The sequence below is a fragment of the Rhipicephalus sanguineus genome, chromosome 5 (assembly GCF_013339695.2).
Source record: "Rhipicephalus sanguineus isolate Rsan-2018 chromosome 5, BIME_Rsan_1.4, whole genome shotgun sequence".
NCBI classification, from domain to species: Eukaryota; Metazoa; Arthropoda; class Arachnida; order Ixodida; family Ixodidae; genus Rhipicephalus; species Rhipicephalus sanguineus.
This window is the reverse complement of record NC_051180.1, coordinates 54,107,273-54,237,814: the sequence shown is the minus strand read 5'-3', so window position 1 is coordinate 54,237,814 and position 130,542 is coordinate 54,107,273. Positions and strand designations below refer to the sequence as shown.

The 130,542-nt window shown below is 46.0% G+C and overlaps 4 protein-coding genes across 5 annotated transcripts in view; 2 read left to right on the top strand and 2 right to left on the bottom strand.

Annotated features, from left to right (window-relative positions):
- LOC119393636 (RYamide neuropeptides-like) overlaps positions 1–15,001 on the top strand; it is a 54,717-nt gene extending 39,716 nt beyond the window's left edge. The window contains exons 2-4 of the mRNA XM_037660744.2: positions 2,441–2,601; positions 7,250–7,340; positions 13,213–15,001. Coding sequence (XP_037516672.1) covers positions 2,466–2,601; positions 7,250–7,340; positions 13,213–13,252 — 267 coding nt within the window. The 5' untranslated portion in view covers positions 2,441–2,465 and the 3' untranslated portion in view covers positions 13,253–15,001. The remainder of the gene's footprint in view (positions 1–2,440; positions 2,602–7,249; positions 7,341–13,212) is intronic.
- A 22,708-nt stretch (positions 15,002–37,709) lies between these two features.
- On the top strand, positions 37,710–40,851 carry LOC119393634 (next to BRCA1 gene 1 protein). The gene has a single exon (XM_037660743.2). It carries the CDS (start codon positions 37,743–37,745, stop codon positions 40,218–40,220), a length of 2,478 nt encoding a protein of 825 aa, XP_037516671.1. The 5' UTR covers positions 37,710–37,742; the 3' UTR covers positions 40,221–40,851.
- A 7,868-nt stretch (positions 40,852–48,719) lies between these two features.
- Positions 48,720–109,999, bottom strand: LOC119393633 (cullin-1). Of its 2 annotated transcripts, none has more exons than XM_049416300.1 (20): positions 109,895–109,999; positions 107,421–107,459; positions 99,815–100,010; positions 98,094–98,256; positions 94,909–95,076; positions 93,146–93,196; positions 92,828–92,918; positions 92,557–92,720; positions 86,260–86,505; positions 85,382–85,537; positions 84,756–84,862; positions 84,094–84,142; positions 83,106–83,237; positions 82,277–82,397; positions 72,606–72,682; positions 65,774–65,908; positions 65,002–65,094; positions 58,948–59,194; positions 57,648–57,757; positions 48,720–50,322 (listed from the first exon to the last, which is right to left on the bottom strand). In XM_049416300.1, the coding sequence occupies exons 3-20, from the start codon at positions 99,970–99,972 to the stop codon at positions 50,242–50,244; spliced, it is 2,349 nt and encodes a 782-aa protein (XP_049272257.1). In that variant the 5' UTR covers positions 99,973–100,010; positions 107,421–107,459; positions 109,895–109,999; the 3' UTR covers positions 48,720–50,241. The 2 variants fall into 2 exon arrangements, with proteins under 2 accessions (XP_049272257.1, XP_049272258.1); XM_049416301.1 differs by lacking the exon at positions 109,895–109,999 and adding an exon at positions 109,683–109,706.
- Positions 110,000–119,024: 9,025 nt separating this feature from the next.
- Positions 119,025–121,134, bottom strand: LOC119394659 (gamma-glutamylaminecyclotransferase-like). Its single transcript, XM_037661975.1, has 2 exons — positions 120,862–121,134; positions 119,025–119,372 (listed from the first exon to the last, which is right to left on the bottom strand). Exons 1-2 carry the CDS (start codon positions 121,132–121,134, stop codon positions 119,154–119,156), a joined length of 492 nt encoding a protein of 163 aa, XP_037517903.1. The 3' UTR covers positions 119,025–119,153.
- Positions 121,135–130,542: the final 9,408 nt, after the last annotated feature.

The following is a 130,542-nucleotide window of genomic DNA, read 5'->3' as shown; positions in this document are numbered from 1 at the left end:
CTTTCATTCACTGAACCATGCAGTGCCCGGATTCACGATGCTTTCTTTTTGAAAAGTCTTATTTCACGTAGATTGGTAGCCTTCACCACTATTCCTCTATGAGCTGTCACGACAATTTCCGGTGACTTGTGACACTCAAGCGTACGAGCTGCCTAATAAATACGGGACAAGGCTTCCCAGAGAATCTATAACTTTAAGCGACGGTGTGGTGACGAAAGATACTAATAATTCCTGGTGTTCTACGTATCAAACCCACTGCGATAATAACTAGCGACGCCGTAATGAGGGACTCCAGATTATTTTTGACTACCTGAGGTTATTTAACGCACCTAAACCTGAGAGCACGAGTGTTCGTGCATTTCACCCCCCACTACAATGCTGCCGCCTTGGCCTTCAATCGAACCCGCGCCCTCGAACTTAGCAGCGCGACACCTTATCTGCTGAGCTACCGCGGCGGTGATGACGAAAGATGAACCACGCTGTGTGCAATTTTGCATGTGCATATATACACGCGCACATACAAACGCACGCACGAACATACAAAAACGATGGTTGAATCCTCCCCCCCCCCCCCCCCCCCCCACCAACCCGAAAACAATTTCTGGTTACGCTTCTGCTCCGCATACACCCCGGATTGGGCATTCGAGATTGGGCGATGCGCTTCACCGCTCTGTGCCTTCTGCGGTGACATCGGCGACACTGAACATATTATTTGGTTTTGCCCGCAGTTTTACAGGGATTTTACAGGGAGACAGCAGCGATGGTCCGCAGCATGCAAATGGGTTGTCATAGGCATTTGACATTTTAAGATGTCCTTTTTCCCGAAGGGCCCGCGGCAACGAAGACGAGCATGCAACGAATTTTGAAGTCTTCCTGCGAGACACTGCGCTGTTTAACACGTGGCGACAGACCCCTACAGTTCAGGAGATGCTCAGGTAGAACAACTGCCGGCCATGTAAAGGCCAGGCTAACCCCGCCTGCTGCAACACCGCAATACCCACCAACACCATAGCTGCATGATTGGTGTTTTAAATGCGCAGCATTTCTTAGTGAACGAAGGACACTTTGACCATAACTACCTTGTTTTGCATGAACGAGGCTTTTACCAATATTTAGTTCGATCTGTTCACAGTTGCAACATACTAGGATCACAGTCTGTCGACGCGGGTCTCAACGGGTTAAAGCATAATTGCGGCAAGTTAAAGAACGACCATCTATGCAGGAGACCACAGGCTGCGGCAGGTACTGAAGCACGGGTCGGCGACGTTGCTGCAGGATCGTTGGCGTCGCGAGAAGTTGCGGGCAACGCCGCGAGCTCGTAAAGAAAGCCCTGTTATGCCCACAACGACCAGGCTTCCGTAGGGCTGGAGACGACGTATGGTTCAATTTCGCCGTCCGAAACTGACCGCAGCTCCAGAAAGCGGAGTGCTATTAACGGCCACATAACGACGCCCTAGGCGGTAGATTAACGACGCGCTGTTATGCGAAAGGCTTCGGGCGATCGCGTTGCACGATACTGGGGATACTCGAGACACCGAATATACGGTCAAGAGCTCGCGTGGAGCGCGTTAATGACGCAGAAAAATTGCCCCCAATATATATACCTTACATGGTCACTGTTACAAAATGCTGTACACTGAGCAAAAAGAGCGTTTGGTTAAGTGCGTGCGTCTATATATTTCGGCAAGGGTGCTACGCTGCTAAGCTTGAGGAAGATGGTTCGCTTTCTGGCCACGGCGGGCCCATTTCGTTGGGGGTGAGATGCAAATGCACCCATGTGTTTATAAGGTACATGTTCACGTTAAAATTAAGAAGCACTGGTGTATTTAAATCAAATGATTTCATGGCTGATCTGACAAACCATTTTTGTGAATTTTAGCGGTGTCGAAAGGTGATCCCTGCTTCTTTTGATGCGTTATGTTCAGTTTATGCAACACCATTTACGTATGTTTATATTTTCTTTTATGTACTTGGTGCAATGCCCCTCTTGTTTGGGCAAAAGTACTGGCCTGCAGTATACATTACTAAAGTAATAAATCTATTTAATGAAGAACCCCAGGCGGTTAAATTTAATCCGGAGTCCGTCACAACGGCGTGCCTCATAATCATATCATGGTTTTCACACGTGAAACAGCAGGTTTTATGAATTTAAATTACACTACCAAACGAATGTTCAGTCAGGTGTAGTCGCAAGGCTGTTCTAGCCCAGTGGCCCTCAAGAAACCAGTAAGCACTGTGTTGGCTGAGAGCAGCCTAAAAACTTAGAATACCTTACAATGAGCTGTTCTCTCTCTCCTCCTCCTATATCACGCGTGCTTTGATGAACCTATAAACATACGAGCGTGCGCCGTCTCTACCCACGCTCGGTTTTTCACATCACTCGTCCGCCAAGGTTATAGTGCATTCGACAGCGCAGCAACAGTCGTTGTTTTCGCCGCAGGTGCCCCGTCAGCATCAGCATCGCCATGTTGAACGCCCGCACGTGGGCCGTCGCCCTGCTCGCCCTGCTTGTGCTGAGCGTCACCTCGGCTGGCAAGGGCGCGCCCCAGTTCGTGCCCAACGGCCGGTACGGCCGCCGGAGCGTCACGCCGCCTCTCGCTGGTAAGCATGTCGCTATGAATCGGTGCATCGGTTTCATACTTTACAAACAGCGCATCTGTCACTTCAATGTCTCCCCTTTCCCTCCTCCTTGTTTCTGTCGATGGCTCAAGCGATGGCCGATTCTGGTCTGCTTCCTCTCTCTCTCTTTCCCACCTAAGCTACATATTTAACCCGCAGAATAAACGTATACATCTGTGTCTGTGTATGCTTACCCATAATTGAGTTGCTTGTCTATGTAACACATTCCCTTTTACCTTTAAAAAAGAAATACTTGGGCTTATTTCGAGATGTTCATTTCCAAAGCGTGCGATGAAACAGATTGACGTTGCAGCTATTCGTTGACTGCGACGCGTAAAGCATTTTTGTTGAAAGAGTAAGCGGAACAACACGGCATTTTTACCCTAGCGCATATGTCAAAACTGGTGACACCATTTGGATTCGCTTCAAGTGGATATGCCTCGTCAACTCACCAGCTACAATTCGTAAAGATGCTTTATGTACCGTAAAATAAATAATTAAAAACTTTACATTGCGAATGTCTTTGTCAAATGCGCGGTTACGCATTTGGATTTTTCGTCCACGTATATAAAAAAGAAACGGCGCAGTATGGTAATGTTGAAAACTTGCGAGGAAACTACAGAAAGATTGAAATTTATAAATAATAAACAAACCGCAACGCGGCTCTTTCACAGCTCCACTTTCTGTCTTTACGTTAACTGAAGGAATGGTTAACGTGGTGATACGGATTACCGGAGTAAATCGGTTTTCCTCACCATCCGCGACCCTTGACGCATGTATCCGAAATTTTCATTCAAGACTCTCAAGCCATTTTGCGATGGTCTCCGAGCTTGAAGATCGTCCCGGCTTTGAATAAAGCAAGGCATCTGTCGTGTGTGTACTCTTTCACCACTTGCGAAGCTGGCCCGGAGTTAATTCGGGGCCTCGTTCAGGCTCTCGTCAAAAGCACGTTCTGTGCGTCACGTAACTTTATTCAACGCGAGTCTAAACGTGCTCTGTCTTCTGCTTTTTTTGCGGTTTGTCTAAGTATGTTCACTTTGCTCTGTTGCATACGGACCAAACGTTAAATAGATGTTTTTAAAACAAACCACAGCACTAATTTATCGAACAGCAACCGGCATATGTGAATGTTAAATTAGGCTATTTCCGTTACTGTTGTAGCTACAAGGCAATTATGGGACGCTGACGGGGTCAGACAGGACAGAAAGATAAGCAAATGCGAATGTATGCCGTGAAATCTACTTAGGAAACATGTTTCCCAAATGCGTTTCGTTTTTTATGTTTATTTCTACACGTAGAATTGAGTAGGCAAAGCAAGAAGACACTCTGCAAACACGTATGATTGTCAAACAACCCGAAAGTAATGCTTGAACACGGTCTTGGCTTCCGTAACTCTATGAATACATAAAGAAATAAAGGCGACTAAAATCTGCTAAAAGACAATCGGAACCAACTAACTAGATGTGTCATTCGTCGGTGCGAACTATATGTCGGCTCGGTGCGTGGGCAGTGCCGTGTGGTGGCAACTGCGCGAACCGACAAATAGCGTTCACAGCCTGCGGGAGAATCATTTCGCGACCTCGTTGATTACGTTGGACGCGACGCCTTGCCTTAATGAGCGCGCCCCGCCACTAGGGACTCTTCCTTGGGATCCTGGTTCATTCTCACATTTCCATGGTTAGAAACTGGCGACACGCAATTAATGTCCGAAACAAGCACGAGTCGCTAACCCCCCCGCCCCTCTCCCCCCCCCCCCTTCTCCATCATTTCTTTCTGCCGAAATGGGTCGTCGCAAACGGCTATATATGTATTGGTGCATTTGACTTTGATGGTATTGAAATCAAGGTTGAACACGTGGCAAGAAGCAGGAAGAAGACCAAGCAGTCGTAAAGCGTGTGATCCTGTCCAAGTGTATTCATTCATGTACGTTCAGCATTTCCTACGTTACACTCCTTGTGTCTTCGAAAAAATAATAAAAATATGCGAGAAGCTGCTGTGTCTTATGGTAGCAGTCCTCGTCATCCTTGACATCCTCTTTCGTTTCTTAATGTTACGCTGCCAGGGTGTGCATAGGATGCTGCTGAGAAGATACCAAAGCAATAATGAGACAAATGTACCCGTAAATTCCATTTGTCCTTTTCGTTTCATGGTCGCTCTGAGAAGGGCTTCGTGTGCGCCGTTTGCACTGTGAAAACTGCCTTCGGCAAGTCCCACGTGCCATTCCCTCTCCCCACGAGAACGCCCAGTTACACGGCAATCGCGCCTGGGGGTGCACTTCCTGCTTTGCGCAGCCTTGTTGGTAAATGTCCTTCAAGAAGCTTATGTTGACATAATCCGAGAAGCATTGAACGCTGATTGACAACGTTATGAGATAACTTTTGACTTAAGTTAACATTATGAGATACTTTTGACTTAGGTTAACGTACGTAATGACGTGGGAATTGTGGGATTTTTCGAGGCGCTTATAACTATGCGAACGGAGGCTGTACTAAAGATCATTAGAGTAGCAGACAGCGTTAGAAATAGCCGGTTTAAAAATTCGCCTCCGTCACAGTCATCATCATCATTGTTCCCATCTCCTCTGCAGGATGAAACCTTCTCACAGAGATCTTCGATTACACACGTTTCGCACCAGCTAACGACATCCTTCAACCCCAAATTTCATAACTGGATCCACGTATGCTTAGTATGTGCCTAATACGAGTATTTTTTGTATGGTCATCAAATCTGACTTTCTTCGCGAGCCTCCTCCACGGTGAAAACTACTTCTCCCCGCGCTGAGTATTCGAGTATGTGCTATCATGCATATGAGTTATTCACTACCTCATCTTAAACCCTAACGAAATCTTTTTTGTATACTTTTGTTTCCTTTCCTTAATTAGTTTTGTTTTGATGATGTTTTGCTTTGTTTCACAAGTTGTTATTGTGCTTATATATTTTTTTCCGTTAGACCCCCTACTAGCCTATGGCTATGGGTCTGATCAGTGTTGTGAATTTACATGAACCGTATCGTAAACAACCTCAACAAAGTCTTGAAGTCTTGAAAAGCGTGCGCACAGTTGCACAGAACGCGCCTGCGACGTATCGTAGTTTCTATTCTGGCGTCTAAGAAAGTACAATTCAAACAAAACGTAATTAGGGCGCTCGTTTCTTCGATAGCATGAGCCGCTTCAGTTCGCTATTTCTCAAAACTTCATACTGTCAGCTCCGTCACACATAGGACTCGTGAAGAGTACCAAAGAGCCATCCTGCTGCAAAATACGATACACAGCGGTTGTTTCTAGATTAGCTATACGACGAATAGTGCGGCGGTATTTCAGTAAGTTGTATTGGCGCTTCACCTAGAAGTATGGCGTAGCTTATGTAAAGGCAAGAAAAGAGAGAGAGAGAGAGAGAGGGGGGAGGTAACGCAGCCGTGACGATAATAGATCACCCCAGCCCAGGCCCGTAGCCAGGATTTTTTTTTTCGGGGGGCGGGGGGGGGGGGGGGACACTTAGTTATAGCCTTGAAAAACACCTGTTTTTATCTTTTTTTTTGTAAAACACCCTTGCCCCCCCCCCCCTGGCTACGGGCCTGCCCCAGCCGCTGCAAGATTACTCAGACTAATGAGTGCTCCTCACTACTTTAGGACCTTAAAGCGGGAGCCATTATCTTTCCAGTCTTTTGAGGTCATCAGATAATGCCGCAGCCTCATATCAGTGTCGACGGTCAATGGACTTCGGGAGAAGCTTTTTGAACGTCAAAGACGGTTCAGCCTTCGAAGTAGCCTATTTATAAGATACTGTATGTGTGAAAAGGCCTTGGAAAAAGCTATTGTCAAAGCCATTTCGCGTACGGATCATCCACACATTGATCGTTGAATAACGAAAGTTGTGCCATATTCGCCGAAGATACGAGGTCAGTGGAGTTAGAACAATAGCTTGCGCGGTCATTTGCTATCGCTGGATAAACTTTAACATTAGCGTTCCGCTTCTCTGTAGCATTTCGATAAAACCAGTGGATGATACGCTATCCTTTCGAGATGGAGCCTTTCGGCCATGTATATTCACCGGATTGGCTTTAACTTCCCGTAAGTCATATTTAAAGAGACCTATACGTGGTATGGATGTGCTTCGGACATTCCAAACAATCGAAGGCATGCAACTCAATGGAACTCGCCTGTATAAGTGAAGGACGTTCGAAAGTTCTTTTATTCAATGAGGCAGACCACAATGGTCTCATTCCGATGGCTCCAGCGATGTCGCCAGCCTTTTTGAATGTCGCTCGGCGTGCAATGAACACCGTCAGTCGATCTCATCTTCCTCAAAACGCATTCAGCAGAAAATTTCGCACCTCCGCATCAACATTGATAAACGTAACGGAGTCTAGTAATAATCGCACCTATACCTAAAGACTCATGGGCGAAAACACGGACTAGTAGATTAATTGTGATATTAGATCGCGACATGATACGATTAATAGGCCATCGTAGAGCGCTTGCATGACTTTTCTATGCTCGCCCCTTGTTAATGCTCTGTTTCGGACGACAGCGACATAACCGTATTTATTTGCATTTCTATCTCGGTCTTTACGACACTGGTGTATGACTCATTTGGTTGATGCCCCGTAACTTTCTTCTTTCTGACCCAGGTGTATCCAGAGATCTGACGGTGAACTTCTTCGGAGATTCAAGCATATCCTGCGCTTACACGGGATTCGCAGACATCTACAGGTGTTCCAGGTGAGCTGATCACCTTAAACCCTTGGTGATCGAGCGAATAAAATCCAGAGTTGTCAAGAGGTAACCGGAACTTAGCCTTGTAATCAGCCCATTCGATGTCGAAATCAAGACGACAGGGCATGAGGGGCTGGGGGTCGCCACCACCCCCCCTCTTCCCCAATCATCGAAAAGGGATGCCAAGTCTGCCCCACAGCTCTACACAGTCGGAGTTGTCCCGTCGTTGTTTAATTTGCAGGATTATGGCCATGCAGGTTTTTGACATTAATGGCGGCCGAGAGGACCTCTGATGTTGCATAACAAAAACTGCTTACCTCCCATCAACAGCCCCGTAAAGCCGAGGACCAAAGGCAGGCCATTGTGACAAGCCCGTCATCGCTTCATTTTCATTTTTGCATGCGTTGCGAACCTCTCCTTTGGGACTCGACCAATCGGGGCAAGGAGAGGGCTGCGGTGAAACTTCTCTCCCCCTCATAAAGAGCCTCGTGCAAGCCTATGTCCGTGCCAAACGGTGATCCAAGTAACAACTTCGTACCGCGAGACGCTTTCACTTAATGGCGTACTTTTTTTTATTTTTTTACGCGTACGTACGACCATCCGACCTCGTGGAATTGCATTCAGGAGAACACCGGCACACGTCATTCCATGCGTCGTTATCATCCCTTTTGTCCGTTGATCGTGCGTTGTAGGTAAACCAATTGCTGAGCGGACAGCTGACTACAGTTAAGTGGCAGGCGACAGCACCCCAGGGAGATGCACGCAACGTCGAGGACTTAACCCTCGACGCGATGCGGCCACAGGCCGAGACAGGCTTGCGATGGTTGAGCAACATAGCATCCTGCCACAAGCAAGCAAGCAAACGCCGCAACCTTTTTGTCTGCTCGTGGTGCTTCATCTTAGTTATCGCTTCGTGCTTCAGAAAACGCAATCAGCAGATTATTTTGGGGGGAATAAGTTGCGGTACACGCTTCCACCTTCCTGTGACACAAGAGGTTGGTTTGTTAAGGAGTGCAGAAATAAGCTTAGCGGGATAAATATAGGCATAAGTTGATCAATTTCGAGGAAATGCCCATTATCGACACGTCTTCTAGTCCACCGACTCTCGGCTTCATTCTTTGATGTTGGCGATATCGAAACCGCGAAATAATTTAGTGTCATATTGGTTGCTGTGCGTACGTGCGTGCGACAGGTGAAAAGCTGCACTCATAACGATACCGATCTTTTTTTCTGTATGAGTTCATTACAGAGTTGTTTTATCTTTGCCAAATTGCTCATTGTCCTTATCAAGTCGTTCGTTTCTTCTTTCTGTTCCTTTTTTCTCGATTGAGTAGCCAATGCTTTCCTGGTTAGTTAACATCCCTGCCTTCATTCTTTTTTATCTCTCTCTCTCTCTCCATCTCCCTCTCGTTGCTCAGTTGTTTATCTGTTTGTCTGCGCTTTGTATCAGATAAGGGTCAAGGCCAAGTACGCACGAAAACATGCGATATCCGTAAACGACAGTTGCGAAATTGTGACGGCACATCGGCAACAACAACGCGAACAATTCTTCGTTATCTCTGCAGCGCGACTGAGCCTCGGGCCACTAAACTGCGGCTTTTCTTGCAACAGGAACCGTATACGAGCGGCGACAGCGGGGCCCACGATAGAATGATCCCATAACCCGAGTTCCACGTTGCCAAATGGTCTCCTGCTCAATCAGCTCAAAACCTCGTTAACTGCAGATGCCACAGCTAGACGAGTGTACACACGGCACACGACCTTGTGGTTGCATTCCGGTAGAAGCGTTGGGCTAGTTAGGCCTAACAAACACTGATCCTGTTTTAGGGTAACGTTCACGTTTGCTTATGAAAATTTTTGTAAAACTTGTAATGGTGAGCGTAACGTTAAATTTCGAAGAGAGGCTCGCAGTTACTTCCTCGCAATTCACCAAACGACCTTTTGGAGAGTATACGCTAATGGCGTACAGAGGATCAAAAGCAGAGTACGAGGGACACCGTATGCAGGATACTGAACGCAGTGATAACGAATGGCCACGGTGTGTGTGCACGCGCTTTATGACATAAATGCTTAATGGATGCTTTTATTTTCGTTACGTAGCCTAGTACACGGTGTTCGCTGCACTGCATAAGAAACAGCGCCATCCTAGTTAGAGAGGTACGCAAACTTGCAGAACCATTTGCTAATGGTACAGTTTCTGCGTGACTTGTACGGCGTGAGTCTGGACGCCAGGCCTGCGGATGCGGTCACCCAGACACGGATTGTGCACTCGTTAGCGAGCAACCGATGCTGCAATGTGTTGTGGGCACTGCTAATCGCTGAACAGAGGGTGCAGTGCGATATGGAGGAAGACAATACAAAGGCGACAAGAGATAGCGACGTCTGTGTGTGTCGTCCAGCGCGAAAGTGCAGCGTCACGTGACCCACAGTCGTGCGGCACAGAACGCCGGAAACGGGATCGTGCTTGACGCGTTGCGGCTGCCAGGCGCCTTTTATCTACGCTCGCGGACATCGCTTCGTGACTCCGCAACGCGTCCCGGAAGTCCGACAGACTGACCTCGCGTACAAAGGGGATTCGTCGGTAAATAAAACATAGAGGAAAAATACGAGTGAGCGAGCGCGGCGGCGCACCACTTTGTTAACATTATAAAGCAACCGACGAAACCTTCCCGTTGAGTCCTTTCAAACATGAACGCTCTATTCCGGGAGCTACAGCACGTCAAAGACAATGATGCGAAGCGATGTCTGTGGTTATCAACAAATGACGAAGTGTCCGTACAGATGATCACGATAATTGGCCCCGCGGACGCAAGTGGTCATCGTGGCCGCAAGTTAAGCCATCGCAGAACGTAGAATGTAATGGCCTGTTCGAGGAGGAAGGCGTGCGCGATCTATGCCCGACGGCAGCGCTGACGTAGCCAGGCAGGATTTGGGAGGTTCAATGCCCCCACCCCCTAAAAATTTTCAATTTCGCATGTGTATATATTTAGGCATACACGCGAACACAGGCACGAACATATATGAAGGGTGGCTGCCCCGCCCCCCCCCCCCTACTAGTAAAAAAAAAAATTCGGACGTGTATCAACACGTGTAACGTATATTACTTCTATCTAAAAGACTGGGCGAGCAAACACGGACACGAGAGAGAAGCCAAGACACCACAAATTCCGTGGTATTTCGCAGAGGAGGTCTGTTATATTCTTCAATTCGTTTTATGGGTTAGTTAGTTAGTTAGTTAGTTAGTTAGTTAGTTAGTTAGTTAGTTAGTTAGTTAGTTAGTTAGTTAGTTAGTTAGTTAGTTAGTTAGTTAGTTAGTTAGTTAGTTAGTAGTTAGTTAGTAGTTAGTTAGTTAGTAGTTAGTAGTTAGTAGTTAGTTAGTTAGTTAGTTAGTTAGTTAGTTAGTTAGTTAGTTAGTTAGTTAGTTAGTTAGTTAGTTAGTTAGTTAGTTAGTTAGTTAGTTAGTTAGTTAGTTAGTTAGTTAGTTAGTTGGTTAGTTAGTTGGTTAGTTAGTTTTATTCTTCTACTACCTGTGGTTCTTTAACTTACGCCCAAACGCAAGTTCACGGCGAGCATTCATGCGTTCTTTCATCGGAATGTAGCCACCGCTGCCATAATACTACTCAGTGTCGGCCGTGGCCGCTCACCTGCCGTAAGTGGCATTTCACTACAGTCTAAACGCAAAAAACGTTCGCGCATTTGTCACACCGTTGTCTGTAACATTAACGAACATTTCGAAAGCGTTTTAAGAGTGTTTTGGTCTTTGCGAAGGATAAAAACAACAACAACATGGGTCGTACACTGCGAGATACGACGACGAAGACGCTCTTGTTGTTCAATCGCGCCGTCGTCTTCGTCACTTGGGAACAATCGACGGCGCATTCAAGAACACCAGAGACAGTCGGTGGCGACCTCGAGTTCAAGTGGCTCAGCGTAGGGGGCACGAAGCCACGTACAGACAACACATGCCCACTACACCATCGATTGTTACGTTATAAGGCCTTCGGCTGCCTCCCTTCCCTTCACTAAATGCGCAGACCACTTCAGGTTGACGGCCTGTCTGTTTATCGCGAAAGCCTGTCAACTGGCTGCGCAAAAGGGTGCCGCGATAGATGCGTACACTCATCCCTGAACGCGCACCCCACGCCCCGTACACACAAACGTAAGAAATAAAGGAAAACAAGAGGAGAGAAAGCGAAGTGACGCCGATAGCCAGTATCCGTGTTCTTTTTCACGCGTTTGATGTTGTCATGCGGTAAAGGCGAAGAAACATCGTGAGGGACCACTGACGCGGTGTTGAAAAGAAACGTAAAAATCCGACGCCAAACGTGTTTTTGTGACCTGTAAGACTGATACTACGAGTGCATTGCTCGTTTGCCAGTCACAACATCGGGCCATATCTTGGAACAGGACGCTTTCGCAAGTCCCAGTATAGTGAGGAGCCTCGCAGATCCGATTGCTTGAAGTGCAGGCTAAATGTTATGCGGCCCTGCAACTGCAAGAGCTTGCCATGGACTCTTTAATAATAATAATAATAATAATAATAATAATAATAATAATAATAATAATAATAATAATAATAATAATAATAATAATAATAATAATAATAATAATAATAATAATGCCCGAGAAAAATAACAATGCGTAGTTAAATGAGATCTCAAAGGCTGTTTTCGCATCATCATAAAAAAATATTTTGCTGAGCCAGAAGCGAGAAAAGTATGTTCAGTGATGTAAAATAGGACATACGAAGTACCATACAGAGCTATAGTAAAGGTGTAATGTAGAATATAACATTACTGAGTTTGAAAAAGTGTTTGATAAAAAGTTTATGTGAAGCCTGTCGATTTTGTTTGCATAATCTTAGCACTGTTTATAAAAAAAAAAACAGCGCGAAAACCACAGGACACACAAGAAAGGAACGCACACAGCGCTGAGTGCGTTCCCTTCCTGTGTGTCCTGTGGTTTTCGCGCTGTTTTTTCTAATCGTGTACAACCAACAAGCCCAGCTCCCCACACTTAGCACTGCCTTATGTTGGCTAGACTTGGCTCAAGTCGGTTAACGTTGGCTAACGGTTGGCTAATATTGCCTAGTATTGGCTATCTACTCTTATAAAAACGTAATATTTTTTTTTAATTGTTGGGGTTTAACTTTACAAAATCACGACATGATTATGAGAGACGCCGTAGTGGAGGGATCAGGAAATTTCGACCACCTGTGGTTCTTTAACGTGCACCTAAATCCTATAAAACTGTAATAATATGTTGAATTTGTACTACGAGGTATCTGCCTTGCTCCATATACTTCCGTTGAGGGAAGTTATTCACAGTCCTATTCAGTGTAAAACTATAGAGTTTCGCACTATAATGCCTAGAAGGGAAATCTGGCGCCAGTGTCTATACAGGAGGTGCAATGCTCGGCGCTCCAGACAGCATGGAAATGATGGGTAGTGTAGGTAGTACAGGGATTTGCCTAAGCTTCGTTCTTTCGGCTCCGTGTGGCTTTTTCACATTTAAAACTTTTCTAAAAATTTCAGTAGCCCCTACTCTACGTTTTGACCCATTTAGGCTCACCCGTTCAAGTCAGCTCACGAGGTTCACTGCGAGCCATTATTTTACCCGAAACAAAAGCCAAGACACAACAATAAACGAAGCCACAACTGCGTTCGAAGCCGTAAGCACGAATACTAGGCAAATCTGTGAACTACTCATCATTACCATGGTGGCTGAACGATCGCAGCGCCACAGTTTCCTCTAGTGAACATTGTGAACTTCAGATGTACATACAGTATTCTATAAACAATTTCTAGCTGTTTGGCGCTTGGTGCGTATGCATGATCGATCGACTCAGTCGATTGATGTGTGGTGTTATTTATTGCAGGAAAGCATCCGAGGATTACAAGGACACGTCATTCGAATGAAAGTGACCCCCGGCCGACTCCACCTAGCGGCGGTGACATCCGACTTCTCCCCAATTGTGTTCGCTACGATCGGAAAAGCGGAAGATGGCGGATACGAATGGCACCGCATCCAAAAGAAAAAATGTGTTTTCTGTTTCGACAAAACCCCGCCGAATTTCCTCTAGCTAGGGCAATGCAGTTACAGTAAAACCACGAGGTGCTAAACTACGAGGCTGGACTATAAAGTATCGCGAAATAAATTCGTTCGTTTCCTGGTCTATACTTGTGAGACGGGGCAATACCGAACACCAATTGACTGTGAGAATTATTTCGAGCGTGTGCGAACGACTTGATAGTTCCACGAAACAAGTAAAAACTATGCGTGCTGAAGGTGTGTCCACGTGCGCCTCTTTGAGACCATTCTTGTCTTCTTCAATAATGTCAACCCCCCCCCCCCCCACCCACTCTCGGTCTATTGTTGAAGGACCATACACTCACGTTTGACGCGAGGCACCTCGTCGAATACGCGTTTCATGGCCTCTTAGATAGCGCAGAAGCGATGTTTCCTTTATCCGATGACCTTCTTGGATGAACAAAGTTTTTGCCAGCGACAATCTCGCAGGAAAAAAAAACGAAAAAAATATGTGCGCTTCGCTTTCTCGAGTGCCCGACCACTACATGTTAACACATCTCCAATTTTGAAGTCTCGATCAGAACGTTTCGCTCAAATTAGACAGCGCATTTAGCAACGAGTGTTCTCGCATTGTGCTTGAATTGAGCACCTCCTTCCTAGCAACTACGATACCAAAGTTCTTTCTCGAAGCACGCGTCTTAGTCGTCCAAAAGTTTCAGGCTTTGCTCGTAATCCTCTTTAAAGAACGCCGTCGATTTACGGCCGCGAACGTAGGCAGGCTGAGGACGCGTCCATCCGCAAAAGAGCGCGACTATGTATTACGTCCTTTAAGATTTGGAAGTTGCCAGCGAAGTACACAGTCTTCAGAACTTAAGCCACTTACCTGAGATATATCTCGCTTATACAGTGTCATTGTGAATTCACACCGACACCACTGGCTTATAAATAACTCCTAATTACGCATTTTCGGGATTTCATTATTATGTATCTTTCATCGTGTAGCTACTATCCTCTCGAAAGTTGGCCGGTTCTCTGTACACGATACGGCATAGTATGGCTCGGACTGTATACCTCTGAAGTCGTCAATTCACACAGGAGAGCCCCGATTTGCATGAACGAGGATTGCGAACAGAACAGTCGAGTAGTGGTTTCACGATGACAGCGTTCTTAATCCGTACAACGTCCCCTAGATATGCATCGCGGAGAACTGCGTTTCCCGTTGCCCAACGGCTCACCACCATCCCTCAAGTCCCACTGGCATTCTAGAAAACTTAGCCAATACGTCCTACGCGCGTCGCTTTACTTGCCTAACTTGTTTTTCGCTTGTTTTTTGCCGGCTGATCTCGCGCGACGCGTGGACTCTGCAGGTACGAGGACCGTTTGGCCGCGCGTCAAACGTGAAGGCGAATGGATCCCTTACAATAACCGGGTAAACCTTATCGTAGGGTCAAAATGAGATGAGCTTACACCTCTGGTGATAAGACCTACTTTACTTCCTTCTCTGGTCAGAGCGCACGACCTGTGAGACAATCCCCGAGGAAGCGGCATGTCCGAAAACATGGCATCTCCTTTGCGCCCGGACAACGTTCAAGCTGGATGATATTCTGTACTAAATAAAGGTGACCCACATACCAACATGCTCTCTGGCTGATTGCTGAACTGAGTGCATCCGACGGCACGTGAAAAGTGCACCGCTTGTCGCCTCTTATCAAGTCTTATGACACCCCGGCAAGGCTCTGTGTTGAACACATAGCTCATAGAAGGCGGTATCCACCACCGTTTCTCATCGTGATTGCACTTCTTTCCCCTTCTTTGTGATAGAACTCCACCCTGCATACTGATATCTACTTTGAAATCATATCAGATCTCTAAGTGTCCTCACTTAGGGAAATGCAATCTGAAGCATCGAATGCGGAAAAAGCGGTATCGTGTCGCTTATGCTTGGCTAAAACAAGGCAGCATCATATACAGGGTGTTTCAAGAAATGTGTCCAACCTTCTCAAAAAGTCTGGAAATTGCGATATTTGATTGCTGCCTTCAGAATTGGTTTTTCTGTAGTGGCAGGGATTTTAAGATGGTTAAAGAAATTACTTGAGACTGTAATTAAAAAAGTTAAATTAATTAACTTTTTAATTAGTGGAGTTAGGTGGTTGTGTCAAATGGGAGAATTGGAGTTATTCATGCCAGAAACCCAACCCAACTTTGAGATTTCGCAAAAGTGGCATCAAGTAATAATTACGAAGTAATGAAACTCAACCAAATTCAATGGCGAAACCTAAACAGAAACATGGAAGAACGCAACTGCCATATTCTTCTGAGACGTCCAAAATGAGTTAATGACTTTTTCTGTAGCACGAGGCATCTTAAGATGGTTAGAGACATGACTTGAGACAGTAATTAGGAAAGTTAAATTAATTAACTTTTTAATTAGTTGAGATAGGTGACTGTGTCAAATTGGGGAATTGAAGTCCTTCGTGCCAGAAACCCATCCCAACATTGAGATTTCGAAAAAGCGGCCTCTAGTAATAATTACGAAGTAATGAAATTCAACCGAATCTGATGGCTTTCGCTGTTGAAAGCCGTTGCATTTCGTTGAATTTCATTACGCCACAACAATTATTAGAGGACGCTTTTTCGAAATCTCAAAGCTCGGGTGGGTTCCTCGCATGAAGAACTTCAATTCCCCAATTTGACACAGTCACCTAACTCCACTAATTAAAAAGTTAATTAATGTAACTTTCCTAATTACTGTCCTAAATGATGTCCTTAACTACCTTAAGATTCATGCCGCTACATAAAAAGCAATTCTGAAAGCCCTGAGCAAATATCTCATTTTCCTGATTTTTTGAAAAGGTCGGACACATTTCTTGAAACACCCTGTATAGTGATTACACAATAGACACTATAGCAAAATATCAAGTTGCACTAATGAATTTGCCGTCTGGCATTAGTTAGTTAGTTAGTTAGTTAGTTAGTTAGTTAGTTAGTTAGTTAGTTAGTTAGTTAGTTAGTTAGTTAGTTAGTTAGTTAGTTAGTTAGTTAGTTAGTTAGTTAGTTAGTTAGTTAGTTAGTTAGTTAGTTAGTTAGTTAGTTAGTTAGTTAGTTAGTTAGTTAGTTAGTTAGTTAGTTAGTTAGTTAGTTAGTTAGTTAGTTAGTTAGTTAGTTAGTTAGTTAGTTAGTTAGTTAGTTAGTTAGTTAGTTAGTTAGTTAGTTAGTTAGTTAGTTAGTTAGTTAGAGGTTTCAAACGACCACGGCTATGAAGAAGTAAAATAAAGTGCCCAGGCACGGTATAAGTTTACCTGGGTTACTAGTCATGTATACCCAAAAAATCACTATTCTAAGCTTTTCGCATACCGGTCGAGTGCTGCACCCAAGGCCGGAAACCGAACTGACGACCTCGTCTTTAGCATCAAAACACCGTAACCACTGGACAGCCATGGTGGGTCTGGCACTATAAACATGTAAGTCTTGCCGAATGTGTAAGCACGCCGGAATGGGCCAAAAACGAAGTGTGTATACAGGGTCGAACAGACCTCTTTTTGATGTTATTCGAGTAATGCCGTAAGTCTTGTATTAGGGTATTTACTCGTTTGTTGAAAGTTAAACTAGCGCTACATTACATGAAAAAATAAAACTCAACATAACATATTTTAGCATTTTTCCTGCATACATAATGGAGGAAATTGCGTGAAATGTGGAAGTCGTCAGTGTTTTCTGCGCATCAACGGATATTCAGCGAAATTCAACAATGGAAGTTTAGCTTGTGCTTGCACTATAGAAATGTAGGGGAAAAATATTTGAAAAAATAAACCGCCTGCCAATGTTACATTAGCTTCGTACTTTGGTGTACCCTTGAGAGAAGTACAATGTGACCGCAAACAAAGAAAACATCACGTGCTCCATTATGCCACTCACATTCACAAAGCAACTGGGCGAGTAAATATAGCGACACGCGCCAGGTGTGTCTGCAGAGAAAAAACAAGTACCACAATACGTTGAACGAGATGCTAACAAAAGAGTGCGCCTGAAACAGAAAGAGTTCGAAATGTGCCCGTGTACAGCTGTACATTCTAATTCTTGGTATCCACCTTATCCTAAAGACCCGCTACACATTAAGTGTACTGTGTTCTTGCGTCCTCGTCCTCTTTTGCGCTGTTTTTCGCCAGCTAAAAATAGAACTCCACTGTAACGGAAACAATTGATCACAATAAGATATCATAACATGAGACTGGGTCTGCGGTAGGATTTAGTGTTCCAGGTCCGTCAGCGCCCCGCACGCTCTACACGCAGAGTCAACGAACGAGTAGCATGCGCCACCTAAAACCTACCGCAAACAAAGCATTCTGGGACGATTCTCTGGTGCAAAGAGATCATGCTTTAGGCAGGCTTCATACTCCCTCCTGTTTTATTTCCTTCTTCCAAGCCCCTAAATCGATACTGATGATGATGATGGTGAACAATTACGTGTTCATCTTACGGACCGTCCCGATATCGTCTCGGCGTCTTCACACGTCGTGACATTGGGGCCATCGGGTTGTGATGTCACTAGGGTGAAAGCGGTCAATTCATTCTTTGTGACCAGTATGCTATAGCAGGTATTGCCGTGCGGTCACACCCGCGCTCTTACACATGGTCTCACTCGCTACTCGTGCAAAACCAACCGATTTCAACTCGCGTGACACGCGTTTACCTGACTCGGCGGTGTTCTCCTGATAAGCGCAAGTTCGCGATATCTCGCAAAAAGGAAAAGGGCACCGACGTGACGTTTGGTAGTGACGTAGAGTCTACGTGTCTTCTAGGTAAGCACGAAGCGACGAAGAGCGTCCGCCCGTGAGGGGAGCAGCGGCACGGGTCAGTCTTGAAGAAATAAAATGCGCTTACTTTGGGCTGTATATTCGTAAAAGCCGCGCAGCATACTTGGGAATGCTTTCAGAGGTCTCCATTTCTTGGACCGAATTCGTCTGGTCGACCTGCGTTAGAGCAAAGCAGTGTAGGTGGTTTCGAGAAGAAAACACCCATGGGCTACTCATAAATCGATGTAACGACGCGCGCCACTCTAGTTAGGTCGTAAGCCGTTTTAATGCAGCTTTAACTATAGATCTCATAGGGGTTCTTAGGTGGGCTAGTTGGTTCATAAGCATTGTGGCCGAACAGCGCAAAAAAAAAAAAAACAGGGCAGTGGACACACAGGACACAACGCTCACTATCAGCTTGATAGTGAGCGTTGTGTCCTGTGTGTTCACTACCCAGTTTTTCGCGCTGTTCGGCCACAATATACACATCACGTTCCGGCTAGCTGGTCACTCCCTCGGCGCAGCCGGCGACGTGTTTTGCAGACGGAGAGATACTCGTAAAGAAATTGTAGGAACGTCAAGACAGTTGCTCATCGTGGAGTAGTGACCACAGGTATACAAAAGTTACTTAGCGCACCACTAAAACTAATTTTCGGTCACGACACATATTCGAAACCGTCGAGCAACTTCCCGAGAATTATTACGAACGGGCTAATCTCTGGTTAATGCGTGCTCCACGGCGTACAAAAGACGCAGTGCTCGACTGTGTACCAATGTGTGTACGTCCAGGCGATAAGTGCTTCATATCCGTGCAATATCTGAACATGCCGATCGTTCGCTCCAACATTTAAACACCTGACACTTCGTGAAAAACAAACTCACGCACTTCGGCTTGTGGGTTTATACGTTTTTTCAAGAGAGAGCGCGCGTACAGACGACGCGATGGGACGTGCACACACGGCTTATATATATACACTTGTATCAAAATTTGTTTTTAAAAAAAGCGCTGCGAAACATACTTACTTACGTACGTGAAATCATTGCCCCGGATGAGTCGTTGTCAAACATGACCAGGTGTTCAAACAACGTACCACAAAGAAATAGAACTGAGGCACGAAGATCGTCTTGCGCGCGAAATAACCGAAGCCAAAAAATGCCTTTAGCCGATGGCCGATGGGCGCGCCCATTAATTTCTTCCCAGGCCCTGGCCAGGAAAGGGTTTCTGATTTCTGGGCAGTTATGTGTTGGATTTTGTTCGTCGTCCTCTTTAAGTGCTGCTTGCTCACCTGCGCAACGTATGGGCGCAGCACCTTCTCTCTCTCTCGCTCTTTTTTTTTATCAACTTTGTTGGAAGCGTATCGCCGTGTGCGGCGCCCTCTCCGTCTCTTGTCCTTGGTGATTTTCCGAATTAGTTGAAGCTTCATAAAATAAAAAGAAGAGTTAATTACAGGAACTCTATTGATTAGTTCGCTTTTCGATGTGATTTGTAATGTAAATAGCATTCGCATTTCAAGTGAAGTTAAACACGGGCATGTGAAAGTGTTTATGCTCGCGGTCAACCGAATTGCGCAGAAAACGCTTTTTTTTACGCTGCTGCTAAGCTGCAATGAGAGATGTGCGTTTGTAATGTAAACTTTCTGTACCTATCTTTTATTATCTCACGTTAATCTTAGATTATATGGCCTTTACACCAGTGCAGGGCAGCAAACCAGAACTTCTGTTCTCGCTTACGTCTGAGCTTCATCTCTTCTTTTTTTTTTTTTCGCCTCGCTCTTCTTCTCAGTTTATCAAGCAAAACTTCCACATAATGACGAAGTGCCTTCGTTCGCCCACTTCAGCGCACAGCAAGTAGTGTTTGCGACAGTACAGCGAGTACTGCGCAAGGAATTCTTGCGGCTTTTCCCGGCAGTTTTTCGAGAAAACTAACCGATAGGCAAATATCACTTGACAGGTCCTTGTGCCGCGGGTAAGAGATGCTCACACGTAACAGTCGCTGGCCCATTCCTAAAAGGCCTATGGGCACCAAGAAGACGCGATAAAATTGTTTTTTTTTTAGCCTCTGGATAGCCAATATCACTAACTTTGAGCGTTTTTATTGCGTCCAGCGCAGCTCGAAAGACTCTACCAGAGATAGCGATTGTGCCTGTCTTCCTCTGACCGAAGCCAAGCATGTATACCCACACCCAATCGATCACTATTTCGTTTAATCCTACGCGTGACCGTCTGCCGCCTTCAGCTCGACACCGAATCTGTTAGTCTATAGCAGGCTTCTACGCGGTACACGTACCATCCAGCAACTTTTAGTTATTAATCAGCTTGAATATCAGCTCTATTCATGAGTGATTACAATGAACAAACAGCAGGCAACAACAAAAAGATTGGTGAAGCTTGCACTAAGCCGCGCAAGTCTTGAAACGGTGAAACTGGATGAAATCTGAAGACTAATCTGGTTGGTTCTAGGTTGTTTCTAGGCCTTAGCTAGGTGATGCAGGTTTTTTCTAGGTTGCTTATACGGTCGTTGCTGGGCTTTAGCTAGGTGATGCTAGGTTGTTTCTACGTTGAATCTCAGCGCAGAGAGGTTCGAGTTAAACCACAGTCACAGACACGACACGGATGTCCAAATTCCAGAGACAGAACCTCGCGCTGAAACCCAGCGTTCGCGCCTCTCATAGATAATAATAATATCTAGGGTTTAACGTCCCAAAACCACGATATGATTATGAGAGACGCCGTAGTGGAGGGCTCCGGGAATTTCGACCACCTGGGGTTCTTTAACGTGCACCTAAATCTAAGTACACGGGCCTCAAACATTTTCGCCTCCATCGAAAATGCAGCCGCCGCGGCCGGGATTCGATCCCGCGACCTTCGGGTCAGCAGCCGAGCGCCATAACCACTAGACCACCGTGGCGGGGCCCTCTCATAGATCGACGGGCTGCTTATTCTAGCTGTAGCTGTATGCCCAACATGGTGGTAGCTAGGTTGTCGGTAGAGTTGGCCGGCAGTTTGTCGAGTTCACTCTTTGGCTTGGCTTCTTTCCGCATACCCGTTTGATGACGATAGTTTCCTTCATTATTTTTAGTGGACCAGTGGTGAGTAGTGGGATTTACCCAATTTCTGTGGAACGTACCCGTTTATGATGATGATAGTTTTCGCGTAGGCCGTGCGGCATATACCCGCACAAATTACGGCTAGCCTTAACAGCATCGCTCTTAATAACTTGCAATCTGAACTTCTTACTGAGCTAGTGGGTGCATGTTACGGAAGGAACAAAGCACCAACGAGACGAACACAAGTTGCATGGACAAGCGCTTATTGACAAGTGGTTCTTTAAAGAAAGGAACACGCAAATATAAAGGTTCGAATCTGACAGCGCTAATCACACGCAGTCGACATTCACGTGGTGTACAGGGCCATAACAGCGATAAAAAACTGCATATCATGACGTAACTCGAATAAAAATGACGACTTTGTTGTCTATGACACGCGGTGTTTATAGGGCCAGAGTAACACGAAAAGAATAAAGTAAAGATTACAACAACAAAGCCGACAGACGCCTATATAACCGTGTACACCATTTAAAAAAAAAGAAAAAAAGAACATTTCTCAGATCACCAGCCCAGGCATGAGCTGTCGGTGATCCATACTAATGTGCTTGTCCGCGTCAAGTGCGTTCGTCTCGTTGGCGCTTTATTCTTTCCTGCAATCTATTCGATCAACGAGGCAAACATGGCTTGGCGTGGTCACTGCGGAGTCTGGTACACAACACAAGCATGACTGCTCAGCATCGTCGTTCTTTTGAACGTATCATTCGGGTGTATATATATATATATATATATATATATATATATATATATATATATATATATATATATATATATATATATATATATATATATATATATATATATATATGAGCTTGACAATAATCCTTAATAAAGCACCCAACAAAAGAATGAACTTTAATAAAACTTCATTTGCGTCTAGTTGGTACGTATTCCTGAGGTTAAAGTTATACAGCGCGAACACACAACACTCCCACGAAGAAAAGATACGACACAGACGCTTGTGTCGTATCTTTTCTTCGTGGGCGTCTTGTGTGTTTGCGCTGTAACTTTAACTTCAGGAAAAGATTGAACGTGTCAGCCTTCGCGACTTTATTCAGGCTGTCGCTGACGGCAGGAAATAATTAATAATTTGTGGGGTTTTACGTCCCATAACCACGATATGATTACGGGGGACGCCGTAGTGTTGGGCTCCGGAAATTTCGACCACCTGGGGTTCTTTAACGTGCACCTAAATCTAAGCACTGGCCTCAAGCCCTTTCGCCTGCATCGAAAGACGGCAGGAAAGGAAAGGTTATGTGGCTAAATGAAGGTGGTAACGAAAACAAGAGCGCGTTCGGAGACATTCGCAGTTATTTCGGATATAAATCGTTGAATCGTCGCGCGACGACGTCCGGTGCAGCGAATTGAGCTGCGTCACAGGCTTGACGCAAGACAGATCCTTATCCTGTCATAATGTAAACAAACCATATATTATAACAGGGCCACGCTATTACCGATTATCAAAATTTAGCAAGGCTCGCTCGATGAAGTAACATCGAAACGCTTATTTATATTATGTGTAACACGTGCTGCGCCTTTTGGAGGCTGCGGAGAAGTTATTCCCGCAATGGAAGACCAGGCTCCTGATGGGGCGAGTGTTATGAAATCACTTTGTATGACACGGTTTCGTGGAAGGTTGGGAAGGATCAATAAAAACGAAATTTATTTCTATATTTGTCGTCAAAGCTGCTCTTCTTCCGCGAAGCGGGTTGAGTGATAGTCGGAAAACCAGCTGGCAAGGAAACGTGAATAGCACCTGTTTTATTCCTTGTTTATACCCACGCGAATTTTGGCACTTGGAAGCTGATGTCGATCAGGGGTTTGTTTATTTCATTCTGGCCATTTTTCATTCTTCAGTCCTTTCTTTCATTCCTTCCTCATTTTCTTTTAATCTTTTCTTGATGTGAGAATACAGGCAGGCGGAAGCATCGACCGTGTTTCCGCCAGCTCTCATCTGAGGAACGATCCAGCATTTCGCAAAGCATTTAGACGCTAACCTCAACCCTCCCCTCCGATTGTTTTTCTTCTTTTCTTTCTTTAGTTCTTTCGGATTTGTGCACGTCACGCTCCTAAGCTTACCGCTAGGAACATAACGGAACAGTCTGTTTGGCAAACAAGATAACACGCACAACCACAGGAGTTTACACTGTTGCAAGTGTACACCGGACAGATTCGGCATCGATAATTATGTTGTGGGGTTCTTACAAAAATTGGTTGTGAGTTTGTTTTACGTCAAACATACAGAATCAAACAAACAAACAAACAAAGTCAAACAGCGTTTTAGACTGCTGCCGTCCGAGCGTGACTATTCTACATACGGACACGCTCTATGCTTCTGATTTTCGCGCGCTTCACTGCCTGTCAGCCCAGTATCATAAGGTAAGTGAAATGTAGGTGGCGTGTTTAATAAACAGCAATAAAATCACATTTGGGCTCATTATGACTTTAGACACGCGAGCGTCAGCATAATGTTTTTCTTTCTTTTTTTTCCCTGTCTTGTTGGAATACTCGACTCTCACTCCAGTTCTTACTATCTTTTTTAGGGGCGAAGCTCCTTAAGGCGGCACCCGTTCGTCCCTCGTCGTGCTCGTAGTAGTGAGTAACAAGTCTTACCCTTTGACCTCCAAGGTGGTGCCGGTGGGAGATTTCTCCTGTGCGTTGTTGAACAATAAAAAATTCGCAGCGTGCGCGTTAACTAAAAGCCGAATTCTTCTGTCTCTGTAGAAGTGTAAGTGTTAGCTAAAAGCCGACTTCTTCTGTCTCTCATTCCCATTAGCAGCCATTGTTTACCTCCAAGGTAGCGCCTGGTGAGATTTCTCCTGTGCGTGATTAAACAATAAAAATTTTGTTCAAAACGCCGTTGATTGATGAAATAAACCAACGAAAGACGCCAGATGTTTTGTAAAAACAAAACGAAAGAACGCCAGATGTTTCTAAAGCAAAACGAAAAAGACGCCAGCTGCTTAACGAAAGACGCAAGGTGTTTTCTAAAGCAATGGTTTTCTAAACAATGAAAATTCACAGCGTACATGTAAAATTAAAGTGAGCTGCAAGTCGTCATAACTCATCGAACCTTTAGTATAAACGCGCCCGATCTCACGTCGGTGATGATGTACTGGGCAGAATTCACGGAAGATTCACGGTTTACCGATGAACCTCCGCAGCTTCGCCCACTCATCATCATTCACTCCGTGGATATGCTGTGATTTTTTTCTTTATCTCTCCCCGCTGTCTGCAAGTGTGAAGTCGACTTGGCCGCCAAGCGTGATTTCATATAGCCGTGCAAATAGCGCGAAGGGTCCACGATGTCGCTCTTATCTTTTGCAAGGCAGCGATCGGAGATAACGTAAGCGAGACCAAGTGCAGAGAATGGGCCGTGAATGGTTCATGGTGAGAAATATAGAATGAGTTTAACACTAACGTTACTACACAGAAAAGAATAACGCTGTAGTCATCCGCCAACAAGGGAAATTATGAGTGGAACATATGTGTACTATATACATACAGTACTTACACCGCCCCATCGCTGATTCCTGTGACCATAATCACGTTTAATTGAGCAAAAGGTAAGGCCTTATTAAGGGACGTTTAATTGTATATTTATGTTCTTTCCGTCCACTTTGTAGGATAGGAGGTCACATTATGGTATAGTTAAGATCCATATGTATCGATTTTTATGCAATAAACATCCCCGTAGTTTTCTTGATCACAATGGTATAGATAAATCTAGGTCGTGTTCGGTAACACTCACCCCACGTCATTATTTGTGCCACGTCAACAACTACATTTTGCAAGGCTTCATGAGAACAATGGTCGTGTACAAAGTATTTGCGATGAAATAAAATGAGCTTCAAGCAGCTTAAGCAGCTTCAAGCAGATCTTGGTGCACAAATATTGCGCCGCGGCTGCTTTGTCTTATGAACATATGTAGTGCTGCACACATATGTGCGTATGCCTGTAATTTGCGTAGAAAAACGAGTTTGCTGCAGTTAATGCAACACATAACGTCGTTACAGCATCAAGTCAAGAGAACGTTACAGAGAAACACTCGAACCGGCGGTGCGAGCAAGGACGTTGATATAACGTGTAACAGTGCCCATACAGCCTCACTAGAAAATTGCGTGGGCAAGATACATACTCCTAATTTTGAAACGAAGCCCGCGTGCGATTGCAATCAATCAATCAATCAATCAATCAATCAATCAATCAATCAATCAATCAATCAATCAATCAATCAATCAATCAATCAATCAATCAATCAATCAATCAATCAATCAATCAATCAATCAATCAAATAACTTTATTTTCACCAAAAACAAAAGTATTTACGGTAAAAAAATTGACAGTGACAAGCCATACACGGAAGTGGACCTCGGCTTGGTTTTCGCATACGTACGTATCCCCGCTGTCGTACTGGAGGCAGCGAGGCGCGTTCTCTCCGTCAGCCTCATACAGCTAGTCTGTCTAGGACAGAAGTAACTGTGACTTTGGAAGTTGCGGTTTTCATCGTGGTTATTGCAAGGGCAGTCACAATCATAGGCGTGCGCAGCAGGGTTTCCCATTAGGGGGGGGGGGGGGGCGAAGGTTCATCGCAGCGCCCCCCACCCTACTTAGTCAATGTATGGGGCAGATTTTGCGCCCCCCCCCCCCCTGATAGGGGATTAGAGGGGGCGGCCGCCCCCCCTGCCCCCCCTGTGCGCACGCCTATGGTCACAATACTGCCCAATTACCCTCGTCATTTAGCCGATCCACGTCAACTATTTGCCTGTCAATCACCTGGTTTCACAACTGCTTCTCAAAAGTGTTGTTCTGGGCATGATGTTTATCTTTGGGTTTGGTTATTTAAGCACACGCACTGCGCATTACACGGATCATGCAAGTATGCATGTATGTTTAAATTTCAGCCTCAATATCATTCATTTGTGTTGGCTGTCTTATAGCCGGAAGTACGTTAAAGCAGGCTATGAGCACGAGCGAACAAGAAAAGAAAAATTTGACGTTAAGCAGACGAACAACAATGACATGGAGAAATAGTCGATATGAAGGAGCGCGGAAACGTACGTCAGCTTGAGACAAAAGCGTACTAGGCTCGTAGCCGTAGCGTCCTTTGCACTTACTGTTTTGTCTTCTGTATTTTTTCTTGAGTGAGTTATTTATCTACTGCCGCGAGGAAATGTTGACAACCAGTACAACAAGTCTCCTGTTTAGCCACAAGTTTGTTAAACTAATTAAGGTGCGTGATGATCGGTGAAATGTATTACCAGAGTCCTTGGTAATACGTCAGCTTATATATATATATATATATATATATATATATATATATATATATATATATTATATATATATATATATATATATATATAGAGAGAGAGAGAGAGAGAGAGAGAGAGAGAGAGAGAGAGAGAGATACAGAGAAAGTTCATTATTGAAAAGCAGAGTTATTAGCCAGCGTACATTCGCTGAGACGTTACTCTGCAGGGAATGGTATGCAGGGGAAGCAGTTCATACAGCTTCATTTGTCGCTTCGCTTCTATCTTTCATAGCCTTTTAAGTTGTAAAGTCACTGAAGTGAGGAGATCATGCCTTTTCAAACGAGCAGTAAACTTGAAACAAGCGAAAATAATTACGGAGTAAAACGCACTCATAGATATGAACATTCCTTACAAAAATAAATCAAGGAAAGTGTGTTTGAAACCCCTCGCTTAGATCATTCACAATATCATAATTTCGCTGCCTTGACATTGCGCGAAACAACTCAGAGGAGGAAAAAAAAAACGAATTCTCTCTCGAAGGTTGTATATCTTACACTCGGTGAGGAAGAAAAAGAAGGTCAGCATACAACTAAACGTAAGAGACTTTTTTTTTTCAAAACGGCTCGTCTAGGATTGCATAGTGCGCGGCACTTCGAAGCGACTTTGATTTGGTATTATTCATTCCTATGATTCATTACGCACAATGTAAAGATGCATGAGAGTCAATTGCAGGCAAAAAGCATAAAAGAGAGAAAAGGAAGCGTTACTAAATTATTGTTCAGGGAAATGCAACTAAAGGTTCTAGCCCAATGGCATTCCTTACGTCGCGGATCGTCGGTAGTTCGAGTTGCGCCATGCTCACGTTATCACAGAAAATCGGCCTCCCGTGAGGGAGGCGTGACGCGAAAGGAAAATGAAAGGATATTTCACTTTATTCCATTCCATATTCGAAAGGAAAATGAAAGGATATTTCACTTTATTCCATTCCATATTCGCATAGAGGTTCGTCATATAGGAAGTACCAGGCACGTTTGGTGACTTTTTTAGCGAAGGCGGCTGGTCAGTGGAAAAAACCCACGTTTGGAAATTCGCGTTCCGGATCCTCATTTTCATGCGATTTGTCCAAACAGCACGCATGATCAGCGCGAGCGAGCGCACGTGTTAGCGCGCGCGTACTCAACAGCGAAGGTATCACGCGTCGTGTGCTGGAGAGGCGTGACTTCCTTCGGTTGCATAACAAAGGTGCGATGACGTGCGGCCGCGCTGATAAGGCCTTGACGTGGGCGCTCAGAGATAAGCTCCTTACTCAATCACCTTCCGTGACTCAGTTCCCTCTTTCCACGCTTGTACATTGCATACGCACAAAGTCAGATAAGCGATCAATGTCTAGGTCACCGCATAAGAAAAAAAAAATATGTTTGTGCAGCAACAATGTAATACGCGTTCGGTGGAGCTGGCGCCTAGACGTCACAGCCGTAAAAGAGAGCGATAAGCTCAGTGAGATGTCGCCGAGACGGTCTCTTCTGTGTACACTCCTGGGAATCACACAGGTGTGTCGCGACCTTATACAGTCGCGCGCGTGACGATGCCGTGTAGACACCTCAGTCGCGTGAGGCGCGATAAGCAGCACTTTCGATTACGCTGTCTGACGGGATGACTCAGGATTATCGCTTTGCGTTTGTGTACCGTTCGAGCCGACAATGCATGTGACGTCGAGCCAAATGAGAGCATGCGAGAACATGGAATATCACTCACACGGCTGCGCAGCGGAATGACGGCGCACTCAAAAAGCAAATATGACAGTTGATGAAAATTAGTACAGACGTCCTGGTCCCGTTTTCGACAATGAATTCGTCCTGGTACGCTTTAGCCAATTTTTAATCCCGTGGATGACAGTATAGACGGCAGTTGTCGAACCGACGACCTTCAGGAACCAAAACGTTTGGCTATAGTTGATGGACGTTATAGCCTCTGTGGCGAAGCGTTCCTGCTCAGTAATGGGTCGTCCTCTCGAGCGTCTTCCAGTGGGTCGTTCTCTTCTCTGAGAGCACGCTCCTCGTGCAGAGAGTCGGCCCCGCTTTGACTGTCGCTGCTGTGCGCCGTCGCTGAGTCCCCGTTAATAAACGTCTTGACACCTCATTTGTTTTAGCTCTATCATTCATTCACGACATATAAGTGAGCTGAGTGAGTGGAAAGAAATAACGACGGTCGTGCTCAGTCAAGTTTTATATTTTTCTGCGTTTCGTTCATGTAACGTCACAATTCGGTGGTGGCGTGTCCGCCGTTGATTTCGGATTGTTAAGACATCTGGACCTTAATAAAGTTCAGCCTCAGGCCCCGAGACCTTTTTTTTTTTAATCTTCATCTCGTTAACCACGACATATATCACTGCGCCATCTTTATTCTTGCTTTCAGGAAATAATCTTCATTTCGGGAATTTTGTGCAGCTTGTGCAGCTTAAACTGCAACCTTGCATTTTTAAGGAATTATTGTGACCCTGCAGGCAATTGTATCACTGATGTGCTCCAGTAGGCGCGGTACGTATGTGCGCTCAGATGTAAGAAGTATAACTTTATCTACAGTACGATGAATGAATAAATGAATGAATGAAATACAAGAAATGGGCCTCGAGCGAAAAGTTACAAGGGTAGCTTGAAACGCACACGAGGTTCAATAGAGAAAAAAGACAAAAAAAAAAAGAAAGAGCAGCAGAAGCATGCATGTGCTCATTCACAGGCGAACATATACGTGCGCTGCAAACTTGTTACAAAATAGAAAAGAGCGAACATTTGCGCTCGTGAAGCATGCGAATCAAGTCAAACGGGGATACTAAAAAACAATGAACGGTCGTTCGATGGCACGCAAGGCTTCATGGCCGAAAACTAATGAGAAGCTCTCAGGGCAATGTTCATGTGAACAAAAGGAAGACTGAGGTGTGTTAATAATACGTAACTAGAGTTCTTGAAAGAAGCTGTAAAAATATTTTGATTGCTTATGCTGCGACGCTTTATAGTACACACGGTAAAGTGAAACGCACGCTTTGGTTACCGTAAAGCGTCCTGGTTCGGGGAACGTTCCATATTTGTTTGCGTGGTCCGCCATGGTGGATCAACTGTTATGGTGCTCGGCTGCTGACCCGAAGGTCGCGGGTTCAATCCCGGCCGCGGCGGTCACATTTCGGCAGAGGCGAAATGGTAGAGCCCCGTGTACTTTGCGATGTCAGTGCACGTTAAAGAACACCAGACAGTCGAAATTTCCGGGACCCTCCACTGCGGTGTCTCTCATAATCATATCGTGGTTTTGGGACGAAATGTCACAGATATTATTATTATTATTATTATTATTATTATTATTATTATTATTATTATTATTATTATTATTATTATTATTATTATTATTATCATTATTATTATTTGTTTTTATCCGAGCTTTGCACTGTTTTGACATAGTGTGGCACAATGTACAAAGTCTTCCCTTCTCAGTCTTTCCACATAGTTGTATATATGCAATCTAATTTTTTATGCCCCGTCAATATTTCTCGTGTTGTCTTATTTTACTCCTCCCCTTTTGTGTTCATTTCTCTTTGTCTACGTGTTTTTGCTCTTTTTATTTCTGAAAACTGTCTGTATTGTATTGTTTATTTTTATTGTTTTCTTTTGCGTGCGCCAGCACAAAGACCTTACGGTTGTTCCTGGGCACGTTAAATAAATCATTGATTGATTGATTGATTGATTGATTGATTGATTGATTGATTGATTGATTGATTGATTGATTGATTGATTGATTGATTGATTGATTGATTGATTGATTGATTGATTGATTGATTGTACTTGTTTGCTTCTGGTGTAGAAGCATTAATCATTAGGTTTAAGTTCAGCAAGGGTCTTCAGGAAATCGGATGAGCATTGCGGTGAGAATTTAAGACAGTAGAGCAAGCGATACTCAAACATAACATGTACATGTACAATCTTACATTAATCAAATTAATTTGCCCTATGGGCAGTGTAAGAAACACCAGTGATCAATCTCATTGCCTTCTTCTGAAGGCAATGTGTTTAAATTTGTTTTGGATGTTGTGCCACAAAGAAGGCGACAGTAGTAAATGTACGACTGAAACGCAGCATGATAAATTGTAAGCTTGCGTTTCGGTGAAAATTCATTCCGAAGTCTAGAGAAGACCCACGGACCTAGTAAGCTTGTTTCCAATATGCATTACATGGTCAGACCATCTCCTGCGAGAGTCGAATACGACACCGAGCGATTTACACCATGTCCACATTTCAATAACGTAATGTTCTCGCTTCGGGTCATTCCTTACAGTGATATCCAGGCTAAGTGACCAGAAAAAAGAACAGCCTTGGTCTTGCTAGACTTAACTACCAGACCGTTAGCTTGAGACCATTTGAGGAGAGCACGAAGGACCAGATTTCCTTTACTGATTAGTTCATCAGCAGAGGAGCCACTAAGGAAAAGACTTGTGTCATCCGCGTAATGAACGAACGAACGAAAGAAGTGGAATTCTAAGGGCACGTATCTCTTTGTTAAATACAACATTAATATAGCGTTCTCATTAATAGCGTACTAAATAAAGGTTATATTACGGGCTCTGTTCACACCACGGTGATTCACACTGTCATTTGCGTGGACATTAAAGAGGAACGGGCCAAGAAGGCTACCTTGCGGGACGCCACACTGAATCAACAGGGAATCAGATTTGCAACCATCAACAGAAACGAACTAAAAAAAGTTCCAGGGATAGACCACGGACGCCACAGCTTTCAAATTTACTTAGTGATACTTCGTGGTTGAGAAGGTCGGAAGCTTTGATAAAATCGATGAAAATGCCGAGAGTCATGTTTTGAGCTTCAATATTATTTAAAATAATTTCCTTTCAGAAAGAGCCATTGTGCCATCAAAAAATAAATAAAACGCAAGACGTCCATCGGCGCACAACTACCGCATGATGAGGCAGTGCATATACACATTAATCTTGTCTCCAGCCAAGTTTAAGAGAGCCCGACGTTTCGGGACCGATTCGGCCCCTTCCTCATGGGGTGACTGGTTTGGTCATGGAAGCTCCTCCCCGACTTATTTCCCCGCGGATCCGGATTTCCCTTTCCCTCACGTTTCGGAGGCCGTGAACATAAACCGAGGGCATTGTTCCTAGGGACCGGTTCAGATTTGCTGGTGTGTTTTGAATGTGCCACGACTCGAGCAAGAGCCTCCTTCCCAGATTCCTTTCTGTTTCCAGAACAGAAGCGCCGTCGAAGTCGATCTTATGGTCGTGCTTCTCACAGTGCTCTGCAAGAGCACTGCGTTGCATTTCCATCTTCCTGACGCCGTTCTTATGTTGGCGCAACCGGTCCCTAGGAACAATGCCCTCGGTTTACGTTCACGGCCTCCGAAACGTGAGGGAAAGGGAAATCCGGAGCCGCGGGGAAACAAGTCGGGGAGAAGCTTCCATGACCAAACCAATCACCCCCTGAGGAAGGGGCCGAATTGGTCCCGAAACGTCGGGCTCTCTTAAAGGGGCCCTGCAACAACTTTCTTAGTTATATTGGAATAGTCTCATTATTGACGTATGACTCTTCACGAGTCATATGCCGCAAAAATTTTTCCAATCCGTCAAGTCTAAGTGGTGTTACCAAATTATAGAGATCACGTTCCGCAGCTTTCCCCCTCAACTCAACGCCGCGAGCGCGCGGAGAGCGAGGCAGCGAGTCGAGGGAGGGAGCGCAGACGAGCGAGGCTCCGCCCAAGAGCGCCGGCGGAATTTTTTTCTTCATTTTTTAAAGACGATAGTCTTTCTTGGGGAACCTAAACGCCTAAATTTTGGTCTGTCTGTCTGTCTTTCTGTTTGTCGGCACGTCCCTCGATTCAGCCACCCGGCCAAAGTTGAACCACTTGCTTACCGCCCACCCATCTTGAACTGGTATGGCTGTTCATACTAGTGAACGTTGTCGATCAAAAAAATTGGCCGTGTATCTGCGTGCTTCGCTGCAAATGTCGTCTAAAGACGATAGAAGAGGCGCTGCGTGAGATATGGATGCCATCTGGCAATACGTCGGGAAACATGAGTGCTGTGTTGCGGGCTGGTAGTCCCGGCGCAGCGGCAGGCGAAGACCGGCGGTGACCAACGCGACCGGTGGGGACGCCGGCCAGCCCAAACAGGCTGTTTGGCGCGATGCGCCGAAGGAGAAGAAACGTCCGCACTCAACGAGTACTCTCCACAAACTCTCTTACTTACACATTGTAGGGCGAGTAGGGCCAGAAGGACCGTCACGACGAAAACCTGCCTCCTCAGTCGTATTCGCCTGGAACGTTGGTGTGGCTTCGCGTTCCCGCCTCCGCTCCTGGCCTTTCCACAAAGCTACTGCCTAAGTACGAAGGCCCCTACCGCGTCCTACGTCAAGCATCCCCAATTAACTATATGATTGAGCCTGTTCAATCATCTACGGACCGCCGTCGTCGCGGCCGCGAGACTGTTCACGTCGATCGACTGAAGCCGCATTATGACCTACCAGTTGTACCTGTTCCTTAGGTCGCCAGGATAGCTCCTTTTCCGCGGGGGAGTGATTTGTAACATGGTAGGGCGCAGACAAGAACGCCTGCGAAAGAAGAAGACGAAGACGGTTGTTGTTGGCGCTCGCGCTTGCTCGGCTTGGACCGCTGATCGCTTCAGCGTTACTGTCTGAACGTTAAACGCATACCATCAAGGTCTTTAAAATTGCGTATCTATGTATTTTCTATTAAACGAACACACCACCTAATACTTACCTAATGATGTTACGCCTCAGATATGCGTAATATTTACTTTTTGATCGACAACGTTCACTAGTATGAACACCCATACCAGTTCAAGATGGGTGGGCGGTAAGCAAGTGGTTCAACTTTGGCCGGGTGGCTGAATCGAGGGACGTGCCGACAAACAGAAAGACAGACAGACAGACCAAAATTTAGGCGTTTAGGTTCCCCAAGAAAGACTATCGTGTTTAAAAGTAAATATTACGCATATCTGAGGCGTAACATCATTAGGTAAGTATTAGGTGGTGTGTTCGTTTAATAGAAAATACATAGATACGCAATTTTAAAGACCTTGATGGTATGCGTTTAACGTTCAGACACTAACGCTGAAGCGATCAGCGGTCCAAGCCGAGCAAGCGCGAGCGCCAACAACAACCGTCTTCGTCTTCTTCTTTCGCAGGCGTTCTTGTCTGCGCCCTACCATGTTACAAATCACTCCCCCGCGGAAAAGGAGCTATCCTGGCGACCTAAGGAACAGGTACAACTGGTGGGTCATAATGCGGCTTCAGTCGATCGACGTGAACAGTCTCGCGGCCGCGACGACGGCGGTCCGTAGATGATTGAACAGGCTCAATCATATAGTTAATTGGGGATGCTTGACGTAGGACGCGGTAGGGGCCTTCGTACTTAGGCAGTAGCTTTGTGGAAAGGCCAGGAGCGGAGGCGGGAACGCGAAGCCACACCAACGTTCCAGGCGAATACGACTGAGGAGGCAGGTTTTCGTCGTGACGGTCCTTCTGGCCCTACTCGCCCTACAATGTTACAACCCTAGTTTCTTAAGGTGCGCTGAAAATGCGACTGCGCTGAAACTTGTCTTCCTCCGTGCCCTCTGCACAAGCTCATGCTGTGTTTCGGTTTCGGTTCAGTATTGCATTGTACGAATGACAGGGGGCGCCGCTCTGGCATTCCTGTTTTACCCAGGCGACGTGTAAGTAAGAGAGTTTGTGGAGAGTACTCGTTGAGTGCGGACGTTTCTTCTCCTTCGGCGCATCGCGCCAAACAGCCTGTTTGGGCTGGCCGGCGTCCCCACCGGTCGCGTTGGTCACCGCCGGTCTTCGCCTGCCGCTGCGCCGGGACGACCAGCCCGCAACACAGCACTCATGTTTCCCGACGTATTGCCAGATGGCATCCATATCTCACGCAGCGCCTCTTCTATCGTCTTTAGACGACATTTGCAGCGAAGCACGCAGATACACGGCCAATTTTTTCTTTTTCTCTCTGACGTCTGGGCGCAGCCACGTGGTCTGTGCCGCCACTTCCGGTCGGCTTGCGTCGTTCTCGTCGAGCGGAGCCGTATCGCGCGTGCTTGAAAACTGCGCGTCGGTTTGGTAATGTTGGGTGTGCACCTCGAACGCCGTAGTGTTTTCATCGCTTTGCCAACCATGGAAGCAAACCTGCGCGCTCGTTTGGAATGAATGACAGCTGAGATCGGTTTCGGCCCATACTCCGATACACCGCCTCGTAAGACGGCACTGGCAGACGACCCCGAAGCGCCGCCATTACCGGACGCCAGCATTGTTATCGGAGACATGCTGCACGGCTGCCTCGGTCGGTCGTGAGAACGTGCCGACGATGCAGTTCCCAGCTGACGAGGCAACACTCGAACGGCTGCCACTCTCAACGGCAACCGGCGATGGTCAAAAGCACAGAAATATTCACGTTTTCGGTACTGCGCATGGCGAAGAAAACGGAACCACGCAACTACGAGCAGACGAGCTGTCGGTGAGACCGGAAGCATGTTTGTTCGGTGTTTTTAACGCGATAACAGAATATAAACATACATATTATCTACTTATTGAACTCAAAATTAACAACGAAGGTAATAATGAGGGTGTTATCGTGATTATAACATCAGCCAATGGTGAAACTGCCGACAATCGCGTCATATTTTGCGGACTAATACATCATTTGTCGACAGAAGAGGGAGCGATTTTCAGCTGACTTTGAGAATTTATTGTAAATTCCAGGCCGTGCGCATCGCTATAATATTTGGCTCGCGTGTTCTCGGGAGCCTCGACTACCGATCGGCAGCGCTTTTTGAGCATGCTCGAAAAGTGTTGCAGGGCCCCTTTAAGGCCCGAACACACGTACGCGTTGCAGCGCGTGACTTTTTGACGCGGCGTCGCGCCCTCTCCCTATGGAGAGGGAGGGCGCGCAGCTTCGCGTAGCCGCGCACCCTCTCTCCCCATAGGGAGAGGGCGCGGCGCCGCGTCAAAAAGTCACGCGTTGACGCGCTGCAACGCGTACGTGTGTTCGGGCCTTTAAACTTGGCTGGAGCCATAGTAACCTCCTAAATATTCCACCCAGCCAGACAGATTTCTGTCAAAATGTTTACATTTAAGACATTAATCTTGACAAAGAAGCGCGTTACGAATTACGGTATCCGTACGGTATACCACCTATTAAAGAATATAAAGCACGCGACGGCTCGTAATTATTTCATGCTAGTCATCGCTATGAAATGTTTTACGCGCATTATCACAGACCCGCCGAAGTAGAGCATTACCGATTTCGAGCGTACACATCATTCGGCATCGGGGTTTATTATCACGAGGGACGAATGAATACCAAAAGAAGCATGCACAGCAGGTGCGAAAAGTAAACGGTTTGTTGTGCGAAGAGTCTGATGGCTGCATCGGCAGTATAAAAGGTGCGAAGCCGGGAGCGCGAGCTATGGTCCCTGCTAATCCGCTCTAATCCGCACCTCAGCCTCTTAATCCTCCGCCCCCGCGCCAGAATCTTGGCTTTCACTCGTTCAGCTTAGATTACAGGCAGACACATAGGCGACTTCCCTTCTTAGGTTCCAGATACGTAGCGTGCAATCTCAGCTGACATGGGCGGAAGGAAAGACGAGTCCGTCGCCTCGGCCACGATTTGTACAAAGGCGTCTTATACTACAGCGGGCGGGAAAACGAAAGAACCCTTCTGCTCTCGGAACTTATTTTCTTTCTCTCAGGCTTCCATGCGTGCTTGAACTGCTTGCGCAAAAGTACGAGTGGGCAGTGTGACCATTCCTAGGTCCGCAGTGTCCGCTTGAGATTCCATGTTGGAAGCAACATAAGCGTGCTTGCAAGCGCGCCGACGTAGCACAAATGACGAAAAGTAAACATGCGTGCAGAAGCACTTCGAGCAAAAGGGGAACCTATTCCATTGACGCTTATTGAATGTAATTTCATTGACTTCATGTAATATTGAATTTGAACGACCGCAACATAGCTTGCAAGAAAAACAATATACAATTTCAGACCGGACAAAGAGTACAGCGAGCTTCAAACCCTACATCCGAGCATGAAATTGAAAACTTACAGGCGCATTTGTACACAAACTTGGTTTGTGTACAAATACTAAGCAAAGTCAATATATTCTAATCAACACAGTAATAAAAATAATTGGCGTGCTCACCATAGGACTCGTTCCTTCTCGTGCTTCTTAATAGGAGTGCTTATTCCTTTTCTTTTCTTTTTTTACTTGAATTTGCGTTCCAGCGCCCGTGAAATTCCAAAATTCCACTGCACATGTACATGCGAGAGACTCGCACACGTTATATTTGTTCAAATGCGGTTGCAGCTACCAGGGGCGTAGCCAGAAATTTTTTTCGGGGGGGGGGGGGGGGTTCAACCATACTTTATGTATGTTCGTACGTGCGTTTGTATGTGTGCGTGTATATATATGCAAGCAAAACTGAAAAATTTCGGGGGGGGGGGGAGTTGAACCCCCCCCCCCCCCCCCGAATTGAACGCCCCTGGCAGCCACTGTCCACTACGGTGTCATTGGCGTGTAGGCCGCTTCTGCTGCCTGCCAAGACAGAAATGGCTCAGGGGCTACAGCGTTATTCTGCTTGGAAACAATGTGAAATGTTTTATTCCCAGCACCTGCGCATGCGTTTTGACGGAGGCTAAATGCAATATCTTGTCTACAAAAAGCGACAGAAAGTTGAAAATTGAGTTAGATAATTGAGAGGGATGCTGCAAAATTCTCCTTCCATATTGTTCCATACCACACGATTAACATGCAAATAGGCTTTGCTATAAAGTGCAAGTGAGCCTACAATAAAATTTCTTCGGTTTACAAGTTTTGACATACATATAATGTGCTGCTGCATTGCTTTCGCAAGCGAATTTTGAGCTGCATCTTTCTGGCTTCAGGGCTTTCTTTTTTATCGAATACTGGGTAGTTCCGCAACAGTAATGCAGCACACGACTCGAGCCGCAGTTTCAGATAACCTCTACCACATAACAATTGTTTTGATGGCACCTAATTCATTTCAAACTGACCTTGCGTGACGTCTTCGGCCGTTTCAGACAACCGAAATCGAAACTGAGACATGGTGGCGCTGCGGCGCATCCCGCGTCATGCGCGGCCTGGCGGCAAACGCCTTCGTCATGACGTCATAGCTAAACCCTGGCTAGGCAGGAGGGCAGGAAAATGCGCATATCAGCTGCACTCGTTGATGACGAAAATTATGTGAACATGGCTGAGACTCGCTTCGTTGTGGAGTATACGCCTCGTCCCATACGGTTTCAACTGAGTTTGCCGAGTGACTCTAGCTGGGCTACAGTACAGGAGACGTTGCTTCAAGGCTGTGGCTTGTCCCCGACTGCGTCAGCCGTCCGCATAACGTACGCCGATGATGAGGACGAGAGGGTGCACCTTTCTTCGGAGCCCGAAATGCAAGAAGCCATCCGCGTTGCCGAGAAGAAAGGCAACGTACTTCTGGTGCAGATCACAGCAGAAGACGGGCCATCGACGAGCGCTGCAACGCAGCCGCTAGGCAGCCCTCACGGCTCGGGCAGCATCTCTGGAGAGTTCGTGTTTGTTGGCGGAAACAACAACAACGCGTCGGAGACGCAGAGTGACGCGTCTGTTGCACCAGCCGTCGCTTCCATGGAGGCTTCGTCCGCCGAGCCGCGAGTCGATGCAGGTGACAGCGGTACAAGCCCTCCACCAGCCTGGTTCGTCGACTTCGTGCGAACGCTTAGGAACGAGATCAAGGATGAAGTTACGGCAGAGGTTTTCAAGCGGCTCGACGAGCGCAAGGTCGACAAGTGGACGGCGGCGGCAGCCACTGCTGCCGACCCATTCCCGGACGCGCCAACGTGCGGCAATTGCCGCTGTCAGGTTCAGGGAATCCGCTACAGGTGCTGGATCTGCCCGAATTACGATCTGTGCGAAGTGTGCGAATCGCTGCCCAGCGTGCACGACAGCTCTCACGCGATGCTCAAGATTCGCAAACCAGCTGGCTCGCAGCAGCAGGTCCCGCGTCGCAAGCGCTCCAACGGCTGCACCTTCCGACCGATACGCTCGCCAAATCGCGCCTCCGCGATCCGGGAAATGAAGCAGGAGATGAAAATGCAGAAGCTCATGAAGAAGCTCGAAAAGTATAATCTCAGGGACAGCAACATCTACAGACTTCCTGGTGCGTCGTCAAGCACCGAGAACTACTTGAATCCCGACGCCTACGACTCCGAGTTCGTCTGCGACGACACCATACCGGACTGGACCCACGTCCAGCCTGGAACGCGCTTCACGAAGCGATGGAAAGTGCGAAACTCGGGAAACCGAGCGTGGAACGAGAATATACTTCTCAAGTACTGCTGGGGCACTCTAGGGCTTATGCCTAATGACACGGACATTGAGGCTCCTCGACTGTTGCCCAACGAAGAAGGCATGCTGGAAGTGCAGTTCACGGCACCGCACGAGCCCGGTCACTACCAGACCCACTGGAGGATGTTCAGTCCGCAGGGCTACTTTGGCCACCGACTGTGGTGCAACGTAGTTGTGGACCCTGCTCTCACCCTTGAGCCGAAACAGAAGCACATGTCCAGCCTCAAGGTCGTTGCCGGAGCAGATGACGACTTCAGCCACGAACCGACTCTCAAGCCAGAGGATTTTGCCACTGGACTCAAAGCCAACATTGTTTCGCACACTGCGACCCCATTCAATACTCCAGCTGCGGTCACTCCTCGCAAGTCGCCCGAACCCGAAGAGGTGGACGAGAGTAACGTAGCAACTCTCGGTTCAAACATGTCGATCCTGGACATGCCACTCCTTCACGACACTGAGGAGTCTGCCAGTGTGCTCAGCCTGAGCAGCGTCGAGACAGAGGCCGATTTCGAAGTCGTGCCACTGCCGTCTTGCTTTAATCTCAACATACCTTTCAATCTCCCAGAGCCAAAGCCTGCAGTGGAAAGAAGCGAATCTGCCCTGCAGAGCGCGGCAACTTCTTGCGAGGTGATTGCCAAGCCTCCCAAGTGCAACTACTGTGATCCACTGCAGTGCATGTCTTCGTCTGCCGTTGCCCCTCCACAGGGATACAGTGATAATGAAGGAGAGAATGGCGGCACTCCTGCGTTGCCTCTCCGGTTCCGAGGTCCTCTCACCGAGTCTGACACTTCAAACTCGTCCACTGCAACAACCCAGACAAGCGCAGCTGACATCAAGAGGCCTTCCGATCGTGATGAGAGGCAGAACGATGCCAGCTCATCAGCCGACAACAGTGAAGACGCTGCCAGGGCTGCAACGAAGCCAGCTTTTTCTACCCGGAAGACCTACAAGGTGGAAGGGGTTGGTGACGCACTCCCAGAAGCCCTCGTCAACGGAGCCTTGAATGCTGCAGCCACAGTGTTCAATACGGCCAAGACAGTCTTCACGGGAATCCAGCAAGAGAGGCAGCGAATGAGTTCACCGCACTGGTCGCCACCAGCACACCTTGCACCTGAGGGCAAGCTCTTCGAGATGGGTTTCAGGAACCGGGAGCTCAACTCGGTCCTGCTTAAGAAATATTCGGGAGACATCCAGAAAGTCATTGAAGAACTTGTGAACGCTAATGTAGAGAGCTGGTCCACAGCAGCACCTGTGGAGGGCCCTCCAACGGCGCGTCCATTCATGTGTTCTTTCGACTAAATTTATCTTCATGCTTTGCACCTCCTCTATTGGTTTCATGCCTTGTGTTAACATTATATTCTTGTGTTACCAATAGGAGTCTCTATTTAAACATTTTTATGCCATCATACTGCCTGCCTTCACCTTTGTTTAGCAAAAAATTTTACTAGCACGAGTATGCACGGAATGTCTAAAAGCAAGATGCAAAAACCTCAAATCCTGCTATGCCTGTCAAGTTGAAAAATGTATACTCTGGAAGTCATAAATCCTTCATGTTCTTGGCTGTGCAACCAGTAGTGTTTTTATCAGTGCTTGGAAAGAAATTGTCCAGCTATGTTACATTCACATAGATGCAGTGCGTATTTTCTTTTTGTTTGTTAAGTTGGCAAAAGAAGCTTGCTGTTTTTATGTGTTGGAGTAAAATTTGTAGCTTGCAGTTAGTTGCATCGCTAAAACGTTTTTTCTTTCTGTGTCTTTAGACTGCTACTGTGGTAGTATGCGGTGCACATCAATGCACAGATTCGAACACTTTTGATGCATCCTCAATGTTTTCTTCGAAGTGTGTACTCTCTCAGCTTAATGGTGAAGGCTTATGTCACTGGCATCATCCTATTGTTTCTCTGCCAACATGTAACATTCTAGAAATAAAGACGACATAACCATATCTGGCGTGCAATTTGTCTGCTTGACAGGATGCAGAGTACCCTGAATGTAGTGTCCACAGTACAACCAGAAATGCGTAGTGGTCATACAGGATGCAAAAGCCACTTCGTATTTGCATATTGTGCAAGTCTGTTTTATAAATATGCTTCTAAGTTTAAACTTTGAATGTTCGTAGAAGTTGGCCAAATGCCGATTCATATTGCACATGGGTGTAGAGAGCACAGAAATGATAACAATGCAAAAGCACAACCTTGTCGGCAGTTCTGTACACCACATGTTATCATAACTCTTAACCACTTGCTACATTTTGCGCTAGTTTCATTTTGCCTTGGAAACTTTAGAACAATGAAGTAGTCTGATTCAGACCGTGAACATTCTTGTTGGCTCTTTCACGTGCTCCAGCATGTCGAGCTTTTTCAAATGTCAAAACCCTTGGAGGGCCCGTACCAAGATGCTATACCAACCTCAAGGCCTACAGTGGTATTCTCAAACTCTCATTTTCAAGAACATTTTCATTCTTGTACAAAGAAGCAGAGTTGGAAGTGTAAGCCCTAAAGGCTTTTTTTTTCCCCAGGAAGAATGAGGATGTCAAAATCAACTAATGCCTATTTTCTATCGAAAATGCCACCTTGGGTGTACAAAGAGCATTAAAAGCACTGCTCACGAGATGCTTCTCACCTCATTTGGTTCAGTGTTGTCACCTGTTAACTGCCTCTATTAGCTTTTAGATCATTGTTTCGCATCAAACTTCAGTAAGTAGCCCCTAATGCTACCTACTGATTAGTCTAGGGATTGCACTCTTAGAATTTAGATTTTATTGCTTCTTCGAAAATGTGGTTTTCGATGGACTTTCTCGTGGTGTAATGTCTGCACCTTAAGAAACTCGTTGATGGGCTAGTTGGTGCATTGTTAAATATAGGAAAGCGGCGCCACTCAGGACAAAGACGTAGACGAGGGAACAAGTACAAGCGCACTACTTGAGCACTTGTACTTGTTCCCTCGTGTACGTCTTTGTCCTGTGTTGCGCCACTTTCCTACATTTAATGTCTGCATTTCAGGGCGAAAAAAGGTGACTGTCACTCTCTACCATATTCAAGAAAATAAGCATATCATTAAGCCACAGAAATAGCACATAAAAAGTGGTTGCAAGAACTCAAGTTAGGAATAATTATTATATATTTAATGCAGCGCATGTACTACAGTCACCACCTAATAAATTGTATATCATAGGTTACTCCTTGATGCTTAAGTTCCCTGAAAACTGTGTTAAGGTGTTATGACATACAGTGCCACAGCCTCTACACAGCACACGCATTTTCTGGTACCTTCAGGTTCCATTGCTAAGAGGATTCTGCTGTATTGTTATGGCATCGTACAGAGCAAAATCCACTGACATCAAGTAACAACAGGACTAGCCGTGATGACACTGCTTGCAAAAATAAGCACATGATGTACGTCGTCTTGTCTCTTATGGCTCTACTTGCATGTGGCATCTGCAACAATTGCAGGAACACAGCAAGCTAGTGTATGGCATTATGAAGCCGCAAAACACCTTATACATAGCTCTTTGGCACCAAATTGACACTAACAGGAACAAGGTATTGTATTATGAATTGTTTTGTGTGCTTTGATGCTTGCCTGCACAGTTTCCAAGATGACTCAAGCCTTTTAAGGTAAAAATAAATTATTCGTTCATAAGAACAAGCATTACAGTAAATTAGTGTGCTCTGATGCTTGCCAGTGCACCTTCTAGAAGGTTTAGAGGACTGGAACCTTCACAGAAAGTTTTACAAAATGCAGAGTAAAAATTTTCCCGATACTACTTATTTAAAAGTTCCAGCACATCGGAAACGTGCATAGTTGGTTTCAGCCTTGCCAAACACATAGCTAGAAACATTCGTGTGGAGTCTTAATCCACAGCAACCACCCACCTATAGAGTCGTGCTATGTTGTGCAACTAGGTTTATTGGCCATAAATGCACTCATATGATTTTTTAAAAAAAGTAACTCGCAAACAGAGATATTTATGGAGAAAAATTTACGTGGTAGGGCAGTTCCAACCTCACATTGTTACAAGTTAGATCTTAAGAACACTCTTATTGCAAACACCGAGCTTATATATCATTTTTTTCTTTTCAATTCTATCATTGATGCAATTACACATGCCAGCAAGTACAAGCTTTGCAATGCTATTCAAAGTGCTTCTTTTCGTGTCCATCCTACACAAATTCAGGCTTGATGCCTAGCAACAACCAGTTTTTTTCCCCAAGACATTCTATGCAGTGTATTGATGCTTGTTTGCCTTGAGTATCGGAGCGAAATTGTCATCTTACTCTTGAATCCTCATTACCACCACCCATAGTAACTCCATTCATGTTTATAAGGTTTACAAGCCCACCCGAATTTGCGTTGTAAACCATGCTTTGCTGTGCATAAAACACGGAAAAATTTAAACCGAGGCATTTCTACTTGCAAAACCCACTGTCCGATTATGAGGAACGTCGCAGGAAGGAATTATGATTATGAGGAACGTCACACCATACAGCATATTAATTTTGTTAGAAGGTAAGGGATGCAAACAATGATACAAGAGAACAAGACGGCACAAATGCCAAGTTTGTGTTGTCATGAAAAATAAAACACAATCCAACTAGCTCAACATTCTGTTGTTCTATTAATTTTGACTATGCAGGTTGTTTAATGCACACCCAATGCAGTGTACTCCGGCGTTTTGCATTTAACCCCCAGCCAAAATGCAGCAGTCGGTACTGAACCCACAGCCATAGCGCCCGGGCTGCTGCGCTGCTGAGCTGGTGGCACAGCTCAGCAGCGCTATGCCACCACTGTCATTCTATCGAGCGGGTAATATAAATGGCATTTTACTTTGCCCAATGCTTTTTTTTTAGCCTGTTTCCTACGCACTTAGCACACATTTCACCGACATTTTGTGTTAACGCTTTCATGTGTGTACAATGGCCTGGTTACTACAGGCAACCACCCCTGTTTGCACTATCCGTTAGGCCGGTGTCCTCTTTTGGACATGCATTATACCCACAAGCAACAAATCATTTCAGAGGGCAGCTGTTATGCACCCATTCACGAGTTTTGTGCCGTCCTCGTTAATGCAACCATGCAAATAATTAGTACAGGGGAGGATGAAAGAGAGCTACCACAGAGCACAGTGAAAGTTGAATGTCGATGACAGTGAAGAGAGCAAGAGGAAAGCAGAGTGAAAGGTACAGAAGCATGAGGAGGAGAGTAGTGGCCGAGCAAACAGAGCGCTGGCATGGGTTTCGGACCAACTGTGCATACATTACTTCACCTACATTGCTGCCACTAAAGCATTAACTCCGCACGAGGCATGCATTTCCTTGTTCACGTTTTCTTTCTGAGCAATGAGCGACGCAACCAGTGGAAGTTCTTTATCTGGCACGGCTGCTAAACGAACTGTTCAAGCAGTAAGTGCTGACGACACCAGAATCTCATGTGCTTATGCCGCATTAGGGAGAATCATAATCGACATTGAATGTTTGCCCCTATTGGTATTTTTCCAGAGTTTTGGTATTGAATAAGGCATTTGTCTAAATGGCTTTGGCCAGCATTGAATGACGGCGAGCCGAATACCCCGAATACGTACGAGAGAATACCAGGGAACGGGAAAGGCAACGGCGGCTGCGAGAAGACCTCGAAGTGATGGAAGGCCTACACCAACGATGATGTGCCCGTTTATCTATGAGAGATGCGAACACGTGGCTTCAGTGCAAGGTTCTGTCTCTGCAGTTCGAACATCCATGTCGCGTCTGTGACTGTCTGTGGTTTAACTCAAACTTCTCTGCACTGAGAATGAGTGGCACCCAGCCTTTGCTGGATCTACAGTTTGCCTATAGAAACAAGAACCGAACAAGTTAGGAGGGATGGGTGGTTAAAAAAATTTCCAAATGCACTAAGCCGCGCGAGGCTTGGAACAGTGAAACTGGACGATTCTGAAGACTGATTTGGTTGCTTCTAGGTTGTTTCTGGGCCTTAGCTAGGTGATGCAGGTTGTTTCTACATTAATTCTCAGAGCAGAGGAGCTCAAGTTAAACCACAGACATGACACAGATGTCCAAACTGCAGAGACAGAACCTCGCGCTGAAATCACACATTCGCACATCTCATAGATCTATGGGCGTGTCAACGTTGGCATAGACCATCCATCACTTCAGGATCTTCTCGCAGCCGCCGTTGCCCTGGTATCCCCTCGTTGTACGTACTCAGGGTCTTAGGCTCACCACTGTCGCTTTGCAGCTATTTGTTGGCCTAACTGTTGACTTCATTTTTAGTGCACCAGTGGCAAGTAATGGGATTTACCCAATTTCAGTGGCACATACCCGCTTATGATGATGATAGTTTTTTGGTTAGCATTTCGGGCCCCGTTCGCCTCGCCTTCTCATTCGCTTGCCATGCTTCGCTTCTCTGAGGACACCTCAACCAAGCCGTGAGGAAAGGAACATTTGTGTGCGTGACATATGCAACTGTATACTCTACGAGGGCGCCTACTGCAAGTGCAGTTGCAAAATACCCACCAGGCCAAATTCACCATTTTTAGTGATGTGCCCACTTCGCATCTGTAAGGCAGCATGCCCACCTACGCAGCTGTACACAGTTTTGATGCTGTGGTTGATGATGTTGATGAATTATGGCTGAGCCCTTTGTAATGGGTAGGCAGCTTTTAAACTAGTCACTCGTTATACAATGCACATAGTGCATTGTGATTCACATGATGCCTGGTGCTTCTGTGCTCCTGCCACACGATATTGTATCTGTTTAAGCGACTCCTTGCTCGATATCACACCTGTATCGGGTAGTTTTCCAAAGGAGTTTGAAGCATTCGTGTGGCCTGGTGGTAGAACACTTGACTGCCACAAAGAATGCCTGGGTTTGATTCCGGCTCGTACCCTCGTTCTCGCTGTTTGCGTCCATCATGATTTCTCGCTCATGGACAATGCCAACACTGCATTTTCTGTAACATGGGCTCTGCAACGCTATCGCGTTAACACCCCTCTTGAAGCAAAATCTAGTCTACTCCCATGGTTAGATCAATGCGGCAACAGAAGACGACAAAGCTTGGTATAAGACTTCCTCGCTTTTGGAAGCATTGTCAGAGAAGACAGATAGATGCAATACCGCTGCATGGCAGTGGATTTACTCAGGTCACGCACAAGAATATTGAGTGAACGGTACTCGTGGATAGCTCGAGATGACGACATTGTGCCACTACAAATTTGGCCACTAAAGGAGATCATGGTTCTGACGCAAGCGTACAAGCAAAAACAATGCTGATGCAGCATGAACTGGAGTTGGTGGTAACGAAAGTATGTGCATCATTTAGCCCTAAATTGCTGCACTTCATTCTTTGGAGCACTGTAAACCTTCGTTTCACATGACGAGAAAGAACAGTGTGCACAACTTCCAAATGATGTCATAGATCGCTTAGAGCTGATCTCTCATCCAACGTCCCATCAGGCATCATTCCCACGTAGTGTTGTACACATTCCTCTAAAACAGCAATGAAAGCATGTTCCTTCCCAAGTTAGAAGACTTCCTGTTACAAGTTCCTTTAATGCAAAAGGAACATGTTCCAGTTAGATTTCGAACGTTAGAAGGTGCCGTTACTTTAACATTACATTTGATTATTTAAAATATAGTCTCGCATAATATCGACGTGTGCAGTTCGAAGTGTGCAGTTGCAAATTTGAACATCGCTGGAAGCTTATTATCTGGAGATAAAGAAAGAAAAGTCCAATGAAACACAAGTAGACGCATTTTGTCAGGGAGCACTGGACATACCCCAGACATGTCTAACTGCAACACTGGTCCTGATCTATTACGAGTTGCAAGACATATGGCACTTTACATTTCAGTCTTCAGATGCCCAGAATGATACTGTGCTTCAGATGTGCAAATAGAAAGTTACTCACATGCACCAATATAACTAAATTTCTTGCTAAGAAATCACATCAAAAGAAATAATGCATAGTCACTTATTGAATGCAGACTTGATATTACAGTACAAGTGCAAAATTAAATGTCCGGAATATACAGGGAGTTAAAAATTAATTTTTATGGTTTTCTTAAAATTCAGCACTGGGAGGTACGTGAAAACCACCTTTGCAAATAAGTTATGTATTCAGGGCAACACAGAGACGATTATTATCACTGTCAGCTGACCAATTAAGATTGAATAATTAACTTTTTAGTAGCTGCAGCAAGAAGGCATATTTGTATTGAAAAGTTGGAAGCAGTCACACTTCTACACATTTTCACTTGGAAGAATTCTTCCAGCATGTCTGTGCTCAGATATCCCACTGCAAAGTTTAATTGCAGTTTGCATGATTATGCATGCAAGACAGTAGGTACTGACACAAATTTCCTCCCTGATGTGCTGTGGCAGTTGCGTGCGGCGTTTAATCCGACTACGGGTCGAAAGCATAGGCAAAGATGGTAACAGTTACACTTTTACTACAGACTGGCGAGAGCAAGCAATGACTGCTCGTCCAATCAGGGAGGGACACTGACTGCTAGTCAATGCCTCCATTGACTTCTCGGCAATGACCGCTCGTCACATCAGGAGGAACAGCCACCCGTCACTGTCTCTACTTCTGCCTCTCAGTTTTTCCTATTTCCACTATTTAGTGGCTCTCTTTGAGTGTAACCATGCATCAATTTTCTCAACAAGCAACTCTCTTGAGCGGGTAGTGAACTGATACAAGCAGGTGCTACAACAGCTCCTCCTGTGCCTCAACTGGAAGTGTCTGGTGCCCGAACGACAAGAAATCTTTGGATGCGGACGAGATGGCAATATTCTGTGTTGGCTGGCTTGATGACCGCAGCCATGGCTGTCTTTTATCTTGATGGTTGCTTCGTCTGGCATAGAAATGTCTACGACCCACGATAGCTTAAACATTGCGATTAAGCAAATGGAGACGAGGTCACCACAAGTTCTTGCGACCGCCCATTCACCCTGCATGATGTGCTGCGTATGTGCATGCGTCTGTTTAATGCCGCGAGTTAGGTAGGTGTTCGACAGTCCCTAGATTATCCAAGTAGTACACGTTGGCAACACGTAGGAAAAGCCAGAGTCTGGCAAACAGTGCTTATTTCAAGCAAACCATCCAGCTGGGCTGCACCCAGCGAACTCTCCAGGTCCCGTTTTCCAACCGCTCATTCAAATGCGGCGGTTCGCTTCTCCGAAACCCAGTCTCCACGCAATGTTTTAGGAAATGCCATCACAGCTTTCAATTTGCAGAACCGTATTCATTACAAACAAATAGCTCGGAAAGCACAGAGCCACAGCCCACTCGTAAACTGCCATCGTGAAATGCTTTCAGAAAAAACACAGTTCCCTTTACCGTTCCTTCATAAACTTAACGAGTTACCGTTACAGTTCCACTGATCCTTAACGGATCGGTGGCATTCCCCCAAAAAGAAAGCAGTTCCAGGAATGCCATTTGGTACAACACTGTTCACAGGCAAGAAGCATTACTTTAAGAGTTGCTGGTTCGCCCTTTTTTTTTGCAGTACAAAATACTTTTGATTCTATTGTGCAGAAAGATTGTCTCCAAACTTGTCTGATCACACCCTGCTGAAGGTTTTGAATATGCAAGCGCTGCTATTTGAAAAATATTCATATTTATGAGCACTTACTACGTGAATCAAAACATAGTTGCATGGGACAATATCGTGCTCGATGTATTTGAATGTTCTTGCACAACCCTTTCATTTAACCATTTAACAATTTCTTGGTCAATAAAATGTGCATAAAAACTTAGCGAGCGAATGCAGTTATCAGAATAAGAAGAAAACGCCATTCAGTGCATTTTTCTTTTATTGCTCCTCAGGATCCAGATTTCAGCATTCTTGTACACAAGGCAGTCAGCATTTCCAGGGGAGGCATCTGTTGCTTTGCACGAAAAGCAAGGTACCTTACCATTTTGATGGAGGAGCACATCAACAAAATAAGGGTAACTGCCATTCTCCCAACCCACGAGAGACACTGAACTATGGGACAAACCCTCGAAAGTAGCAACAGTGCCTCCCTAGCGCACCTCCAAAAGGAGAGAGGAAAAAAAACGGGGGGAATGAGCCAACTAACAAATCAACAATAAAAGAATCAAAAATGCATCTCTGAGCACGCTGTGGCGCCTACAATGAGTGCAACAACAAAAAACTGTTGCCGCTATCACAAGAGAATTACGATATCAAAACCCCTGTAACATGCTCTTTTATTATTTTGCAATTGCGCTGTTCACTGAAAAAAAGAAAGGGAAGAGTGGGGAGGGGATTACAGTTAAGGCCCATGAGATAGTGGCCCGACAAAAAGGTGTGGCGATACAGAGGCAACACGTATAGGACAATGACCCTGCAGAGCGATGTCATAGACATAGGCACGGAAACAAAAAGACAGCGATGAGAAAGGAGCGGGGTGGTAGAGGAGAAAAAAAAAATGAGAGCAAGAGACAGCGAAAAAAAAAAAAAAAAAGAAATGCGGGTTCCACGCAAGAAAAGAAAGAAAAAGATCATAGCACTGCACACTGTTTTGTTTCAAAGTTCCAAGATGTCATCAGGCCTATGCACAAAAGAAGTAGGGGGAGGGGGGGGGGGAGTACGTGCCTGCTGCAACAAATGCCAATGGGCAAAGAAGAGTGTTCCTAGGGCACTGCTGCCACCGCACACCGGCAACGGACGCCACACACGTTTCACACGCACCTTGCTTACTAGCGACATACAGTGGCAACCAACAGCATGTGTTACAGAGTCACAACGGAGGCCCTTAATTTCCCTTTTCATTTTTCTCTTTCTTGCCCGCCCATTTGGAGTCCTGTCTGCCACCGAAGTCCTCTCGGCGGGAAAAGCAAAAAAAACAAGCGGTGGCGGCACGTTACGACATCCACCATGGTCCGCCGTCTTCGGCAGTAGAGGCGCGACGTCTAGTCACTTTTGAGACACGGGCAAGTACCTTGCGAGGAAGTCGGCTGGTGGTTCGACACAGAGGCATCCGACTTTTTCTCTCTTCCGGTTGCAGTGGTTGCAGCAAACAGTTGGGGTGGGGGATGCAGGGGTTGAATAAAACGAAACTTGGCAGGATCTACACCATTCTCCACGTGACTGGGCATGCAGCGAGGTCTTTTCTGAAGGCGAGCCAGCACACAGCACCTGTTTTTGGACCCCCCCCCCCCCAATCCTTCCTTTCCTTTCTTGGTACAGCACATCTACAAGAGGAGGCGGCAGCGGGCATCTCTTGCTGCTTTGCTCGTAAGAACGTCTTGACGGCTTGGTGTGCTGTCACCTGGCTCTAAAGGAACCTGCCTCTCTCCACCCAGCCGGACTTCTTGGCGCCTCACGCAAGGTAGGTGTACGTGTCCTTCTGACCGTCTGCTCTCTGCAGGTACTCCTTTTCAATTAGAATGTCTATGCATTTCTGTCGAAGAACAAAGAGAACAAAGTACAATCTTGTTAGGAGTTATACGGGAACATAGTCAAGACAGCTTTAGCACTCTCTAACAAAGGGGTCTCAAACATGCGACCCGCAGACTCTCCGGTAGTGGCCCATGCCCACACACGACTGCCTTCATCCCATATTTTTTATGACTTTGTGACTGAGTTTTTGTGAATTTGCTAAATTGCACTCTCATTATTTTCTTGCTTACTGCAATTACTAATGCTTTGTTTGGGTATGCTACACAGGCGTTACTAGTCTCAAGCGTTTTTTTTTTTTCGTGAGGCACCTCATGCAGTGAAACACAAAAGAAAACTATGTTAGAGAATCGGCGTCATCCCCTTCAGAAATGACCCATGTATGAGATATGGGAAAAGCCTAGCCTCTCAAATCTTGTGTTCGATCCCCCCCCCTCCCTTCCCCACTGTCCTGGCCCTTGCGCGATTAAACTTCCTGACTGCGGCCCACTTTCTTAACTGAGCCGAGTTTGAGACCCCTCCTCTAACATATTGTAAAGCTGACTGTGAGAAACCTTCAATTTCCAAGCTTCCTGTGAATGCAGCCATATTAATAATAATAATAATAATCATAATAATAATAATAATAATAATAATAATAATAACAACAACAATAATAATATCTACGGTTTAACGTCCCAAAACCACGATATGATTATGAGAGACACCGTAGTGGAGGGCTCCGGAAATTTTGACCAACTGGGGTTCTTTAACGTGCAACTAAATCTAAGTACATGGGCCTCAGACATTTTCGCCTCCACCGAAAATGCAGCCGCCGCGGCCGGGATTCGATCCCGCGACCTTCGGGTCAGCAGTCGAGTGCCATAACCACTAGACCACCGTGGCGGGGCTGTGGATGCAGCTAGTAAAACAGTAATGTATTTACACTATTCTTAACATACCCTCCATTTTCGCAAACTTGAGGCATGAAAATAAGTGAGCGCCTGGAGATAAAGTCCACTGAATCTTTTCAAAAACACAGTGAGAGGACAAACAACTTATGATTGTCCTTTCGCTAAGCCTTCATACTTTTTTTCCACACTTTAGTGCGCGTTTTACAAAAAATCACACCATGATCTTTAAGGAAAACTATAGCAGGCTCCTCTGATGAGGATAAGAAAGAAAAGCTAAACAAGCACAATTTACCTTCAGAAGATTGGAAATTTATTCTCCAGGCGTGAGAATTTCCTCTTTGAATAGGCCTCAAACCTCGTGACAACTCAAGGGCCTTGAAGCTCTGTCTACACAAAGTTGCTTAACAAAGTCTGCAAACTGCGCATCAGCATCTGTGCTTCATTCGAAACAGATATGATGCACACAAGTTTGAAGTGAACCTACGCGAACCTGCTACAAATAACTTGGAGGATGCTTGAGCATTGCTTTCAAGAGTAAAACGGGATAGCATAATCGGACCATGTTCATATCGCCTTCCCAATCGCCAGCCTGCCTTCGCTTCTCGATGGACACCTAAACCGTGCCACAAGAAAAGCCAAAGTGTGGACACCCTCCGGCTCCATGCGTGCGGCGTCTCCGCGTTCTTAGCATATGATTTGTGTAGATAAATAAGCGAATATGACCTCATTGAGTCGGTCATGATCGAACCTACATTCAAATGGTCGTTGAATTCTTCGTACAGTCAAACCTCGTTAATACGTACCCGCTTTAAACGCACTAACGGTTAAAACGTAGTTGCGACGAATCCCCGGCCGAGTCCCATAGAGCCCAATGCATTCGCTGACCGCTTAAGCCGTAGTGGTTCGCCCTATGCCTACCGGTTAGTGCGTACCTACGCGTGCCGCGATAACTTTTTCTGCCATAAAATTTTGCTGCACCAGTGAAATTCTCGACGCCACAGTGTGCCGCCAAAGGTTTCCCGTCTTTTCGAGACATGCGGAGATCGGTCGATCACCGATTCCGACTTCCGCGCGATTGCGGCGACGCCTTTGCAGGTAAGCACGGGAAAGAACGAAGGCGAAGCGGCGGCCACCGACAAACGCGCCAGCATGACTTAGCGCCGACAACCTTATCACAATAAGTATCTTCAGCTATCTGCTCGGGCTCGCGTGCAGCGCAGCGCTACTTTAAGCATACTGCACGCTTTTATTTGGCCACAACCTGAACGTGCTGGGCCGCCGATCGCTGCCACCTCGTGCGGGGCCGTGTTGCGCGCACCGCTTTGTAGAAACGAAAGCAGATCGCTGTTACGGAGTTGAGCGCTGCGGGGCGCGGACGCCGTGAAATCTCGCTGCATTGACGCTATCACGCTAAACGCACACGTACGGTACAGCAAGCATAGCAATGTTGTAACCATACTGCACGCTTTTATTAGGCGACCACCCAACGAACCTCCGTCCGCTGCCAGGACCGCTACAGCGTCGCGGAGGAAGCACGACATCGCCGCGTAATCTGAACAAGCTACTCGCCGCATCTGTGCAAGGTCTGAAGCGAAGCGGGCACGAAGAACACTCCCGCGACTAATGCACGCGTGCGGTACGGCAAGCGGCCCGGCAGTGACGGCGTGAGCCAAGTAGGCGACGCGCTGCACGCAACTACCCAGGAGACGATCGGCTCCACGCAGCCGTTCCGCGTGTCCGTTTTCGTTTAGTAGTAGATCGCGGCACAAACGCATACACATATATCGCGGAATGCAGACACTGTCTGTTCTGTCGCCATGTCGGGCACTGAGTATCCCGGACCCTGTAATAGTTTCGAAGTGCTCTTTGGCGTGGGCCGCGTGGCGGCCACCGCGCGCTATCGGGCAGTCGTGCGAGAGTACCAGGATCTTTTCTCCACTTTGGCAAAAAGAAAGAAAAGGCTTTGCAGTGGGTAGTTTAGGCAATATTTGCTGCGGCACTCTTTTTTTCTTTGCTGGCGGCGATGGCGTACGCCAGGAGAGGCAAATTTGTACTTGGTGGTTAATGCGTACTACCGTTTAGTGCGTAGTTATGCCGCGTTCCCGGCAGGTACGTACTAACGAGGTTTCACTGTATATCAATATTCACATTTTTCGCGGTGAACGTCGCGCTTGGAGATGCTGCCCTAATATACAGTATGGCTACAGTGAAGTACTACTGCTGTAGTCGTGGAACATGAGCAAGAATGATCGAAAATATGTCCAAGGGGGTGACGAAAACTGAGCTGTTCAGTGTGCAGCTCAGAAGCGCTATGTTTTCTACACAGAAATGACTAACCACTTCGCGAATCAATGCGAATGCTGCACGCATCTTCGGTAGCGCAATCTTTTTTTTTGCTGCAAAACGTGCCGGATTTAAAGTTCTGCTCCTGGGAAGCACAGAGCAAACAAATGAACTACAGTCTGATTGGTTGTCACATGTGCGGATGCGTGTCTAAACAAGAAAATTTTTTTTAAATAAAGGTCACCGACATTACTTATAACTAGGGATGTGCGAATATTCGAAATTTCTAATATTTTTCGAATAGTGCTTGCTATTTGATTCGATTCGCACTGAAATTTTACTATTCGAACTTCCTAAAAAACAGTCAACGTCCAATTGAAAGTTACCCCTTCAGAGTTTTAATGTGCTTCGATTGGCAGTGGTCCCTAGAATTTCAATATGCTTCACCTCATCACATCCCCATATTGCGGCAAAGCTGCCTCTCAAGCTCCGCTACGGTCGCAAATGTATTAACAAAAAAAAAAAATGCTGGTTCCAACATGGAGATGAAAGATGTGGCAGAGTTGGGGGCTCAATTAATGCTGTTTCTGGCCTGAAATTTGGGCAGGAATTCCAAAAAATCGGACGACGAAGTTTTTTAGCATCCAAAATTTCAGATGTTCTTATATATCGACGTCTACGAGGCAGATTTGAAACTCCGGACTTGAAGGGAGCACACCCTTGTCCGCCACATCAGTTGGGCTTCCACAGAAGTTGAAGGAGGAGGAGAGGCTGAGGAAATGGCATCTTTGCCTATCACGTGTAAAGTGTTGTCGGCAACACTTTGGTTGCACCAAATCATGTACATAAGTAGAATTTGGCCTCTACATTGCCTCATTCTTGATAAGACAACTATGGAACACCACGCCGCCAGTCCTTCATCAACCTAGCGAAAAGAAACACTTTCATGTTGCTATCTCATAAGAATATGCTTATGAATCCTCCCCAACTTTTTATTTCTGCAATTTCGCTTCGAAGTATTCGAAAAATATTCTAGAAATATTCGAGAAATATTAGAAAAATATTCGATTCAATTCACACTCACACTTCAATATTCGAATTCGCTTCGCACCCAAAATTTTGCTATTCGCACAGCTCTACTTATAACATGACAAAAAAAGCGCACGCGTGCCGTCTTTTAGTGTGGCATTGCGGTAGCGTGTCACGACTCGCAAACTGAGGTGCGTGAAGAGGTCGTTGGTTTGAATCTCACTCACCCATCTTTTTTTTCTTCTAAAATTTCTTTTTTTTTTGTTTTAGTGCTCGTTATTTAGTCATCATTACGATCTGCACGTGATGAATATTGTCAAAAGCAATTCTGAAGCACAATTTTGGCCCTACTTCTGCTTTTTCTTTTTTTAAGGTGTACTACTACACTTCTGGAAGGGGTCCAGCTACTTTGTTTAGGCTAGAGTTATGTTACTCTGTTGAGGTGAAGTACTATATCCCTTTCTGAGGGCACTACTATACTCTGCCTCAAAAAGAGAAAATTTAGTCTGGAAAAGAGAGTTACATATGGGACAAGAAAATATTCTCCCAAAGAGAGTGCCCGGCACTCTCTTACTTTTTTAGAGTCTTTAATGCTGTCGCGTTAAGAGTTTTACAAGCGGGCGTTTGAGGTACATTTACCGCAGTTCGCACAGCTATTGCGCTGTGGTGATTTTGACATATACGAGTGAAAAAAAGACATGCTAGGCTCCAAAGTGACAAAGCAAAGACGGATTGTCGCACTTAATTCAATAGACTGCACCAGAGCAAGAGCAGTGTTGTGGCTTTCACAGGTAACATCAAGCTGAATCTTTTTTTCTTAGGTGGCTGGCAAATGCTGACAATTCTTTTTCAGCCTCATCTTGCGCGCCATCGAGAAATGCAAGCAATACCAGTGGTCGTGCTGCTGCTCATGTTGCCAGTGCTTCGAGACTCCCTTGGTGCATCGTTAAAGGGTTATCAAACAAAAATACAAAAAACTGATGAAAACAGAAATTCCACTCAGAAGACGCAACTGTTCCGACCAACAGAGTTTATTTGACATATTTTTGAACAGTTGGCTGTATTTTTTGGAGGACTGCGAGCGTGCGGGGCTGCGCATCGATGGCTGCGACATCAATTATCCCCGCGGCAGATGCACGGTGCACATACAGTATAGACCGCTTATAACGTAAGTCGCCGGAGTCGCGAATATCCCGCACTGTAAGCGGTACTACACTATAACCAAAACAACCTTCTTCAAAGGCTGCACTTGCGCAAACCGTGTTGAGCATGTAGCCTCGCGTGTCCGATAATCGACATATGCGGTTTGGGGCTCTTACAACCACTTAAATCTCCGAATGTTCAAAAATTAACCACCAAAGACCCGCATTGCCAACGAAATGAACACGGGGGAAAAAAGCAAACAAAACAAAGTGCCATCGCGGAAATTCGCCGACTACGTTTCAGGCCACCTCAAGGTAAGCGCATTACACAGAAACCATGTTGAATTGCGACCGAAATTTCACGTGCTGAGCGCGGTACCGATCGTTCGATTTCACGGGCGCGCACGCGATGTCCAAGACATTGCAATCGAATCCGGAATCACTATTCGAGAGTTGCTTGTGCCAACCATGCCCTCGTTTTCATTAACGATATGATTCCCTTCCCTTCAAGTGCAGCCATCGCAAAAAGTTTAGTTGATTCCGCACCAAACCGCAACTTTTATCGACCGCTACCGAAAAGCAACCAACGCTGATTAGGCCTAGCCTGCGGTTCAGCATGTTGTCGCGGGAAGTTTGTCCAAGACAACATGAAGGTCGGACGTCGAAAAGATCGCACTCAAGCACTAACCCAAGAACAGCGCGCGTGATACGAAGTTTGTGTTCGTGGCCGGGAGATCAACACCGACAAAAGCCCGCCAAGCTCGTTTAAGTCCGCGCACTGGCAGAAAAGGCGAAAGCTCGCGTCATGAAGCCGCAAAACTTTTCAATTTGCGGACGAGGTAGCAAACGCGATATCTGTAGCAAGTGTGATAACGACGACGCTTTTCCTAACAGGAAACTTACTTTAAAGCGCACTTGATGAGGACGCGATCGTACATTCCACGCGTAACGCGCTGCCGGCAAGCGGCCGCGGAACCTTGCCGCCGCCGGTGCAAAGGCTACTCCGTTGCCTAGGCGACCACCATCCTTCCCCACTCGGCGAGCCCGCACAACGCTGCCGCGGTCTTTTTCCTCCCTCCGCCCCTTGTTCGTTCACTGCGCGTGCCCTCGCCCGTCGTAATGACCTCGTCGCTCCCTCCCCAGCGGCGTACCTCCTTTGAGAACCGCACTCGCTACCGCGTTTGTCAGAAATATTTTCCCGCAACCACATTATAAACGATATTTCATCTCGGGGAACTGCACAATAAGCGGTATGCGTATACATGCGGTTCTATGGGAGGGTAAACGGGAGTCGAAAAAGACCGCATTATAACCGGTCCTGCACTATATGCGGTTACGTTATAAGTGGTCTGCACTATATTCATGTCCTGCTCCTTCTAATTCTCCTTCTTTCCTTTACATGCCATTCTCCCCCTTCCATGAGGTTCGGAGACATGCCACACCCTTTCGGGGCTTTACCCCACCTGGGAGCATTTTTCACTGCCAGAGCCATATGCACTGGTTCTAGGAAACTGTAGTGGGTTGAGAGCTGCAGCTGCAAAAGATTGGCACACCCGTTTCTGAGGACGTTAAATTCCACCAATTGTCACTTTCTCTAGATCACAGTGTGGCTGCTAGACGCGGCAGTTTGTGAAAAATGCATCACATTCATTATTGTCCGCTAGTTTCTGCCTGAAATGAAGGTTGTGTCTACAGATTTCAGCACCCAATCTTTCAATTTGGCTAGAAATCTCAGTGGCAATAATTTTAGTACAGTATTCCTTTAAACCTTGCTATCTATCACTTTCCATGCTTCACCCCCAGGCGTTGGCTGCCACATTTTCTCAGGTCTCAGTCCAAGAAATTATGCAGTCGCGTGCACCAGCCAGGAAGCGCACTGTGTGGACTCACCCATTTGCATCATGCAGACAGTGGCAGCAATGGGGCATGTTGTCTTGCTTTCAATAAACATTTTATACGTTAGCAAAGAGGAAGAGGCTCACCTTAATTACAGGCACCCTGGGTTTAAACCTCGAGGACAGCTGGTTTAGCACTTCTGCTAAAAGCTGCTGGTGCTTGAGTGTCTTGCGCATCTTCATGATACGCACGATAGCTGCCTGTAACACAAAACAATGTACAACCCATTGTCAAAGCTTCATAAAAACTAAACGCAATATAATACAATCAAATGCTGCACCTTTATACACTTTGGAACCTTCCCAACTCCATGGCTCCATAAAAAACATAACAGAGGCCCTACTGTAAAACTGCCATGTTTCTAGTATGATGTTTGACCAAGGTTAACCCCTTTTATAAGAGACACGTATCGGGGAGATGGTTTTGTCTCTTATATGAAGTGCCTCTTATAAGTAGGATGGCAATTTTCTGATCACATCTTATTCCAATGTAGGCACTCTACACTACAAAAGGTTTATTAAATAAGTACAGTTGAACCTGCCTATAACGAACCTCCATAAAACAAATTCCTTGATATTACAAAGTTATCCTATTCCCCGTCATTACTCCATAGAAGCACATGTATTTGCGACCTCTACGTAACAAAGTCGCAGGCGGAGACACCCTTGATATAACGAATTTTCGCCGCCGACAACCTAGGGATTTTGCCCTGAATTTCCATTTTGGCATGAGCAGGAGCCGCAATGCATCTTCTGCGGTTTCCCACCAACGAGAGTGCAAAGCAATGGCGACACGCCTGACATGCTCGAAGCCCTGGCGACTGCGAGGCGAGAGTGAGCACTTGTTTGTGCGTGAGGGTGTGCACGAGGCAGGCAGGCCCGCGCCCCTCGAGCCGGCTTTCTTGCCACCGCGAGCGTATGGTGCAGGCGGTATAAACGTCTTGGGTGAGCTCTGTCTTCAATACCCCTTCTGTTTAATTTGTGCATTTCTTTTCCGAATATTCGTGCTGAAACTGGATCTAATGAAAACCTGTTTGTCACGAATTTTTTCGGGAATTGGTCAATTTCATTATATCCAGGTTTAACTGTACATACTGTTTATTTCAATGTTATTTTGCTTTTGCTTGGCAGACCACCAGATAGCAAACAGTCCACGTCCTCCCCACCTCAACTTGCTTGCGTTACTTTGCTGTTGGACACAAGCTAGAAGTGCTGAACCAAACTCAAGGCTAACTTGTCCTTTGCAACAGAATGTCTTCTACACAACCTGTCTGTTATAAAAAGAAGTTGGAAGAGATATGGTAGCCACCGAACACATGGGTGAACTATTATAACTGGGTTCAAATTGTGCTCCCTCTAGGTATGCCCTAAATGCGGTTCAAGCCACATGCCTGAATGAGGATCTTCCTGTCCTCTTCAATGTTCTTGTGAGTAGTCTCCTGCTCAACCTTCATCTCTGCCTTCATAGGGACGTTGATGTTGACGCGCAGCTTCTTGTTCTTGTAGTCCTCGTACAAGGACACTACTGACTCGGGCCGCAGCTCGAAGTTGCCCCCCTGAGACGAGTCTTCATCCTCCAAGCACACAAGCAGCTTCGACTTGAGCAGGATCTGCAGCACCTGCTGCAGTATGTCCTGCAAAAGCAATATCCATTACAGGACATCAATACACCCATTGTTCATGGAATACAGTGAACTCTCAGTAAATGGAAATCTCTGAGACAGAACTTCTGTTTAAATGGAGCAACTGCTTCTAATATGATTGCTTTCGTACAGTAATCACTCATTCAGTGATGCTACCGAGGACTTCTGATTTGGAGCAGCAAAATTTCCGTTTTGGAGCACTTTGGAGCAGCAAAATTTTCATCTTGGAGCGCTTTGGAGCAGATAATTTTGCATCTCGGAGCACACTGGAGCAGCGAATTTTACATCCTGGCCTGAGTGCACTACAGAAGCATATTGCAATAACATTCAAGCACCGGAATATTACTATGGGGCTCTTATGAAGGCTAGAAATATTTCGATTCATTGCAAATCTCATGGAAAAAATCATCTCAGGAGTACTCCATATTTCACTCGCTATTGAAAAATAAAGGCTCATGCAGTTGAGTGTTCTGGATTAACCTCTTCGGCGATTATTTTCGACACTAGCAAATAAACAGAATACCAGATCAATAAAATTGCACTTTATGAAATAACTCTAAATGCATCTATGTGGTTATCAGCAGACATTGTAGACAAACACTGTGATGTACAGCAGTGCCTCAATGCCAAAGAGCCACACCGTCCCTAATGAATTCCCCTAAGAAAACTCCAAGGCGAAAGCCTGATTATTTTTCTTCTCGATCGACGGGTTGATCCTCCCCCTCCTTCTCTCCATGCTTTCTGCACCTCACCTGGTTTTGCGCTAGCTCCATGATCGGCGCACCGATTACGGAAGCATTGTAAAGCGACGATGTCATGTGATGGCGTCATCACGTGACATCACGATATATGACGCCATGATGACGTCACAAGTTTTGACGATCTACAACGTGATGATGACGGCATCACATGATGATTATTTTTTGCATCAATCGATTTACGCCGCCGACGGTCAATTTTCGTGTTTGATAAAGCATCTGAGGCTTTCGTATTAATATTGCGTATTGAACGTTAACAACCTGGCCTTACATACCAAACTGTCCTCCACAATGTCACCTCTTTGCCATGCGCGAAACAGCTTCGCTTATCATCCACTTCACAGAGTGAAATGGCTCCTCAACTTTATTAAAATGTTTATTGTGATAACAATTATATGGACACTCGCCGGGGATTTTTGCCGTCGCTATTGCCGTAATTTTCTGCATAAAGACCAAATTAATAACATCACCACGCGCATTCTAGCCGCGGGTAAAAGCTCGCGAGCGCTGGCGACGAACGCAGCTGAAGCGGAGATTAAACTAGCCGGCCGTCTGTCTCCGTCGCACGGACAGCACATGAGATAACATCTTCCCGTGTGCGGGCCTGCCGTCGATTGCTCATCAAACAGAGAGGAAACGCCTCCCCCCCCCCCCCCCCCGTCTTTCGTAAGGGGCATGAAAGGACGCCAGGGGAGCGGAGGGGGGGGGGGGGGGGGGTTAGCTGCTAGCCTTACTTCGTTTAACAATACAATTTGTTGGTATCGCATTCATTGCTTCGCCCTTAAGCGAAACTGAGTTTTTTTAACCGTCAGCTATTCACCCTCGAAAGCGAGGGGCGAACGTGTAACATGGGGTAGCCGCTTCAGTGTGGGCCGTCAGCGACGGGCCCGCTACTGACAGCTGCGCACTTGCGGCTGCTCCGACCAGGAGATATGCTTTTATTAATGAGACAACATTTTTAAAAAGCAAGCACAAAATTCGAATTGGAACCCTAGCACGTGAGCTCGAAAGGGCAGGGCCTTTTAGGGGGTATTTACCGCAGAGTGATTACAAACTCGGACGTGCTGGTATAAGCAATTACGAAAAAGCTCTTCTGAATAAAGATCCATGGATGAAGTACAGTAAAAGCTCGTTAAGTCGACATCCGTTAATTCGGAAATTCGGATAATTCGGACGGCTCTACTGGTCCCGGCCAAAGTGCATGTTAATCTATGGGACCAAACCTTCGTTAATTCGTTAGAATTGGGCTCCGCACCGCTTAATTTGGACAAATTCTGACGGCTGCCGCTACACAAATGTGTGGTAAAGCAGCGCTGGCACCACTGGGGCGAAACCGAAACTTGAGTGACATCGCCATCGTCATAAACTAGTGGGGGCGATCGCAACGTCACCGAACGTCGGCGTCTTCTTTCTTCGCTCCACTGCGCCTCCGACGCCATTTTCCCTTGTGTTGTGTCGGCACCGTCTCTTCTTGCGGAGTTCTTGTTTTTTCCCGTTGTGACGTGTTACATGTGAGGCCCGAGCATGCGGCAGTAGGCGACGGTGGCATCGACGAGGTGTCAGCCGAGTCCACCAACGGTGACTGCCCGACCTTCGATGCTGTCCTTCCCACAGATATGACCCTTCAGGACTACATCGCGATTGATGATTGTGTCGCCACGACTGGTCTCCTGCCCGATCAAGAAATTATTAATGATGTCGCGACCTCATCGCACCTCACGGGAAGTCTCGGAGGCGCTTTTGATATTAGAGGGCGTTTGCCTGAGCACTTCCGACAGTTTGCGTGCTGTTGGCCATTTGGAAAAGTTAAGAAAAATTGTAATGTAAGCTGGAATCTGCGTGAAAACGCAGACGACCATTACAAAATACTTCAGCAAATAAAGGTATGCTTCTCCAACTTGATTTTAATGTTGTTTTTCCTGTTCATTCGTTAATTCGGCATTCGGTTAATTCGGACATTTTTTCCGGTCCCGTGAAATCCGAATTAACGAGCTTTTACTGTATATCTGAGGAAAAGTGTGAACGCGTTTCCACCGTTCGCGTGCTCTTCCATAAACGCAAAGCAAGGAAAATTCGATATTGTCCCATATATCTACTGCTAGCGATCCCAGATTTCATTCCGCGATGTCCGGAAACAGAACTGACAGACATTTTAGCAGCACACATGTAGTTATAAGTGAACATTGCTTTCCTTACGTGCCGTACGACGCTTGAAACGAGCTATCAGCAGCGTTTCTAGAACAGACGACGTCCGCCGATGAATCGCCGTCGCACTTTCTCGCTACCGATAGGCCTAGACGTCACGAGCCTGTGCGGAGAGCGCGTTTTGCTGTCGAGCCGACTTGCAGAACAGAAGCTGCGTCGGCACCGTGCATGGCTTCGTGGCTTACCCGGGACACACGCGCGAGCGCTATTTATTCAGCGGAATAATTCTTGGTCCATGGTTGCGACTTTGGCAGCCCCAAGATCAAACTGCACATGTTCTGACGCGCCGGCGGTGCAATTGCCGGTGATAGACGCCCCCAAACCCGAGACTTTGGCGCAGTTTTGCGCAATTTTCGTCGATATTATCAGGATGGCGCAGTTAATACAATTTGGCGCACTTTGGCGCAGTTGGCGCAGGAGTGGAATCACTGCTCATTATAACGAAGTCTGCGGGACGGGGAAAAGATTCGTTATAAGCAGTATTTCAATATAAGCGACCACTCGAGAAAAGCTAAAGAAGTAGCTTCGTGCTGGAAACACCATAAATTCCGTGGCTCGAGTCCGAGGTTGTGTTGTGCTTAAAAAACAGTTAACCACTCATTGTGGGTACACAGCACAATCATTAAAACTGACCGGTTTTGCAGTAGGGGCTTTGCAAGATCACTGGGCAATTTCTTCCCGGGGCGTGCAGCCGTGAAGATTGCAAAACACGTTTCTCGGCACCCTGTGGTTGATAGAACTGCTAATTCTATGCTTTGAGTGTAGGTGTTCGCGCACTGTCGCGTTCAAGAAAAAAATTCAGTGACCCTAGCATGCATTTGGACCGTTTGTCTCCAGTCGCGTGGTGTGTTTCAGCACCAAAAGTGCTCCTTAGAATGCTAAAACTTTTCCCGTTTGCACCGGAATGTTACAGTGGGCCACTTTTCGGCATCCAAGAGACTGCAGCTTGTGGCGTCGCAAAGCGCCAGAAAAACTATTTTCTGTACCACGTATCATGGGGGACACCAGTGATGCGATTACGACAGCAATTAACGGTTCGGGCACGTTGCCCCATGGAATTTGACAGCTCCCATTCGCTCCACAGTAAACAGCTCAGCACTCGATTGGTACCAGTTGCTAGGCAGTAATTGATCGTGGGTTTGGCCCCTGTTCTGTGCCAGCATGAAACTACTTCGTCACTGGCATTAACCGAGATCAAATTAGCGAAGTTTTACTGTGTTATTCTGTAAGGGCCTTGTATTCAAAAGTGTATATTTCCGACATTTTTATGCTTACCTAGTGCAGAGTATCATTGATGCTTTTATCAATCTTTTTTTTGATAAGTATTTTATAATAGTAATCGTAATAAATCTGTTCTTTGAAACTGATACTGTTGGAAAGACCAATTCTTCCTATATCATTTGATACCCTATAGTACTTTAGCATCAATCATTTTCTGTGGCAGGAAAAAGATTTCCTGGATTACCCAAAAACAACTGATTTTTCTGCTGTCACAAAAGTGTTAAAGGAAGCATACCAGAATGAGAAAGTGCGGTGAAAATGGTCGACACAGAGCTGCATCACAGCAAAAAGGGGCGATCAGCAAGCCTTCGACACAGAAGCAGTCTACAAGTTTATAAATGCTTCTGAACATGTCAACTCAATCATTCCTGCCTGTTTTTTTTTAGACCTGAATGATGTCTTGTTTTGTACAAGTACTGTATTTACTCGATTCTACCGTGCCCTCGATTGTAACGCGCACCAGTTTTCCGCGACAAAAAAAAAAAAAAAAGAAAGTAATACATCGATTGTAACGCGCACCCATTTTTCGTGAGAAAAGAGAACAAAAAAAGTCCGTAGCAGTCAAACTTCGCACATTCAGAAGAACAAGTATTTGGCTTTTAAAGAACTAAAGTTTCAAAAAAGTAAAACACAAAGTCAAAAAGCAGGCCTCGCCGCTAAAACTGTCACCACTACGGCGGCGATACGAGTCGCGTAATGGATCAGTCCTCGTCGCTGTCGGACAACTCCTTGTCGCCGTCAACGCTCTTCGATTTCGGGAAACCGGTCCACTGAAACCTTTTTGTGAAGCGTTGCTGTAAAAAAATCTGCTTCTGTTTGCGCCAATCTCGCACGCACGTTTCGGGAACTCCGAACGACCGCGATGCGGCCCGATTTCCGTACGTCTCTGCACATGTAATAACTATTCTTTTAAATGCGGCATCGTGGTGCACTCGTCGAGTACTTGGAGTCGGCACTTCTATGCCGTCGATGCGAACGCAGAATAGGATGCACACGTACGAACACTCAGCACACGTACGAACTGAAACAAAATGGCCAAGACGCGTAGGAGGCGGCCATTTTGAAATGCCAATTACGATATGATGACAGAGTTTCTTTTTTTTATTTTTTCGGTACTCGATTCAAACGCGCATCCGATTTTTGGACTCGTTTTACCGGAAAAAAGGTGCGCGTTAGATTCGAGTAAATACGGTAGTTCTGTCAAGATAGGAAGTGCTGTCCTTTGCACTCCCCAAGCAATAATCTGTATACCACGCACATGCACCCACCAGCATAATTTACATGCAGCCTTTGATGTAGTAGCAAAAATAGGACAGCAAACCAAACTGCATTGTGCAATGGCAACAGAAAGTGCAGCTAGGATTGCAACATCGCTAGGTTTTGCTGAGAACTAGTGCCTGCCTCCTAGATTCAAGGAAAAATGAATAGCCTGGCTTTTTTGTCTTGGTAGAGATGCAGTTTGGCTGGCACCTGGCAAGACAAGCACTTGCTCCACCAAACCGTGGATGTTCAGGCAATTGTTTTTAAAAAAGTGCGAAATGCAATAAAACCAACCATTTTGATGCCAGTTCCTTCTTGAAGTTGTTGTACTGTGTAAGACACTTCAATGTTGTACTGCAGCAGAACAGCCATCTGGAAGGTGGATGCCTGCGAGCAAAACAAGGCCATTATGAGGCACTCGAATAGCAAAAGGCTAGCCAGCACGTTTGCTCAACTACAATTGACAAATGATAAGCAAAAATAAAACGAAAAAGCTTCACACTCGAGCAACACACATTTCTCCATGGTGCAACTGTTTAGTGGTCGGGTCTTAAGGTCTTCTGTTATGAACTAGTTCAGCCATCAGACATTTTGGCTAGTACCATTCCTTTTTGCTTAGTGCCGATCGCCAAAACTTCCGTCATTTTAAAATGCAGAATGTAATAATAATAACAACTGTTGGGGTTTAACATCCCAAAACCACAATATGATTATGAGGGACGCCGTAGTGGAGGGCGCCGGAAATTTCAACGTGCACATAAATCTAAGTACAAAGGCCTCAAGCATTTTTGCCTCTACCGAAAATGCGGCCGCCACGGCCGGGATTTGATCCCTCGACCTTCGGGTCAGCAGTCAAGCACCACAACCAGTAGACCACCATGGCGGGTAGAATGTCCTACACATCCCCCTTCCCTCCCCCAGGGGAGCCCCCACAACATGATACAAACTCTTATTCCAGTCATTAGGTGCAAGATGCAAGAATTTAAGAAGCGATGCTAAGGCAGCAAACATGACAACTGCCCGTGCTAGTTACTACTTGCGCGCGAGTACCTCGAAAGTTCCTCACCTGCAAAGTGTAACGGTTCTTGTGGAAGCAGTTGGCAATCAGCTCCCCCTTGGACATGTTGTACAGCCAATGGAGCTTGCGGCCACTGTGTTGGCTGCTGTAGAACATGGTGAAGCGCTGAACGCTTCGCTCCAGCTGCACATTACACAAAACAAGACAGTCTGAATGCTCGGATGACCAGGAGGCGATAAAAATGACAGAGCTCACCACTGGGATGGTAAAAGAGAACTAAACAGCACCTTCTGGCCAGTGCACAGTGCCTGTCAGCTTCTTATCATAGTTGCCCTTGACCAATTAAGCAAGACTTGGATAATACCATATTTACTCGATGTAATGAGTTTTTTTTTTCCAGATTTCTGCTACCTGAAGTCCACCCTCGCATTACAATCGAATACCAAAATTAAAGTTGTCTAAAAAGTGCAATGATGCACTCAATTCTAGACGAATACCGTTTTGGCCATTTCTCTACAGTGGAACTTCGATTATACGTCCCCCGGTCCTGCGACGACCCGCGTTTTACGACGAATTGGCTTGGTCCCGGCAAAACCCCCATAGAAATAATGTATTAAAAACTTCAATTGTACCACGCAATTTTACGCCGGCCCCGCCTCGTACGACGCTTCGCTGGACTGTCCGAGAAAAAAAAAAAAAGACCTACAATGACACGGGCTGGCACGCAAACACACTGCGGCCGGGCGAAAAAAGTCGGGAAACCGAGGAACGGAGTTCGTATCCACGCTGCCACCACAGGGCCTCTTCAATTTTTCCAACACGCGGTCGGCCATAGCTAGCCAGAGCCAACGTTGGCCGGAGCCAGCCGGAGCGCATTCGTTTTGTCGCATTGCACTGCGCACTTCCGTTGTCGCCTTTTTTTTTCTCTCTCTTCTTTTGGGTGGTTTTGTAGTGACCGTTGTGAGCAGATAACATGGCAGATAATTTCGAGCTCGCTTTCTAGTATGCGATAACTTTCACTAGATTTCGTGTCGTTATACCGGACGTGTTGAACGGCGATTGTTGAGCCAACGTTTGCGACAGCCGCGGGAACCGGAACTAGCCGCTGTCTAGCTACCAGAGGGCTGGGGCGTTTTAGCCGCTCGCAATTGGTCGAAGCTTGCAAATCGAATAGGCCTACTGCCGTGCTGCCATTCAGCCATTCCTTCACGTGTTTGCCTCATCGGTTGGTTGTGCTGCGCCGCAGCTGCTGTGTCCACGTGCAAAATTTTCTGTGTTCGGACATTGGTGTGCGAGGAAGCTTTCGAATTCTTGGTTGCGAGTGCTGCATCTCGCAATGTCGCGGAACCGAAAACCGCTGACGCTCGGAGAAAAGCTACGCATAATAGAGGAGGCGGAGAAGCGGAACGGAGCAACAAAGGCCAGCGTTGCCCGCGACCTGAACATTCCCGAGTCGTCGCTGAAAACGATCCTCGCGAAGAAGGACAGCATCCTACTAAATGCGGCAAAGTTCGGCCTGAACAGGAAGGCCGCGAAAGATGGCAAATATGCTGCCATGGAGAAGGCCCTCGTTGAGTGGTTGCGTCAGGCCCATAGTTCAGGAATTGCCGTGGATGGCGCAATTTTGAAGGAGAAGGCTGAGACAGTTGCATTGCGCTGCGGCATTGACGACTTTAAAGCCTCCAATGGCTGGTTGGATCGCTTTAAAAAACGCAGTGGAGTTGTGTACAGCCGCTGCTGTGGAGAGAGCGCGTCAGTCAGCTCCGACACTATAGAAAAGTGGACTGCATTGCTGCCGGAATTGATACGAAAATACAAGCCGTCCGATGTGTTCAATGCGGACGAAACTGGATTATTTTATAATATGCAGCCAGAACAGACATTGGCATTCAAAGGAGAGAGCTGTCACAGGGGTAAGCGAAGCAAAGAGCGTCCCGTATTGCTTTGCGCTAATGAAGACGGCTCTGAAAAGCTTCCTGCCCTCGTGATCGGCAAGTTTGAGAAGCCGCGATGCTTCAAGAATTTGAAAAGGCAGCCGTGCCAGTACACGTTCAACCGGAAAGCCTGGATGACGGCTGCTATGTTTTCTACATATCTGCAGCAGCTGGACTCCAAAATGGGGGCTAAGAACAGAAAGATTCTTCGTCTGCTTGACAATGCGCCATGCCATCCATCAGATACAGTGATGCTACCGAGGACTTCTGATTTGGAGCAATTTTTGGAGCAGCAAAATTTACGTTTTGGAGCACTTTGGAGCAACAAAATTTTCATTTGGAGCACTTTGGAGCAGATAATTTTGCATCTGGGAGCACTCTGGAGCAGCGAATTTTACATCCTGGAGTGCACCACAGAAGCACATTGCAATAACATTCAAGCACCGGAATATTACTATGGGAGGCTCTTATGAAGGCTAGAAATATTTCGATTCATTGCAAATCTCATGGAAAAAATCCATCTCAGGAGAACTTCATAATTCACTCGCTAATGAAAAAATAAGGGCTCATGCAGTTGAGTGTTCTAAATTAACCTCTTCGGCGATTATTTTCGACACTAGCAAATAAACAGAATACCAGATCAATAAAATTGCACTTTATGAAATAACACTCTAAATACATCTATGTGGTTATCAGCAGACACTGTAGACAAATGCCGTGATGTACAGCAGTGCCTCAATGCCAAAGAGCCACACTGTCCCTAATGCATTCCCCCAAGGAAACTCCAAGGTGAAAGCCAGGTTCTTTTTATTCTCGATCGACGGGTTCATCCTCCCCCTCCTTCTTTGCAAGCTATCTGCACCTCACCTGGTTTTGCGCTAGCTCCATGATCGGCGCACCGATTACGGAAGCAGTGTAAAGCGACGATGTCGTGATGGCGTCATCACGTGACGTCACGATATATGACGCCATGATGACGTCACAAGTTTTGACGATCTATGACGTGATGATGACGCCATCACATGATTATTTTTTGTCATCAATCGATGGACGCCGCCGACGGCCAATTTCCGTGTTTGATAAAGCATCTGATGCTTTCGCATTAATATTGCGTATTGAACGTTAACAACCTGACCTTACATACCAAACTGTCCTCCACCATGTCACCTCCTTGCCATGCGCGAAACAGCTTCGCTTATCATCCACTTCACAGAGTGAAATGGCTCCTCAACTTTTTTTTAAATGTTTATTGTGATAACAATTATATGGACGCTCTCCACGGATTTTTGCCGTCGCCATTGCCGTAATTTTCTGTATAAAGACCAAATTAATAACATCACCACGCGCATTCTAGCCGCGGGAAAAGCTCTCGAGCGCTGGCGACGAACGCGGCTGAAGCGGAGATTAAGTTAGCCGGCCGTCTGTCTCCGTCGCACGGGCCTGCCGTTGATTGCCCATCAAACAGAGAGGAAACGCCCCGCCCGTCTTTCGTAAGGAGCATGAAAGGACGCCAGGGGAGCGGGGGGGAGGGGACCGCATCGTTCGAAGGGCGCAGTCGCTTGCGCGCACGCCATCTCGAGGCATCAGGAGACTGCTCGTAAACTTGCTGCGCTCTCAACGCTTACTTCGTGTTTAGAGAACTCAATGCAAGAAAACGCTTCGGTTCCTGGAGCGGCCATATTCCCTTAAACCAGTGTTTTGTTGAGTTACGCGAGATCGAATCCAAAAGAGTTAGCTACTAGCCTTACTTCGTTTAACAATACAATTTGTTGGTATCGCATTCATTGCTTCACCCTTAAGCGAGGGGCAGATGTGTAACATGGGGTAGCCGCTTCACTGTGGGCCGTCAGCGACGGGCCCGCTACTAACAGCTGCGTATTTGCGGCTGCTCCGACCAGGATATATGCTTTTATTAATGAGATGATATTTTTAAAAAGCAAGCAAAAAATTCTAATTGGAACCCTAGCACGTGAGCTCGAAAGGGCAGGGCCTTTTAGGGGGTATTTACCGCAGAGTGATTAAATTCGGACATGCTGGTATAAGCAATTACAAAAAAGCTCTTCCGAATGAAGATCCATGGATAAAGTATATCTGAGGAAAAGTTTGAACGCGTTTCCACCGTTCGCGTGCTCTTCCATAAACGCGAAGCAAGGCAAATTCGATATTGTTCCATATATATACTGCTAGCGATCGCAGATTTCATTTCGCGATGTCCGGAAACAGAAGTGACAGACATTTTAGCAGCACACATGTAGTTACTACTGAACATTGCTTTCCTTACGTGCCGTGCGACGCTTGAAACGAGCTATCAGCAGCGTTTCTAGAACAGACGACGTCCGCCACTGAATCGCCGTCGCACTTTCTCGCTACCGAGAGGCCTAGACGTCACGAGCCTCTGCGGAGAGCACGTTTTGCTGTCGAGCCGACTTGCAGAACAGAAGCTGCGTCGGCACCGTGCATGGCATCGTGGCTTATTCAGGATGCACGCGCGAGCGCTATTCAGCGGAATAATCCTTCGCCCATGGTTGCGACTTTGGCAGCCCCAAGATCATGCTGCACATGTTCTGACGCGCCGGCCATGCGATTGCCGGTGATAGACGCCCCCAAACCCGATACTTTGGCGCAGTTTGGCGCAATTTTTGTCGATATTATCAAGATGCCGCAGTAAATACAATTTGGCGCACTTTGGTGCAGTTGGCGCAGGAGTGGAATCACTGCAGATATGTCGCATTTGAGAAATGTGAAAGTTTCATTTCTGCCCCCCAATTGCACTAGCCAGCTGCAGCCACTTGACGCTGGCGTCATCAAGTGCATGAAACAGAAATATCGGAAGTTTCTGGTGCAGCATCGGCTGGCGGGCATGGAACGCAAGCAGTTGGATAAGAAGCTTTCTGTGCTTGATGCAATGCACTACATTGCTAGTGCATGGGACGCAGTCACACCAGAAACCATTGCCAACTCCTTCAGGCACTGCGGCTTTAATAGAAGTGGTGCTTGTTCTACCAGTGAAGCTGCAGTGCCTGTTGACGACGAACCAGAGTTCGGCAGCCTGGAGCTGCCTTGATCTTTCGCAGACTATGTTGGTGCCGACGACGACATTGCCGTGTGCAGTGAAGTGTCGCTAGATGACATTATCGAAACTGTGCGTCCTGACACTGCGGGAACTTCCGACGAGGAAGAGATGGACGACGCTGCAGAGGCTAGCGCGTCCGTTCTGACTTACGCGGACATGTTGTGCTACGTCGACCACATTCGGCGGTTTGCTTGCGCACGCGACGAGATCGGCGACTTGCTGCCAGATGTTGCAGCTATTGAAAGAAAGCTGATGCATCGTGGCTGGGCAAACTCTCAGAAGAAAATCACAGATTTTTTTAAAAGGTGAGAAATAAAGGTTCGTTCACACCTCCGATAAAATGCGTGGTTGTCATTTTTTCAATTAATTTAATCTACGTTCCTCGGAGCAGCGTAGGTTTGTGCCGCGGACTTTCTTAGGCATTATGTGCCCGCTGTTGTGGGGCAACAATGACCATCACTGCCTATATTCTCGGTTTTTCGATTATACGATGCCCGGATTATACGACGATTTTGCGCGGTCCCCTGAAAGTCGTATAATCGAAGTTCCACTGTATTTATGTAGGCAACATTAGCCAGCCGAATGACATTTGCATTCACTACAAGCCAATAAGCATTCTGTTTCCGTTATGTGACGGCATGCGCTTCCCGTTTGTTCTTGTGCTGTCGTGCATGGCGGTTTCGATGGCTTTGGTTGCCCGTAGGTGTTTCGACTCCCCTTTGGGTCCCCTTGTGATAGGAATGTGTTGTGCTTAGTATGACACCTGTTTGAAGAGGTGTGCTATTTTAACAGCTGAAGAAATTGGTCTAGCTGCTGTCCAAAGCCTAGACGCAAGTGGGGCGACCAACTGCGAGTAGCGGCTCCAGCACCTTTTCAGGCACAAGCCTGGCCGGAAAGGTTTACGTGGGCCTCGTAATGGCCGCCACATTGACTTGGAGCAGCCTGTTGCATTTCGTCACAGAACAGTGTAATCGCCTTATGGTGGTCAGCATTGAAAAGCAAGTGATGTCGCTCAGCAGATGGGCATCCCGTGAACAAAGTTGAACGCATCACGTGGATTGGTGCGAAATACCACGTTTTGAAACAGTGTTTCAAAAATAAATGCACTTTTTCATGCCTCTGCTGGCCTCATGTTACACTGGCGATCTTTTTCTGTTGGCCGCAACAAGGTCTCCTCTCGTGGTTTTATTTTTTCTTTGTGAACGCAATGAAAAGTCACCCCTCAAGTTACAATCGTGGTCACGTTACAATGGAGTAAATGGGTTTTAAGCCCAAAACTATGATATGGTTATGAGGGATGCCGTGGTGGAGGTATCCAGAAATTTAGACTATCTGGTGTTTTTAATGTGCAACTAAATCCAAGTACACCTCTAGCATTTTAACTCCATCGAAATGCGGCCACCATGGCTGGAATTCGATCCCGCGACCTTCGGGCCAGCAGTTGAGCACCATAACCACTAGACCACAGTGGCGGGTAGCGAGACCAGGAGACACTCTTCCCCACCAATGTAGTTACGTAGAAGCATCTCACTCGAAACCGCTAAAGCATCAACTGGTCAGTGATGTTTCAAGAAAGAGTGTAGCATTTCTCCGTCATAAAATCCTTGTCAGCATACTGAATGCCCTGCCCCATGTGCATGCGAACACAAACACCACAAACATGCAGTGAGCTTTGTTTGCTGATCTACCACAGAGAGTTTAGTGGACTCAGGTTGTGAAGCATTGTGTCAAAACAAACAGAACGGACTGACAACTGCAGGGATGAGAAGCAAAGTGTAAATGCTTCAACACACTAGATATTGCAAGCAAAACATTTCTCTATTTTAACAGCAAGAATGCTGAACTGATAAATCGGCAACGTAAAACAGCTTACCGCCTGAGGAAGTGCTAACGTGAATGACTGCTGGAACGGCCATGACCCAGAGCTCAGGACTTGTATACTGAAGTCCACTGGAACAAATGAACCAGGCAACTTAAGAACACACATCGAAGTGAATCAGAGGGAACAGACACACTGATCAACACTAATTTGGCAAACCACCCCACATTCCGCAGAGGTACGACGACAGAGAAAAAGAAGTCCTTAAGGATTTATTTTCTTTTAATATTAGCGTCTAACAAAGTCAACTTCCAATGAAACCACACTGACCTAGACGTATAACTAAAGGAGACAGACACCGACCAAGGCTAAAAATGCTAAAAACTAATGTCATTGAAATTGTGATCACAGCTCAAAGTAAGACACGAGACAGAGAGCAACGAAGATGAGCGCTGACTTCCAACTACAATTTTATTGTGAAGAACAAGCAATTTATGAAAAATGACATGCGATAAAAAATGCATATGATAAATGACACCCCCTCCAAAACACGAAGTCAACATGATCAAGCACTCTAAAACAACAAAGCATGAACAGCCTGTCAAAAAGAAACCTAGCGCGTGTATGGGTGCAAGAAAGCAAGTTTAAGACCTTATCAGTCAAAGCTATAAAAGGCTTACTAACAGAGCCACCTTCAGCGATTGCTGCGGCCTCTATGATGAGTCTTGTATTCTCGTTGGGATGCCTTGCTAGTATAGCAGTCTTTTCAAAGAACGGAATACAGCCGCATTGTGCACAATGCACACCAAGAAAGCCCTCTCTCCCTCTCCTCACTTTGTTATTGTGTTCCTGCAGTCGGATATTCAGGCATCTACCTGTATGCCCTCTGTAGGACAGACCACAGGACAGACCATCTTGTACACTACCCCTTTTGAACAAGGAACGTACTTCTTGTTATGGTTAATACTACATGGGCTACGCACCTTGGCAACAGGATTAGTCCTAACACAAAGCTGTGTTCTTTGAAAAGACGGCTATACTAGCAAGGCATCCGAACGAGAATACAAGGCTCCTCATAGAGGCCGCAGCAATCGCTGAAGGTGGCTCTGTTAGTAAGCCTTCGATAGCTTTGACTGATAAGGAACTTGCTTTCTTGCACCCACACATGCGCTAGGTTTCTTTTTGAGAGGCTGTTCCCGTCTTGTTGTTTTAGAGTGCTTGATCATGTTGGCTTCGTGCTTCAGAGGGGGTGTCATTTATCATATGCGGTTTTTCTCGAGGTCATTTTTCATAAATTGCTTGTTCTTCACAATAAAATTTTAGTTGGAAGTCAGCGCTCGTCTTCGTTGCTCGCTGTCTCGTGTCTTACTTTGCGCTGTGATCACAATTTAAAATGGAATACCAACTAGCCCGTACCCAGACCTTGCTTCAGTATAATGTCATTGAGTTTATACAAATTTCTACACCTAGGTCAGCATTTAACCCATTTCAGATACCACATAACACAGATGAGAATTAAGAACAGACGAAAACAACATCTGTTGTACACAATATGGTACTCCGAACTAAAATACAGGAATACATTAATAATAGCACTTAAGGGGGGATGAGGGTCTTAAAATAGCAAAAGAAAACCTGAAAAATGTACTTATAGTCCAAATTATACTCTGGAAAAATATTATCTCAGGGCAAAACAGCCTTTCTTTTCCTTACAGGCTCAATAGACGAAATTACAAATATTTTTTAAAACTTGAAACGCGATTTTATCGGCTTTTTTTTTTTTACTTTTGCAAAGCGAAACGGAGTGGCCTGTAATAACACTGATGGGTTAAAGAACAAGCAGAGAGAGAGAAAAGAAAGAAAGAGAGAAACAAATGGAGACGGGAAAATAGAAATAAAGGAAGACAAAGAGAAATATTCTTGCCGAAAAAAAATCTTCATGAGGTGGGATTGATGTGAACCCGCATACCTTCGACCCGAAGGCAAGTGTCCTAACCACTCAGCTATCAAGGCACGCTAGCAGAGCGCAGCATAGCCTTGTATAGTAGAGTGTAGCAGGGGGGTGAGAAAGGAAAGCGAGCGTGAGGAGAGATGTGACGGTGAGGAGGGAAAGGAGGAGGGGAGAGAGTGAAGCATAGCACAGAAAGAGAAAGAAAGAAATGCAGAAAGAAAAAGAAACAGAAAGAACATCAACAAAAGAGAGAGAAAGAAGTACAGAGAGAAAAAAATATAGAAAGAAAAAAATTCTTGCCAAAAAAATTCTTCACGTCCACCGACGGAGATATCACGCACAACTTCCACTCTAGACACTTAAACCTCATTATAACGAAGTTACATCTCACACGAAAATAACTTCGTTACATCCGAAAATTCGTTATAAATAGGGGTGTGCGAATATTCGAAATTTCGAATATTTTTCTAATAGTGTTTGCTATTCGATTCGATTCGCACTGAAATTTTACTATTCGAACTTCTCAAAAACAAATACAGTCAACGTCCAATTAAAAGTGACCCCTTCAGATTTTCAATATGCTTCACTTCATTACACTCTTGTATTGCGGCAAAGCTGCCTTTCAAGACCGTTACGGTCGAACTTTGCGAAGAGACAGTCAACGTCCGATTGGAAGTAGTCCCTAGACACAATATGCTTCACCTCATCACAACCCGGTATTGCGGCAAAGCTGCCTTTCAAGCTCTGCTACGGTCGCAAATGTACTAACTTAAGAAAACGCTGGTTCGAACATGGAGATAAAAGATGTGGCAAAGGTGGGAGCTCAATTAATGCTGTTTTGGACCTGAAATTTGGGCAGGAAGTTCGAAAAATCGGAAGCCGAAGCTTTTTAGCATCCAAAATTTCAGATTTTCTTATATATTGACATCTACGAGGCAGATTTGGAACTCCGGACTTGAAGGGAGCACACCCTTGTCCGCTACATCAAGTGGGCTTCCACAGATGTTGAAAGAGGAGGAGAGGCTGAGGAAATGGTACCTTTGCCTATCACGTGTAAAGTGTTGTCGGCAACACTTTGGTTGCACCAAATCACGTACATAAATCGAATTCAGCCTCTACATTGCCTCAATCTTAATAAGACAACTATGAAACACCACCCCAGCAGTGCTTCATCAACCTAGTGAAAAGAAACACTTTCATGTTGCTATCTCATAAGAATATGTTTAGGAATCCTCTCTAACTTTTTTTCTGCAATTTTGCTTCGAAGTATTTGAAAAACATTCGAGAAATATTCGAGAAATATTCAAAAAATATTCGATTCGATTCGATTCGCACTCGCACTTCCAATATTCGAATTCGCTTCGCACCCAAAATTTTGCTATTTGCACAGCTCTAGTTATAAACGTATATTACTAACACTGTATGCATTGCAAGACTATTCTTCATTTACTTCGTTATAACCGATATTTCGTTATACAGTCGAACCCGGATATATCGAACCCACATATATCGAATTTTCGGTTATATCGAACTCGTAAATTATCCCCTTGAAAATCCTTTGTAAAAGTATAGAAATTCGCACGTCTATATCGAACGGTATTTTTACCCGCCATCGGATATATCGAACACCGTGTGAGCTGGAAGGCACGCTTCGGCACTCACTGAGCCCCGTGACCTTCGCGGCACCACGCCTTAGCAGACACCCGAAACGCTAGAAAAACGTGAGGGCGAGAGGACTCTGACTGTACTCCTGCTGGGCGCGTTCTCCAACTTGTGGAACGGCTTTTTTTTTCCTCTCTCTCTTTCTCCTACACTCTCCACGTTACCGTCGGCTCGGAGAGCAGGAACGAAGGAGCCGGCGGCCTCCTCCTTTCGCCTTTTCTTTCTCTTTTTGTTACCGTTTTCTGAGTTTTGATCAGCCAACCGCAGCCCGCCCCTTTCGTATTTGCTCAGCCAACCACAGCTCGCACCTTTCGTACATCGCTGCTGCCCTCGCAGGTAGCCCGGGTGCCCGGGTAGCCATCGCCGCCATCACGACTGATCGCGAGAGCTTTGTTGGCGGAGTTCACTTCCGTGAGTTGTCGCATGGCACCGCATGCCTCTTTTGTGTGCGTGCTCCCCTGCGAGCTCAAAAACATCGAGCTGAAGTTTCTGCTCACCAACACGACAGCGAAGCTGCAACTGCTTGACCAGGGCATCATTAAGTCTTTCAAGGTGGGCTGAAGGTTGACCTGCTTGGTGCCATTCAAATAGTAACGGGCGCCTGGCGAGACGTGAAGACGGACACAGTGGCCAACTGCTTCCGGAAGGCAGGCTTCGTGACGGCAGAACTTGCGGAAACCAGTGAGGACGGCGACGACAAAAGCATAGACGCATTTCACGAGTTGTCGTCCCTCTTCCCGGCTGCCGTTCCATCCAAAGTGTCTGCGCACGATTTTGAGGAAGCGGACTGCAATGTTCAGGCTCTTGCGAGCCTCGCTGACGAGGAATATTGTAGCTGCGGTCACAGGGACCCAGGATGCCCAGGCCGACAGCTCAAGTGGCGACGAAGATCGTCTGGATGAGGCGGCGGCTACACGCGTGTACTCCGCCGCTGAAGTGGCAGTAGCATTCGGCTCGATTCGCCGTTTTACAGCGAAAGCTGTTATGAGATTATTTCAACGGCCGTTTTTGGTGCCGTAGTTGTCCGCCGCCGCCGCCGGTGTCCGTAACCACTATCACTCGAAATGAGAAAAAAAAAAAAACGAAATAAGAAAAAATTTCCAGGATGGAACGGGGTTCGAACCTGGGCCCACTGCGCGGGAGCCCAGTGTTGTACCTCAGAGCCATGCCGGTGCTTGGAACTGCCTTGCAAAACGTCGCTATACAGGCTTCATGTCCAGAAGGAACTACATTAACATATGTAATTTAGTGTGGTAGAAGAGTGAAATAACAACCACGCACCACACAACGCGAATTCTGTAACCAGGCGTCACACAATGCGAATTGCGTAACGAGTGGGCTGTTGGATGCTTCCAACCAATTACAAGGGGCTCTGCAATAAGTCTTCATCGTCAACAGGCACAACACCAACAAAGTGCGCATAATGCCTCATGTTTTTAGCGGGTACCACGGCTCTCCGTTGAATGACGAAAAATGGCATAGTGGCTGCTTCCCTACTTCACAGAAATTATGATGATTTATACCAGAGTGGGTTCCTCGCAAGTGCACTTGCACTGGTTGCCAAGGAAGCCCATGAGCCCATCATCCATTTCCTCAGGGTCTCAAAGTCCTTCCCCCCTCTCTCTGTCTCTCTTTCTCACGTCAATGTATGTTATATTGCATGGTGGGAGAGTTAAATAGCGACCGGGCGTCACACAATGCGAATTACGTAACTGGTGAGCCGTTTAAAACTTCCAACCCATTACAAAGGACTGAGCCACAATTCTTCATCGTCATCAGTCGTCACGTAAACAAAGTGCACATAATGCCTTACATATCTGTAGCTGGAACCTCGCTTCTGCGCACAATGACAAATAATGGCATTGTAGGTGCTTCCCAATTTCACAAATATTGTGATTTATGGCGTAGTGGGTACCTTGCCAGTGTACTTGTATCAGTAGCCCCAAGAGAGTTTACACACGCTCTAGAAATGGCACTCTTCCAGCTTTCGCTGTGACTGTGCTGCGCTTCCCGCACAGGCCTGGCATTTTTTGCGGCAACATGGAGTGAACTGGGCTGTCACACCTGGACAGCATCGATAAGATCGAGGCCAGCGTCTTCAACTTCATTTCGAAGACGAAGAAGCAGGCCAAGATAAGTGATTTTTTTTTGCGCAAATCAAACATTCTGTTGCATCGTGTGTGTGGGATTAGTTGTCTTTCTTGAATGCGCCGTTGTAGGTGATCGTCCACCACTGGTAAGGTCTCGGGGCCTGTATTTTTTATCGAATTTTTCATATATCGAACTAATTCACGATCCCCTTCGAGTTCGATATATCCGTGTTCAACTGTATCTGTGTTCGTTATATTGAGGTTTCAGTGTAGTGCATAGCCTGGCTGCGCCCAATCATGTCCAGAGTGTTATGGGCATCCTAGAAAGTGCGTACTCCCAAGGAGGAAGCCACACGAGTGGCGACGGGCCTGTGCTTTGCTGTGTTAAGCTTTGTGCAACTTAGTGCAAACATTAAAATTTTTTTCAAGACCTTCATCCCCCCTTAACGCCAGGAAGTGGCTCATTACTTGTGTTATACAATGATTGGTATTACTGGTTGTTCAGGGGCCCACAAGCAATGAACAGGTACAAGGCAGTTCCAAGGACTACATTCTCCACTTCACAGCATGGGTACATAATGACACAAGCTGGACATCAGATCAGAACTAGCCTTTCACATTTACTACCAACCTTCACAGCCATACTGTTTAGACTCTGAAAAGAAACCCCAGCCCATCTTGTGAATGAACAAGTCAATTAGCAGGAATAACACAAAATCAAAGCTGCTAAAGCCTGCAAATCAAAGCCAACTGCTTCGGGTTTATGTAAGTTGTGTGCAAAAGAACCCTATACAAACTCGTTATGTCAAGTCTCTGGCCCCCTCAGAGGACAATGTACTTCGATTTAACCGATTAGGAACTACATAGACCCAAGCAGGCACCGTCAAAAATATGTGACGTCGCAGCAAATGGTGCGGGAATTCCAAGGTGGCGTCGCCACCTGTATTTTCTTTTTGCGAGTTTTCTCTCTTATTAAAGGGATGCTGAAGTGGTTTTACAATTCGGTAAAACTGTTGTTAACAAGCACCAACATTATTGTCGACGATGGCGTAATTTTTTTCGCTGTTGTGCAGTAGGAGCTTTAAAACACGCGAAAGAAAAGTTCGTCTGGCTCCGCCCACGCGAACGCGCCGAAAGTGTGGGCGTGACCGGAACTACGTCATCGTCAGTAGTTTTGGCCACGGTGGTAGAACAACAGGTGGCCCGATGCACTGCTCCGCCAATGCGCCGCGCGTATCACGGAGGTGCTCGAGTTGCCGCCGCTTTTCCGCAAGGTTGCAGCAGGTATACTCTGGGCCGATATCTCCGCTCCGGCGCATTTGAAAGCATGTGGCCAGTGTGCGTCGCGAGCATTTAAACTGCAATTTACATCTTTAACTTTTGAGAAAGAGATCCGCGGTGTATTTATCACACCAGAGAGGCCTAGAGCAACACTGAAGAGTTGCCGTCGCTTAGAACGGACGCGCCACTAATGAAAGCATGCAACGCAACCAGCGTTGCAGCCGCGTCTCTTCCTTTCTGCTTGGTCATCTTCGATAAATGCCGAGGCGTCCGTGGGTGCAAGCGTCCGAAGAGCAAGAGCGTCCCTATGCGACGCAGCCAGCGTCACAAAGTCGCAATCAGCCTTCGAGTCATGATCATGGCCAGATCACTGTGGTCGTGATTAGGTGATCCCACGGCTTGAGATCCGCTCTGATGCGTCGCGTTTGTTGCGCTCTGTCAAACCAACGCGCGCGACCGCATCGGTGCTTCCGCTCACTTTGTAAGCTGGAACCACGGCTGAAACCACGGTGGCTCGATCTGTGCCGCTGATGCGGCGGCCACCATGGGACGAAAATGCTTCGCTCGAAATTGCAAATCTGGCTACAAAACATGCAAAGAAAAGCTGTGTCTTCTCTCTGTGCCGAAAGACGAAAAGCGACTGCAGTTGTGGAGAAATGCAATTCCCAGGAAAGACCGCCAGCTACTGTCCTCCGACATGCATACGATAGCGTGAAAACCAAATGCCTTTTTTTACGCTATACACTCGCCGGTAGAATTTTGCATGCTTTCGAAAAAAAAAAATACGCGCGCGTCTCTTGCAATCGGCACCCTGTGACAGTCATATCGGGACTACACGCGCCGACTAAATAATTTTAAGCTTCATAAAGCCTGGCGCTCTCACTTTTGCGGTCGAAACTGGCAGACAGCCACTACAAGCTAGTAAAAGCACAAACAACCGTTTAAAGCCACAAAGTTAGCTAGAAAAACCGGTTTTTGCAGCCCAGCGAGAGCTTGCAATGAGTGTCTTTTGGCCCAGAAACTCGTCGCGAACCTAGCGGCGGCCGCGAGCAACTCGAACAGTACGGCGACGCGCTCGCAGCGCTCGATGGGCCACCTGTTTTATTATACCACCGTGGTTTTGGAGGAGCCGTGGCCTCCGTGACTACCGTATATACTCGTGTAAGGGCCGCACTTTTTTTTCGAAATTTTTGCTTGGTGCGGCCCTTACACGAATGAGGCCGATGACAGCTCACCAAAGGTCTGTACTGTTTCCGCAACATTAGCGGAGTGTAAGAGAGCTGCAAATGACATTCCAGGAATGTTTTTATTGCGATTCCATTTCGCTATCGCTGTCCTCGTTCTCGGAAGAGCTCGCCTCGGCGTCAGCGTGCTCCCAGAGACGTTCATCATCAGCGCCGCTCATGCAGTTTGAAATTCCAGTCACCTTGAAGCTTTTCGCGACTGTTTCAAATGCCACGGCACGCCACGCACTCAAAATCCACGCACACACTTGTTGTAGCGATGCCCACCCCCGACTTGCTTTGAATTGTGCCTGGGGTATTTCCATGTGGCGAGCGATGGCCAGGGCTTTCACGTGGATCATGTCAGTTGAGACGGCGTAGCCGTCCCTTCGAGTGTCGATGACATATTTGACAAGTTCGCCTTCGAGTTCCGGGTACTTGCACTTCTTTCCGCGAAATGCCTTTCGGCTCCTGTTGGTATCAGCGAGGGCATCTTTCTGTTTCATCCAGTAATGCACGCACTTCTCATCGATGTCAAATTTGCGTCCAGCTTCTCGCTTGCCGTGCTCCTCGGCATATTCAATCACTTGCAGTTTAAAGGCTGCAGTGAAAGATCTCAAGTGCCGGCCCATCGTCCCTCACCTGCGATGGCTCACACGGGGCTCACTACTGCAGACAAAGTGACACCGACAACACCGATGTGAAGAAACACTGCCAAGCTACCCACACGATGCCAACGATGCGCCACACAAAGCAATAATGGCGCCGTCGAGGTCGGCGGAAGCGGAAAAGCTGGCAGTGCCATCTAGCTGCAATTTAACTAACTACACTTTTCTGGCGAGACTTTTTGAATTTTTTTTTCGAAATTCCCCCTCCAAAGTAGGGGTGCGGCCCTTACACGAGGGCAGCCCTTACACGAGTATATACGGTACTTCTGGCTGCGCACGTTGGTGGAACTGATCGCGAAGGCCATGCTTTTACAGAGCTGATGGCGCCGATGACGCGGCATACGGAAGTTGACGTCACCGTCTTCGCTCAGCAGTTCAAAAAGCCCTGCGGCTACAGCCGCTCTTTTTTTGCCAAGAAATGCCGTTTGCGTTCACTTCTGTGAACTCTTACATTGGTTTTCGTATTCAGCAAGGATCAAACTATAATTACACATTCCAAAGTCATTTTTTTTAAAAAAGTGCTTCAGTGTCCCTTTAAGCGTCTTCTCGACGCAAGCGTGGTGTTTTTGGTATCGTGGAAGACTACTTTACTAATGCGAGAAAAATCGTTTTGCTCTTTAGTGTCCCTTTAAACAAGAGTTTGCCACATGTGTGAGCACCATTGGCAAGGTACCAAGAGAAAAAAAGCTAGAAATTTAACCTCTTCCTTTGAATTTCTAATGCATTTCTTTCTGTGCTTTACACACAAACCTGTGCATTGAACTGTTTCTCTGTTTATATTCTTAGTTCAGTTATTACAAAGCAGGCAAAGACCCTAGTTCCCCAGTGGAGAGTAATAAGCGGGACTCACATCCAAGGTTGTCCTCAGTATTAAACATGTGCTTCCTAAACTGCTCGTTAAGGTCCTTGCTCACTCCAATGTCCTGGAACATGCGCTGAAGCTTCGAGGTGTACTCAAAGCCGCAGGCTTGCTGAAAGTTCATAAGACAACGAGGTCACAAACACTCACAGCAAGAGCAGGCCACTCTACTGCACGAGCACAGCTAGTATGATGCACTAGGTGACAGCGAAAGGTTAAATGAAGGAGATTTGTGACAAATAACTTATCCAAAAAAAAATGCAATGCAAAAATCTGCCAGTGAAGAAAGTTTTGACAGAAGGAGGAGAGTACTGTTGCCCACTTAAACTGCAAAAGAAAAAACATGCATTTTACATCCCCGAATTAAATAATAGAGGTATTACTTGCTAAAGCCATCAGATTACAAGGCACACTCTAGTGGGGCACTACGGATAAATTTTGACCTGCTGGAACTCATTAACATGCATGATGGCACATAAACAATATTGCACTACACAAACTTACGCAGATACAGAAGAAAATATCCCTACACACTACAGCTTCGAAGATTATTTACATAAATTCATAATTTATTTGCAATCCTAACTGAAATTATTAGTTAATTGCTTCACATCTACATACAGTTCAACATAACCAACATATTCATTAAACCAGCTACAACAATGACAATCATCATTAAAGTGGCCACTTTTCGTTTATTTATTGCATGCTTTACAATAAGACATTCTAGTAAGTGCATGCAGTTATTTGTGAAATAGCTTCATAACCTGTCTGTGGGACTTGTTGCCTAAAATTAACTGCACGATGAATACAATCTCACCTTGAGCTTGGAGATCATGCTGGCTTCGGCATCGTCACTGGCCGACATGTGCTGCACTAGCCGCTTTGCTAACATTTTGCTGTAGAATTTCTGGAACACGTCTTTGTCTTCTATGTACTTGAACACTATCATCTGTCGGGGGGGCAAACGGGGAGAGATTAGCGGCACACGTGGTCACACCCCGCAGCTGGGGAACGAGCAAGAACATTAAAAGACTCTGGTCTTGAGACAAAACGTTTATTTGAACAATTCCAAAAGAAGGTCAGAAGAAAAGATTAAATACTTCAAAATACCACCTCAATGCATGCATCGCTACAGATACCCCACTTGTCAACAATGACAAATCACCAGATATAGTAAAGTTGATCTGAACGGTTTATTCTCGGTACCGGCATGTTAACGATTGCATGCTTGTGATGAATATAAGATATAACGGAGGCACATTTGCATTACACAATTTCGTCATAGCAAGGTTCAACTGAGAAATAAAACCTTGTAGAGAGTTCTCCAAATATGTAAATGATAAAATGGCAAAAAAATAAAGCACAGGTGATGATTACTGCAACGACATGTCTTTACAGATGACATGTTTCAGACACCTTCACAGCACCGGCACACATCCAGCCAATGTACAAGGGCACCTAAATTGCATCCACTCCCTCCACTGAACTTGCTCAAGTTCAGGGGGGGGGGTGCTTAGGATTAATTTTGCCTTTCAAATGCAACTAAACCTAACCAACAAAAGAAGAGACTGCACGGGGGAATACAAAGCATTTTTGCTTCACAGGCCTCATGTACTTGGTGATAACAGTTTTCCATGAATTGGCCAAATTTAAGTGGTTCGAAGTCACATATTGGGCTTTAGTAAATTACTGTATCAACACAAATTGACATCTTCAAGAAAGACAAACAATTAACACAAACAAGCCCCCCACCCCCCCCACCCCCCAAAATCAAGGTAGTACATGCAGCTGCCAGAAAAACTCACCACTTGATTAAGTGTGTCTTCGAGTTCAGATTCCTCTGGATTTTTGGAACTGAAAGACAAATTTAATGGAATTAGCACGCTGAAGAGCACAAAGTAATTAGCATCAATCAGTCAATCTTACCACCACTTCTGATATGTAGTCAACAAGTTATCTGCGTCTCTTACCCTAACACACTGCCATTGCTAAATGCCAATGACACTACTCTGCTGTGTAGCATTGTGTGTAACTTAATATCGTTTTATGTACTGGTAGTCAAAAATAATTTCCAAGTCACCCCTGTGTATAACCAGCACACCCACATACAAACTGTGGGAGAATAAAACTAAGAAGGAAGATCACTGCGTATTGCAATAAAGAAGTCTTCCTTGCAATACCGTGAAGCAGTGCCGTGAAAACAACTTGCGCTTTGAAGTTTGCGTACAGTGCATACTTTGACTTTAGCTCAGATTTTTCTGTATATATTGTGCTGTTTAGACAAGCAAATTGTTAGCCTTAACAGATATTCTAGTTTACTCAAATACAGTGTACGAATGCCCCCAACTTCAATGCATATCATTGAACTTATCCAGGAGGTTTTGTTATAATGAAACGCTATCGAAATTTCTATTCAAGAAAACGCATGTTCTTCATTGAGTTTATCTCTGTTGACATGGAAACGCACCTCTTTTTCAGCAGAATGTCGCAGTACTTTGCCAGCAGCTCAGGAGATTTACTAGACGAGTTGGCGAGCCTTGTGACAGCATTGTTGTTGATGAACTTACCACATGCCTGGAACAAACAAGCAGTTAAAGAGTGCACTCACTGTGAATGACAGTATCATGAATGGAGCATGAAAATACAGTATCAACACTGCTTTTTCATGAAAGGTGGGAAATTCGCTGCAAGCCATTATAATTCCTGTCGACAAAAGACTTGTGAAGAAAAAAAATGATGAATAAATCATTAAAGATTTCAGAATCAGGGCTGGAGAAAAGAGACTCCAATGTTTTTGGAGCAGGGCAGAGAGAAGCAAATATGCTGTTTTGAAGCAGCAAATAACTATTCTGGAGCAGCTTTGGAGCAGAAATTGACAATTGGAATGAAATCCAGAGGTAAACTTTTGTGGTGGACAGCAGATATCAACAGTAACAGAATCATGTAGACAGCAGCTTGGAAGGACTGGTGAAAGTAGGAAAAAAAAAACACACACACTACTGTACACACAGACAAGACGCAGTTGATGCCAGCATATGCAAGGCCACTGAATCAGGCTGCATCTTTCTGTATCACGGGAGGCATGGCACTAACCTTGTCAAGGGAAGCAACGAAGCCCACGTCGTTGGCAAAGGCAGTGAGCACAAGAGCGTTGTACTTGCGGTGCACCTGCAGCAGCGTGGCCACATACAGCTTGGGGTCTTGGGCGGCTGCCTCCCCTAGCCGCTCCACAGCAGACAGGCCCTGGGCCTAGAGTGCAAAACACCAGAAGGAAGCATGAGGACTGCAACGTTCACAGATCAGCTGATCACCGTAGCGCTGTCGTTCGTACTGAACATCCCTTAATTCTCTCACCCCTTCACAACTCTGTTCATCCCTACTTGCGCTGTTCGCACGCACACATTCACCAGTGTTCCCCACCTTCACCAAACTTGGGCCATTTCGTTCTCCTTCAGGCAACTACACTACACTGTATGATTTCTGCAATAAAATTTCGTAAGAATTGGCAGCATAATGGTGCAATGATAATGTTTCGTGAAATTCAACCACACCTCGCTTCATTAACACCTTTTCCTCCTGCAACCATGAACCACATCCTCAGCTAAATGTCATACTTGGCGTAGTCGGCTGGAGGTTTGAACCCACGAAACATAATCCTCTTCTTTCCTCAAACCCGCACTATCAGTAAGATTCAGCTTGCACATCCCTACGATAGGACCCATAATAATAATTTCTTGGGTTTTACGTCCCAAAACCACAATATGATTATGAGACACCGTAGGGGAAGCCTCTGGCAATTTTGACTACCTCTAAGCACACGGACCTCTAGCAATTTGCCTCCATTGAAACGCAGCCGCTGCAGCCGGAACAAGACCCCGCAACCTTCGCGTCAGCAGTCAGGCACCAGAACCACTACACCAATGCGGCGGTTATGAGAAGACCCAAGCAAGCATTCAAAGTATATTACGCACCTGTATGTGCTCTTCGAGCAGAGTACGCAGTTCACCAAGCCCATCAACAATGCGCGACACAAGCTGGAACATTCTTCCGAGATCCTCATCCTTGTCGTCGCTGAGCAAGTTCTTGAACTCTGCGTAGAAGATCTCCAGGTGCTTCTCTATGAGCACTTTCTCGCATGTCTTGGCAAGTGCCTCGAGCGTCGTCTCATGCAGGTACAGGTGCACCCGTCGCTGCTCCTCCGTCAGACGCTGCTCCGCCTGTTAAACACGAAGAATTCAGAGCAAAGTCAAAACCAGCCCACAGCTCAGTAGGAAGCCTGAGTACTTGTATGCTAGATTAGAACATTTGCTTTTAGAAAATGTGATGAAACGTTTGCCATTTGTGTATTTTCTTTCATTCTGATTGCAAATATAGTTAGATTTCATGTGCAGGTAGCGATTTTCAGCCAACTGAGCGACATACGAGCGCCCTATGGCGCTACCTGAACATGACCTATCGAACAGTTCATGTTACAAACAAGCGTAACATTCTAGAATGATCTACAATTAGAAAGCGAACAGCCTGGAAAAAGTAAAAGAAATGAGCGCAAGAAGTGACGCCTCCATGCACAAATCTCGTACAGTCGCCGACCGTTTATTCGGACGCTGAAAATTCAGACATGCTCGTTTATTCGGACACCTTCACGGCACCGCCACTCATCCCATTGAAGTAATGTAAACTCATGACCGAAAATTCGGACGCCCCACAGTGCGCCGTTCGATTTTTCGGACTCCGGCTGGCTGATCGAGTGCAACATTGAACGCCACGACAAGCTGTCAGCAATGTTTACCATATTTTTGCTAGGTAGCCAGCACTGAAATGCTGCACTGGCGATAGCTGGAGATCGTGCCAGTGTCAAAATCCACGCAGAAATTGCCGATCTCGAAGGCTCTGTTTGTTAGCTACGCGTAACGGCTGCCTTCTGGCTTTAGCCAGTCAAGTATCCATTAGACTGCTATTGCGGCCAAACAGGAGGCCAAGCCAAGCCGCGATTGGATTCAACTCGGTGCGGCGTTTGAAGTGAATGACAGCGCGTACAAGTACGACGCGGATCCTAATTCGTACAAAGAGAGCACGCCAACACAAGCGCTGCAACATCAACTAGCCCAACGTCGTTCCCTTTTGGCGTTTGAGGGTTTGTGTTGTCAGATGTGTCTGATCTGCGTCCCGAGCTTTGTGTCTCGCTCCCTTGTTTGTTGCTTGGTGGGCAAGGTTTAATCTGCTGAAATTGCTCTGACGCCGCCTGTTCCATGTGCGCCGTCGGAACTAAAACGCGGCAACTACAAGGCCCTGACGATGGCGAAAAATGCAGTGATTATTCGCCAGGTGGAAGGCGACCGACCTCAATCTGAAGTTGCTTGGAAGTTTTCGCCGAGTTGCGCGATGAGATCATCAGTCGGCTACTCGAACTAGCGCATGTGGACAGTGACTGCCGTGATGATGCGCCTCCCACACCACAGCCATCAAATGGAGATTTAGCATAGGCCGTTGCAGTGCATTGCCGACCCACAGGAGTGGCCAAACATTGGCTGAAATACAGGCCGACTAGGTCGCGCGTAAGCGTGCATGTGTACAGACGCGCACTGACAAGTTTTTTTTCCGGCCGCTGGGTCAATACAGGTGCTTTTTTCTGGTAAATCCTTTTTTTGGGACTCCTGATTATTCAGACTTTTCGGTGGTTCCTGCTGAGTCTGAATAAACGGTCGGCGACTGTATGTGCAGTGACATCGAGACAGCACTACAGTGGCAGTGCTTTTCCACTCTGCCACGCATATCCTGGACCCCCTCTCAACCGTTGGCATGTAATAATAATATAATATCTGGGGTTTAACGTCCCAAAACCACGCTATGATTATGAGAGACGCCGTAGTGGAGGGCTCCGGAAATTTTGACCACCTGGGGTTCTTTAACGTGCACCTAAATCTAAGTACACGGGCCTCAAACATTTTCGCCTCCATCGAAAATGCAGCCGCCGCGGTCGGGATTCGATCCCGCGACCTTCGGGTCAGCAGTCGAGCGCCATAACCACTAGACCACCGTGGCGGGGCGCCCCGTTGGTCTCGAGGCCCAGGTTGAATTCCTCACAGGGAATAGATATTAAGTGCAAGAGCTTTTCTTCGGATACCCTTGCCCACTTTGGCCTGGCTGGCTGTGTGGCCTAGATACTACAAAAGCAGGGTGTGTGGTCACGGTACCTAGGCCAGACAGTCGGGCCGAAATGGGTAGCAATGGCTAAAGAAATGCTCTCGAATTTATAAAAACCACTAAAATATAAGCACTGCACAATGCAGCACCCCTAGCATTTACAGAGAAGAATACAAAGCCACCCGAGAAGTTACTCAATACTGGAATCACCTGGTTGATAGATAACCCTAGCTTCCTCAACAGCAACTGAACATGTGTGCAGTACTCACGGATTGAAATGTGAAAATTTAGGGCTAAGTAATGGACATACTTTAGCTTCATGTCATATCGGCATAACTATGACTAAAAAAACACTAGCATCAGAGCCTTGATTACTGTTAGTGGCCAGATTTGCAGCGACATGATGCAGTTATCACAAGAAATTGCTCATAGCAGTCGTTCTAATAAAAAAACAATGCTGCTTTGCAATCTTTGAGCACCCTACATTACATGCCACCACCCATTAACCCTTTCGCTGTCACTGACGTACCTGTACGTTTTCACGCTCCGTTCCGTCCACACCCCCCCTCCCCCCCCCCCGGCCCCCCACTGCAGTGTCAGAGTCCTTCAATCATACCAGTTGCGACACTGCGTTCCAAAACCCGGACATTCCCATGGCCGATTCTATGGGGACCCGCAGATTGTCGTGCCATCTGGGAGCAGGAATACAAAACACTAAATCACCACGGTGCCACGCCTGCGTGCGCTTCTCGCAAGCTGCTCAGCACTGTACGCAGTGCTGCCGTCATCACGAGCGTTTATTAGTTGATTTTTTGGTCACCAGATGACTCGACAATCAGCAGACCTCCGCAATTTCGGCCATTGGGGTGTCCGGATTTTGATATATGAGGCACATGGGGAGTTTCGCAACTTGTATGACTTAAGGGGGGACGTGGGTCCTAAAATTTTTTCTTTATTTTTGAGTCAATATGAACAAAACTTCACTGTCTTGACCAGTTTTTTATGCTGATTTCAAATCTGTAATTAGTTTTTTAATAGCTGCACTAGTTCAAAAGATCTCGAGGTTCGAAAAAATAATTAGTGCCTGCTTCTTACGGGGCTTTTAGGCAATTTCGACCTACTAAAACCAATATGTAAGTGCATGGGCCCAATGCCCAGATCATGCTGTAGGGGGTGATGCTATTTTTATTCCCTTGAGAGCACTGTGAAGGTCAGAAAACAGATGAACATTCACTGGTGGTTATTTTTTCTGATTCACTCTCATTAGTATCTTTAATTAAAATTTGTAAAATGGTGCTAGAGTAATGCAAATAGCATCACCCCCCAGATCGTTTCAATACGAGTAAAATGATACCAAATTTGTCATTTTTACTCAGCAACAACATGGAAAAAAACCCCGTAAGGCTGAGTGCGTTGAGCAAAAATATCAAACTGAGAAAAACGCATTTGAAGTTTCAGACAACTGTAACTTTTGTGGAAGTGCAGCCACAGCACTAGTGGTTATATCATTTGATAGGTTTCTTCTTCACGAGAACAGCCATACCAAATATGTGACCATGACCTGCCAATGTACTGGCAAAATCTTCTTATAAAGCCACATAGTGCACCCAGTACCAGAGTGATAAACTCCACCTTTAGCAATTCATAGGCCTGTACCAATTCCTTGCAAGCTAAAGAAATACAAAATTTGTCTATGAATGTGGCTTTGCAACAGGCAAATAAAATAGAGAGATTAAGTCTAAAAAGCACGTGGGTTATTTATTAAACCAAAAATCAGTTATTATTGTCCAGCAATAGCACTTGGCTCAACAGCAGGCAAGGGCTGTACTCGGGGTCCCCTGCTGGTTTGTGTAATTTTGAAAGTCTGTGCTTGGTGTCACTACTGTATAAGTGCTCCTTTTGCAACTTCCAATGTCAGTTTTTAACCTTCTCAAGGCTGTGGAGCACAAATCAATTTCCCAAAGTGTAACACGGCGTCTCTGCAATTTCGGTGTTGCTCTGTCAGGTCGTGGTTGAAGCGACTACCGTTGCACCCTTGTCGACAGTATTTGTGGCCCTAATTTAATTCATTTCACTTCAAATTACATTAATTATCTTTAGCACCACTATCACCAGCTACCTTCTACGAGAAACGCTTCTCGCGCGAGTCGCACCTATGATAATGAAGCACAGGCTTTGAAAGCAGCCTATACCCTCTGCCTTGAAAAATGTCACTGCTTGAGCCGAACTCGGAACGAAGCACAAGCCCAAAGAACGTTTTTATCACGGATAAGTCCACGCGGATAAATTCTGTGCCATTTTCCTTGCCGCCGTTCACCAACATCCAACGGCTTGAACTTCCGCTGCTTCGTTGCGCGCTGCGATGCCAAGCACTCCTCCCGTCGTCGTATCTCCCGCGCACTCGGCAGTCCCGCATAGTATGCCATACGAACACGGTTTCGAATGCCACTGAAGCGTTGCCTAATGATCCGATGGCTGCAGCTTGACCAAGGGGAACCGGGCAGTTCTCGTAGACTCGACGCTCCGGTAGCGACAAGTAGTTTCGGCATCGCGCCCTCGTACGCTTCGCGCGTCTTCTTTACACGAGAATCTCCGGATGTGCCAGCACAAAATAAGGTAACTGTGTGTCAGCGGGCCGCACGAACGCGAGCGTAAGCAGAGGAAGATGACACTTGTAGCGACACACGAGCACACGACACCGGCAACACGGCAGCCGTGAGCGCAGAACAAAAATACAAAAACAAAATGGCCGCCTCGGGTTGCGCCAGCCAATGGGAGGCGCGAGAGAAGGGGCTCGCCTCGCGCGCGCGTGCTCTGGCCAATGAGCGTTCTACAACCACCCTTCGGAAAAGCGCCGATAGCGGCCGTTCTGTTGCAGCGACGCCATTTTGAAACGCCGCAAAATGTACACAAAGGAAACAGCTTCAAAACAAGCCAAAGATGGCTGCGATCAGCCAGCTGCTGCGCCCGAGGCGCGCGCGGGAAGTTTGAAGAAATTTTGCCTGTTGAGATGCATTTTGCGGCTCCCGTGGCGTCTTAAAAATAAGTTTTAACCCATTTCCCGGGCGAAATCGGCGATAATATTTTGAGGGCAGCTGCTTAGGGGTGCAAACATGCCTAAAATGCGTTTTTCTCAAAACTGATTTTCTGTCCATTTTTTACTATTCTAAGACCCGCGTCCCCCCTTAAGAACTCTGGTGTCACTAACGTACAGGTACGTTCTCCACTGTGCGCTAAAAAATTCGCGCCCAAGCGCAAAGCTGGCGTGATTAAAACCTCGATATAACGAACACGGATATAACGAATTATCAGTTATAACAAGTAAATGAAGAATAGCCTTGTCATAGCTACAGTGTTGAAAATAAATGGTTATAACGAATTTTCGGATATATTGAAGTTATTTTCGTGGCAGATATGACTTTGTTATAATGAGGTTTGAGTGTAATTCTACTGGTTGCACCATCTGTCAAGGCCTTCTAGAAGCACGTATTTTCACCCTTCACTGTGTTGGTACGTGTATTGAAGAGTATGGAGCGACTACCCCCACTCTTTGCTGAGGGGTATGGTCGCTCTGCGCATGTTACTATCTCGGGCAAGGCGACCATGCAGTGCTCGTGTGATTAAGAGTACAAGGATTGTTTTGCCATTTGCTGCAGGTTTGCAGGTCTTTTCCTTTTTTTTTTTGTATTCTGCTGGCATGTTTGCTACGGCGCGTCAAGCTTAGAGAAGCATGCTGCTGTCTCGATCACTGCTTTCGCTCGCTCGCCGCGGCCTCGCTTGCTGCCATCAGCAGTAAACAAAGTTTTTGTATCCCATTTCCATCCCAATCTCTCATCTCAACTTCACAATGTGCCATTTCTCTGAGTTTCAAGCTTCCCTGATATTCCAGCAACCAAGCCGAACCTGAGGGTGCGTCACGGCAAGAAACACCTGACAGTGAAAGGGTTAAATGCACAACTTCTCTATGAAAGCACATTCTTTGCAAGAAATCTGTTACCAGCACAATTTGGCGTTCCCAGGATTGTTCTACAATGCTCACAGCTGAGTCAATTCAACACGGCAGCACTTCAAAACAGAAAGCACAAGAAGCACACAACAAAAGTATATTTAACAGGTGGACGTGCCTTTTTCATGTACTCAGTGACAGGGTTCTGCCTCAGGAACTCCATGCTCTCCCGGTTGTAGAAGCGCTCAGTGTCTTCCAGGAACGTGTTCTCAAATGCATCCTTGTACACGGACAGGTTTGGCCCCTTGGCCGACGGATCTTCCTCGTTTAGACCAAGCTCAACTGCAGCAAACGAAGGCATGACCCAATTTCATCAAACACTTCCAAACACATTCCAAAAATTTTAATGAGCAGCTGGTTGCATGTGACCACGAAAACGATTCGCTCACCGTAGCAGAACATGACGCCGCTGACCAGTCTCGTGTTGATCGGCTCGCCGTTCCGCTCCTTTTCAATGAGCTTGAGAACGGCATTGGTCACCTAAGCAGAAGGAAGACCGCAGAGGAAATGCAGGCGTTAAAAAAAATATGGCAAAACAAAAGGCCTAGCTTGACGTACAAATCACTACAAAAGCATGTTTCTAAGTGAGCAAACAGTGCCAAAAAATGGTTAATGAAGTTTTTTGGCTTCGCTTTCCCCATTTAAAAACTTGTGTAACCAACTGGCCTCGCATACTGCACCTCAAGTGATCCTATCAAGGTACACACCTGCTTGTGCAACGGTGTAAAGAAGCAGTCCCTCCAGGAGACCAAGGCCAGCTGAAGAACAATGAAACAAGAAAAGCATATGATGCAATGCTGTAAACATGAGAACGGTTACTACTGCATACACTGGAACCTCATTCTAGCAAAGTTGCATTTGACACCAAAATACTCATCATACGCAAAGTCTGTTACAGTAAAAGCTCGTTAATTTGACTCTCGTTAATTCGGAAAATCGGTTAATTCGGACACGTCATCTGGTCCCTGTAAATATATGCATCACTCTATGAGACTGGGCGCTCGTTATTTCGGACAGATTTGACCGCAAATCGGATAATTCGGCGACTTTCGGGCCACTGGCGAGGCTTGAAAACGAAAAAAGAACCATTCGGAACAAAAATGAAGCTCAAACGCAGCATCGCCATGGACATCAATTATCGGCTTGGCTTGACTTGAGACTGGTTGAACGCCTTTTCTTCGCGCGTGATGGCGTGTGTGTGTGTTTGGCACGGTGTCATTTTTCGTTGCTTTGTTGCCGTTGGTGTGCTGCATCGTTGAACGCCGTTTTATCGAGGAACAATTCAGTACGGCTCCTTTAGCTTGATCGTTGCTGGTGCTTTTGTGCTGACTTCTCGTGTGAACGCACTCTCTCCGCCGATGGCAACGCCGGCGAAGCGGCCCAAGTACGAGGCGAAGGACTTCACCACCAAAGTAGAAATTTTGCGTGCCCTGAAAAATGGGCTCTCCCGGCAAAAAGTAGGCAGTTTTAGAATAGCGTACGCTAAGTTAGCGTTAGCGGCCCGCTATTTCCGTCACTTAACGGGAGCCCGCAAGCGGTTAGCGTACGACGCATGCGCAGTTGCGCGAAAAGCCAACGCAAAGCTTTGCGTACGCTATTCTAAAAGTGCCTAGTATCTCCTGTGCCATGACGTCGGCAAACAATACGACGTGAGTCTCCTGAGCGCAGTTAGCATTATTCGCGTACGTGTGGCAGAGCACGCCTGTGCACGCCATTGCCAACTGTTTCAGGCACAGTGGCTTTGTTGTACCCCACTCCAGCAATGCCGCAGTGGCCCAAGTGTCGCCGAACGACGGTGCCGATGACGGGCAGGATTTCGGAAGTGTTATGCCTGTTGCAGTGACACTCGACGATTATATCGGCATTGATGGCGTTGCCACTGCCGGCTCTCTTGACTGATGAGCAAATCGTCAAGGAAGTGATGCATGGCGACGAATCCGAGAACGAAGAGCCTGAAGAGGAGCAGCCACACAGGCCCCCTCGCACTATGAAGGAAGCCGCGGAGGCCCGCGTCGTCCTTAAAGAATTTTGTTTTGGCACTGCAAACAGCATGCGAGCTGCTGAGCACCTTGAAGGGCTCAGAAAAATTGTGTCCGCGCGAATTTCTGCTCGAAAACAGAGACGCATCCGCGATTACTTTGTAAAGTAAAGGTATGTTGAAAAAACTCTTGCATTTATTGTGTTTATTTCGACCATTCGATAATTCGGACATTCGGTTAATTCGGACATTTTTTCCGGTCCCTAGAAATCCGAATTAACGAGCTTTTACTGTATAAATGTATGTATTTTATACCATAATGGTAGTGAGATTATATTTACTTTGCTATATTGGAAATCTTATGTGTATGTTTGTTATATCAAGGTCAAACTGTTTGCACTGAAATAGACAGTAGGAGCGGTGGGATCGAAAAGTTTGAATTATGATGGACGAAAGCTAGAAAAGAAAAATATAGAAACGAAGCAGGCGCACCTGGTATATCTCGTAGATGTTCTTCCTTCCCTCATCACATTCTCGCTTGACCCAGTGCCGATTGAGATAGGAACAGATGCCATTGAGCACCTTACTTGAGAACTGGTACTCTTCCCACTCCTTGGTGTAGAACCGTAACACATCTTCGTCCATAAGGTCGATTCCATCCTGCATATCAGGCACGCCACTTATAGCAGCACTGATGAGTGTTTGCAATGTCAAAAGCACTAGATCTCAGCACAATCTAAGATAAACAGCTGCCAAGAGATGATGCTGTTACGAACTGCAAGCATGCTAACGATTTGCAGCGCATCATAATACAGTAGAACCCCGCTGTTACGTTCCTCACTGCTGCGTTTTCCCGGCTGTTACGTCGTTTTGCGCCGGTCCCGGCATAGCTCCCATAGGATACAATGTATTGGGAACCCCGCTGTTACGTCGTAACTGTCGGACCGTTCCCGTATGATACGTCGCGAAGTGCGCTCGGAGCCGACCGAGTGACTACCGAAGAGAGCGGCCATGGTGCATTTTCACGCAGCTTGGCCTGGTTTGACCCTAATATTAGCCGCATGAGAGGCGCAAGCAACAAGATCCTTCAATTGATGCACACAAAAGCGTGGCCTTCGAGATTCATATTGCAAAGATGGCATCTATGACGTAGTTGCTCGCGAAAGCAAGGCCTTCGAGATTGGCATTTACTATTGACAAAAGCATAGCCTTTGAGATTTGTATTGCACAAACATGGCGTCTATGACGTAATTGCTTGCGAAAGCAAGGCCTTCAAGATTGGCATTCACGTCTGCCATCGCGTTGGCGTAGACTCATCATCATCGTTATTTGTCGGAGGACGGGAGGAGTTCGAGCTAGTTGGAGCTCGCATGGTCGTGCGCGCGGTTCGCGGTCGGACTCGCCGCGCTGGTCGCGATTGCGTGTGCTTAGTTCTTTCATGCCTACAGCTGCTGGTGTTAAAAAAATCACATACGTTGATTACATTTCTGTGGATGAGGCCGTCCCCAGCTCCGCGTTTCTATCCATCGACTAGATCGCGGCTGAGCGCGCCAATTTTCGTGCTGCTCGTTAAGCACTGAAATAAAATTCTGTACCACTAAATATTTTGGCGTTTTTCCTGTTTTTCGGCTCTTAAGTTTCCCGTCTCTTACGTTTATTTCCTACGGTCCCTTCAAAAACGTATCAGCGGGGTTCTACTGTATACACACACCAAAGACTTGCAACGCTTCACAATAAAGCTATACAGTCAAACACGGATATATTGAACTCGAAGGGGATCGCGAATTAGTTCGATATATGAAAAATTCGATATAAAAAAATACAGGCCCCCTGAGATCTTACCAGTGGCAGATGATCACCTACAATCGGCGCATTCAAGAATGACAATTATTTCTGCACACACGATGCAACAGAATGCTTTATACGCGTGAAAAAAAAAAAATCACTAATCTTGGCCTGCTTCTTCATCTTCGAAATGAAGTGGAAGATGCTGGCCTCGATCTTATCGAGGCTGTCCAGGTGCGACAGCCCGGTTCCCTCCATGTCGCCGCAACAACGGCAAATCAAGCCGAATGCTGCCGCCACTTCAGCGGCGGAGTATGCGCGTGTAGCCGCCTCCGCCTCAGACGATCTTCGTCGCCACTTGAGTTGTCGGGCTGGGCATCCTGGGTCCCTGCAACCGCAGCTACAATGCCCTCGTCAGCGAGGCTCGCAACAGCCTGAACATTGCAGTCCGCTTTCACGAAATCGTCCGCAGATACTTCAGGTAGAACGGCAGCCGAGAAGAGTGACGACAACTTGCGAAACGCGTTGTCTATGCTCTCTTCGTCGCCATCTTCACCGGTTTCCGCAAGTTCCGCCGTCACGAAGCCTGCCTTCCGTAAGTAGTTGGCCACTGTGTTCTTGCACATGTGACAACTCACGAGAGTGAACTCCGCCAACAAAGCGCTCGCGATCAGTCGCGATGGCAGCAATGGCTACTCGGGCTACCTGCGAGGGCAGCAGCGATGTACGAAAGATACGAGCTGTGTTTGGCTGAGCAAATACGAAAGGTGTGGGCTGTGGTTGGCTGATCAAAACTCGCAAAACAGCAACAAAAAAAGGCGAAAAGAGGAGGCCGCCGAGTCCTTCGTTCCTGCTCTTCGAGCCGGCGGTAACGCAGAGAAAGCATGAGAAAGAGAAAGAAAAACAAGGAAAAAAAAAAGCAGTTCCACAAGTTCGAGAACGCGCCCAACAGGAGTACAGTCCGAGCCCTCTCGCCCTCACATTTTTCGAGCTTTTCGGGTGTCGGCGGAGGCGCCGTGCCGCGAAGATGGCGAAAGTCACGGTGCGCAGCGAGTGCCAAAGCGCACCTTCCAGCTCGCACGACGTTCCATATATCTGATGGCGGGTAAAAATACAGTTCGATATAAACGTGCGAATTTCTATAGTTCTACAAAGGATTTTTAAGGGGATAACTTGCAAGTTCAATATAGCCAAAAATTCGATATATGTGAGTTCGATATATCCGTGTTCGACTGTATAACGAAATATCGGTTATAACGAAGTAAATGAAGAATAGTCTTGCAATGCATACAGTGTTAGTAATATACGTTTATAACTAGAGCTGTGCAAATAGCAAAATTTTGGGTGCGAAGCGAATTCGAATATTGGAAGTGTGAGTGCGAATCGAATCGAATATTTTTCGAATATTTCTCGAATGTTTTTCAAATACTTCGAAGCAAAATTGCAGAAAAAATGTTAGAGAGGATTCCTAAACATATTCTTATGAGATAGCAACATGAAAGTGTTTCTTTTCACTAGGTTGATGAAGCACTGCTGGGGTGGTGTTTCATAGTTGTCTTATCAAGAATGAGGCAATGTAGAGGCTGAATTCGATTTATGTACGTATTGACACTAGCCGAATTAACTTCGCATCTAGCATGTGCATCCGGCGAAACAGATGCGTCTGAGATAAAAAAACAGATACAGGACGGCAGATTATTGAGAGACATGAGAAAATTTTCCAGAACGTTCACATATCTGCAAACACATTTTCAACAATAACACTGTAAAAAAATAAAGCGAAAGGTTGAAGGCAGATACGCTAAAGGACAGAAAGAGCTCCATTACAGTGAGAACTTTTTTGCAGAGAAACCTCAACTCCAACAAATTTCAGAGGAAAGAGTAGGACTTACCCTAAGAAGCGTGACAAGGTAATTCTTGAGGAACTCTTTCAAACGTTTGTACAGCTCATAGCCAACAAACTGGGCACCACCAACAGGCTGGTTCTTCTTGGTTTTGGCTGCTGGCGTCCGCGAGCCGCCTTGATGTACGCTGGTACAGTAGTCGTAGACATGTCTGTGCAATTCCGACTGAGTCAAGGAACGCAATTCCACAAGCGCAAGCATCACAAAAACCGCTAGCTCATTTAGACATAACGAATTACAGAAGCTAATCTAGGTTAGAGTTACCGAAAACATGACAGTGCCATTTGGCTGTTCATAGCAGAGCAGCTTGTTCCACCCTCCGACAACACCACTAGCTGCATTTTTCTCTTTTTCCAGAAGCAGCGTGCTTCAAAAGAGATGTCAGTATCAGTCAAAATATACATGAGAGGGAATCGTGGAGGGAATCTGTACCAACACATTCACTAAAAGCTTGATCATTTGAATTCAGCTATATAAAAATCCCACCCAGGTTGAACTTCTGCAGTCCCGTATATTCTTATGCAGGTACGACTGGGTAATTTGAAGCAGAATGATTTTGGGTGCTAAGCGGCATTTCTTGATCAGATCACAATTTTGCCACAAACCGCAGGGTGGGACAGTCCTACAGAGCTACAATGCAATGCCACATAGCGATGTTGATTGATAGGTGAAGCACCTTAGCCTCAACGCTGCCAGCTCGAAAGAAAAAAACATCTATGCCCCATAGTATGCTTTGAGCAGTGCTGGAATGCCCCCCTGCAGAGAAGACATCCTTCACTGCAAGAGTGCTCACACGCGGGTAGCACATCGCATGCTCCTCAAAGCGCCAGTGTGCCAAGATGCAACCATTCAACAATTCTTCCTGGCAAAGGAAAAAAAAAAAGTAAAGGCCAGCATGACAGAATCCACGGTGTATGTGGACTTCCGATCAGTAACTTGCGCACTGAAGCTGCTGGCGAAGTGCTCGCCTGGTACACCTGCTTCGAAACCTTAATTTGAGAACGCTAAAGGTCATATTTTCCAGCCAGCCTACCCCACTAATTCAGTCAGACCAGCCTTTATTAATTTCTTCCTTTTTCCGAGAAAGAAGGGGCAAATGGTCGTATCACAATGCGCTGATTCTGCGAGGCGCATGTGACACTCTGCTCGCACGTGACCACTGTGTTGCAGTGAGGAACATCTCCACGGGCACATATTTCGACTGTCCGTGAGGTGACCACACTTTCTATTTTGCACTGGGAGCAACAAGGCTGGAGTAGTCCAACCATCAATAATCAACGTCGTTATGCAGCACTGCGAGGTGGCTCCGTAGGGCCACTGTTTCCCTGGGTTTGCAGCAAAAGTGAGATCCGGTATTGCTGAAAAATGAGACTCTATAAGCCGCAAGCTACCAGACACGGCAAACCAGCATCTGATTACTTTCAGTGATGCACAGTTCTCTGGATCCTGTTTTTTTTTTTTTTTTAATGTTCAGTTAATTTGAAAACACTCATTTGAAGATTTTTCGCGGTCCAGTGACTTCAAATTAACGACATTTCACAGTCCCTTGCAATCCCTACATTCACAAGCATAGACACAGTGGCTGTTAAATATTTGTACGGAATACAACAATGTGTCACATGATCGGCAGTAAACTAGAATAGCTGGCTTATGATCATTAAACTTAAGCTTCCAGTAACAATACTAGTAATACATTGGAAAAAGGATACGTGTATAGCTGCATGTAGCGGGTCTTGGACATGTTCTCCTGCTTGTTGGTGTACACCTGCTCGATACCCTCCCGCAGGTCGCCCCATATCTGGTCCAGGTCAATCTGCTTGAGGCCATGGCTGTTCTGCGCACGCACTGACTGGCTGCCAGACGCCATGCTGACCGGCTCTGGCCCCCACCCTCTAGTCAGCTCTCCTGCAGAGGCCACACGTTAACACACAATGAGACTGCAGAACCACAGAACTTGTGTTCGCTGCTGATCTGCAGAACACAGTGTGATTCGTCTATACCTACATTCCTCCATGCAACAATGTAACAAAATAATATTACGTTTGTACTGCTATGCCTCTGCCCAAATCTATAGTAAAATACTTTGCACAGCTCCCCTTCGGGTCAACAATTATTTTTGTTTCCGCATAAGCAGGAAGTAACAACAGGTGCGATAGGAGTACATCACACAATCAGGAAGATAAAAGATGGTCAACATGCGAAATGGCACATGAAAGGTTCCGCTGTGACTGCTCGTTCACTTTTGTACAGGCACAGGTAGCTAGCTATACATGGCCATTCCTTTGAACAAACACAGCAGTAGTCAAAACCATTATCTTTCTGTTTATTCCTCGGCGCTTTGGGTTTATAGCAATGCGATATCCCGACCATAGGTCGGCAAACTAACTCATGAGTCTACTCACTCAGACTCAGGTCGGGCCGCGAGTCAGAGTGAGTCCAGTTGAGGAAGATATTTGAGTCCAAGTGAGCTCTAAGCACAAAATATATTTCTTGACCGAGTCTGAGTGAGTTCCACCTTTTATTGCCGACCTATGGTTCTATCTACTCATCTTCAGCATTACTACCCAAAGATCAGCAAAAAATGTAAAGCTCACTCAGACTCACTCATGAAATATACTTTGTCCTCAGAGCTTACTCAGACTCACTAAAGTTTTCTTCAACCGGACACACTCGGACTCCGACTGTAATGCCCTTGGGCGCTGTGGGTACTATGATAAATAAATAAATGAAAATTTGCTCAGCCGGATTCACTCGGATTCAAACTCACTAAAATATTACTCACTTGGACTCGCACAGGCTCAGACTCGCGGCTCGATCCGAGTCTGAGTGAGTCGACTCACGAGTTTGTTAGCGTATAATTAGCCTTTTCAACCATGGTGTCAATGCTTTTTAACACAAATATCTCGAATAATTAGTGCTCTATTTGACGCCTTTTGATCTCAATTTCAAATATGAGTTATCTGTGGTTGCAATCCAGTAAGGACACTTTTATTGAAACAGATGACTCACACGAGTTATCTTTATCACATTCGTAACCCACGCCTCTGATAAATAAATATTGAGCTGGCGTATGACACTAGTGCTTTGAAGTATGTGCGAGTCGACGGGAGTATAAACGTGAACCGACATTATGCTGATAGTAATGCTCAAGTCCTGCAGATAAAACCATAAGAGGGCAATAGACGGCGGAGCTCACTCAGGCTCACTGAAGAAATATATTTTGCGCTTAGAGCTCACCCGGACTTAGACTCAGCAAAATTTTTCTCAACCGGACTCTCTCAGACTCACTAAAATTTTTCTCAACCGGACTCACTCAGACTCAAACTCACCAAACTAAATCTCACCCAGACTCAGACTCACGGCTCGATCTGAGTGAGTTGACTCACGAGTAAGTTTGCCGACCTATGCTTATATCGGCTTACATTTATACTCAGGTCTATCCAAACATCCCAATGCACTAGCGTTCATGCACCACCTCAATATTTATTGATCAGAGGCTATAGATAGGGCGGTGAGGGGTGCCATGACCTTCTCCCACAAACTTTTTCATGGGATGTTCTTAATAAAACATATCTCGTGCAAGTCTCATATTTCATAAAATGTCTTTACTTGATTGAAACCACTGATAACTCTTATTTGAAGGTACAGGAGCAAAAGGCGATGAAAAAATCCGTAAACAGGGGGTGGATGCTTGAGCAGACATTTCTGCACTTCACCTCAGCTGTTCGCATTGAAACATGGATAGCTATTCGCTTACCACGCTGCAGGCGCAGGTTCCATCACTCACAGGTGCTCAACTTTCATAATGGTTTCTATGAAGTCATCGTAATCGCCCTTCAATGTTCCTTTCAATAAATTTCATTTGATAGTTGCGCTTGTCGTGTCCATTCCGTTCGTCCGTCCTCTAGCTTTGTTAAGTCCCAGTTAACTGCAGCGCATTCCCTCCCAACACTAATTGTGGAACATTACTGGACTTCTCGCACTCTGTGGAGCGGCATTCTTATTGATAAGTTCACTCTGTGGAATTGTATTCTTATTATTTGGTATAAAAAATTAATAAAAACAAGATGAAAGAAGTTGCATTGTTCTTATTCCGAAGTTTACTGATAAAGTGCTCACCAATGTAATCAGTGTCAGTTTGCAAATGACAGTTAGACCTTTAAGGACAATGTTTGAAAAAATTGAGGAGAAGTTGCGCAACAAACCTGCATAAAAAACATGGTTGATCCCTCCGTTATAGGAATCAGAATAACACGAAAGTAAAGCGTGCTCTTACAGAAGTAACTGAATGTTTACTGTACATTGATATAAGAGAGTTTGTACAATGTATATTGATGTCTGGCAGCTATAGCACCGTTTAACGTGGATGCACCCACGTTGATGATTGGTGGTACATCTCCATCCCGACTACTAATGTCCATGTTAAATGATTAAACAAACCCTTGTGGTAGCTGTAGTAGTTAACGGCGAAAGCGTAATCAGAGAACGAGGTGTGATAGCCAAAAAAGCGTCGCATATTGGACGCAGAACTTGGTCACCATCCCACGGCATGTTAAAATGCGATTGAACACCACGGCCGGACTAGAGGGAAATGCAAAGCGCATCATGCTGCCCCGGTAGCCCAGCCGCGATTTTTCTCGGGGCAAACGCGTGAGCGGGGAACGCGGTGTTACAGCCAGGTGAGACAGGCGCGCGTCGCAGAGCTATTTTTGGTTTGAATTAGCATGATGCTATGAGCGAGGCCGACACTTTTACGACGCTTGGGCCAAGATCGCCACCTCATGGTGTGTTGACAAAATTGAACTTCTATTGAAAAGGTGCCGAATGGGACGAACGCGTAACGCGCTGCAGGTGCTAATCGCGAAGGCCACAGTAATGACGAATTACTTTACTTGCCGGCCCCAGAGGGCAACACCACCCCGCCGACCGGGAGAGTGGTAGATATAAAAGGCGCGTAAACTCCAGAGTCTGTGACCGTGGCGCAGTGGATAGCGTGGCCACCCAGGCAGCACAGCACATTGGTCCAATATTGTTTATACGTTGGCAAACGATGGCCCAATGATGGCCCATACAAACCACTATAAAACCAATGTTGGCAAGCCAGCCTACAAGGACGCCAATAATGGTCCATCTTTGCCAGTCAACATACAATATTGGTCGTGCTATTCTTTGAGGTTGGCAACAACGGCCCATGGTTCCCGATGTAAATACGATATTGGCAGAACCAGGCCGTATGGATGGCAATATTGGGCCAGCTTATCCGTTGGTAAAACAATATTGGTTAAGTAATGGCAGTAGATTGGATATATTGTCCAGTCAATCTGACTGGTTAAACAATATTGGACGGCCAATGCTACGCGCCGGACAATATTGTCCAGACTTACACGTTGTCGCTCCAATGTCTTAAACACTGGCAAGCATATGCATGATTAATCGGCAAGAATGTTTTTTTCCCCTTTTACCATCACTGAGGGAAGGTTAGCCCGAATCGAGCCACCACCTGCATGCACGCTATTATGAAAGTCACTTTGTCCGGCATCCAGCGCACCTCAAAGAAGATTTCTGGTTACTTATCACCATAGGCGTGCGCAGGGTTCCCCATTAGGGGGGGGGCAAAGGTTCGTCGCAGCGTCCCCCACCCTACTAAGAGGTTCGTCCGAATTAACCGGGTTGCGGACAGGTATGGCCGAATTAACGAGAGTGTGATGCCGTTAAACAATAAACATGCTTGCAGGGACCAGAGAACGCGTCCTAATTATCCGACTTTCCGAATTAATAAGTGTGGAATTAACGAGCTTTTACTGTATAAAGATGGCAAAAACAGTCCATCGTCGTCAGCCAACAAACAAAACTGCAAATTCCAATCTATAATAAAGGGAACAATGGCGCACACAGGGTCTTGATTTTTAGGTTGGCATTTAGTGTGGCACAAAATATATGCAAAATAGTTGGACAAAATTCGTTTTACAGATGCTGAGCAATGTAAAATAAGTACCAAGTTCTCAACTGAGTTTTGCGCGCTGTTGGAAATACATCTATGAGAAAGGAAACACAAAACAAAATCTCACGTTGCAATGCTTGTTGAAAGTTAACGTTAATTGTGTGATACAGCCAGCGTATACATCGCAACTGTATAAAAACAACCAAAAAACCCTACTTTTACATTTATTGAAGCTGTACAACTATAGCGTTGACGAGTTAATGGAGTAGAATAGAAGTCATCTGCTTCGCAATGGGCCTCTGGGCTGGTGCGCCTTCTGCGCACCGCACACGCACCGAAATTATTCTCACGGCTTTATTAACGGCAAACAATCAAAACATTTCATGTGACTTCAACCACGCTGTGTATTTTCGTGTTTGCTACACGACTGGTTGGATTACAGGATTATAACTTCTTTGTGTGCGCGCTACAGCGACGTGCTGTCCAAGACTACGGTATCGCCCGCGGAATCTTTAAATGATCGATGAGTTATGTTTGCACTTTCAACGCTTCACACAACCAGACGTGTTCACTTTGAATAAATGTTCTCGGTGATCGGGAGGCCGGAGAAGCAGCGCGGCGCCATGTTTTGCTCCGGAATTTCACGCCCTCTCCTCGCGGCAGTGGGGCAGCGCGGTGGTCGCTGGTCATAAAACACTTGTCACTTGACGGCTGCTCCGCCCACGACGGTTCGCTTTCAATGCCTGTGAAAACGACGGGGGGGGGGGGGGAGATGACGGGAGACGACGGCACCTCGGAAGATGCGTACGCGTTTCGGCCCCTTCTGGCCGGCGGCTATTCTTCGTCAGTCAGTGGCGGTTACTTTCCCTCGTTCGGGCTCCCAGCATCGGCGGGCGCGTGCCCCTCAGTCGAGAGTCGTCGGGAAAAAACGGAGTCGGATACCGAGACAGGATGCCACGATTCTACGGATACCGAGATTCGACGGCGATGCCACAGTGAGAAGGCAGCTGCCCTGTTCTTCATCGGGCCTGACTGTTTTGACTTTTGAAGAGCGATCCGCAGATGAGCGCCGATGTGTTCTGACAACTCGCAAACTTTCCGCCGGATTTTTGTGTTCGTATCGCGTTCAGTAAGTCGTTTTTCTCCTTCGTCGCATGTTACTTTCCGTGTTGTTCGTAAGTGAAATGTGTGCTGCGTTTATTATTGTCTACATTACCGCGTAAGTTTTTTTAAATTTGCTAGTTTGTGAATACCGATGTGGGGGGCTTTATTGTGCGCTTCGAAGTAGGTTGGTTAAGTTCTCACCCTCAGCGATGTTGTCAGCATTTGCGTGTGCTATTTGTTCTTTTCTCGCGTTGTAGTGCGTCAGCTTAACACCCTATTTTCATTTGCCCTTCGCCGCTGGATTCGCGCAAAGAAATGATGGATTTGTAACACACAAATTTTTATTAGTTGTGAAGTTGTCGCAGACTTTCAAGCTCTTGCCGCAGTCACCTTTTAATTAATAAATAGGCGATGAACTTTCTGGTAGTTCAAGGTGGTTATGGATCTCGGCTGTATCGAATGTCTGTTCACGTGTACATGTTCATTTATTTCATTTTGTATCACGCTTCGCTTTTCACTGACTTCCTTTTGAACCTTCGGTGAACTGACAAATCAAATAAGCGCTAACACCTAGGGAGGCTGTGTGTGTTTGTGAGTGGTCCCGTTTCCCCGATTTCTAATATAAGGACGTTATTGAAGGTAATTAGTGTAGGTTCTGTGCAGCTGTTATGTGCCAGCAAGCGGTCAGCAGAACAAAGCGCGAAATGCGAAATTATTTTCAAAACTTGCAGTATCTTTGCCATATGTATACATGCAGAATAAACTTGTGTGTACTCTCAGCTTTTGTACGCTGATTATCCCTGCTGCTTGCCTAAAAGCAAAAGCGTGGGCAACATGCATTTATTTACGTGCACAAAAATCTACCTCACGTTAAACTACACATTCAGTGGAAAATGTTTTCATTTCCAGCGTTAAACGCTGGAAATGAAAGAACGATGGTGCAGCCAACGATAAAGGCTGGCAAAAAATATTGGAGCTGCCAATATTTATACAATGTTGGCGATACGTACGACGAACAATGTTGGCTACAGCCATCCTTGCCATTATTGGCGATATGTTGGACGGACAATGTTGGCTACAGCCATCCTTGCCATTATTGGAAAATCATTGGCATCCAATATTGGACCAATGCACATTTAGGTGTAGCAAACCCCGAAAAGCCAACGCAGGACCAATATTTCTGCCAATGTTTACCAACATTGTTCCGAGATTGGTCCAATGCCGGCGTGCTGCCTGGGCAGCATCTGTTGTTGCGGTCAGAGTGGTCGTGGGTTCAATGCCCATTGAGTGAACTTTTTTCTTTGCGATCCGATTGAGCAAATATTTTCTATGACATTTTCGTGACGGAAATACGTCACTGAAGTATTGGTAGACCCCGGCACAAAACACTTCTGTGTTAAAATATCTCTGAAGTTATCCCCTAATTTGTTCCACCTGGACGTAAAGTTGGGCACAAGGAGAGCTGTATGTAGGTGGCATAAGGTACTAGCAACTTTCACAAAAATTTACATTGATGTTATCTATATTCTAGACAGTTCTGCCATAACGCACAGTTAAGAGCACTATAGTCGGATACAACTTAAGAAGTCAGGAGAGGCCCCACCCAGACGACCAAAGCGCGGCAGCCGATCGCCTCCGCGACTAAAGAAATAGTCCCGCTCATGCACGCACCGATGTTCTCCGAAGGCGGAGCCACCGGCCATCCCGCTCATGACATCAGTCTCGAGTGCACGCCCATTGGTGAAGGCTTGAGTTCATCCACCTTTGAGAAGGAAATGCCACGGACTCCTAAAGTTGTATCCAACTATAGTGAACAGCATTTTGAGTGCTACGAGGTGAAATAAAAATCCAGAATCAAGCATCCACATGCCAACCTGCCTGTATGTACTCCATCTTGCCTCTCTTAATGAAATAAAAGGTTTTTACATGAAATGGAAGAAAATGGTCACATTATCAGTAAACATGGAATGCTGCCTTCTGCACCTTACATTAATGGGTGCATATGCAACCCCTGATATTCCAATTACGTAGGATCTGTTCACAAATTACGAAAACTCTTAAAGTAAGCTGATTTGCCGACTGCTAATGGAATGGTATTTACAATTTCACAGAACACAAGCCCCCAGGCAGTGGAGGGAAGCAGCTACAACTGCTGTGTCTGCAACGAACACCTGAGCCAAAGACCCCAATTTCAAGGCAATTAGAATTGCAGCCTGGAACAAGTTCTTTTATACATTTATCTAGAGCATAGCAGGCAAAACAAACATCACCTCTGTGGTGCAGCGGTGCTTGTCATTGAGGCAATGTATCTGAAAAAGAAATGAAAATGTCAGTCATTGAATGATATGCCATCACATGAATTTTGTTTTATATGGCACCGATGCCTTCGTTAAAAAGGGCTAGGACACAATACAAATTTGGTTACACGTGATGATAGCACAGTGCTTCTCCCTTTGAAATAGGTGGATGCAGAAATTACATTCTATCAATAATACAAGTCCTTTGAATAATACTTTGAATTAGGGGGCACTGGATCATCACCGAGGTGGCCTGACTGGACCTACATTGCAATGACCCCCACGTGAACGGCTCTACTTGGGTGCTGTTCAAGGGCTTTTCACAACAAAACTACACCAGCCCTGAGGCCTTGCCAAGGTCGCTGCAGTGGTACGTACTGCTCACTAACAACAAATTTAACCGAGGCAGGATTTCAACCCAGTTGGGCTTTTCAAGTGTTCCCTTTGAATATTTCAAATTTTCAGAAACCAATGTCTACGTGCAAGTTACAGAGGCAACCTTTCTGCAAGTGCTGTTCACTGAACTATCAAATGTGCTAAACGTTCACTGCTACAGCTAAGCTCAACACTGATAAGTCCAAACAGCCAACAATGAATGCTTAGCTTGATATATAGATTCACTTCAACATTTTTTCCTTCACACCACAATTCATTAAATGTAATTGTTGAACTTTCCTCATCTGACAACTTCACACACCTGCATATTGTGGTCTTCAATTGATTCAATTTGTAGGGGCCTAGCATCCAGAGACAGCACAGTGTGTTATGAGTGGCACTGTAATGCAGCGCTCTGGATTAATTTTGCCCATCCCAGATTCATTAGCATGCAGCATGTTCCATGTACAAATAAAGTATTTGCACATTGAAAGCTTAAAGTGTGACCACTGAAATCAAACCCATGAGCCTGGCAGCTGAATGCCATAGCCACTGATACACCATGGCAGACAGTTTTTGAATGAAGATTTAATTATTGCAGCATTTTTATTGCCTAACTATAAAACTCAACTTGATGTCCGACCCAGATTTCACGAATTTCTGCGTGCTGAGAAAGTGAAAACATGCTCATTAGTCATTACGTCCATTATAAACACTTGTGAATCTTTAGAACGGGCAATTGAGAGTCTCATGTGGCCAACTAGAGACCATAATAGGATAGAGCAAAGTAAATAAAAAGGTTCGCAAATGTTGAACAGTGGTTAGCGTTCTTTTGACAAACGAGGACACCAAATTAGGAACCTTTGTATTTGTCCGCCAACGCTCAGAACTATTGAATACGATAAACACGGCCTGCCAAAAAGACCGCAGTATGAACTTCGAACAAAATGCGATGAAGTGCACGCTACTATAGCGTCTAAGACAGCACGGCCACCGTACAGCTTGCATCCGCACTGCTGGCTGCGACCAGCCATAATAGCTTAAGACAAAAATAAACGCACGTCGCAAAAAAACACGCAGCACGCCACGCCCGCACAACGGACCAAGTCTGCCAGGCACATAACTGTCCACAAACAAAAGACACTTTGAATGATGTCTCGGTTTTCGAGGTTCACAGGAGGCGCGTGTGCGACCCACGCCAAAAGCTGTCGTGCTTCTCACAACTTCGCCAGACGCGGACGTGTGGTTTCAGCGATGATAGGTGACATAAAAGAGCTAAAAAGATTCGTGTGTCCGAGGGGATGAGACGCTTTTCCGCTGACCCTTCGCGGTCAGCGGTCAAATCTAGGCCACTGCACAGTTGTCGCGTAACACGGTCATTGTTTGCGCGGAGACAGGCCTCGGCAGCTCCGGCCAAGTGAAGGAACGAAATGACAGATTGGGCAAGAAAACGGGCTAGTATTCTCAACCGAAGGCCGTGAAAAACAGACAGGCGATGCGATCGAAGGGCGAGAAACAAAATTCACCGCGTTTAGGGAAGGTCACTGCACGAGTGAACCTGGAGTTTTTGCAGAACTGCAGGAACAGGTTTCACAAAACAAGCAATACACGTGAACGTGACTCATTCGGCGCTGTACTCGACAAATCATGCAAACGCGTCCGATGTGTGGACAAGCTACGGCTTCAACTGCTTGGACAAAGGAAAGGACTTCACAATTCAGCTGCGCCTTTGAGCAAATTCTCGTCTAGAATTCGCGTGCTGGTGCTCTCGCACGCTACGGAGGCCAACAAAGCGAACACATGGAGGTTAATTCGGCAAAAGTTGGTAGAGCACCGATTCGAAAGGATATCTCAGCTTACCAAAGGTTCGTAGGCTTCGACCTAGCCAATTTTAAGTGACAAAATGTGGTCGCACGGGTCCCCTGATTTTTTGACAACAGCCAGTGTACTACAAAAATGGCGGACGAATTTTTTTATGCAAGTAACTGCAGGCCGGTAACACAACGAGCGTACAGTCGCAGCACAGCGAGTGCTCACGCTACACGAACGAAACATCGAAAAACGGTACTCACTTGAAGGCATACAAATCAATTTCAAGAGATAAACGTACGACGGCCCTTTGCAACCACTGCACAAAAATTTTACTTCCTACCTTCTGTCGGACCTCTGCCGGACAGAGAAGGCAGCTCTTGTAACTCAAAACCCACCATAAATTGGCAACAAAAATATCAATTTTTTAATTACATTTATTACCAAAAATGTGAAGGTAAAAGTTATTTTTAAGCATACTTGCAGTTTTTAAAAATAATTTTAACTAGCATATAAATTTCAGTCAAGTTTCAGTTTCGCCCATCGGGCTGGTCGGAGCCGGAGCGACCGCGCACTGCAGCGCGCACATTTCCGGCGGAACGCGAGCTACCAGCGCCATAGAGTTAATATCATATGGTTAATATAGTAGACTCAATCAGTGTAGTTTAGTACAGTACAGTCAGTATGACCAGCGCTACCCGTGATTGCCCGTCCACGGTGTCAAATGCGGCCGTGTCATCTCGGAAGCTTGGTACCCACCACCGGCCCTTATGTCGCGCAGTATCACAGCAGTCTCGAAACAACGATACCCAGTGAAATGACCACGTGAAACTACATACTTACGGGAAGTTCGCAGACAAGACATGCCCCGAGCTGTACGAGGAGTAGAGTAGAGTAGACCCTAGAAGCTGTGGCTCATACCCACACTGGGGGATTGGCCATGCCCTAGCAAAAATTCCCAATAAAAAACCAATAGCCTATTGGGTTATTGACACCTATTGGTCTATTGGTTCTATAGGTCTATTGGAACTGTATTTGGCTATTGGTCTATTGGTTCTATATCAGCCTACTGGACCTATATTGGTGTATTGGTTCTCTATTAGCCAATTGGAATTATATTGGCCTATTGGTTCTGTATTTGCCTGCTGGCATTGTATTAGTTTTGTATTTGCCCACTTCTCAGCCCCATTAGAATTAGTCTTGCGCAAGTGTTTTATGGGTGTCTTGTCGTCATGCAGAAGGCCCGCACAGTGGCGCCCCTGCAATGATAATCACAGTGGATGAATGAGACATATGTTCAAATATATTCTCATAATCAAAACTACAAGTGCTTCTTCTGGTCCTTGATGATGTTGGCGATCTTGCGGGCCTCATCCGCACTCGAGGAAATGCCTGAAAGATTCTGTAAATAAACAGAGCCATGAAATCAGAAAACAGTAACACATGTTTAAATAAAGTTCACCTTCAAAGAAATGTATAGAAAGTAGACGGCACAGTGAGAAATTATCTAGACCTTAATTCACTGCACATGTTCACAATGTTGCAGGAGCTGAACTATAGCAAAAAACTGAGTGAAATATTACACACCCAACTGTGGCTTATTGCGTGGAAGAAAACAGTATATCGGCAAAATTTTGCGGCAAAAAAGGAAGGAAAAAGAAGGGGGCAAAATTCTTTAAAAAATTAAGCAGCACCTTATCCCGTTTACACGCTTGCGTCCTGTGTTTTTTGAGCTGTACCCAAGAATGAACTGCAAACTCGTCCTTAAATTACAGCAAACTCAATAATCACTTACTATCTGTGACGTGCTCTTTTTCACGGTGGTGGTGCGACTATCATACTAGAGCATGCCACTAAATCTCAACTTAAAGATGGCATGAAATAAATTAAGCTAGGGTAGATTCACGGTGAGGGCAACGGTAATATGTAAGACAGTAGTAAAGGCAGCCTAGATTCCATATCGTTGCAAGCCCAACACAGCAGTCAGGCTGCAATGAGTTGGATATAACACACGTGCTGCATGTTACGTGCTTATGCAATTAAGCCAACAACATTAATAAACCCACTCCTGCGATAGCCCTAATTGGGCTGCAGTATGTAAAAATAAAAAAATATGAAATAAAAAATCGCACCAGTGCAGTACATATGCTATGCACATTTTGTATAATGAATTATCATGTGGCCTTCTGTGGTTCTTGTGACATTATGTCGAACAAGTATGATAAGCCGATTGGCGCGCACTACAACACACAAACAGCATCGACCAGAGCGTTTTACTATGAGGCGATAAACGCGTTTTCGGCTTAACACGCACGTTGTAAATACTTACAAAGGGCTTGCGAGACTCCAACTACACTCACGAGCAGGGCGCCTGTCCTTTACCTCTAATCTATGCTACGTTTTTTTGTGCATACTGACAAACACAAAAACAAACTGCAATAATATATGCGCTCAATCATTCAACTTCTGAGAGCGTGTGGACTTGCAATCGAGGCGTTGCTGGTCTCGCTGTCATCAAATACCGGAGACAAAGGACGAGGGACTTGTTTTCCCGACCTTTCAGCTTCGTCCCAAGTTTGAATACAAAAAAAAGGTGATATCAAATAAATACTAAATAGGAGTAACTACCATGCCCACTCAACTCACCAAACAATCGGAGCACATGGGCCTTGTTGCTCGTCTTGCCATTATTCTTGGTGCCACTTTGCAGAGTCGAAATCGGTCGAAATCCAAGACATTTATGGCTCAGAACGTCTCCATCTGGTGCACGCTGAACACAGTCTTCACGTTATCGTCGCGGAAGCACACTAAAGCAAACATCGTGTAAGCAGGCTTACGTGAAGCATCGAGATCACACAAAGCGCGCGCTATGGCGACAGACACAACGTTTTGGCTTAGCTTGGCCGCAGGCTGGGCTTGTCTTCGTATCGGCCGAGCGCGGATGGCGCGCCAAACGCACGGTCGGTAGCGTTTGCAGATCCACAATTCTTTCTCCTGTATCTTTACAGCACTACTTATATTGCTTAGCATAAATAGTTATAAATTTTACATATTATCCAAAGCTTATCTTAAAGCTTAGCACATGGCTTAGCCTGCTTAACCAAGGAACGTGTAAAAAAAAAAAATGTTCTCACATGCAGCGTCGCCACGCCGCGCACCGTCTCACTTTTTTTTTTGTTCGTCACCTAGCTGGTTCTATGCCGGTTGTGATCTCATGGCGGTTTCTTTATTATTATTCTGTGGTGTCTGTGTTGTCGATTCCTTCGCAAGTTCTTCTTTAGCGTGTTTACTATAGTGCCCGTTTACCGCACGGCATGTACGGAGACACCGTACCGCCGTGGTCGACACGCAGCCTTTTTATATAACTCTTTTAGTCGCGTGAGTTGCTAACTGCACACGGTGTCTCACGGTGTGCAGTTAGCTCAATCGGGATCAGACTTATCAAAAGTGAATTGATCCCGTCTGCAGCTTGCGTATAATATAGCCAATCATGATCAAGAAATTTGATCGGGATCGGGTCCGACGCGCTCAATCAGTCATAAGATGTTATAAACAGCTACCAATAGGCGGTAGCTGTTTGAACAATAAAACTCCTGTTGGCCTTATACATCTTCTGTTAGTACATTAAGAAACCAATAGGAGTACTTATTTGACCAATACAACTCCTATTGGCCCAATAAGTCACCGATAGGCAGCACCGATTTGACCAATACAACTCCTATTGGTCCAATAAGACACCAAAAGGCAGCCCCTATTTGACCAATACAACTTCTATTGGTCTAATAAGACACCAATAGGTGGTGGCTGTTGGTGTCTATTGGTACCCATAGAAGTCTTATACAACCAAATACAGCTCCAATAGATGTCCTATAGAACCAATAGTGATTTCCTATTGGACCAATAGGAAATCCTATTGGCATTTTTGCTAGGGCAAGAACCTATTAGCTTTTAAAGGCAAATTTGAAATAGAAGTTCAAACTTTGTTTAATGCAGAAGAAGTATAAATAAATTAGAATTAAGATTCCAATAATAATAATAATATAGAATAGAATTGAGGAAATAAAACCGAGAATTTGGAAAAAAGAAAATAAAATAGAAATAAAAATTTGGAAAAGTAGATTTTATAACCTAAATTAATCTTTTTGAGCCTTTAAGAAACACCTGCAATGCATCAGCAATCTTCCCGTCACTGTGGCCAAGAGAAAAAGCCCCGAAAGACAGTGCATTTTGTACATTTAATTCTAATCTAAGCAGACGGAAAACGACGCCTAAGGTATGTATTTTTGCGTAAGCTAGAGTACATCTTACAGGAAATGAGATAGTGCTGCGTTGTCTCACGTATTCCGCAAAAAGAACAATTAGGCGAAGCTGCCAGACCAGCTCTGTGTAAATAAAAATTTAGATAGGGAGTCTGACAACGTAGTCTTGTGACTGCGACTTCTATTGCTCGTGATTGACATATTCTACTATTCCACTGATGATTCAAATGCTTGAATTCTAATATGGTCGTTAATGACGGTGCGGAAAATTGCTCTAACATCATTTTCCTTCTAAATCTAGCACCTGTAATGAATTTGGAGGCGGGCAATACCTGAATTACCGGTCCATTCAATGATGGCCTAGCTAGCGTATCTGCCATTTCATTCATAAATAGGCCCTTATGCCCAGGAACCCACACTATCTTGATGAAATTTATGTGCAGTGGAACTAATGATTTGAAAGCATTCAAAACATACGAGTCCTCACTTGCAGCGAGGGAGGAACATACTGATAGTGAGTCCGTCAAAATTATTGCGGAGCTTATTGCTGCTTCTAATTTACGTAGAGCTAGACTGATGGCTAAAACTTCTGCTACAAAGATGGGCACAAAATCTGGAAGGCGAAGGGAAAAAGACCAGTCTAGAATATGAGAGAAAATCCCCAATTCCACATTTTAGATGCGAAGTATTTCTTGCTCGGGGGTATGTAACACGGCGTGGTCATCCGCACGCAGCGTTGTAGTCCGCACTCACACTACGCATGCGCGACTCTCCTCCTTCCCTCTCTCCAACGGCTGCGCGTTACTCTCTCCACTTCTCTACTAGCACCTGCTTGCGCTTCTCCTGCGTTCTCGCTTCTGCTCTCACGCCGCATACGCTACTCTGCTTCTCTAGTCTCCTCTCCTTCAAATGGCAGAACGCTGCGCGCGTTCAGTCCAGCGCTTGCCTCGGTTTGCTCCTCTGAAATGCGGGCTCGACATGCCGAAATTCTCTCTTGCGCAGCGCCGCGATGAGGGCCAGCGCATTCGCGTCCCCTCCCCCTCTCTCTCCTCTCCTACGCTGCCTCTCTCTCGCGCGCCTGTCGACGTTCCCCACACGCCCTGTGAGAATTAACGGCCAGGCTAGAGGGAAGACACGACGCGCGCAGTGTTCCTCTTCGCGTTCCACGACGCGAGGTCGGTAACATATGCCCAGCGAACGCCAACGGAACGCGATCGTGCAAGTGCTCCGGCTTCGCATCGCCTCATGGTCCCCTTTAGCAGGAGATGGTGTAATTTTTTCTTCACTTTGGGAAGCATCCGTCGCTATCACTGTCTTAATTGGCATATGTTCCAGGTAATCGCTTAATATAGCGTTCAATAAGCGGTATGACATTAGTTTTGCATTTTTTGGAAAAATATCATCAAACTGTATTTTAATAGAGTTGTTACTAATACTGATTATACACAGGTCATTAATTCGAGCGTTTATTTTGTCAAGAAGGCTTTTTTCTTTTCGTTGTCTTCTTTCTTTTGACCATTTTCTAATGGTAGATCGACATGGCCTTTAAGCACACAGCAATAAAGTTCGGACAGCTCAAAAGTGGTCACGCTCATTCAATACCTTCAGGAAGAAGTGCGCGGGAACGCCAGCTGATGCGAATAATTACTGTGGTCGCTTGCATATCGCGGAACTTTTGAAACACTGATTGCGGTGTATAGCAAAAACGGGCCAATATCTTACTGTGGTTCGAGAATTCTATACCGATGATCTGAGAGCCCGAGAGGCAGCCGCGCGTGACAGAACGACCGCTGTTTAATTGTACAAATGGCGGTTTTATTGTTTATCAGTGTGAACTCGGTCAATTCATTGTCACATAGGCCTTCGGAAGCGCCTGCACTAATCATTGTACAGTCATCCCAAAACATTTTGACTATGTGACGTTACTGAACTGCGCCAAGCTCAGAGCTGCTTCACGTTTCCTTTTTTATTTTATTTTTCCAAAAGCGAAACAACGTTACATTTGCACAACAGAAATGTCATTACGAGTGATCGTTTTTGCATACGATGCACGTACCGAAATTGAATGCAACCAACTGCTTCATATTGCCACGCATGTTTATTGCTTTATTTTAATGTATTCAGGTTTCACCCACAAAAACTGTTAGCATCGCTTGGCGATAGAACACACCGCAATGTTTAGGAAACTTCGATTTGTTTGAGATCATTCTCTTAAGATTACGCGCAGGACACGAATAGTGCAAGTTTATTCGAGAGCTTACGCGAGCACCTGCGATAACACTGGAAGGTTCGATGACTTATGTATAAAAGACGGCGCGTTCCACCGATGATAAGATTTATTGACGGCCGATGACTGTTCTCACCGCTGTCAGTGTACAGCGTAAATTGCTTGTGCCTTGAATTTTCATTTTCCGGGCACAAGTTCACGCAGTAAAGAGTTGCGTATTTCCCAGTCTTGCTGTAGCCTTCACATGACAGTATAGAGAGGAAAGAAACAGACACTCACCTTCGTTTCCAAGAATTCTAAGCAGGGTGCCTTACGTTGTTTTGAGCTGACATCGGAAAGAAACAAACAGTCACGTTCTTCCTTTTTTTCTTTCCCTCAATCTATAGTCTCAGAGACCACGCGACTAGAAAGACCGCCCACTTCTTATATATATACCTATATACCTATATATATATATATACCTATGGTATTATATATATACCTATGGGAGAGCAGGACAAGAAAGGTAACAAACGCGAGCGCACTTTCTTTTTTTCTTTGTTTTCTTTTTTTCTTTTTTGAAGTGGTAGAGCGTCCACCTCCAATGTGAGGTGTGGTTGTGTCCTGGGCTGACCTTTTCTTCTACCTTACCTTCGATTTTCCTTCGCACATGCATTATCGCGTTTCATGAAATTTCCATACGGCTTCCCAAAGAGCTAATTTGCCATGTTTGCAATAACCTTTCATTCTTTCGTGGTATTTGTTCGCTGCGTACCAACGTGAATTTAGCCTCGAGTTCACTGAGGTAGAAAGAGAAATTGACACGTTTCTTTTTTACTCAATATCAATGACGAAGTGGGTGGAGATCCCCCACCTAATTCTAATTGATACAGTAACGTCTATTAGCTCTTAAAATTTTCAGACTTTATGATCCGCCCGACTCTTGGCCGATCCCCCTGCGTGGGTAGGTGCCATCATCCAAGGAGCATCATCATCATCATCATCATCATCATCATCATCATCATCAGATCCCCACTCCGAGGCCTTGATGATGCAGTTCTTCAATGCAGTGCTTAATGACCCAACCGGCATCCTATGGGTTGAGACAACGTTCGTAAAGTACATGTTGTCCTGTTCTGCCATGTCTCGGTCACTCATGCGCAATGACGCATAATTGAAGTTCCGAGGCTTCGCGAACGAAGGTCAACGCAGCTGTAAAGCGAAGAGCAACGAGGCTTTCTTTGCGGAGTGAAAGCCGCGAACGCACGGTCAGCAGTCGTCGAAGCGGTCTTCCCCACAGCAACTTCTAACTGTGGAGAAGCCAGCTTTCAAGGCATGCGGAAGGCACACGAGAAACCTATTAAATATCTCACACACAGAAGCCGTCACCTGCCACCAGTGGCGTGGCCAGGTGGGTCGTTTAGGGGTTCCTCCACCCCCCCTCCTAATTTTCTACATTCTGTATGTGTATATACAGTAAAAGCTTAATTCGGATTCCATGAGATCGGAAAAGCTGTCCGAATGTCGAATTATCGAAAGTATCAAGAAAATAATAAGTAAATGTCTATTAATTATATCAATGCGCTTTCATTTTCTTGAGAAATACATACATCCATTACAGGGGCATAGCCAGAAATTTTTTTTCGGGGGGGGGGGGGGGGTTCAACCATACTTTATGTATGTTCGTGCGTGCGTTTGTATGTGTGTGTGTATATATATACGCAAGCAAAATTGAAAAATTCCGCGGGGGGGGGGGGGGTTGAACCCCCAACCCCCCCCCCCCCCCTTGGCTACGCCCCTGATCCAGTAATTGTTTTGCATAAGAGCAATGCAAAAGCCGCAATTTTCGTCGTAATTCGTTACTTAATTCGTACACAATTGTGACTGACTGCGGCTTAAGACCCCCGTGTCTTAGTCTGAAACGTGCTCTGAATCCATACCTTATTACGTACCAACAATAGCAGCTGAGATATACAAAGAAAATGAATTTCCTGAAACCGGAAACGCGTTTGATCGGTCCATAAAGCGTTTGCTCTTTCCCGCTCATACCTGCGTTGCCGTTGATGCAATTTTCAGGTCAGGCAAAACAGAATAAAGCATGACAGAGTGCTCTAACCTCATAGAGCCCCTGTACCGCGGTAGCCTCCTCTGCAATGCTGGAGCCAGGTCCGTAGCCAAAGAAGGGGGGGGGGGGGGGGCTACCCCCCCCCCTTCGCAATTTTGGTGAAGTAGGTGTTTTTACCAAGAATAAATAATGAAAATAGTTGTTTTTCTCAAACAGTCAAGGTTTTCAACAAGTGCCCCCCCCCCCCGGAAAAAATTCCTGGCTGGAGCGCAAAGCGCGAAAGCGTCGCATAGGCGGCGCGCACCGCCTATAGTGCGCGGTCTTAAGACACGGAAGGCACTCCTGAGTCTCCACAGCAGAAGTGTGGCACAGATATGTTACAGAATTTCATTATACAATTACGCCATTGCTCTGTTGAACGAAAAGTTCGTCTCAGCTGTTGTTTTGCCATTGAGCAGCCGACAATGACCATTGTCGAAAATGGAAAGGGTCGCGCCTTTCTTGCCCCCCCCCTCCCCCCCCGGTAGATACGCCTATGCGGGTTGCAGCCAAATATGACCGAATGAAAGAGAGTTTGATGCCATTGAACAATGTACATGCTGGCCGGAACCAGAGCACACGTCCGAATTTTCCGATTTACCGAAATAACGAGCTTTTACTGTATACGCGCACACATACAAACGTACTCACGAACATACATAAAGAGGAATGACCCATAGACAATCACATGATGTTACAAAAGCCACACGCAACTAACATTCAATAGGACATTTTTATTGCCACAGGAAAAAACGAAAACATCCTTTCTCCTGCAGAGTCAGCCTCATGATTTTTCAAAAGCCAAACTAACATTCAATAGGACATTTCTATTGCCACAAGAAAAAACGAAAACATCCTTTCTCCTGCAGAGTCATTACTACGGCGCTAAAGAACCACCCGGAAACATCCATACACGTGTCACATCGCAGCACATATTCTGAACTCGCAAGGCCTCAATTCGTCGTAAAGTTGGATATGTAAGGCAACTGCAGCATTTCTTCATAGTGCGTCGCAAAGTAGTTCCACGCCTTGAAGGGCCCCTCGCTGTCGTCAGGTTGATCTAGCAGCTGAACATCCAACTCCTCGCGGTAGTAACGGTCGGGGACAGATTCGATCTCGTCCAACTTTGCCAACATGTCGTCGTCAACCGTGTAGACTTCGCCCATTACTCTCTACATGGTAAACGGGGAAGGAATGCGGTGTCAATGTATAGGTCAACTCGATTCAGCAATAATAATAATTGTTGGGGTTTTAAGTCCCGAAACCACGCTACGATCACGAGGAGCGCCGTAGTGGAGGGCTCCAGAAATTCGACCGTCTGGTGTTCTTTAACGTGCACCTAAATCAATTAAAGTATACACGGGCCTCGAGCATTTCGCCTCCATCGAAATGCGGCCGCCGCGGCCGGGATTCGATCCCGCGACCTTCGGGTCAGCAGCCGAGCACCATATCCACTTGACCACCGCACCGGGTCAACTCGATTCAGTGCATTTAGCAAATTGGCGAGATGCGTTGATCGAGTGCAGCCGGAATAATGAAGAAAGGTGGAGGTGTCAACGCACACTTGAACTGCAACCGGGCGAAAAGTGTGGTCAGGGATAGCTGCGATAACTTACTGCGGAAGATAAGGTGCCTTTAGATTCATAAATGCAAGTGCAAGGAAGTATATACATATCGTGCGGTTGAGCATGAGTCAGCGGTGCAAGCATGAGTGTGAGCATGAGTGATTGCCTCTATTATGACTACTACGCGTACTACTACTACAGCAGCAGCAGCAGCAGCAGCAGCAGCAGCAGCAGCAGCAGCAGCAGCAGCAGTAGTAGTAGTAGTAGTAGTAGTAGTAGTAGTAGTAGTAGTAGTAGTAGTAGTAGTAGTAGTAGTAGTAGTAGTAGTAGTAGTAGTAGTAGTAGTAGTAACCCACTCCTTCCGCAAAAACTAATACAGACTACAATCCTGGATAAACCAATGAGCCCATATCAGCGCTATATCAGCTCTGGTATTATTACTACAATTTCCAAATTCCACGCGCCACTTCACAGTTTACGAAACACAGTAGAACCTCCTTATAATGAAGTAGTATCGGGACCATAAATTAGTCCCTTATATTCGATATTCGTTGTAACAGCAGCGATAAAAATCGGCTCTAACAAATCGGCAATCTGGCTCGCGCAAAATCTTGGATACAAAAACGCGTTATTCAGGCTTCAAACCCACTATAAACAAGGCAACCCTTACTTGTCTCCTAGTGGCATTTCAATCCAAATGGACCGGAACGTAAGAAGGAAACTTTCAAGTTCAATAGACGGGGGCATGAGAAAAATTCCGCAACTTTTAAATCACGTTTTAAACCAAACTTTTAATGTCCCAACTGCATTAAAAATGTGGTTGTGAATTATCTTTCAATAATTATTTTGTATTTTATGCTTCCTTTTGAGTTTTGAGCCACGCGCGAACTAAATATTTCTTCGTTACAGCCAAAATAATAAAAAAAAAGCAGAAGTTCGGGGGAACGTTGAAGCTTGAAGAGGCTGGAGACGGCGTTTCCCTATAACCGATAATTCACTATATCAGTGTTCGTTATAGCGAGGTTCAACTGTATACAACGTCTCCTTCATTGCATGCGGACTACATAACAACAATCAAAACGCCAAACACACTCACGTATCCTTCGCCCTTTGCGGGAATCAGGTACGGTATGCCGGAAGATGGCACAACGACGAGGGGCCACTCGTCGATAGTTTCGGCATTTCCGAGCAGGGTCGCCCTTCCGTTTTCAGGGTCCTCCAGGAAGAAGTGGTGCGACTCGCCAATCTTCAGTGTTCCGTACACGAAAACGCTGTGCGTGTCCTGGGCGAGCGCGGCTGGGACGAGAAGGCATCGCCTTTGACACACGAAGGCAAAATCGAAGGACGTTCTTCGTGCACATTTGCGCATTCCTACCAAGCCTGTATTGCGATAACCTGTTCATACTACTATATGCCTGCTGTCAAAACGTCAAAAGCTGCAACCCCCCCCCCGCCGCAATAAATGTATAGCAAGCATACATAGCGGACTTTCACATGCCTCTGAAGAAATGTAAAATAATGTCACTTTCCTATACTCTGAGCCAGTGATCCAAGTCATAATAAGGAACAGTGTCGCCGCGTGAAGGAGCATATTCCAAAAGGGAACCCAAAGTATGAGTACAACACGCAAAGTGGGCAGTCTGCGCACAGCTCCCATACAAGCAAATATTCGTATATTATTATAAAGACATAGAAAAGGAATACTAAAGAAATGCGTATTGTGCAGACTGTTCGAGGAAAAAGAAAACTATAGAAGGAGTGTCATAAGTTAAAGGGGGGGGGGGGGGCACTGCCCCCCCCCCGGCCCTTTCGCGTTTCCTTTTTTTTTTTTTTCACTTGGATTTGTCTGCGGGGTGGGGTTCCAGGACTGCAGGCCTTATCAGCCTGGCTGCATTTTGTTCCAGACTAGCTGGAGGCGAGACGCAGTGGCTCAGTAGCTCCGGTGCTCTGCTGCTGACCCGAAGGTCGCGGGTTCGATCCCGGCGGCGGCGGTCTCATTTTGATGAATACGAAATGCTAGAGTCCCGTGTACAGTCACGCTCAGCGACTTGCATCACGGGAGCGCGCGTGACCTCACTAGTTCAAATACTGCGCTTGGCTTCAACCTGGCCTCATTTCCGCAACTAAATAATACTTTCCCATTTGGGATCATTCCCAACCTAGAGATGAGCGATAAGTTGTGAAAATAAGGACGTGGATGATGCGCAATATTTGAACTAGTGAGTCCACGTGCTCCCACACGTGTTGCAAGTACTATTGAGCGCGACTGTACAGCTTCATGTCAGTGCACGCCAGGGGCGTAGCCAGGGGTGGGGTTGGGGGGGTTCAAACCCCCTCCCCCCCGAAATTTTTCAGTTTTGCTGGCGTATATATACACGCGCACATACAAACGCACGCACGAACATATATAAAGTATGGTTGAACCCCCCCCCCCCCCCGAAAAAAATTTCTGGCTACGCCCCCGGTGCACGCTAAAGAGCCCCAGCTGGTCGAAATTATCCGAAGCCCTCAAGTACGGCGTTTCTCGTAGTCTGAACCGCTTTGAGACGTTAAACCCCATAAAACAAGCCTACAGCTGGAATGGACTCTGCGTCAATAAATTTCCAAATTTTGCACACCTCAGCGAAGTGCAGTTGGTTCGCCATCCAGCTGCCTATACTCTTCCTTTTGTTATTCGGAAAAATGACAAAAAGCAGCGTCTGTGCCCAGTATCATAACGGTGAAATCACCAGAACGCGCATAGCAACACCGCCGCGAACATACAAACCTGGACAGGTCGAAAGAACAGCAACGGCAGCGGTAGATATAAACCACAACGAGATCAAGGGCGACGTCGAAGCAGCTCGCCCGTTTAGGCCCCTGCAAGCCGGAGTTCCGGTAAACGAGCCCATTGCGTTACTTCGGAAAGGCCACGCGAACTTCCTAGCAGCTGAACAAGTGTGGATCTCAATCCGCAGCATCGCGTTTATACTGACCTGGTAATTAAGCAGAGGCGAACGTGGTTGAACGACACCTGCGCGACTTTGCCCGGCTCTACCCATAGTTTCTGTTTTTTATTTATTTTGTGAAAGGCATATTGCGGATGAATATGACCCAGAGACCAGCCTTGACATTCGCCGACGCAGGTGAAGATCGTTACACCTATAGTATGACGCACAAATGCTTTTTTATGATCAACGAAGGGCGGAACCAGCATTGTATTCGTGCTTGTGTGCAGGAAGTTCCGCTTATACGAGAGGCTTCGCACAAAAAAAAAGGAAAGAAAAAAAAAAGGCAAGGGCGACACTCGGTCGTTTGCGAGATTTGCGGGTGCTCTGGTGCCATCAAACCTATTGTAAAAGCCGGGTCTAGGATGTGGAGGAACGCAGTTGGCCCCAACCATGAGTCGCTGAGTTCATATACAGGGTGCCCCCAGCTAACTCTAAAGCTGCAGAGTTTAAAAATATGCCAACGCACTTTATGACGACGTGGCCAAATGCATGTTGCTCACAAGCGCATGGAGTCAGTCACTATTTCTTGTGCTCTGCTTAACTGCTTAATTAGGTAAAATTAATTGAATAACTTCTAAAGCTACAAAGCTGGAAAAAAAAATTAAGTGAGCTTCGCACTAGTGGTGCTATCCTGAATGAAATGCCGAGCTGGGCGCCCTACCTTGTTTCTCTATATTTTTCTCTTTCTTTATTTTTCCCTCTTCTCTCTATTTTTTCTGTCTTCTTTGTCTCTGTTTATTTTTATTTATTTCTTTCTCTCTATATATTTCTTTCTACTTCTCACTCCTTCCATCCCCTCTTCTCTTTCTTTCTCTCTCTCTTTCTGTTTCTCGTTCTTTCTATGCTATGCTTTACTCTCTCCTCTCCTCATTTTCCTCCTCCCCCTCACTTCGCTTTCCCATCTCCTTGGTATACTATACTATACAAGGCATATGTTATGCTATGCTAGCGTGGTCTTAGACTGCTTGGCGCAGAATTAAAAGCTTTGGCATTTGCTGACTATGTAGCAGTGTGTTGTACCACCAGAGAAAGTGTACAAGAGACAATTACAGCAAGTCGGGCGAACTGGGGAAAGTGTCTGGGACTATGGCACGAAGAATGGTCATCAACCGCAGGTACTTATGCCAGCGTTCGGTGGTTTAAAACTCCTGTAAAGTACCTATAGGTGCGCCCTTCGAACACTACAAAAACACCACTGAATACTGGACTCAACAAATAAAACAAACAAGCGAAAAAACAGCGCACTGGTACGGCACCTGTCTCTCAATGTTTGCTAGAGCCACTATATGCAACATATTTTTCATGAGCAAATTATGGTATGTGATGCAGGTGTTGTGTTGTGCACGAGTAAATGTGCAAAAGCTTCAGAGGACATTCACTGTGTTTGTACAGGGATCCACTAGGGAAAGATGCATAGTAGGACGAATCTGTTCAGAAGGGTCAAAGAGGGGGGGGGGGGGGGGGGCTCAGTCTGTATTATTTTCTTTCGGGATGTTCGAGACACCTTGTTGAGAACAATGTGCCAGTTGCGCCTTTGTCGTGTGTTGCCTTTGTTGTTAGCACCGCAAGCATGCCCGGAGCCACGCGAGGTTTTTTCAAAGAAGTTGTGGACATGTAGCGTCCGCTTTTGTCAGTAAGGCTTTCAAATAAATACCTGTTTTGAGTCGGTCGAAAGAAATTGCATAAAGACATATGCGACATGATTTTTCCCGTGTCTATGTATGGGTTCATGAATAGTGGGGGTGGGGGTAACAACGTTCTCAAACGTGTTAAGAAAATGCAAATTCCGCCAAATGCAAAAACCTTTCTCTATATATTCGGGCACCTTGCCGGTTCGGATTTTTTTAGAAGATTGAGGATTTTATATGCCGTGGGGTTCAGATTGTTTTATCTGCAGAAAGCCAGAGACAATAGATCGATGTATTTTTGAAGTTTTGTGAAGGGGTATATTTCGGGGATGTTTTACAGAGAACGCTAAAAAAAAAATAACTTCCCTTACATTCACTTGGAATCAGGTTTTTACCAATAGAAAATGACGATGGGCTGCCTTTCGATTGAATAATACTTCTTGGCCTGCATTGTCTATGGCGGGCTAGAATGGCCGGGTTCCACTGCGACAGTGACAGGCGACCTGCACACGTGCTTTTTCGCGGGAGCATTGTTCAGCGCATTCATGTACCCAAACAACAAGACTTTGTTCATGACTGGCTTTCCAGTGTTGAGCCCCTGGCTTACCTAAAAGAATTTTAAGAATGTAACTACTCATAGGTTCGTCGACTGTCTTGACATTGCTGCAGTTGTGTCGAATATTGTAAGAAGTGTCTACCATTTTCATGCTTGTGCCGGGTTAAGAAACCGGTAATAAAGCAAAAAAAAAAAAAAAAAGGCCCAGTGATCATGATGCTCACCTTCGGATCGTGGGTACGCGGGTTCGAATCACGCCCCGTCAAGAATCTTTTTTTCACCAAGAATTTAATTCTTTCTTTCTCTCTTTGGCCCATCAGAGTTATTGCATCTCACGCCGGACAAATCGGCGCACGCGTTCTGGGAACGAAGCAGAAGATGAAGGAGAGGATTAAGCGTGTGCCAGTTCATGATGATGATAGTCTTCTGTTCGCGGATTACGACGGACGGTTGGCATAAACAGCACTGCTGTTAAAATTCGAATTCGGAAATTCTAGAGATGCTTGCAGAACGCCCGATTAGACAGTTACTAACTTCGTGTCTATTAAGTATGCGTGTATATATATATATATATATATATATATATATAGGCAGGCATGGTGGTGGAGTAGTCAAGTAGATCCTCCGAGAGAAGTCACAACGTTGTTTTACAGCGAAAGCTGTTATGAGATCATTTCACCGACCGTTTTTGGCGCCGTAGTTGTCCGCCGCCGCCGCCGCCGGTGTCCGTAACCAGTATCGCTTGAAATAAGAAAAAAAAAACGAAATAAGAAAAAAATTCCAGGACGGAACGAGGTTCGAACCTGGGCTCTCTGCGTGGGAGCCCAGTATTCAACTTCTGAGCCATGCCGGTGCTTGAAACTGCTTTGCAAGAAGGTCCTATACAGGCTTCATGTCGGGAAGGAACCACATTAGCAAATGCAATATAGCGTGGTAGAAGAGTAAAATAAGCACCAAGCGTCGCACAACGCGAATTCTGTAACCAGGCGTCACACAATGCGAATTGAGCAACGAGTAGGTTGTTGAATGCTTCCAACCAAGGAGGTTTAAACCTCCTTGCTTCCAACCTATTACAGGGATCTGCCATAATTCTTCGTCGTCATCAGGCACAGCATCTACAAAGTGCGCATAATGCCTTACATGCGTTTAGCAGGTACCGCGGCTCTCCGTAGAATGACGAAAAATGGCACAGTGCCTGATGCCCTACTTCTCAAAAATTACAATAATTTATAGCGTAGTGGGTTCCTCGCAAGTGCACTTGTATTGGTTGCCAAGGAAGCCCATAAGCGCATGATCCATTTCCTCGGGGTCTCAGTAAAATTACAATGATTTAGAGCGTAGTGGGTTCCTCGCAAGTGCACTTGTATTGGTTGCCAAGGAAGCCCATAAGCGCATGATCCATTTCCTCGGGGTCTCAGTAAAGTTCTTCGCCCCCCCCCCCCGTCTCTCTCCCACGCCAACGTATGTTATACAGTATGACGGGAGAGGGAAATAGCGACCGGGCGTCACCCAATGCAAATTACATAACTGGTGGGCCGTTTACAGCTTCCAACCCATTACAAAGGGCTGAGCCATAATTCTTCATCGTCATCAGTCGTCGCGTAAACAAAGTGCACATAATGCCTACAGACGTGTAGCTGGTGCCTCGCTTCTCAGCAGAATGACAAATAATGGCTTAGTAGGTGCTTCCCAACTTCACAAAAATTGTGATTTATGGCGTAGTGGGTACCTTTCTAGTGTACTTGTATTGTAGCCCCAAGAGAGCTTACAACGGGCTCTAGAAACGCCGCTCTTCCAGCTTTCGCTGTGACTGTGCTGCGGTTTCAGCGCAGGCCTGGCGTCTTTATTTCGACGTTTCAGCCAGAGTCTGGCCTTCATCAGGAATACATACATACATACATATATATATATATATATATATATATATATATATATATATATAGCGAGAGAGAGAGTGGAGAGGGGGGGGGGGGGTGCGTGTAAAACCGTATACTCATGCTAGTACGCACGATCATGTCAAACGATAGATTCATTACTTATTCAATCCAACCGTCCTTTATTTGGCGTATTTCGCCCTCAGCGCAGGATATATAATTGCCGTTCACATCAAGCACCATGGCAGGCTGGCTTGGTACACAGGTGGCTGAACGCAATTACATTATCAACCCTTTTGATGCCAGACGATGCAGCGCTCTTGCCGTGTAAATCGCGTAGTTTCCGCTAATGAGAAATGAACATGCTGTTCATGTTGAAGCTGACGTGAAATCGGTGGTGTAATCATTCAAGCGAGCGTGGCTGCTTCAATTAATTTGCGCATACGGTATGCCTCAGAACGAAGAGCGATCCGCAAAATTAGGCCGCTTGAATGCGGTCAATCACAGAGGTGCGTGTTCAGATAAGAACGTCGGTTCATGTCCAGCGACCCCGTTTAATTTCGCAGGAAAAATTATATTTTGCTGTCCGACTCCCCAGGACTACAAAACCATTCTTAGTTTCGGGCGAAAAATTGCCTTTGTCAAAAAAAAAAAAAAAAAAAATCGGAAGTCTCCACTAAGCCTGAACCGCTTTTTGCGTATTGCCGAAAATAGGATTTTGACGAGATCCTACAAAAAAAAAACTATTGCACCTGGTGGTCTCAAAATTTTTCTTGGCATACAACGAATAGTGCGAGTTCACAAGATGCGGTTACCTTGCAGTATTGGAGCCCTTGCTTTAGGGGGTGGGGGGGGGGACGCGAATACGGCACGTTGTTCAATAATGCTCTAATTTCAGATTTTTTTTTTGCTCCGCTGGTATGACAGTCAGCATTTCCAAAAATTTTCAGAGCGTTGCCACACATGAGATTAGCAATTGTGCCAAATATAATTGTCGAGTATTATATCAAACGTTAACCAAAAATGCTTAAGTAAGGGCTTTTTTCTTTCTAAGTAAGGGCACTTTTCTTTCTTGACATTTACCTTACGTTTACTACTAATAACATCCCCTATACTTTCCTTATTGGCATTATTGTCTGTTAGTGCTCGTTAAGTAAGGGCATATGTCTCACAAAAAAAATTGAGTATTTTGAAAATCAATAAAAAAGGCCACCTTCGGTTTTCTTTAAACTCCACAGAATTAAAGCCAAGCGCAACGGGTGTGTGCTGGAGCCAAGCCTCCAGCACACACCCCCTGTTTACGAAATCCTCATCGCCAGCTTCCATCCTCTCCTTCTTGCCTACGTATTTGGTTACTTATGCAGAAATAATGATAATAAAAAAGGACACTTAGAACATCAGCACGAAAGTCTCTTCATTTCGTTTTTAAAAATAAATATGGCCTCACATACGCAACTTTCCCGAATGTATATTATGGCCTTGTCCTGTTGTAGTCCTTTAGGTGGTATATATAAAATGCCACCAAACTAAGCGAATACGAATAATAAAGTTTTAGTGCGAATCAAATCGAATAATTTTCGAATATTTCTCGAATACTTCGAAGCATAGGCGTGCGCACGAAGGGGACAGGGGGCCCCCTATTCATCTAGGAGGGGGGCGCAAAGCCTGCCCCATACTAATGGCTATAGTGAACTAGAACCGGCTATACTAATGGCCACGCAGGCTTTTGACGATAAGTGCAGCCGAAGGCCCCTGATGTTGCATTCCAAAAACGGTTTACTTCCCATCTTTACTTCAGGAAAGCCAGGGTGGCCATTGTGAGGAGCACGTCATCGCTTCATTTATTAAAAATCCATTCTGAAGCATGTTTTCCATTGGACCCAACCAACAGGGGGGCGGGGGTGGCTGCGATGATACTTTTCCTCCATGCCCTCCTAATGGGGAACGCTGCGCACGCCTATAGCTGTGCTTCGAAGCGAAATTACAGAAAAAAAAATTGCAGAGGATTCCTAAGCATATTATAAATTACATTCTAAAAACATTACAGCTCCGCAATGGCGCATCCTGGCACCGCCATTTTGGGCTCTTCGGGAAGAGAATTTGTCCTTCTTCAAATTTACCGCTTCAGCTAGGCCCTCCATTGAGAAACACACGTACAAAAAAATTGAAGGACACTTTGTAAATTCCAATGTGTTCGGCGAAAGCCTGTGGCTATTCGACTCCGCCGACGGACGCCGCCGCCGCCTTGCGCAACGCGCGCTGGAAGGAGCAACGCGCAACTGTTGCGCGTTGACGGACGGACGCCGCCGCGTTGCGCAACACGCGTTGGAAGGAGCAACGCGCAACTGTTGCTATGCGCAACGCCACCTCCATGCGCCGCTATGCCATCACGTGATTGCTGCGAGAGTGTGAGGAGAGGCCACAGCTGGCATCTCCCCAGGGCACAGGCGGACGGACGGGCACACTGCGCTTCTAACTCTCCGCTGACGGGAACGCCTCTAGCGGCGGCGCGCGCGTCCCTGGGGTGATGGAAACTGTCGCACGCCGCGGCCGGTGACAGTGTTCGTGCCAGCTCGTTCGTGTTTTTCCGCAGTTTTGCGAAGCGTTTCTTCTTTGTTGGTCGTTCCATGGGTCAGCATCGCAGCAACAAGATTTGTTGTGTTGTGGGCTGTCACAATACTCGCACCAAACCAATTCACTTGAGAAAAAGTTTTACCGCTTCCCGAAGGCTCACTAGGAGAAGGAGAGACTCCAACGTTTGATACAGCTTGTCCGCCGTGACGACTTTTTTTGTAATTTTATTCGGTGCGGGGTGTTACGTTTATTTTATGGGAGAGGCGCCCATGGAATGAAACATTGTTTGAGACCTGCTTTAATTTTGATACAACCATTATTCATGGTCTCCAAATGGCGATATGTCTTTTTTCACGCTGAATCAATATCGCAGACATTTTTTAAATTCTAGTTCTTATTTCATGCGCAGCGTTGACGGAACAGACTGGGAGCTCACAGAAAATAGCAGAATTTGGAGTAGTCATTTTGTGGCCAATGCAAAGGCCAGTTAACAGATGCATCCAGCCTACCTCCTGACGATTTTTTCCATCCCCTTACAATGCTGTAACAGCTAGCTCATGCGAATGTTACAAAATCTGCGGTAACATTTATGCGTATTTCGCATGTTTAGGCTCGACAGCGATGAATATTCCTTTCGTTCTAGGCGTATTCGATTCACAGTTTATATCTATAGGGCTGGTGTACCTGTTTGGCGCTTGCCATGCTCGTATATTATTTCTGTTAGCTTTACATAGCAAAATGTTCGTGCTAAAATCCGTTTGCTATATCTCTGCACGTGCCACTGCCGCAGCGTGCTTGCACTATCCTGCTAAGCCTGGTTTGCAGTCGCAGGTCGCATCAATGACGCATTTGTTTCGAGAGAGCTTCAAAACAACAAAACAGAATGAAATGAAACGAGACCATTGGATAAAAATTCTTACTTACTCTCAGCTTCATACTTTTCGACGGAGCGTTGATGCGCGTTTGGGACACACACCGACCTGTCACCACGCTTCCGTCCTCATGGACAAGTTCGTTACCATGCACTATCTACAGTCGCGCTCAATATGACTTGCAAGACGGGAGCGTTGGCCTCAAGAGTTTGAATATTTCGCATTCCTTCCACTAGCCCTTATTTCTACCACAAAACACTGTTACCTGACTGGGGGATGTTCC

What these genes read in the sequence shown, in the direction of transcription:
- LOC119394659 (XM_037661975.1), bottom strand. Translation starts at nt 121,134, where the DNA reads ATGCGCAAATGTGCACGAAGAACGTCCTTCGATTTTGCCTTCGTGTGT. An exon ending in CCGCAAAGGGCGAAGGATAC is followed by an intron (nt 119,373 to 120,861) that starts GTGAGTGTGTTT and finishes TTTACCATGTAG; the next exon opens with AGAGTAATGGGCGAAGTCTA.
- LOC119393634 (XM_037660743.2), top strand. Translation starts at nt 37,743, where the DNA reads ATGCGCATATCAGCTGCACTCGTTGATGACGAAAATTATGTGAACATG.
- LOC119393633 (XM_049416300.1), bottom strand. Translation starts at nt 99,972, where the DNA reads ATGGCGTCTGGCAGCCAGTCAGTGCGTGCGCAGAACAGCCATGGCCTC. An exon ending in ACCTTGTCACGCTTCTTAGG is followed by an intron (nt 95,077 to 98,093) that starts GTAAGTCCTACT and finishes CCTGATATGCAG; the next exon opens with GATGGAATCGACCTTATGGA. An exon ending in ACATCTACGAGATATACCAG is followed by an intron (nt 93,197 to 94,908) that starts GTGCGCCTGCTT and finishes ATTGTTCTTCAG; the next exon opens with CTGGCCTTGGTCTCCTGGAG.